The 144,179-nt window shown below is 43.5% G+C and overlaps 1 protein-coding gene, 1 long non-coding RNA gene and 1 pseudogene across 3 annotated transcripts in view; 1 reads left to right on the top strand and 2 right to left on the bottom strand.

Moving 5' to 3' along the window:
* Positions 1–3,438, bottom strand: part of LOC311144706 — a 5,839-nt gene extending 2,401 nt beyond the window's left edge. The window contains exons 1-3 of the long non-coding RNA XR_014614525.1: positions 3,184–3,438; positions 2,945–3,056; positions 1,154–1,773 (exon numbers count right to left, since the gene is read on the bottom strand). This is a non-coding gene — a long non-coding RNA (uncharacterized lncRNA). The remainder of the gene's footprint in view (positions 1–1,153; positions 1,774–2,944; positions 3,057–3,183) is intronic.
* Positions 3,439–21,927: 18,489 nt separating this feature from the next.
* LOC311145072 (dual specificity protein phosphatase 18-like) lies at positions 21,928–24,199 on the top strand (annotated as a pseudogene). Its single transcript has 2 exons — positions 21,928–22,241; positions 24,001–24,199. The product of its transcript is annotated as a dual specificity protein phosphatase 18-like (transcript).
* Positions 24,200–60,079: 35,880 nt separating this feature from the next.
* On the bottom strand, positions 60,080–105,871 carry LOC311145084 (transcription factor 7-like 1-B). Its single transcript, XM_084181262.1, has 12 exons — positions 104,974–105,871; positions 104,734–104,806; positions 104,501–104,628; positions 75,428–75,511; positions 65,130–65,265; positions 64,838–64,940; positions 64,142–64,225; positions 62,583–62,729; positions 62,165–62,327; positions 61,919–62,026; positions 61,636–61,687; positions 60,080–60,984 (listed from the first exon to the last, which is right to left on the bottom strand). The coding sequence occupies exons 1-12, from the start codon at positions 105,157–105,159 to the stop codon at positions 60,509–60,511; spliced, it is 1,740 nt and encodes a 579-aa protein (XP_084037388.1). The 5' UTR covers positions 105,160–105,871; the 3' UTR covers positions 60,080–60,508.
* Between the last annotated feature and the right edge of the window lie 38,308 nt (positions 105,872–144,179).

Here is a 144,179-nt window from a genome sequence, read left to right as displayed (position 1 = left end):
ATTTAAACCAGATGCAACCCGGATATAGACAGTCCATGAATCGGCGTATGCGAACGTGAGAAGATTACCTTGAAAACAACAGTCAGACATCTTGGATGCAGTCTCCAGTTCTTTATACCTCAGTGGTTAGCTCGGGTTAGATACACACAGACCGCATAGACCGCATGAGAGAGGAATGTACACAACACAACGACGAGAGGGATATATACCGTTCGTGAAAGTATGCCTTATCTACTTTGAAGAACTAGTAAATTGATTTCGTCAAACAGCTAGGCAGGCTAGCCTAGCTAAATAGGATGACTAAAGCCAGTAGTATAGTATGGGGAGCACAGTGATAACATTAGATGGTTGTCTGGCTGGCAGGCTGCTACTGCCTAAGCAGAGATGAGATGATGACTTTAAGGCAGTTGTATTCAAAGTCGGCGGGGGAACTGCAGTGGGTTTGCCAAAAAATTAAAATGTAATCTAAATGTACCAATTTTAAGGTTGTAACATTAGATTTAGGGTGGGAGAATTTCTGACGAAAACAATGGGGTCCCCAGAAATGCTGGCGAAGAAAATGGGGTCCCGCTGAAAAAGTTTCAATACCACAGGAATTAAAAATAATAAAGTCATCAAATAAAAACGAAGTAATATACACAACTGAAATATTGTATTATTTCATAGTAATTTTTCTCTTGTCTACCCAATGTGGGCCTGACAGAAACAACAGCTTATTTTCAATGTTTTGCAAATTGAATGTTCACTATTTTGGGGTTTGGAATTTCCATTAAAAAGCTCAAAAATCATTTTAATGTCATAATTTCATAATACATTTAATTAATGTAATGAAAATAATGTTTAAATCGAATAAAAATTTGATTGTATTTTAATTATCAAACTGAAACCGAACCGACCTCAAAAAGCACTAATTGCTCAGCGCTAGCCCTCTCTCTTAGCATGAGAACATACTGTGCAGTATAACCTCAATGGCAGCACTGTTCTTTGTGTCAGTATAAGGCCCTTGAACCAGTGTGCAACGAGATGTCTCATTGCTCAAATGCCAATATTCTAACAAAACCTCACAGACATAGAGGTTTCTGGATTGTCTCTCTAACAAGGGCATTTGAAAGGGTTTTTGCTCTATCTGAATATAGATTAGCAATAGTTGTACCTGTTTAGAAAACAGCTTTGTATACAGCCCTGTCAGTCAGTCAGGTCATGTTGTTGACTCATCTAAATGGGCTCTGAGGGCTGGCACCGTCCCAGCATCCTCCTCAGCATATCTGGAGAGAAACACAGAGCAGCGAGCAGCAGAAAGTGGAACGCAACCCCCTGGAACACCTGTCCCCAAAACCCTACCAAGGAGAGGCTGGACCATTGGACTTGACTACTGACAAAAGATACCATGGGATGCAGGAGGGAAGGGTTAATAAAGTTCCCAGAATCATAGGCGATTAGGAACCGTTACTAACTGACCTGATTAACCTTTTTCATCTAATTTGAAATGTTTTACCTTAAACTAACCTAATTTAAATGAATACCTTGCTACGGTAGGTACCCTAATACAAACAATAGTCAATACAAATTTCATGGAGGAATGGAGCCTACAAGGCATCATTACCACCAATGGCAGTGGTTAATTCTCTGCCTTTAGAAGAACCCCTCCCTCAATATGTGTGGATATACTGGACGCATACCTGTCTCCCTACTCCTGTAGTCCATCAGGGACCCCAGGGAATCCCAGTTGTCATGGGGATGTGTATCCTGCCAGCTGGGCTGTGGGTTTGGCCACTGTAGACAGAGGGTATCCATTAGCTAGCAGCACAATTATATTTAAACAGCAGCAGTGGAGGTGGACAGGGTGAGATAATAACTGTTTGTAATAAAACTAGATGGAAGCACACTGCCCCTGCATCATCACAAGCTATTTCTCCTCAAATAAAAATGTATGTTGTATAGGCCTATCCTATAGCAATTTTTTTTTTTTACTCCATCATGGAACAGAATAGATAGCCTAAACTAATGAGGCATATGATACAGTGGTAGCTGACTCACTGCGCTGTTGCTGCATTTGAATGTCTAAATTATGTATTATGTAGGGCTAGACTAGTTGGTCCTGCAGAGGTTTGCGTGTGCGTGCCTGCTTGTACTAGGTCTTTGCCTTTAAACTTTACTGAAATGGGGCGTTGAAATGGTATTCAGCTCTCATAAATCTGCATAACAAATATTAAGAACACCTTCCTAATATCGAGTTGCAACCCCCCACCCACCCAAAGGCACTTAAATATTTTGTCTTGCCCATTCACCCTCTGAATGGCACACATACACAATCCATGTCTCAACTGTCTTAAACCTGTCTCCTCCCCTTCATCTACACTAACTGAAGTGGATTTAACATCAATAAGGGATCATAGCTTTCACCTGGATTCACCTGGTCAGTCTATGTCATGGAAAGAGCAGGTGTTCTTAATGTTTTGTATACTCAGTGTATGTCAATCACTGACTGTCACTCAATTAGCCCATGTCAGTAAAAACAAATTTGACTACTAAATTAGTCTAGCCAGATATCTAAGCTTGTAGTAATCATTGCCAAATTACCGACCAGGCACATGTTCATAATGTTTTGTACACTCACTGTATATTGTGTTATAAGAGCGCTTTATAAAACGTAATTTCCAAATGCACCTAGCAATGAAGATTTGTCAAACCCAGCTTGAATGATTAAAACCATTAAACACCATACATTATGATTGTTGTAATAATCGTTTACCCTATGTTCTCCTCAGCATGATGATCACGTGTATTATTCTCCCCAGGAAAGAAACCAGGCAAATGGGACAATCATTGTAGGCTGCGGTCTTGGAAGCTATTCACAGATGCTTCTATTCACATATTAAAATGTAGAATTAAATGTCTTATTAAAGAATATCAGAAGATAGAAAATCGGTCAGTGGTTTCTTACCTTTTGCATTGACGCAAGTTTGACCATCGGTCCAAAATGCACCAGTCTCACAGCATCTGTGTCAGCAAGGGTGGCGCCATGAAGCGCTCCAACTGTGTCCAACTCTGATCTTCTTCAGGTAGAATGAGCGATGAACAAAATTATCAGTCATATATAGTATACATATTCTGAATTAAAAGCGAATCTTTATCATCAATGGTTGTGTGATGCGCAGTGCACAAAAACCTATTCCAATTTACCCGTGGAGTGCGTCAGTTTGAGCAGAGAGGTCGGGTGAGTGCGGAGCAGCTGCCTCTGATGGGCGGTTAATAATGGAGAGTAAATAACAAGACTGAAGCCTGGACAAAGGAGTGTTTGGATGGCACGAGGAATTAACCCGCAGATGTCTGTATTTTGTATGCGAGCGCGTGTAGGCTACGGACTCCAGCTGCCACAGGTCTACGAGTACGTTCTATTGTAATGCAAACTGATGACAGAATGAATGCCCGTCAGTCTCCTCTACCATCTGCGTTCCCTCGGTAACCAGAAACGTAGCCTGTAGGCGCCATCCGAGCGTTTGGCTACAGATTAGGGCTACAACAATATAATATCTGCAGTGAGTCGGAATCCAATAGAATGAAACACTCTACATACGGGGATGTCTATTCCTATGCCATTTTAGCCCATATAGTGTCCAGTTTGGTAAGAAATTATCACAGGATCAGCCTTGCCTGCACAGTGCCATGGGAAAATTGAAAGCAAGAACCCTCCTATATGTGTGACCCCCTATAACCTAATCTAAATAAGGGCCTAGACGCACACAAAAAGCAATTATATGCTTGAATGTTCATTTATCTTTTGTATATTCATTAGTATCCCGCATGGTGCTGTCACCCAACAGTCTGCACTTGGAGCCATTTCTCCTCTGTTGTTTGCAGGTTGTTAATTCACTGTCCTATTTTCTCTTGTTTCCCTTAATCTCTCACACAGCTTTAATCATGGATAGAATTCATTTATCACACACACACACACAATTTTGTAATTTGGCAGAACGATCCCTTTAAACTAAACATGTTGTCATATTTGGTCAGTTCAGGATTCTGTAGCTGAGGAAAACAAACATGAAGTTATGTTGCTACTTCCTGAAAAGATTGTGAGCTTGTGCACTGAATTTAGGTTATTTGTCTTTCTTTTTTCAATATGTGAACTATTTTAATAAACAGAGAGCTACGGTCAAGTTGCTGTTAATTAGCAGCTTGCTAGCAACTGGCCTGAGTAGCTAACTAACGTTAGTTTAGCTATAGTCCTAGCCCAAGATGTACTCTTAAGGAGCCTGTACAGTGCCTTCAGAAAGTTTTCACACCTTTTTACTTTTTCCACATTTTGTTGTGATACAGCCTGAATTTTAAAATTATTTACATGTATTTATTTTTTTGTCACTGGCCTACACACAATACCCCATAATGTCAAAATTGAATTATGTTTTTCGAAATGTTTACAAATTAATTTAAAATGAAAAGCTGAAATGTCTTGAGTCAATAAGTATTCAACCCCTTTGTTATGTCAAGCCAAAATAAGATCAGGAGTAAAAATGTGTTTAACAAGTCACATAATAAGTTGCATGGACTCACCCTGCGTGCAATTATAGTGTTTAACATGATTTTTTAATGACTACCTCATCTCTGTACCCCACATATACAACTATCTCTGTAAGGTCCCTCAGTCGAGCAGTGAATTTCAAATACCGATTCAACCACAAAGACCAGGGAGGTTTTCCAATGCCTCACAAAGAAGGGAATCTATTGGTTTAAAAAAAAGCAGACATTGAATATTCCTTTGAGCATGGTAAAGATATTAATAACACTTTGGATGGTGTATCAATACACCCAGTCACTACAAAGATACAGGTGTCCTTCATAACTCAGTTGCCAGAGAGAAACCGCTCAGGGATTTCACCATGAGGCCAATGGTGATTTTAAAACAGTTACAGAGTTTGATGGCTGTGATAGGAGAATACTGAGGATGGCTTAACAACATTGTAGTTACTCCACAATACTAACCTAATTGACAGAGTGAAAAGAAGGAAGCCTGTACAGTATACAAATATTCCAAAACATGCTTCCTGTTTGCAACAAGGCACTAAAGTAATACTGCAAAAAATGTGGCAAAGCAATTCACTTTTTGTAATGAATACAAAGTGTTATGTTTGGGGCAAATACAATACAACACATTAGTGAGTACCACTCTCCACATGTTTAAGCATAGTGGTGGCTGCATCATGTTATGGGTATGCTTGTAATCGTTAAGGACTGGGGAGTTTTTTAGGTGGGAAAAATTAAGGAATGGAGCTAAACACCGGCAAAATCTAGAGGAAAACCTGGTTCAGTCTGCTTTCCACCAGACACTGGGAGATGAATTCACCTTTCAGCAGGACAATAATCTAAAACAGAAGGCCAAATCTACACTGGAGTTGCTTACCAAGACGACAGTAAATGTTTCTGAGTGGCCGAGTTACAGTTTCGACTTAAATCTACTTGAAAATCTATGGCAAGACCTGAAATGGTTGTTTAGCAATGATCAACAACCGATTTGACAGAGACTGAAGAATTTTAAAAATAATAATGGGTAAATGTTGCACAATCCAGTTGTGGAAAGCTCTTGGAGACTTACCCAGAAAGACTCACAGCTGTAATCGCTGCCGAAGGTGCTTCTACATAGTATTGACTCAGGGGTGGGAATACTTATGTAAATGAGATATTTCTGTATTTTATTTTCAATACATTTGCAAAAATGTCTAAAAACATGTTTTCACTTTTTCATTATGGGGATTGTGTGTAGATGGGTGAGATTTTTTAAAATATTTAATCCATTTTGAATTCAGGCTGTAACACAACAAAATAAGTCAAGTGGTATGAATAAGGGGTATGAATACTTTCTGAAGGCACTGTATGTTATTTTCAGAGGTTGACTGGCTCATCATTTGAAGCTCATTTACTGCATTTCTATACCATTTTTTAAATCTAAAATGATAGTTGGAGAACAGCAAAAACAAGCAAAAATTAACCCAGCCATTATCACGTTGGTTGCTGTAGCTTCATTCACCACAGTTGATCTACAAACACATAGCCTATTAGCTATACAATTAGCTGCTACACATTCTCACATTAACTCAGCACCGGGACTAAAAACTATAATTTAATACGTAGAGGGATCTGTTAGCAGAAAAACAAATTTATTAACAAAAGGTTAACAAATAAGTTTGCTTTACAGAACATATTTTTTTGTTGCAGTTTTACAGCTAATTTCCTGCAATTCTACACATTTTGCCATGGGTTGGGGAGACATTTTTGCAGTTTTAAAGCTACACATTTTGTCGTGATCTATGCCGTGTTAATATGATATCTGAGTGAAAGTGACTAACAAAATCAATGGGGGCCCCCTGGAAGTCAGGGTCCTTGGGCAAGTGCCCGGTCGGTAATTTGTCTAGACTAATTTACTAATCGATTTTCATTTTACTTACATGGTGTCACGAGAATTTTGTTATCTCAATGGTTGAAGTCAACTACTTCTCAAGCTTTGAATAATTCCCAGAGGTTGTAAGGCTCTAGTTAATAATGAATTAAACAAAGTCCAATTTCTGCAATAGATCAGTCTTTATTCATGAGAGCTCTGAAAATCATACAATGCACAATGTTTTTTATACCTTTACTACACCCCTAAGTGGGCCAATGAGAAAACTCCTAGCCCATATTTAGGCAACTGTCACATTTCTCTGTAAACTTGCACAACAACCTATTGTTTCTTCTTGTATCTATTTCACACTCCAACTGTGTTCGTATGGTTGCTTTTCTGGTTCCTCCAGTATCAGGTCACACATACACAGACTTCCTTTACTGGTTTCACAATACAAAAATACTCTGTTGCTGGGCAAATATGCATCTTATACAAGCACATATGATTAACTCTCTAAGCTCTCTCACTGTCCTCACCCTAGGTGACAACTTCTTAAAGAAGAAGTTACAGGTCTGTGAGAGCCAGAAATCTTGCTTGTTTGTAGGTGACCAAATACTTATTTTCCACCATAATTTGCAAATAAATTCATAAAAAATCATACAATGTGATTTTCTGGAGAAAAAAAAATCTCATTTTGTCTGTCATAGTTGACGTGTACCTATGATGAAAATTACAGGCCTCTATCTTCTTTTTAAGTGGGAGTAACTTGCACAATTGGTGGCTGACTAAATACTTTTTTTCCCCACTGTACATGGGGGCTCCACCTTTCTCTGTACAGTCTCTGACTCTGAGGCTGTAGTTCCACTTCTACTGCAGCGTGTGTATTGTCATAGTGAAACCACTTTAACCCTATAGTTCTCTCTGTGGTTTTAAGTAATGCTTCCTCATAGACTGGATCAGGACCTGGGTGTTTGTTATACCAGAGAGTACAGTGTAAGTCATCGGGTGACATTTTGTGGTCCTCTGTAGCTCAATTGGTAGAGCATGGTGCTTGTAACGCCAGGGTAGTGGGTTCGATCCCCGGGACCACCCATACGTAAAAATGCATGTGCACGTGACTGTAAGTCGCTTTGGATAAAAGCGTCTGCTAAATGGCATATTATTATTATTATTTTAGTGGGGCCTGGTACTACATCATCTGCAAGTTCCATTAAGGTTCGGGGAATATCAGTTATTCCCCCTTTCAACAAATCTTGACTATACCAATAACATGGTTCCCCTTCCCCACATACAACCATATTGTCTCGGACTATGTAGGCTTTCATTCCCCTCTCAGTGGGAGTGACAGCCACATTCAATTTAGTCATTACATCACGTCCTAGTAGGTTAGCTGGACACAGCTTGGATATCAGAATGGGTATGGTTGCCTCTCCTCCTGATTGTTCATGTTTTAGCGTTATAGGGGCTGATAACCTTTCAACAAATTGATGGCCAGTGGCGGACCGCACAATGATTTTCTCCTCTTTAATCCTTACTCCCTCTGGTTTATCTGCCGCACAGATTGCTGTCCGGCAGGCCCCTGTATCACATATAAATTTAATTTTCTTTCCCATTACTGTCAATGTCAAATAAGGTTTTTGTTCCTGTTGAAGTGCTAAGTCAATGGTAGCTAATTCAAACACATGGGCTAATTGAGTGACTGACATCCACTGAGTATACAAAACATTAAGAACACCTGCTATTTCCATGACAGACTGACCAGGTGAATCCAAGTGAAAGCTTTGATCCCTTATTGATGTAACTTGTTAAATCCACTTAAAATCAGTGTAGCTGAAGGGAAGGAGACAGGTTAAAACACCCTAGAATCTATTGACGCACTGGTGCGTCAATCTAAGAAACATAATACAAAAATCCCAGTTTAAGCTAGAGATATCTGTTTTTTTGCATGGGCTGCGTCTCAATCCACCGCATCCACCTATGGTGGCCGAGCTATAGCAGTTTGTCAGACCATGAGAAATCGCGAAAATTGGTCTTCTCACAAAAACGTCTGTAGCATCCCAGTGTGACCCCACTGTGGAAAGGGGACATTCTCTAACACCCCCCAAAAGTGTCATGGGACTTGTCTGAAGGTAGTATGGAGGTAGTTTTGTGCCTACCTATTACTTATTTTTTGACTATCTTTTTTTGCCATTTATGAATGTGTTATTAAATATGTTTCTATGGGCTATAGAAGTAAAGGCCAAATTCAATATTTTATCAAATCATTTTTGTACACTACCGGTCAAAAGTTTTAGAACACCTACTCATTTAAGGGTTTTTCTTTATTTGTACTATTTTCTACATTGTAGAATAATAGTGAAGACATCAAAACTATGAAATAACACATATGGAATCATGTAGTAACCAAAAAAGTGTTAAACAAATCAGAATATATTTTATATTTGAGATTCTTCAAATAGCCACCCTTAGCCTTGATGACAGCTTTGCACACTCTTGGCATTCTCTCAACCAGCTTCACCTGGAATGCTTTTCTAACAGTCTTGAAGGAGTTCCCACGTATGCTGAGCACTTGTTGGCTGCTTTTCCCTCACTCTGTGGTCCGACTCATCCCAAACCATCTCAATTTGGTTGAGGTCGGGGGAATGTGGAGGCCAGGTTATCTGATGCAGCACTCCATCACTCCCTTCTTGGTAAAATAGCCCTTACACAGCCTGGAGGTCTGTTGGGTCATTGTCCTGTTGAAAAACAAATTATAGTCCCACTAAGCCCAAACCAGATGGGATGGCGTATTGCTGCAGAATGCTGTGGTAGCCATGCTGGTTAAGTGTGCCTCTAAATAAATCACAGACAGTGTCACCAGCAAAGCACCCCACACCATAACACCTCCTCCTTCATGCTTTACGGTGGGAAATACACATGCGGAGATCATCCGTTCACCTACACGCGTCTCACAAAGACACAGCGGTTGGACATGTGTTCAGACAACACATTCCAGGGGGCACCCTTACCTACTTTAAAATGGAGGAAGCCCTCAATGGCGCTGCCAATGCCATCACAGAAGCCATTATGGCACAGAAGCAAAGAAGGGCCCTCTATATACCTCTATGTAGTAGGCCTACCTGCGATGTTCAAAAGCTGCTTGCCTCCTCATTTGGTTTGATTGGTCCATTGCATCCCAAATGGCATCATATTAGCTACCTTGGCCTTTTCTAGTCTATCAACCCTTCTCTATCGGCTTTGCCGATAGTCCCTCTACATAGCAAAGCTGCTGCTATGCCAGCCGCCACTCACCGCCTGAGCCATGAGCACTGCACAATGCGGAGGAATGTCTAGCTGGGAAAATCAGCAGCAGCAAGCAAGCTCATTCGCCAACAGAAAGGTGCAGTATTGAGAAATGGATGAAATGACACAGTGACGAAAATCGAACTCCTGTTGCAAATATTCGTTTAGCTAATTCACTAATAATAAGGCTTGTTTCAACGTGCCCAGACATGCATGCAATAAGCAAGCTAGCTAAGCAGATAGCTATGTGACCTATTAGCAAAGATTACAATAAGTAACCCTTTCATCTGTGGTGTTAGCTGGCTAGCTATATTAGCGACTATGCTACCTAGCTGGCTAGATAACAATGGTGCTAAAATATCAGATAGGAGCTAATAGCTAACGTTAGCTGGTTATCATTTTGAACATTCATAATTTTAGGCAATGAGCCATCTGACTTGCGTTGTAACGTTAGCTATTTACTGGTGTGTTGATCTGACAAGCCGCAGTCGTATCCGTAAATTGACAGTTGATAGTCGGATTAGATGATTGTTGTAATAGGGAAAGAAGGGAGTGTTTTAAAATGCCTAAATAAAGGTTGGCAATAGGTTTAGATATCTAAAGCCATGTTGACATTGGCAGTTTGAAGTGACCAAAATCAATTTTTTTTGGCATATCTGATTCGGATCTACTGTATTATTTTTCCTGCTGTCTGAACAGCCAAAAACAGCCAAGAACAGCCACATTTCAAACCACCTCCGTAGGTGTTTTGAAATCAGATACAAATCTGATTCCTGGCTATGGGACTTGTCTGAATGGTCAAATCTGATTTATTTGCCCTCAAGTGGTTTAGACTGTTATTTGGCAAATTTGATATGCTTGCTAGCTACTCTGACAGTTTTGACAAGAACATGTGGTAGCTAACTAGCTTGTTAATTGTTTATGAACAAATTACTGAAAGTGCTAGAAAGGTAAAAAGCTATCTAGCTAGCTAGTTGACTGCTGTGGCTAGCCAAAAAGTTAGATCATCTTATCCTTTGAGCTTTCAAAGCAACTGGGAAACGTTGCTTTGCAACATGCAGGACAAGCTAGTGATTTGAAATAAGTACTCTATATGGGAACAACCAGTTGAATATATTGATGTTGCATGAGATTAATGTGACAGAAGAATAGAAACAAACTCGATCCATTGTTGTAATGCACCCTTGTGCGCGCCAGTCTGTTGGTATCTCTGCCCGTCTATGAAACCAGCAGGTCGAAAGGAGAATAACTTTCATCTGTTCTAATTATTAGCTTTGGTTGAACAGGGCGAAAATGATCTTCTCCATGCAGCAAACCATTCTGCAGCCTTGTGAAGAACATGTGCATCAAGTAGGGAAAATGCAGGCTAGACATACAGCAAAAACAACATATGGCAAAACGCAAGTGCATCTGGTGGACATATGACGGAAGGCTCTGTTGAGAGAGTCCGTCGAAGAACAGGAAATTACAGAACCACAGAAGAAGGTTTTCAATGATGGCGTTATGGGATAGCTAGCAACTTTTACAATTACTCATTCCTATAAGTACTATTTTAATAGTAATGTTAAATAATACACATTGGCTGTTAAGCCAATTATATTATATGACTGTTGCCTCCATTTAAGTTTATTGTGATGGTAACAACGTTTGTTTTTGATGATAATTATTAGGTGGAGGTTGCTAGCTACAATGGTATCTTCAACCTAGCCTAGCCTTTAGCTGGGCCCACACCACTGCGCATACACCCATCGTTACTATGACAACTAGTGTAGCCAATTTTCCTGCATGTTTATGGACCAAGAAAGCTGTAGATCAGCGTGTGTGTGTGTGTTCTCACCTCATAAACTATGGGCAGACTTGAGTAATTCAGACAGAACATGCATTGTCGTTTCATCTTCATTTTTCTTACCCTCGCTCTCCGTGTTAGATATTATGCACATTTATGGCTTGGTAGCAAATGTCATCGCCATTGAGCTAGTTCTCATAGTAGCAGTAAACAGCACCAAGTAATATGAGCGATGGAGAGCTCTGGATAAGAGCGTCTGCTAAATGACCAAAAGTGTAAATGTAAAATGAGAGCGATGTGAAAGTAAGTGGAGTTACAGCCTCGCTCTATCTAATCATAGCAGTAGGTTCAAGTTACAACCTGCCCATTTTTTGACAGATAGCTGAACTAGCCAATTGAGTTTCTAATTTCATCCTGGCAGCTGAGTTGTTTAGAGATGCGTCCTGAGAGCTGAGAAAAAATATTTTTTCCCGATCACGGAAAATGTACAATAAATACTAGTTCCATAATCATCCGTGATCACAAATCGTGACGTTATGTTGGACTCATTTGCTTGAATAGATGTTATATTCAGTGGTGACCCGTCATTCAGGGCAGGTGGGGCTCTAGCGATGTTTGCCTGTTTTACATGTTATTTTGGCATTAATACCTGTCACATCAGTTTACAAACAATGTAAAAAACAACAACATTTGAGTTAATAAAGCCACATACAAACATGGTCTCTTTTTTGCTTTCTTGAGTAAGGCAGCTCCAAAATGCAGGTGTTTCAGCCTAGCTCAGTGCTTTCTGTGGTGGTGGGGCAGTCAGCGGATAATACAGAGCGTAGGGGTTGGTAATGTCCTCTATGGATTGGCTCTGTGTTCTGTCACTCATGGGGACACTACGTCACCGCAAAATGTACAGGGAGAGCTAGAAAGTTCAAGCCCCTTGGGTGCTGCCATAGATTTACATTAAAAGTGCCCATCCAAGAAGGCTCAAGGTCATTGGCCACAGATAAAATTACGTAAAATCACGTTATATCTACCGTAGCTTTGATTGGACTGATCACGTCAACATCATAATTTCAGAATCTTAGCTAGCAAGCTAGACAAGCAGTCATCATCATCAATCAAGTCAACAATCTACTGGCAAATCCTTGTCATATGAAGATAAATTATAGATAAAAATGTATCGGTGCTCATCGGCTATTGGAAATAAACATTACACAACAAGTTTGAAATTGCAAATTCAACAATGAGTGGTTTGGAAGGAATCAGTAGCTAACTTCAAGCATTGCAAAGCAATCACTAGCCTGCTATTCGGTGGAGAGGGTGTGTGCTCCAAGTCTGGGTTTAAGGGTCTCTCCAAGCTTAAAAGGATTAACATTCACATGCAACACCATGGGCCAGAAAAGGTTGAATACATTGGCCATGCTGTCAATCCAGGATGACTTCTGCCGCGTTGAAAACAACTGGAAACTCGGAACTGGGAAATTTCAGACTTCAGTGAGTTCAAGACAACTGTGAACTTGGAAAAAAAACGAACTCCGACTGGGAAGTTTTGAACGGTCATCCAACTCGGAATTCGAAGTCAGGAACTCAGGCCTCTTTCTAGAGCTTTCTAGAGTTCACAGTTGTCTTGAAAGCACCATAAATCCAGAGAATGCCAGACTTTGATGACAAAGTTTGATTACAAAATTTGCCCACAAGAAGGACCACCGCGCCACCTTCTTGTTCAAGTGAGCACAGCACAACAAGGTGAGTCCAAAAATGTATTGTACGCTGCTGCATAAATGATGGAATATGCCAGGGATATATGTATACTGTAGCTAAGAAAGTAATACTAAGTGTATGTTGTGTAGTAAGCTGTTAGTAGCCCATGTGCCTCACCCTAATAATTTGGTCCCTTTCCCCCTCATAACTAGCCAACTGTTCTGACTTGGTGGTGCACATGTAGCCTATAGCCTGTTTTAGAGAAAGGTCATCATCGAATATGGTAAGAGCTTTCATTGTCTGCTTATATGCCCCCTTTATTTATCCTACAGTTCTGACTTGGTGTACAGGGAGATTACTGTAAGAATGGCCCATGTTCTGAATTCTGTCACTGTACATTTCAAAAGACTGAACAAATAGTTATATTGACTATGTCCGTCTTAGCTCGCTCATTAATGTCTTAATCGAAATGATGGATTGCCTCTTATCCGCTCATCGTTCCTTTATGCCATAGTTTTTACATCTCAATTGTTTAAGCAAGTCAGTCATATCAGCTATGTTTTTTTTTAAAGGCAGTAAATGAGGCTGAATGAACTGTTTCGCTGCCAGACAAGGCTCCGCTGACAGCCAAGTGTAGCGGTGGTAAGGATTCACTCCATGGTGCTGAAAAGAAAGCTCTGCTGTTGGAACAGCTTTATGTAAGCCCTAACAGTTTGTGGGCACTGTTTGTCACTGTTATAGTGCAATTAATCAAATGAAATCAAATGTTATTTGTCACATGCGCCGAATACAACAGGTGTAGACCTTACAGTGAAATGCTTACTTACAAGCCCTTAATCAACAATGCAGTTTTAAGAAAGAATACCAAAACAAATCACAAAGAATACAATATAAAATAATACGAAATAAAATAAATAAATAATTAAAGAGCAGCAGTAAAAATAACAATAGCGAGGCTATATTGATAGAAGAATTTGGTAATGACTAATTATTAATGACTAATTATTACACCCTGAAACTGTGTGAAAAGTGTTAGAATCATAAGACTATAAACTGATAATATGTGTAGCTTAGTTAGAAGTACAATGAGGCAGTCAGAATATTGTGAGAACGGCAATAACTAAAAAATGCAGCCTGCCCGAGCAAGGAGTAGACTATGATAAGAACATGTGTGTGTGTGTGTGTGACCTGATGCTCAGGAGAGCAGAGGAAAACATGAGCTAAACCCATGTACAGTGGAAAAATACAGCCCGCCTAAAGCGGGATGGGATTTTTGTATGACGTGTGTGTATAAAAGATGTACTCTGAAATTGTGATAACAGAATTCTCTGGGCAGAATTCTCTGAATAAAGACCTGGCTATTGCACTGAGGCTCTGTCCGTTTCTTGATCCAAAAGCCTTACAACCTTTTGGGAGACGCACAGAGACACTGAAATAGTTAGTTAATCAATTCTGTTAACATATATACAGGGGGTACCGGTACCGAGTCAATGTGCGGGGGAACCGGTTAGTCGAGGTAATTGTGGTAATATGTACATGTAGGTAGAGTTATTAAAGTGACTATGCATAGATAATAAACAGAGAGTAGCAGCAGCGTAAAAGGGGGGGGGGGGGGGGACTGCAAATAGTCTGGGCAGCCATTTGATTAGATGTTCAGGAGTCTTATGGCTTGGGGGTAGAAGCTGTTTAGAAGCCTCTTGGACCTAGACTTGAAGCTCTGGTACCGCTTGCCGTGCGGTAGCAGAGAGAACAGTCTATGACTAGGGTGGCTGGAGTCTTTGACAATTTTTAGGGCCTTCCTCTGACACCGCCTGGTATAGAGGTTCTGGATGGCAGGATGCTTGGCCCCAGTGATGTACTGGACCGTATGCACTACCCTCTGTAGTGCTTTGCGGTCGGAGGCCGAGCAGTTGCCATACCAGGCAGTGATGCAACCAGTCAGGATGCTCTCGATGGTGCAGCTGTAGAACCTTTTGAGGATCTGAGGACCCATGCCAAATCTTTTCAGTCTCCTTAGGGGGAATAGGTTTTGTCGTGCCCTCTTCTCGACTGTCTTGGTGTGCTTGGACCATGATAGTTTGTTGGTGATGTGAACACCAAGGAACTTGAAGCTCTCAACCCCCTGAGGGGCCCCCGTGTTGAGGATCAGCGTGGCGGATGTGTTGTTACCTACCCTTAATGTATTGTTTAGTGTTGTGTAGTTGCTTTGCTGGAATGCATCAACATTATTATTATTAATTTTTTTGCCCAACCAAGATTTACAGTGGGGGAAAAAAGTATTTAGTCAGCCACCAATTGTGCAAGTTCTCCCACTTAAAAAGATGAGAGAGGCCTGCAATTTTCATCATAGGTACACGTCAACTATGACAGACAAAATGAGAAAAAAAATCCAGAAAATCACATTGTAGGATTTTTAATGAATTTATTTGCAAATTATGGTGGAAAATAAGTATTTGGTCAATAACAAAAGTTTCTCAATACTTTGTTATATACCCTTTGTTGGCAATGACACAGGTCAAACGTTTTCTGTAAGTCTTCACAAGGTTTTCACACACTGTTGCTGGTATTTTGGCCCATTCCTCCATGCAGATCTCCTCTAGAGCAGTGATGTTTTGGGGCTGTCGCTGGGCAACACGGACTTTCAACTCCCTCCAAAGATTTTCTATGGGGTTGAGATCTGGAGACTGGCTAGGCCACTCCAGGACCTTGAAATGCTTCTTACGAAGCCACTCCTTCGTTGCCCGGGCGGTGTGTTTGGGATCATTGTCATGCTGAAAGACCCAGCCACGTTTAATCTTCAATGCCCTTGCTGATGGAAGGAGGTTTTCACTAAAAATCTCACAATACATGGCCCCATTCATTCTTTCCTTTACACGGATCAGTCGTCCTGGTCCCTTTGCAGAAAAACAGCCCCAAAGCATGATGTTTCCACCCCCATGCTTCACAGTAGGTATGGTGTTCTTTGGATACAACTCAGCATTCTTTGTCCTCCAAACACGACGAGTTGAGTTTTTACCAAAAAGTTATATTTTGGTTTCATCTGACCATATGACATTCTCCCAATCCTCTTCTGGATCATCCAAATGCACTCTAGCAAACTTCAGACGGGCCTGGACATACTTTGGTCCCAGCTCTCTGCAGGTCATTCACTAGGTCCCCCCGTGTGGTTCTGGGATTTTTGCTCACCGTTCTTGTGATCATTTTGACCCCACGGGGTGAGATCTTGCGTGGAGCCCCAGATCGAGGGAGATTATCAGTGGTCTTGTATGTCTTCCATTTCCTTATAATTGCTCCCACAGTTGATTTCTTCAAACCAAGCTGCTTACCTATTGCAGATTCGGTCTTCCCAGCCTGGTGCAGGTCTACAATTTTGTTTCTGGTGTCCTTTGACAGCTCTTTGTTCTTGGCCATAGTGGAGTTTGGAGTGTGACTGTTTGAGGTCTGGACAGGTGTCTTTTATACTGATAACAAGTTCAAACAGGTGCCATTAATACAGGTAACGAGTGGAGGACAGAGGAGCCTCTTAAAGAAGAAGTTACAGGTCTGTGAGAGCCAGAAATCTTGCTTGTTTGTAGGTGACCAAATACTTATTTTCACCATAATTTGCAAATAAATTCATTAAAAATCCTACAATGTGATTTTCTGGAATTTTTTTTCTCAATTTGTCTGTCATAGTTGACGTGTACCTATGACGCAAATTACAGGCCTCTCTCATCTTTTTAAGTGGAAGAACTTGCACAATTGGTGGCTGACTAAATACTTTTTTCCCCCACTGTACATGCTAAAATCGCCACTGGTTCTTTTATATTCTCAAACGTACAGCAGTGCCTATAATGATGTCCTTCAATACAGGCATAACATGTTGGAGTGATGCTTCTATGCAAATGTTGTTGATCAGTAGGCTACTATAAGTCCCAAATGGAAGGCAAACAGATTGTTTGTAATCTGTAGCATCATAGACTCCACTGATCAGCCAAAACAAGCGCAATAACTCAATGCATGCACACTCCTACTGAATATGCATTCACCTGTATTATGAGTAGGCCTATGCCATCTTAATTTGCCCAGTTTATGAAGAGATTTACCATTCAAATAAAATGATTACCATTGTTGTTATGTAGCTTGTTTTTACCAAAGTCAAATGTATTGTTTCATTTTAAATTGAATCATTAATGCATACATGGCTGTCTCTGGGAAATTGACATCAATGTTCAAATGTAATGATATTGAATATCGGCCTAAAATATCAACGTAAAAACAAATCCATATCGGTCGTTCTCTACTTTATAGTTTGCCACTTTTGACAGGAGCCCTATGGGCCCTGGTGGTCAAGGTAGTGCACTATATAGGGAAAGGGGTGCCATTTGAGACAGAACCAATGTCTCCACCAAGCCAATGCTTTGAGATTTGTGGTGTAGAGAATTCTTTGCACCGTGCCTTATATTCTCTTATTCTTAAACTGTCAAGGCGTGCTGTAGGTGCAGTGGCGGAATCAAACGCAGGACGCAGACGGATAATCCAACAGACTTGTATTAAGCCGAAACACGGCAAACGGACAACACTTGCCCGAAGGCGAAATACGCACGAAGGCGAAAAAGAAACAAAACAGCGCACAAACAGGTGCGTAAACTCCAGCGCAGTGGAGAGAAGCTCAACCGAGCGAAAACACGTCTGACACAATCAATAATACACAACACCTGACAAACACAACGGGAACTAAATAGGACACTAATGACACTAAATGAAAACAGGTGTGACAACACTCAGACAAAAGCAAACGAACATGAAACATACAACGGTGGCAGCTAGTATTCCGGAGACAACGAACGCCGAAGCCTGCCCGAACAAGGGAGAGAGGCAGCCTCGGCCGAAACCGTGACAGTACCCCCCCCTTGACGCGCGGCTCCAGACGTGCGTTGACTCCGGCCTCGGGGACGACCCGGAGGACGTGGAGCCGGGCGCGTCGGGTGCCCACGATGGAATTCCGTCAGGAGAGACGGGTCCAAAATGTCTCTCCTCGGCACCCAGCACCGCTCCTCCGGACCGTACCCCTCCCACTCCACTAGATACTGGAGACCCCCCATCCGACGTCTCGAATCCAAGATGGACCTCACGGAGTACGCCGGTGCCCCCTCGATGTCCAATGGGGGCGGAGGAGTCTCCCTGATCTCACTGTCTTGGAGTGGGCCAGCTACCACCGGCCTGAGAAGGGACACATGGAACGAGGGGTTAATACTTTTATATTCAACAGGTAGCTGTAATTTATAACACACCTCGTTCAACCTTCCCAGGACTTTAAATGGCCCTACAAACCGCCGACCCAGTTTCCGACAGGGCAGGCGGAGGGGCAGGTTCCTGGTAGAGAGCCAGACTCGATCACCAGGTGCGTACACCGGTCCCTCACTGCGGTGGAGATCAGCGCTCGCCTTATGACGTCGGAGGGCCCGCTGCAGGTGGACGTGTGCAGCGTTCCATGTCTCCTCCGAGCGCCTCGCCCACTCATCCACCGCAGGAGCCTCGATCTGGCTCTGCTGCCAGGGTGCCAGAACCGGCTGGTAACCTAACACACATTGGAAAGGGGTTAGGTTAGTGAAGGAATGGCGTAGGGAATTCTGGGCCATTTCGGCCCAGGGAACGTACCTTGCCCACTCCTCCGGCCGGTCCTGGCAGTATGTTCTAAGAAACCTGCCCACATCCTGGTTTACACGTTCCACCTGCCCATTACTCTCCGGGTGGTAACCCGAGGTGAGGCTCACCGAGACCCCCAACCGCTCCATAAAGGCCCTCCAGACTCTGGAGGTAAATTGGGGACCCCGATCAGACACAATATCCTCGGGTACCCCGTAGTGCCGGAACACATGGGTGAATAGGGCTTCGGCAGTTTGCAGGGCGGTAGGAAGGCCCGGCATGGGGAGCAAACGACAGGCCTTAGAAAACCGGTCCACAACGACCAGTATAGTGGTATTCCCCTGTGAAGGAGGAAGGTCAGTAAGGAAATCCACCGAGAGGTGGGACTATGGTCGTTGTGGCACGGGCAGGGGTAGTAACTTACCCCTAGGCAGATGTCTAGGCGCCTTACACTGGGCGCACACCGAGCAGGAGGAAACATAAACCCTCACATCCCTTGCCAACGTGGGCCACCAGTACTTGGCACTAAGACAGTGCACTGTCCGGCCGATACCCGGATGTCCAGAGGAGGGTGACGTGTGAGCCCAATAGATCAATCGATCCCGAACCTCGAGCGGAACGTACTTCCGACCCTCCGGGCACTGTGGTGGACTAGGGTCGGTGCGTAACGCCCGCTCGAGTTCAGCATCGACCTCCCACACTACCGGTGCCACCAGACACGACTCCGGCAGTATGGCAGCATCGACCTCCCTGATCAAGCCCGTACCCAACGGACGGCTATCTAGGGCATGAACGGGGAAAGGAACATCAACAGGAAGAAGGGGAATCCCTAACGCTAAACAAAACTTTTTATCAATAAAATTCCCAGCCGCGCCTGAATCTACCAGCGCCTTATGCTGGGAATGAGGTGCTACCTGTGGAAAACGCACAGGCATACAAAAATGTGCAACAGAGAGCTCTGGGTGAGTGGGGCGCCTACTCACCTGGAGGGAATCCCCAGTGCGGGACCTGTCGTCCTCTCCCCTAGGAGGCCATCCCCAGCACCTAGCCGCGGTGTGTCCTCCCCGACCACAGTTGGTGCAAGGGATGGACCCCCTAGTAAGCCGACCCCTCCTCTCTCTAGCGCCAGCGCCCCCGAGCTCCATGGGGCACGGCTCGGAAGCGCTGGAGGGTGAAATGGACAGACCCCCCTCGGAACGCCCGCGGGTAGCTAGCAGGTTATCCAGCCTGATGGACATGTCGACCAACTGGTCGAACGTGAGGCTGGTGTCCCTACAGGCCAGCTCCCGACGGACGTCCTCTCGTAGACTACACCTGTAGTGATCGACGAGGGCCCGATCATTCCACCCTGCATCTGCCGCTAGAGTACGGAATTCGAGGGCGAACTCCTGAGCACTCCTCCTCCCCTGCCGGAGGAAGACCAGACGCTCCCCCGCCGCTTTCCCCTCCGGGGGATGGTCAAACACCGCCTTGAAGCGGCGGGAGAACTCGTTGTACGTTATGGTGTCCGCGTCGATCCTCCTCCACTCCGCGTTGGCCCATTCCAACGCCTTCCCGGACAGGCAGGAGATCAGGGCGGACACGCTCTCATGTCCCGAGGGCGCCGGATGCACGGTGGCCAGGTACAGCTCCACCTGGAGAAGGAAACCCTGGCACCCGGCCGCGGTCCCATCGTAAGCCCTCGGGAGCGAGAGTCGGACTCCTCGGGGTTCTGGTGTGGGAATAGGCTGACTGGCCGATGGTGCTGGCACGGAGGGTGGCGGTGGAGGCGTCCCCCAGCCTCGGATGGTGGTGATCACCTCCTGCAGTGCGGTCCCCATCTGCAGGATCTGGTCCCCTTGCTCCCGGACCCTGTCCTCCAGAGTCGCCTGGGCTGCTGCGGCTCCTGCTGATTCCATTGTGGTGTATTATTCTGTCAAGGCGTGCTGTAGGTGCAGTGGCGGAATCAAACGCAGGACGCAGACGGATAATCCAACAGACTTGTATTAAGCCGAAACACGGCAAACGGACAACACTTGCCCGAAGGCGAAATACGCACGAAGGTGAAAAAGAAACAAAACAGCGCACAAACAGGTGCGTAAACTCCAGCGCAGTGGAGAGAAGCTCAACCGAGCGAAAACACGTCTGACACAATCAATAATACACAACACCTGACAAACACAACGGGAACTAAATAGGACACTAATGACACTAAATGAAAACAGGTGTGACAACACTCAGACAAAAGCAAACGAACATGAAACATACAACGGTGGCAGCTAGTATTCCGGAGACAACGAACGCCGAAGCCTGCCCGAACAAGGGAGAGAGGCAGCCTCGGCCGAAACCGTGACATAAACAAACCTTAAGCTTTAGAAAATGACACAGACAACGACTTCTGAGTACATGTAAAAGATCTTTAGTTATGCAATTGCAGGTAGAAATTAATACAGAGTCACACAGGATTTGGATGGCTCCTCATAAGTTCTACAAAAGTGTCTAAAACAATCTCTGCCTTTTATACAAGTACTCCCCTCCCTGGCAGATCAGGAGCCACCTTGTTTTCTTCTTGTGGCTATGTGTATCGGGTCATAGCGCACAAACAAGTGATAACGTTAGCTCCGTTACTGCCCATATCTCCACACAGCTGTGCCCTTGGAAGATAGTAAAAGACAGAATGTACTGAAAAACTGTGGTCAATGAGGCTCTGTCTTAACCGTGTGACCAGGTTGCTCAGAAGCAACGAGAAATTGAAACAATACAGGTCTATCTGTTCCTCAGTTTATCTCTATCCCATGTCCTTGACTACACGTTCAGACCAGCTGCAGGGAGCTAGAGGGGACCCTCCTTATGAAAAGCACAGCATTGGTAGTTAGGAAATGTCTCTACTATTGTTAAGCATATTAATTGTTAACTGTTAATATTAAACAAATCAGGCAAATATGTGTATTCCCCATCAGTGGGAAATAGACTGCAGGTGGCTTGCAATGCAGCCAGATTATTATATCAATTCATGGGCACTTACTTTAAAATGCAATTTTATATTTTTGTGTTGTTGCCTAATAAGTGTCTTTCTTCCATATATTTTAATAGTGCCATCGTCATCTGTCCGCCAGTCATTTATCCATGGTCCACACACACGTCACAACACTGCCTACGTACTTCCTTTGGTTAACCTGTTTCCATGCATCAATCTGGTGCACAGAGACTTGCAGGTTTGTGTCAAGTTACCAAACACCTCTTCCTCCACAACGGCAGAACTGCAAATGACAAGGCCGTCGTATCTCGTTTCAACATAACCATCATCATCCATGCCACAAATCAATGACATCACAAACACTTCCACTGCAGAGATGGACTATGTCCATATACCTGTTAGACTCTCCATCTTCACCTCTGAGTGACTTTGATGAGGTAGTGGAATAAATACATCTCGTAGGGAAGCAGTGTGGACGCACATTGGTTCACTGCAACGCAGGAGTGAGTCGCTCAGCTACAGTGGCTTGCGAAAGTATTCACCCCCCTTGGTATTTTTCCTATTTTGTTGAATACAAACTCAATACTTTGTAGAGCCACCTTTTACAGCAATTACAGCTGCAAGTCTCTTGGGGTATGTCTCTATAAGCTTGGCACATCTAGCCACTGGGATTTTTGCCCATTCTTCAAGGCAAAACTGCTCCAGCTCCTTCAAGTTGGATGGGTTCCGCTGGTGTACAGCAATCTTTAAGTCATACCACAGATTCTCAATTGGATTGAGGTCTGGGCTTTGACTAGGCCATTCCAAGACATTTAAATGTTTCCCCTTAAACCACTTGAGTGTTGCTTTAGCAGTATGCTTAGGGTCATTGTCCTGCTGGAAGGTGAACCTCCGTCCCAGTCTCATGGGGCGGCGTGCAATTGGCCCAGCGTCGTCCAGGGTAGGGGAGGGAATGGCCGGCAGGGATGTAGCTCAGTTGATAGAGCATGGCGTTTGCAACGCCAGGGTTGTGGGTTCGATTCCCACAGGGGGTATGAAAAATTATAATGTACGCACTAACTGTAAGTCGCTCTGGATAAGAGCGTCTGCTAAATGACTAAAATGTAAAATGTAAATGTAAATCTCTGGAAGACTGAAACAGGTTTCCCTCAAGAATTTCCCTGTATTTAGCGCCATTCATCATTCCTTCAATTCTGACCAGTTTCCCAGTCCCTGCCGATGAAAAACATCCCCACAGCATGATGCTGCCACCACCATGCTTCACTGTGGGGATGGTGTTCTCGGGGTGATGAGAGGTGTTGGGTTTGCGCCAGACATAGCGTTTTCCTTGATGGCCAAAAAGCTCAATTTTAGTCTCATCTGACCAGAGTACCTTCTTCCATATGTTTGGGGAGTCTCCCACATGCCTTTTGGCGAACACCAAACGTTTATGCTTAGTTTTTTTCTTTAAGCAATGGCTTTTTTCTGTCCACTCTTCCGTAAAGCCCAGCTCTGTGGAGTGTACGGCTTAAAGTGGTCCTATGGACAGATACTCCAATCTCCGCTGTGGAGCTTTGCAGCTCCTTCAGGGTTATCTTTGGTCTCTTTGTTGCCTCTCTGATTAATGCCCTCCTTGCCTGGTCCGTGAGTTTCGGTGGGCGGCACTCTTTTGGCAGGTTTGTTGTGGTGCCATATTCTTTCAATTTTTTTTATAATGGATTTAATGGTGCTCCGTGGGATGTTCAAAGTTTCTGATATTTTTTTATAACCCAACCCTGATCTGTACTTCTCCACAACTTTGGCCTGACCTGTTTGGAGAGCTCCTTGGTCTTTATGGTGCCGCTTGCTTGGTGGTGCCCCTTGCTTAGTGGTGTTGCAGACTCTGGGGCCTTTCAGAACAGGTGTGTATATATATATATACTGAGATCATGTGACAGATCATTTGACACTTAGATTGCACACAGGTGGACTTTATTTAACTAATTATGTGACTTCTGAAGGTAATTGGTTGCACCAGATCTTATTTAGGGGCTTCATAGCAAAGGGGGTGAATACATTTGCACGCACCACTTTTCCGTTATTTATTTTTTAGAATTTTCTGAAACAAGTTATTTTTTTCATTTCACTTCACCAATTTGGAGGAGTATTTTGTGTATGTCCGTTACATGAAATCCAAAATAAAAATCTATTTATAGTACAGGTTGTAATGCAACAAAATAGGAAAAACGCCAAGGGGGATGCATAGTTTTGCAAGGCACTGTACGCTCAGCCTGCAATGCAGGCTTGGTGGGTCTAATTTAGTACCATGGAATGACACTTTGACGCCCACAAACGGGTCAAATCTTCTCAACCTATTATCAGGCCAAATTGTGGATTCTGGAAGCAACTAATCCAGTATGAGTGCAAGCTCTGTGGTTGTGCCACGGTCACAGTAACTTCCCCCATGGGTGAAATACCTGACATTTATTAAGAGGAGACCAGGGGTATGCTTCCTCTTTGAAATTCACTGTTTGTTAAAATGATCCCTTGTAAACACATCTTAATATCTTATTTTATAGAGCCCCACAGTGGAGGTGTCATAATGCCCATTAAACCTAGCGGTCAAACAGCGAAATGGTTCCAATCGTTTTTCCACCATTCATTTTTCCCATAGGGAATTTTAGAAATACTTAAAATAAGGGCTGTGTTTCGTGTAGGCTTGACGTTTTGATAACCATGTAAATCTCTCTTGGACAAGGTGACTTTTATCAATATATTCAGCTCTATTTACTCTCAGATTCGAAAATGCTAATTAGTATCAAGGTTGACTAGAAATCCTTGCAAGCTCCTGCATGTCATCTCTACCTGACACCTTTGCTAGCAGGTATTGTGTCAATTTAAAACTTGCACAAGACAGTTCACAGAATTCAGTTCAAAGAAATGTTGCCAATTTATTAATTACTAAATTTAGCTAACATTATATAATTAATCCAGAGATTCTTACCTTTGCCTCAATTCGTCAGTGTCATCCAGATCATCATGGCATTTGTAGTTCTTCATGATAGCCACATTAGCAGCTAATTAGCATTTCATTTTGGGGGGGTAAATACAGGTAAATATATTGATAAGTCACCTTGTCCTAGAGAGATTTACTACACAGTTATCAAAACATCACGCCTACACTAAACACAGCCCTTTTTTATTTATTTTTTCCCCAATATCCAATTGGTAGTTACAGTCTTGTCCCATCACTGCAACTCACCTACGGACTCGGGAGAGGCAAAGGTCGAGAGCCATGCGTCCTCAGAAACACGACCCTGCCAAGCCACACTGCTTCTTGACACACTGCTCGCTTAACCTGGAAGCCAGCCGCACCAATGTGAAACACCGACCAGCTGGCGACTGAGGTCAGCTTGCAGGCGCCCGGCCAGCCACAAGGAGTCGCTAGAGCGCGATGGGACAAGGACATCCCTGCCAGCCAAACCCTCCCCTAACCCGGACGACGCTGGGCCAATTGTGCGTCGCCTCATGGGTCTCCCGATCACGGCCGGCTGTGACACAGCATGGGATCAAACCCGTGTCTGTAGTGAGACCTCAAGCACTGCGACGCAGTACCCTAGACCGCTGCGCCACTCGGAAGGCCAACACAGCCCTTATTTTAAGCGTTTCTAAAATCCCCTATGGGAAAAATGAATGGTTAAAATATGATTGGAAGCTATAAAAACAGAGTCGCACCCTCCATATGTATAACCTCCCAGTAATTTATTTGGTAAAAAAACACCAATGTTTCGGCATCACTGTACCTTCTTCAGGGTAATGTCATGAATGCTTGAACCAGGTCATGTAGACAAACAGTGCAATTAGTGCAACCAATGACAATAGTGACGGGTGTGTCATAATTGCTAGGTTGATCAGAATGAATTGAGCTAAACTGTTAAGCCAATAGCCCACAGCATGTTGAATATATTATGCCATTGTTATCATTAGCATTAGCATAACATTAACATCCATTATTGTTTCATTTAATTTCACCTATATATTTAAATATTTCCAATTTCATATATATTTTTTGTTACATGTAATCTTTTTGTTCAACCATAATGCATAATAAGCATCATCAACAGGGGGAACATATGGGGAACATATTGGGTGTACGCTGATAAGCTGTAGAAATAATACATTCATTTACAAGACCTGTTCACAGAAAATATAATTGGAACCATTTCCTTGTTTGACCACTAGGTTTTATGGGTATCATGACTCATTCTGTGGTACTCTATACCTAGCTTGTTGAGTTGAATTGGAAGTAGTGCTCTCAGAAATGTTGTATTTGTAAATTTTATAATTCTGAATATAATAAGTAATATGACAATGATACTCAAGTAGAATAATTGAATGGCATTGAATGTTATATACATTTTATTCATTTCAACTCACAACCCAAAAAAGAAAAACAGATTTGCATTGTTTGAGAAAAGTGACAATAGTGACCAAACCACAGCAACATCGGGAAAAGTATAAAACCATGTCATTTCTTAATCCATTTTTTTTTCTTAAATTGGTCCAGCATACAAAAAGGATTTGTGCAAAATTACTAATTCCATTTGCCTTATACTCCGCTATTGACCATTGAAAGCTCATTATACGGAAAGATCTAGGTCCTGGATATAAATATATAGTGATCATTTAAGAAGCAGGCACAGGAGAGAAATACACTGGCTCACAGTCAAGAAAATATTTATCTGATAGATATTCTCCAATCCTCTGAATGTTCATCAATACTCTTCATTTCATCAAAATGTCTACCTAAAGCCCTCAAATGACAGCTTCATTGAGACCATGAAACATTTGGCACAGGTCAGCTATTCATGTTATCCCACTTTAGGTCCCAATAGATAACAAAGAACATAAATTACACAATATCCCCTTCACATGCCCGATACTATAGCTCTAATCTATTTGGAATTTAGGCCTAGGTTAACTTCAGTAGTTCCCTTGGAAACCAAGTCATTCATCCACCTGCATTATCAGTCACACAATCACTTTCACAGTTTTCACTTAATCCACTCTAACCAACAGCCAATACAATGCAACTAAAAAGTCCCTTTCCTCTGCCATCTCAGAACAGGATCAACCTAACAAGAGAAAATACAACACTCCAAAACATACAAAAAGGATATTTACATTAATCTGGCCAACATTGTCATTATCTCACAATAGCGGAGGTGCATAAAGATGGTGGTGGCCCCTATGCACTTACCACAAATTCCTTGTTTTGCTCGCCATATTGTAAATTGCTCGCTGTTACTCTTTTTGTGTATGGTCATTATCAGAGTATACATGATCCCAATTTTAGCTTCAAGACACCGGCAATTTGAAAAACTGAAAAAGTAAATTGTGCTGATTTGTTGGCACATTGAACCATATTGCGTGCCGTAGTTGTCACGGTTTCGGCCGAGGCTGCCTCTCTTCCTTGTTCGGGCAGGCTTCGGCGTTCGTTGTCTCCAGAATACTAGCTGCCACCGTTGTATGTTTCATGTTCGTTTGCTTTTGTCTGTTTGTTGTGACACCTGTTCTCGTTTAGCGTAATTAGTGTCCTATAAGTTTCTCGTTGTGTTTGTCTAGTGTTGTGTGTTATTGATTTAGGTCTGTCGTGTGTTGGGCGTGTATTTTGCTATTTCGCTCGGTTGAGCTTCCCTCCACTGCGTTGGAGCGTTTATCGCACCTGTTTAGTGCGCCTTTTGTTTTGTTCGCCTTCGTGCGTAATTTCGCCTTCGGGCAAGTCAGTTCGTATTTTTCCTTGTTGGAAATTGACTAAAGTCTTTTGGACTATACTTCGGTGTCCTGCGTTTGATTCCACCACTACACCCACCTACAGCATTCGTGACAGAATAACACACCTTGAAGAATGGAATCAGCAGGAGCCGCAGCAGCCCAGGCGACGCTGGAGGACAAGGTCCGGGAACAAAGTGACCAGATCCTGCAGATGGGGACCGCACTGCAGGAGGTGATCACCACCATCCGAGGCTGGGGGACGCCTCCACCGCCATCCTCCCTGCCAGCACCATCGGCCAGTCAGCCCATTCCCGCACCGGAACCCCGAGGAGTCCGACTCTCGCTCCCGAGGGCCTACGATGGGACCGCGGCCGGGTGTCAGAGATTCCTTCTCCAGGTGGAGCTGTACCTGGCCACCGTGCACCCGGCGCCCTCGGGACATGAGAGCGTGTCCGCCCTGATCTCCTGCCTTTCCGGGAAGGCGTTGGAATGGGCCAACGCGGAGTGGAGGAGGATCGACGTGGACACGTGTTGGAATGGGCGGTGTTTGACCATCCCCCGGAGGGGAAAGCGGCGGGGGAGCGTCTGGTCTTCCTCCGGCAGGGGAGGAGGAGTGCCCAGGAGTTCGCCCTCGAATTCCGTACTCTAGCGGCAGATGCAGGGTGGAATGATCGGGCTCTCGTCGATCACTACAGATGTAGTCTACGAGAGGACGTCCGTCGGGAGCTGGCCTGTAGGGACACCAGCCTCTCGTTCGACCAGTTGGTCGACATGTCCATCAGGCTGGATAACCTGCTAGCTACCCGCGGACGTCCCGAGGGGGGTCCGTCCATTTCACCCTCCAGCGCCTCCGAGCCGTGCCCCATGGAGCTCGGGGGCGCTGGCGCTAGAGAGAGGAGGGGTCGGCTTACTAGGGGGTCCATCTCCTGCACCAACTGTGGTCGGGGAGGACACACCGCGGCTAGGTGCTGGGGATGGCCTCCTAGGGGAGAGGACGACAGGTCCCGCACTGGGGATTCCTTCCAGGTGAGTAGGCGCCCCACTCACCCAGAGCTCTCTGTTGCACATTTCTGTATACCTGTGAGTTTTCCACAGGTAGCACCTCATTCCCAGCATAAGGCGCTGGTAGATTCAGGCGCGGCTGGGAATTTTGTTGATAAGAAGTTTTGTTTAGCCTTAGGGATTCCCCTTCTTCCTGTTGATGTCCCTTTCCCCGTTCATGCCCTAGATAGCCGTCCGTTGGGTGCGGGCTTGATCAGCGAAGTCACTGCGCCACTTAGGATGTGTGCGCAGGGGGGTCATCAGGAGATGATTCAGCTATTTCTGATTGACTCGCCTGCGTATCCGGTGGTGCTGGGCATGCCCTGGTTGAGTACCCATAACCCATCTATTTCGTGGCAGGAGAGGGATCTGATGGAGTGGTCTGCCCAGTGTGTGGGTCGATGTTTGGGCGTTTCCGTAGGGGCTACCTCGGTGGAGAGTCCAAACCAGGTGCCCGCATTGCACGTTCCCCCTGAGTATGGGGATTTGGCTATCGCGTTTAGTAAGTCGAGGGCGACGCGGTTGCCACCCCATAGGCAGGGAGATTGTGCGATAGACCTCCAGGCAGGAGCTGCGCTCCCACGGAGCCATGTGTATCCTCTGTCTCAGGAGGAGAAGAAAGCTATGGAGACTTACATAGACGAATCTCTGAGACAAGGATACATACGGCCTTCCACTTCCCCTGCGTCCTCGAGTTTCTTTTTTGTGAAGAAGAAGGATGGTGGTTTACGCCCGTGCATCGATTACCGTGGTCTCAATCAGATCACGGTGAAGTACAGTTATCCACTCCCGCTGATTGCGACCATGACTGAGTCCTTGCATGGGGCGCGTTTCTTCACTAAATTAGATCTCAGGAGCGCGTACAACTTGGTGCGCATCAGGGAGGGCGATGAATGGAAGACAGCCTTTAGTACCACCTCGGGCCATTACGAGTATCTTGTCATGCCATACGGGTTGATGAACGCTCCGTCAGTTTTCCAATCATTCGTGGATGAGATTGTCAGGGACATGCAGGGGCAGGGGGTCGTTGTGTACATAGATGACATTCTCGTGTACTCGCCTACCCGTGTCGAGCATGTGGCCCTGGTGCGCAGAGTGTTGCGGAGGCTGGTGGAGCACGACCTGTATGTTAAGGCAGAGAAGTGTCTGTTTTTCCAGGAGTCGGTCTCCTTTTTGGGGTATCAGTTGTCTGCGTCAGGGGTGAAGATGGAGGTAGACCGGGTGTCAGCCGTGCGTAATTGGCAAACACCAACCACTGTGAAGGAGGTGCAGCAGTTTTTGGGGTTTGCGAATTACTACCGGAGGTTTATCCGGGGTTTTGGACAGGTGGCAGCTCCCATCACGTCTCTTTTGAAGGGGGGTCCGGTGCGTCTGCAGTGGTCTGCCGAGGCGGACAGGGCGTTTGGGAGGCTGAAGGACCTGTTTACCTCGGCTCCGGTGCTGGCGCATCCGGATCCCTCTTTACCATTTCAGGTAGAGGTGGACGCGTCTGAGGCCGGTATAGGAGCCGTGCTTTCACAACGGTCAGGCGCGCCACCTAAACTCCGCCCCTGTGCCTTTTATTCCAAGGAGCTCAGTCCGGCGGAGCGAAACTATGACGTAGGGGACAGGGAGCTGTTAGCCGTGGTACAGGCCCTAAAGGTGTGGAGGCACTGGCTCGAGGGGGCTCAACACCCTTTCCTCATTTTGACGGACCACCGTAACCTGGAGTACATCCGGGCAGCGAGGAGGCTAAACCCTCGGCAGGCAAGATGGAATATGTTTTTGACCCGGTTTACATTTAAGATCACGTACATCCCTGGGTCACAGAACGGTAAGGCAGATGCGCTGTCTCGGCGGTATGACACGGAGGAGAGGTCCGTGGAGCCCACTCCCATACTGCCGGAGTCGTGTCTGGTGGCACCGGTAGTGTGGGAGGTCGATGCTGAGCTCGAGCGGGCGTTACGCACCGACCCTAGTCCACCGCAATGCCCGGAGGGTCGGAAGTACGTTCCGCTCGAGGTTCGGGATCGATTGATCTATTGGGCTCACACGTCACCCTCCTCTGGACACCCGGGTATCGGCCGGACAGTGCACTGTCTTAGTGCCAAGTACTGGTGGCCCACGTTGGCAAGGGATGTGAGGGTTTATGTTTCCTCCTGCTCGGTGTGCGCCCAGTGTAAGGCGCCTAGACATCTGCCTAGGGGTAAGTTACTACCCCTGCCCGTTCCACAACGACCATGGTCCCACCTCTCGGTGGATTTCCTTACTGACCTTCCTCCTTCACAGGGGAATACCACTATACTGGTCGTTGTGGACCGGTTTTCTAAGGCCTGTCGTTTGCTCCCCATGCCGGGCCTTCCTACCGCCCTGCAAACTGCCGAAGCCCTATTCACCCATGTGTTCCGGCACTACGGGGTACCCGAGGATATTGTGTCTGATCGAGGTCCCCAATTTACCTCCAGAGTCTGGAGAGCTTTTATGGAGCGGTTGGGGGTCCCGGTGAGCCTCACCTCGGGTTACCACCCGGAGAGTAATGGGCAGGTGGAACGTGTGAACCAGGATGTGGGTAGGTTTCTTAGAACATACTGCCAGGACCGGCCGGAGGAGTGGGCAAGGTACGTTCCCTGGGCCGAAATGGCCCAGAATTCCCTACGCCATTCCTCCACTAACCTAACCCCTTTCCAACGTGTGTTAGGTTACCAGCCGGTTCTGGCACCTTGGCAGCAGAGCCAGATCGAGGCTCCTGCGGTGGATGAGTGGGCGCGGCGCTCGGAGGAAACATGGAACGCTGCACACGTCCACCTGCAGCGGGCCCTCCGACGTCATAAGGCGAGCGCCGATCTCCACCGCAGTGAGGGACCGGTGTACGCACCTGGTGATCGAGTCTGGCTCTCTACCAGAAACCTGCCCCTCCGCCTGCCCTGTCGGAAACTGGGTCGGCGGTTTGTAGGGCCATTTAAAGTCCTGGGAAGGTTGAACGAGGTGTGTTACAAATTACAACTACCTGTTGAATTTAAAAGTATTAACCCCTCGTTCCATGTGTCCCTTCTCAGGCCGGTGGTAGCTGGCCCACTCCAAGAAAGTGAGATCAGGGAGACTCCTCCGCCCCCATTGGACATCGAGGGGGCACCGGCGTACTCCGTGAGGTCCATCTTGGATTCGAGACGTCGGATGGGGGGTCTCCAATATCTAGTGGAGTGGGAGGGGTACGGTCCGGAGGAGCGGTGCTGGGTGCCGAGGAGAGACATTTTGGACCCGTCTCTCCTGACGGAATTCCATCATGGGCACCCGACGCACCCTGCTCCGCGTCCTCCGGGTCGTCCCCGAGGCCGGAGTCGGCGCACGTCTGGAGCCGCGCGTCAAGGGGGGGGTACTGTCACGGTTTCGGCCGAGGCTGCCTCTCTTCCTTGTTCGGGCAGGCTTCGGCGTTCGTTGTCTCCGGAATACTAGCTGCCACCGTTGTATGTTTCATGTTCGTTTGCTTTTGTCTGTTTGTTGTGACACCTGTTCTCGTTTAGCGTAATTAGTGTCCTATAAGTTTCTCATTGTGTTTGTCTAGTGTTGTGTGTTATTGATTTAGGTCTGTCGTGTGTTGGGCGTGTATTTTGCTATTTCGCTCGGTTGAGCTTCCCTCCACTGCGTTGGAGCGTTTATCGCACCTGTTTAGTGCGCCTTTTGTTTTGTTCGCCTTCGTGCGTAATTTCGCCTTCGGGCAAGTCAGTTCGTATTTTTCCTTGTTGGAAATTGACTAAGGTCTTTTGGACTATACTTCGGTGTCCTGCGTTTGATTCCACCACTACACCCACCTACAGCATTCGTGACAGAAGTTTAAAAACTCAGTGGATAGTGCTAAAACAATGACGTCATATCTGAATTCTGCCATCTTTATGCCCGTTCGCTATTTTCATCAATGGGACCCTTATGTCAAAATCTGACACATTTATTATTTTAAGCAAAACCTGCATACAGTGAGGACCAATTAGAATCCCCACAATTTAAACATCCTGAGTCAGTACATCAAGGTACTATATATCAGTCAGATGGGCTGACTGAGAACACAAAGGACGCCCCAAAGTGGCAAAATAACAAAGGCATGCTTATCTTTTTCAGCTTCACAAATTCCCTCAATAAGGCAAGTGTCCTCTGCATTGTCATGCAATAAGCATCCAAAGACATATTACGTCATATACATTTGTGTCCCAGGTGGCACAAAATAATCAAAGGTCAAAAATGGAACGGGGGACCAGAGTGTTTGTGTCTCAGGTGAAGAGTGTGGATCTGATCTCCATCACCTAGGACTTGATATAGATTAAATAGATTAATCAAATCTCAAATTGTTGTCAATTTCTGCTCAATCTTGCATGCTTTCTCAATCAGCTGTAACTGTATGTTCACTCGTAAATCAGGTCCTTTCTTGAGTTGGGCTCTGGGATGTAACAACCGTTGAGCATCTGATTTTATGGTTGATTGTGGAGGAAAGGGGTTGAGTGTGATGGAGTATGTGAGTATGTGCGTGTGTGTTTGTCCCGCATCTGTTGTGGGGGGGGGAGTATGTTGGGGGGAGTATGGGATGGACCGCGGTAATTGTTTGCTAGGATAATAATTGCTTGTCAATAAATTAAATGTAATACAATGGCAATCCGGGTTATATGTTAAAATCCTACGCATGAACTGCCGACATTATTACGCATATTAATTGATAATGATGGAAAATAAGATATGCAAGATATTTGAATAGATTATATTCAGTGGGGAGAACAAGTATTTGATACACTGCCGATTTTGCAGGTTTTCCTACTTACAAAGCATGTAGAGGTCTGTAATTTGTATCATAGGTACACTTCAACTGTGAGAGACAAAAATCCAGAAAATCACATTGTATGATTTTTAAGTAATTCATTTGCATTTTATTGCATGTCATAAGTATTTGATCACCTACCAACCAGTAAGAATTCCGGCTCTCACAGACCTGTTAGTTTTTCTTTAAGAAGCCCTCCTGTTCTCCACTCATTACCTGTATTAACTGGACCTGTTTGAACTCATTACCTGTATAAAAGACACCTGTCCACACACTCAATCAAACAGACTCCAACCTCTTCACAATGGCCAAGACCAGAGAGCTCTGTAAGGACATCAGGGATAGAATTGTAGACCTGCACAAGGCTGGGATGGGCTACAGGACAATAGGCAAGCAGCTTGGTGAGAAGGCAACAACTGTTGGCGCAATTATTAGAAAATGGAAGAAGTTCAAGATGACGGTCAATCACCCTCGGTCTGGGGCTCCATGCAAGATCTCACCTCATGGGGCATCAATGATCATGAGGAAGGTGAGGGATCAGCCCAGAACTACACGGCAGGACCTGGTCAATGACCTGAAGAGAGCTGGGACCACAGTCTCAAAGAAAACCATTAGTAACACACTACGCCGTCATGGATTAAAATCCTGCAGCACACGCAAGGTCCCCCTGCTCAAGCCAGCGCATGTCCAGGCCCGTCTGAAGTTTGCCAATTACCATCTGGATGATCCAGAGGAGGAATGGGAGAAGGTCATGTGGTCTGATGAGACAAAAATAGAGCTTTTTGGTCTAAACTGCACTCGCCATGTTTGGAGGAAGAAGAAGGATGAGTACAACCCCAAGAACACCATCCCAACCGTGAAGCATGGAGGTGGAAACATCATTCTTTGGGGATGCTTTTCTGCAAAGGGGACAGAACGACTGCACCGTATTGAGGGGAGGATGGATGGGGCCATGCATCGTGAGATCTTGGCCAACAACCTCCTTCCCTCAGTAAGAGCATTGAAGATGGGTCGTGGCTGGGTCTTCCAGAATGACAATGACCCGAAACACACAGCCAGGGCAACTAAGGAGTGGCTCCGTAAGAAGCATCTCAAGGTCCTGGAGTGGCCTAGCCAGTCTCCAGACCTGAACCCAATAGAAAATCTTTGGAGGGAGCTGAAAGTCTGTATTGCCCAGCGACAGCCCCGAAACCTGAAGGATCTGGAGAAGGTCTGTATGGAGGAGTGGGCCAAAATCCCTGCTGCAGTGTGTGCAAACCTGGTCATGACCTACAGGAAACGTATGATCTCTGTAATTGCAAACAAAGGTTTCTGTACCAAATATTAAGTTCTGCTTTTCTGATGTATCAAATACTTATGTCATGCAATAAAATGCAAATTAATTACTTAAAAATCATACAATGTGATTTTCAGGATTTTTGTTTTAGATTCCGTCTCTCACAGTTGAAGTGTACCTATGAGAAAAATTACAGACCTCTACATGCTTTGTAAGTAGAAAAACCTGCAAAATCGGCAGTGTATCAAATACTTGTTCTCCCCACTGTATCTATTTATTGTGGCCATCGAGATGTTAGCTATTAAAATCAGATCCAACAATAATATCAGGGGATTAGAAATCCAGGGCTTAAAAACAAAAGGTGTCATTGTACGCTGATGATTCATGTTTTCTTTTAAATCCACAAATATAATCCCTCCACAGCCTCATAGAGGATCTAGATACATTGTCTAACCTCTCTGGATTACCAAATTATGACAAATGTACTATATTATGTATTGGATCACTAAAAAATAAAAAATGTACATTAACATGTAGTTTACCAATAAAATGGTCTGATGGTGATGTGGATATACTCGGAATACATACCCAAAGGAAATAAATGATCTCACTTCAATACATTTTAATAGAAAGTTAGCAAAAATAGATAAGATCTTGCTACCATGGAAAGGTAAATACCTGTCAATTTATGGAAAAATCACCCTGATTAACTCTTTAGTATTATCCCAGTTTACCTATTTGCTTATGTGTCAGATGGTGATGTGTACGCGGCGAGTGAAGTCAGACGCAGGACACAGAGAATCAGGTAGACTACTTTACTGAATGTAACGCACAAAACAAACGTCTCCAACACTGGAGGGAAAAACACCATATGCGTAATATGGAGAAATAGCTAGGCCGAACATCAACTAGACATACAACAATAACACACAAATAGCAAACGTGAGACAAGGGAAATTATAGGCTAAACAATCAAACATAATAGACAACAGGTGTACTACTCCAGACAAAACAAGACAAACACCGAAACATAGATCGGCGGTAGCTAGTACTCCGGGGACGACGAACGCCGAAGCCTGCCCGAGCAAGGAGGATGAGCAGCCTCGGCAGAATCCGTGACAGTACCCCCCCCTTGACGCGCGGACCCAGCCGTGCGCCGACCCCGGCCTCGGGGACGGCCAGGAGGACGCGGAGCAGGGCGAGTTGGATGACTCCGGTGGAACTCCGTCAAGAGGGAGGGATCTAAGATGTCCCTCCTAGGCACCCAGCACCGTTCCTCCGGACCGTACCCCTCTCACTCCACGAGATACTGCAGACCCCCCATCCGACGTCTCGAATCCACGATGGACCGGACTGAGTACGCCGGAGCCCCCTCGATGTCCAGTGGGGGCGGAGGAGCCTCTCGTATCTAATTCTCCTGGAGTGGACCAGCTACCACCATGACAACATACATGAAATGTTTGTTTGAATAGGAAATATAGCAAATGCATAGGAAATGTAGTCATTTACAAGGTTAGAAATAATGTTTTTTAAGATAAATAATAATTGTGTCCTTCAAACTTTGCTTTCATCAAAGAATCCTCCATTTGCAGCAATTTCAGCCTTGCAGACCTTTGGCATTCTAGTTGTCAATTTGTTGAGGTAAGCTGAAGAGATTTCACCCCATGCTTCCTGAAGCACCTCTCACAAGTTGGATTGGCTTGATGGGCACTTCTTACGTACCATACGGTCAAGCTGCTCCCACAACAGCCTAATAAGGTTGAGATCCGGTGACTTTGCTGGCCACTCCATTATAGACAGAATACCAGCTGACTGCTTCTTCTCTAAATAGTTCTTGCATAGTTTGGAGCTGTGCTTTGGGTCATTGTCCTGTTGTAGGTGGAAATTGGCACCAATCAAGCGCCGTCCACAGGGTATGGCATGGCGTTGCAAAATGGAGAGATAGCCTTCCTTCTTCAAGATCCCTTTTACCCTGTCCAAATCTCCCACTTTACCACCACCAAAGCACCCCCAGACCTTCACATTGCCTACACCATGCTTGACAGATGGCATCAAGCAATCCTCCAGCATCTTTTCATTTGGTCTGCGTCTCACAAATGTTCTTCTTTGTGATCCGAACACCTCAAACTTCGATTAGTTTGTCAATTTTTTCCAATCTTCCTCTGTCCAGTGTCTGTGTTCTTTTTCCCCATCTTAATCTTTTCTTTTTATTGGCCAGTCTGAGATATGGCTTTTTCTTGCAACTCTGCCTAGAAGGTCAGCATCCCGGAGTCGCCTCTTCACTGTTGACGTTGAGACTGGTGTTTTGCGGGTACTATTTAATGAAGCTGCCAGTTGAGGACCTGTGAGGCATCGGTTTCTTAAACTAGACACTCTAATGTATTTGTCCTCTTGCTCAGTTGTGCACCGGGGCCTCCCACTCCTCTTTCTATTCTGGTTAGAGCCAGTTTGCGCTGTTCTGTGAAGGGAGTAGTACACAGCGTTGTACGAGATCTTCAGTTTCTTGGCAATTTCTTGCATGGAATAGCCTTCATTTCTCAGAACAAGAATAGACTGACGAGTTTCAGAAGAAAGTTATTTGTTTCTGGCCATATTGATCCTGTAATCGAACGCACAATTGCTGATGCTCCAGACACTCAACTAGTCTCAAGAAGGCCAGTTTTATTGCTTCTTTAAATCAGCACAACAGTTTTCAGCTGTGCTAACATAATTACTTGGATTAGCAAACACAACGTGCCATTGGAACACAGGACTGATGGTTGCTGATAATGGGCCTCTGTACGCCTATGTAGATATTCCATTAAAAATCAGCCGTTTCCAGCTACAATAGCCATTTACACTGTATTTCTGATCAATTTGATGTTATTTTAATGGACAAGAAAATTGCTTTTCTTTCGAAAACAAGGGACATTTCTAAGTGACCAAAAACTTTTGAACGGTAGTGTATATTTATTCATCACTGCCACAGTTGTTACAATTTTTATTATTTTATTTCACTTAATCCTGCCTATAGGGGAGAGGTTGTTGTCCTGGCCGTGTGGTGCCAGGACAACAACCTCTCCCTCAACGTGATCAAAACAAAGGAGATGATTGTGGACTACAGGAAAAAGAAGAGGACCGAGCACGCCCCCATTCTCATCGACGGGGCTGTAGTGGAGCAGATTGAGAGCTTCAAGTTCCTTGGTGTCCACATCACCAACAAATTAACATGGTCCAAGCACACCAAGACAATCGTGAAGAGAGCACGACAAAATCTATTCCCCCTAAGGAGACTGAAAAGATTTGGCATGGGTCCTCAGATTCTCAAAAGGTTCTACAGCTGCACCATCGAGAGCATCCTGACTGGTTGCATCACTGCCTGGTATGGCAAGTGCTCGGCCTGCGACTGCAAGGCACTACAGAGGGTAGTGTGTACGGCCCAGTACATCACTGGGGCCAAGCTTCCTGCCATCCAGAACCTCTATACCAGGCGGTGTCAGAAGAAGGCCCTAAAAATTGTCAAAGATTCCAGCCACCCTAGTCATAGACTGTTCTCTCTGCTACTGCACGGCAAGCGGTACCAGAGCTCCAAGTCTAGGTCCAAGAGGCTTCTAAACAGCTTCTACCCCCAAGCCATAAGACACCTGAACATCTAATCAAATGGCTACCCTGACAAATGGCAACCCCTCTTTTACGCTGCTGCTACTCTCTGTTTATTATCTATGCATAGTCACTTTAATAACTCTACCTACATGTACATATTACCTCGACTAACCGGTGCCCCCGCACATTAACTCAGTACCGGTACCCCCTGTATACAGCCTCGCTATTGTTATTTTACTGCTGCTCTTTAATTATGAGTTACTTTTATATTTTTTCGGTATTCTTTATTAAAACTGCATTGTTGGTTAATGGCTTGCAAGTAAGCATTTCACTGTAAGGTCTACACCTGTTGTATTCAGCGCATGTGACATAACATTTGATTTGATGTTGAAGCTCGAAGCCTAAAATGTTCACTGTACCCTGCAATCACACCTGCAACCCTGTACATGTGACTATTAAACAATCTGAATCTATGCATATTCATGGCATGAGGCTAGTAGTATAGCATCTCTCTCCATTGAATGCAGGCGGATGACATCAACAACCCTCATCGTATATTCAAAAAAGTATTAAAATAATGAGAAGTCCAAAGAAAAGAAAGGCGGGAGCTAGACAGCCTGCCGTGTCGCTTAGTGGACAACGACTCCCATTGTTAGGGCGGAGCGACAAGTATCTTGTCAGTATATCCATAATCTTTTACGTTAACAAGGCGACACTCCATCTTAACTCCCCCTTCACATTTCATGGATTTGTTGAACAGTGCAGAAGAGAACCTCCCTTCTTTTACGCCTGGCTACGTTAGGTTAGTCTGTGAGAGATTAGATTCTCAGACATCTCTTCCTAGCAGCTGAGCAAGCTCAAACAAACATTGAAAAACAACCTAGTGTAGTCAAAAAATAGAGTGAACAAATGTGTGTGCGTCTAGCGGTGTTGGCATGTTGATTCATTTTGGCATTGTCCGGCTGGATGGCTGTATACAGTGAGGGAAAAAAGTATTTGATCCCCTGCTGATTTTGTACGTTTGCCCGCTGACAATGAAATGATCAGTCTATAATTTTAATGGTAGGTTTATTTGAACAGTGAGAGACAGAATAACAACAAAAAAATCAAAAGAAACGCATGTCAAAAATGTTATAAATTGATTTGCATTTTAATGAGGGAAATAAGTATTTGACCCCCTCTCAATCAGAAAGATTTCTGGCTCCCAGGTGTCTTTTATAATAATATAATAATATGCCATTTAGCATACTGGTAACGAGCTGAGATTAGGAGCACACTCTTAAAGGGAGTGCTCCTAATCTCAGCTTGTTACCTGTATAAAAGACACCTGTCCACAGAAGCAATCAATCAATCAGATTCCAAACTCTCCACCATGGCCAAGACCAAAGAGCTCTCCAATGGAGGGGACAAGATTGTAGACCTACATAAGGCTGGAATGGGCTACAAGACCATTGCCAAGCAGCTTGGTGAGAAGGTGACAACAGTTGGTGCGATTATTCGCAAATGGAAGAAACACAAAATAACTGTCAATCTCCCTCGGCCTGGGGCTCCATGCAAGATCTCACCTCGTGGAGTTGCAATGATCATGAGAACGGTGAGTAAGTAGTCTAGAACTACATGGGAGGATCTTGTCAATGATATCAAGGCAGCTGGGACCATAGTCACCAAGAAAACAATTGGTAACACACTACGCCGTGAAGGACTGAAATCCTGCAGCGGCCGCACGGTCCCCCTGCTCAAGAAAGCACATATACATGCCCGTCTGAAGTTTGCCAATGAACATCTGAATGATTCAGAGGAGAACTGGGTGAAAGTGTTGTGGTCAGATGAGACCAAAATCAAGCTCTTTGGCATCAACTCAACTCGCCGTGTTTGGAGGAGGAATGCTGCCTATGACCCCAAGAACACCATCCCCACCGTCAAACATGGAGGTGGAAACATTATGCTTTGGGGGTGTTTTTCTGCTAAGGGGACAGGACAACTTCACCGCATCAAAGGGACGATGGACGGGGCCATGTACCATCAAATCTTGGGTGAGAACCTCCTTCCCTCAGCCAGGGCATTGAAAATGGGTCGTGGATGGGTATTCCAGCATGACAATGACCCAAAACACACGGCCAAGGCAACAAAGGAGTGGCTCAAGAAGAAGCACATTAAAAGTCCTGGAGTGGCCTAGCCAGTCTCCAGACCTTAATCCCATAGAAAATCTGTGGAGGGAGCTGAAGGTTCGAGTTGCCAAACGTCAGCCTCGAAACCTTAATGACTTGGAGAAGATCTGCAAAGAGGAGTGGGACAAAATCCCTCCTGAGATGTGTGCAAACCTGGTGGCCAACTACAAGAAACGTCTGACCTCTGTGATTGCCAACAAGGGTTTTGCCACCAAGTACTAAGTCATGTTTTGCAGAGGGGTCAAATACTTATTTCCCTCATTAAATTGAAAAATCAATTTATAACAATTTTGACATGCGTTTTTCTGGGTTTTTTTGTTGTTATTCTGTCTCTCACTGTTCAAATAAACCTACCATTAAAATTATAGACTGATCATTTCTTTGTCAGTGGGCAAACGTACAAAATCAGCAGGGGATCAAATTCTTTTTTCCCTCACTGTATTTGCATCTCACAGGAGAGAGTCACACCATCGCCGTTGCAATCTTGAGAAAGAGACGTTCCCGTTGCAATCTTGAGAAAGAGACGTTCCCGCGGAAGTCCTGGGTCATTGATGCTAGGAGAGGTGTGATGACTGATAACTTGAATTGACTAAATTACTGTTACTGTGTGAATTAAAATTGTGTTTGGTTTGTTTCAAGAGCTTACAAAGAGCTGCACATTTTGATATGTATTATTGCAAAATATAGTTTTCTGGTTGATGTATTTTTCAAGTGACTGGATTGAAATTGTATGTTGGGTTGACTGGTTATCAGGCACATTCCTGTTGCCTGGTCATACCATTCAAATTGAGTTGATTAGATTATAATCTGGGTGTGTTTTCTTGTCTTTTGTTTAAACTAGCAAAATGTTAAGAAATGTTAATTCAGGTTGGGGGTGCGTTCCCACTTGAATTTGGTTAAAAGGGCAGTGAATTCACTCATACTTGGATAACTTGCTACCAAGCTCCTGTGTTTTATTTTAGAGATTATTCTGAACTGAAGACACGTGTAACCACATTAAATCTTAGTCTATTGGTGATAGTCATGTACTCTGTCTTATCCTGTAATGTAACATGTATTTCATGTACACTGTAATTGAGTGTCAATTCATTCGTGAAAATGCAACTAATATAATTTATTAGAATAAAACCATTCCTCGTTTTACAGAGTCATTATTTGACTATCTGTCTTTAGTAGGTCTACTGATAGTTGTTAATTACACATAGCACATGTTTGGGTACCAACTTGACATCCCTGAGCTGCTAGTACATTGGTCGCCAGGATTAGCTATTTGTATCGAGCCTCTTAATCATTGCATAATGATGCAAGTTAAACACATGTTCAATATAGTCATACTGAGTCGGTGATGCAATGATTCGCTATCTTGCTAGATCCTCCAGAGAACGACATGGCCTGTTGCATTTATTCATATAGTATTGGAGTCAGATTGATGAATGTAGTTTACTATTATTATTCTACTTAATTTCCATCCAACCTAAATAATGGTGACCCCTCACCCTCAGTCGATGGGGATTTCCACCAACCTACACTAGCGTGTGAACAAAACGATGTAAACTGAACAAAAATATAAAACGCAACATGCAACAATTTTACTAAGTTACAGTTCATACAGTGCATTCGGAAAGTATTCAGACCCCTTGATTTTTTCCACATTTTGTTACTTTACAGCCTTATTCTAAAATTGATAATTGTTTTTTCTCATCAAGCTACACACAATACCCCATAATGACTAAGCAAAAAACGTTTCTTAGAAACTTAAGCAAATGTATTACAAATAAAAAAAACGGAAATATCACATTTACATAAGTATTCAGACCCTTTACGCAATACTTTGTTGAAGCACCATTGGCAGCGATTACAGCCTCTTCCTAGGTACGATGCTACAAGCTTGGCACACATGTATTTGGGGAGGTCCTCCTATTCTTCTCTGCAGATCCTCTCAAGCTCTGTCAGGTTGGATGGGGAGCGTAGCTGCACAGCTATTTTCAGGAGGTCTCTCCAGATACAGTTGAAGTCGGAAGTTTACATACACTTAGGTTGGAGTCATTAAAACTCGTTTTTCAACCACTCCACAAATGTCTTCTTAACAAACTATAGTTTTGGCAATTCGGTTAGGACATCTACTTTGTCATTTTTCCAACAATTGTTTACAGACAGATTATTTCACTTATAATTCACTGTATCACAATTCCAGTGGGTCAGAAGTTTACAGTTGACTGTGCTTTTAAACAGCTTGGAAAATTCCAGAAAATGATGTCATGGCTTTAGAAGCTTCTGATAGGCTAATTACATCATTTGAGTCAATTGGAGGTGTACCTGTGGATGTATTTCAAGGCCTACCTTCAAACTCAGTGCCTCTTTGCTTGACATCATGGGAAAATCAAAATAAATCAGCCAAGACCTCAGAAAAAAAATTGTAGACCTCCACAAGTCTGGTTCATCCTTGGGAGCAATTTCCAAACGCCTGAAGGTACCACGTTCATCTGTACAAACAATAGTACGCAAGTATAAACACCATGGGGCCACGCAGCCGTCATACCACTCAGGAAGGAGACGCATTCTGTCTCCTAGAGATGAACGTACTTTGGTGCGAAAAGTGCAAATCAATCCCAGAACAACAGCAAAGGACCTTGTGAAGATGCTGGAGGAAACAGGTACAAAAGTATCTATATCCACAGGAAAACAAGTCCTATATCGACATAACCTGAAAGGCCGTTCAGCAAGGAAGAAGCCACTGCTCCAAAACCGCCATAAAAAAGCCAGACTACGGTTTGCAACTGCACATGGGGACAAAGATCGTGCTTTCTGGAGAAATGTCCTCTGGTCTGATGAAACAAAAACATAACTGTTTGCCCATAATGACCATCGTTATGTTTGGAGGAAAAACGAGGTAGCTTGCAAGCCGAAGAACACCATCCCAACCGTGAAGCACGGGGGTGGCAGCATCATGCTGTGGGGGTGCTTTGCTGCAGGAGGGACTGGTGCACTTCACAAAATAGATGGCATCATGAGGAAGGAAAATTATGTGGATATATTGAAGCAACATCTCAAGACATCAGTCAGGAAGTTAAAGCTTGGTCGCAAATGGGTCTTCCAAATGGACAATGACCCCAAGCATACTTCCAAAGTTGTGGCAAAATGGCTTAAAGTCAACAAAGTCAAGGTATTGGAGTGGCCATCACAAAGCCCTGACCTCAATCCTATAGAACATTTGTGGGCAGAACTGAAAAAGTGTGTGCGATGAAGGAGGCCTACAAACCTGAGTCAGTTACACCAGCTCTGTCAGGAGGAATGGACCAAAATTCACCCAAATTATTGTGGGAAGCTTGTGGAAGGCTACCGGAAACGTTTGACCCAAGTTAAACAATTTAAAGGCAATGCTACCAAATACTAATTGAGTGTATGTAAACTTCTGACCCACTGGGAATGTGATGAAAGAAATAAAAGCTGAAATAAATCACTCTCTCTACTATTATTCTGACATTTCACATTCTTAAAATAAAGTGGTGCTCCTAATTTTTACTAGGATTAAATGTCAGGAATTGTGAAAAACGGAGTTTAAATGTATTTGGCTAAGGTGTATGTAAACTTCCGACTTCAACTGTAGGTTCGATCAGGTTCAAGTCCAGGCTTTGGCTGGGCCACTCAAGGACATTCAGAGACTTGTCCCGAAGCCACTCCTGCGTTGTCTTGGCTTTGTGCTTAGGGTCATTGTCCTGTTGGAAGGTGAACCTTCGCCCCAGTCTGAGGTTCTGAGCAGGTTTTCATCAAAGATCTCTCTGTACTTTGCTCCGTTCATCTTTCCCTACATCCTGACTAGTCTCCCAGTCCCTGCTGCTGAAAAACATCCCCACAGCATGATGCTGCCACCACCATGCTTCACTGTAGGGATGGTGCAAGGTTTCCTCCAGATGTGACGCTTGGCATTCAGGCCAATGAGTTCAATCTTGGTTTTATCAGACCAGAGAATCTTGTTTTTCATGGTCTGAGAGTATATAGGTGCCTTTTGGCAAACTCCAAGCGGGCTGTCATGTGCCTTTTACTGAGGAGTGCCTTCTGTCTGGCCACTCTACCATAAAGGCCTGATTGGTGGAGTGCTGCAGAGATGGTTGTCCTTCTGGTAGATTCTCCCATCTCCACCGAGGAACTCTAGAGCTCTGTCAGCGTGACAATCTGGTTCTTGGTCACCTCCCTGACCAAGGCCCTTCTCCCCAGATTGCTCAGTTTGGCTAGGCGACCAGCTCTAGGAAGAGTCTTGGTGGTTCTAAACTTCTTCCATTTAAGAATGATGGAGGCCACTGTGTTCTTGGGGACCTTCAATGCTGCATACATTTTTTCCTACCGTTCCCCAGATCTGTCCCTTAACACAATCCTGTCTCGGAGCTCGGAGCTCTAAGGACAATTCCCTCGACCTCATGGCTTGGTTTTCGCTCTGACATGAACTGTCAACTGTGGGATCTTATATAGACAGGTGTGTGCCTTTCCAAATCATGTCCAATCAATTTAATTTAGCACAGGTGGACTCCAATCAAGTTGTAGAAACATCGAGGATTATCAATGGAAACAGGATGCACCTGAGCTCAATTTCAAGTCTCATAGCAAAGGGTCTGAATAGTTATGTAAATAAAAACCTGTTTTCGCTTTGTCATTATGGGGTATTGTGTGTAGATTGAAGAGGATTTTATTTTTATTTAATAAATTTTAGAATAAGGCTGTAACGTAACAATGTTGAAAAAGTCAAGGAGTCTGAATACTTTCCGAATGCAATGTATAAGGAAATCAGTCAATTGAAATAAATTCACCAGGCCCTAATCTATGGATTTCACATGACTGGGAATACAGATATGAATCTGTTGTTCACAGATACCTTAAAAAAAAGGGGAGGGGTGTGGATCAGAAAACCAGTCAGTATCTGGTGTGACCACCATTTGCCTCAAGCAGTGCGACACATCTCCTTCGCATAGAGGTGATCAGGCTGTTGATTGTGGCCTGTGCAATGTTGTCCCACTCCTCTTCAATGGCTGTGTGAAGTTGCTGGATAGTGAAGGGAACTGGAACACGCTGTCGTACACGTCGATCCAGAGCATCCCAAACATGCTCAATGGGTAACATGTCTGAATATGCAGGCCATGGAAGAACTGGGACATTTTCAGCTTCCATGAGGTTCTGAACCCCCTATTCTCAACCATCGAGAATGGGTGCATATCCGCAGCTATAAACATACCTATCGCTCTTATAATTTTTTTGGGCCCAGTCAGAATCAGCTGCGAAGGGCTGCTTGAATGCAGAGGGGAGACGAAGTTGTGTTGTTGTTTTTTTGCGTTTCCATCTTGCTCCGGTGGTAGGAATACTGGGGTGATGTCAGCATGTTAAATGTGTCAGGTGGTGTTGAGGTGTTGGCAGCTGCATAGGCTATTCACGTTGAGCAGTGGCGACATAGTACTGTTAATTCGCTGTCCATCGCCATTGTAATCTACTGGGAAGCCAAAATGTTCCCAAACTGGAGCTTTAAATGACGATGGAGACTCCTCTTGGTTTATCAACCGCACCACTCGCCATCATACAGAACTAGTTCCCGGCTGCGCCTCATAAAAGGACAGTTTGAAATGCTCCAATTAAGATTAGAGGTTTTATTACAACGTGAGCATAGGCTCTAGTTTTTTCGGGTTCACAGTCCGGACGGAACAGAGGTCCCCATAACGAACGGTTCGGTACGAATACGTGTACCGTTACTAGCTAAATTATAAAATACGATTTTACAGTGTTAGGCTTCACAAGGCAATTCTGAGAAGCAGATTGTAATTTTTATGCGCATAGAATGGAGTCATGAGTGCCTTCAGATGTGTGGTCCGTGACAAATGTTCTTCACAGTACAATAAACATATACAGTGCCTTCAGAAAGTATTCATACAGGGCCTCCTGAGTGGCGCAGTGGTCTAAGGCACTGCATCGCTAGCTGTGCCAATAGAGATCCTGGTTCAAGTCCAGGCTCTGCCGCGACCGGTAGACCCATGGGGGGTAAAATACCACACAAAAAAAAGATTCATACACCTTGACTTATTCCACATTTTGTTGTTACAACAAATTCAAAACTACACACCTTTGGCGGTGATTACAGCTTTGAGTTCTCTTGGGTATGTCTGTATCAGCTTTGCACATCTGGATTAGGAAATTTTCTCCCATTCTTCCTTGCAGATTTTCTCAAGCTGTTAATTTAGATGGGGAGTGGCGGTGAACAGCAATCTTCAAGTCTTTCCAAATATATAAATGTGATTCAAGTCTGGGCTTTGGCTGGGCCACTCAAGGACTTTCACATTCTTGTTCTGAAGCCATTCCAGCATTGCTTTGGCTGTATGCTTTGGGTCATTGTCCTGTTGGAACGTAAATCTTTGCTCCAGTCTAAGGCCGTTTGCACTCTGAAGCAGGTTCTCATCAAGGATTTGCCTGTATTTGGCTCTGCCTTTTTGCTAACTCCAGGCGTGCTGTCATGTGCCTTTTTCCTCAGGCGTGGCTTCTGTCTTGCCACTCTCCCATAAAGCTGCAGAGACTGTTGTCCTTCTGGTAGGTTCTCCCATCTCAACCAAGGCAGTTTGTAGTTCTGCCAGAGTGGTCATTGGGTTCTTGGTCACCTCCCTGACCAAGGTCCATCTTGCCCGATTGCTCAGTTTGGTCGGACGGCCAGCTCTAGGCAAAGTATACCACCTCTAGGCAGAGCATACCACCCTGCATCCTACTGCTGGCTTGCCTCTGAAGCTAAGTAGGGCCGGCCCTGGTCGGTCCCTGAATGGGAGACCAGTTGCTGCTGGAAGTAGTGTTGGAGGGCCAATAGGGGGCACTATTCCCTCTGGTCTAAGGAGATCCCAGGGCAGTGAAGGGAACATTTCCCTGCATATAGTGCCTTCTTTCAGATGGGATGTTAAATGGGTGTCCTCTCTGTGGTCATGAAAAATCCCATGGCACTTATTGTAAGAGTAGGGGTGTTAACCCCGGTGTCATGTGAAAATTCCCAACATGGCCACCTAAGCGGCATATCACTCCTCACCTCTCCACCTGATCGCAGTTGTGTGGTGAGCGTTCTGTCACAAAAATGGTCGCTGTGCATCACCCAGGTGGGTGCTACACATTGGTGGTGGATGAGTTTCCCCCTACTATGTAAAGCGATTTGAGTACCTCAATTGGTAGAAAAGCGCTATATAAATCAAATGAATTATTAGCTCCATATTGTTTTCAATTTGTCAATGATGGAGACCACTGTGCTCTTGGAAACTTTCAACACTCTAGAAACTGTTCTATACCCTTCCCCAGATATATGCCTCATCACAATTCTATCTCGGATATCTACAGACAGTTCCTTGGACTTCATGGCATAGTTTCTGCTCTGCCATGCACTGTCAACTTTGGGACCTTATATGTTTCTTTCTAAATCATGTCCAAACAATTGAATTGGCCACAGGTGGACTCCAATCAAGTTGTAGCAACGTCAAGGACTATCAAAGGAAATTGGATGCACCTGAGCTCAATTTGGAGTGTCATAGCAAAGTGATATGAATATTTATGTAAATGAGATATTTCTGCATTTCGTTTTCAATAAATGTGCTAAAAGAATCTAAAAACATGTTTTCACTTTGTCATTATGGGGTATTGTGTGAATTCAGGCTGTAACACAACAAAATGTAGAATGAGTCAAAAGGTATGAATACTCTCTGAAGGCACTGTAGGCTCATTCTGTTTAGGACAACCCAGGGTATAACACCATGTCATCTTGTAACTGTACATCAAACATAGTGATCATAAACGTTGACACTGTATATTACATGAGTTTTATGATATGGAAATGTGAAGTGCACATTTGGACTCACGGGTGTTTGGCTTGTTTGTATGACATCAAAGCGGTATTTATTTATTATAATCCTCAACGTGTCATCTTTCAAAATGCATTGAGTCCTCATAATTTACAGCCTTTCCCTCACTCAGACAACTAAAAAAGTTGCCCAATTAGAAGCAGAGATGGGGCAACGCGCTGTGCTCAAGTTCAGAACGGCTCCCAGTCAAAACCCATACTGAGCTGTGAAGTGGAGACCCTGAGTTCTGACGTCATGTATAGCATGTTACAGTACAGCCACTGCGTTCCCATTTAGGCGTTTATCAGTGTCCAAATCTGCCATTTTCAACCCATATACGGGTAGGAGTGTAAAGGTTGAGAGAATGCCAAGAGAGTGCAAAGCTGTCATCAAGGCAAAGGGTGGCTACTTTGAAGAATCTCAAATATAAAATATTTTGATTTGTTTAACACTTTTGGTTACTACATGATTCCATATGTGTTATTTCCTCGTTTTGATGTCTTCACTATTATTTTACAATGTAGAAAATAGTAAAAATAAAGAAAAACCCTTGAATGAGTAGGTGTGTCCAAACTTTTGACTGGTACTGTATATATACACACACACACACACAGCATTAGTAGGTCAAACGAACGACTAAAATTAAGGAGTCACTCAAAAAAACGAATCATGACTCGAGTCAGTAAAAAAAGAACGTTCTTCATCACTATCTGGAACGCGCCCACACCCGAATACATGAGAAAGAAAACTGCAGCAGTATTTACAGTTTTTAAACCAAAACATGGATTAAAAACTAGCTATGTGGCACTGTCAGTCTTGTGTCCGATTTAGCTAATTCCCTCCATCCAACAATGATTTGATAAGATTAGCTACTTAGCCAGTTAGGTATAACATTAGGCTACCAGCAAAACTAACTAATTGGGGGTAGCTAACGTTAGCCTTGTCATGTTCTAACGTCCCTCTGATCAAATTGATTATCTAACGTTAGATAGCCAGTCTCGGTACCCAGCACACGTTAAAGCAAAATACTATGTGGTCAAAGTTATTGTAACGTCACTGAGGGTAAAATACATTTATAAAAAGTAACATTTATCAGCAGTATGGCATGCACCCGGTCTAGGCTAATTCAGATTAGCAGATTGATAGACCTAAATTAGCTAGCTAGATATTTGGCAAAATCTGAACTCACCTCTGACACCACCAGACAAATAAACCAACACAACAAACAGTAATATTGTCCGCATTGTGACTTTGAGGCAACACCAACCTATCTAGCTATAAGAAATTACAACTACACATAAGAGCGTCTGGTAAATGAAAGCTTTCCCGTAAATGCTTGGCTCATAGGTCATGATAAATCAAATCGTGACATTAACCACTTCTTTCCTTCACTATTCTTGGATTGCAAAACCAGTGGTGTACTCATTAGTAGGATTCCGTTGTAAAACATTTAGCAACGGAAACGTTTACTCTAGAAACCAAACGGAAGCCGAGCCAATGAAACTGGGAAGGACCTACCTTTATTTGTCCACCAGAAACGCTCGTTTCCGTTGTAAAGCGTTTTGCATCGGAACCCGAGGAATGAATACACCCCAGGTCTAACATAGTATGTGGCGCACTGCTGCTACCACGCACAAATTGAATCAGTTTCAACAAAAGATAGATTATGAACTCTCGAGTTTCAAAATCAGATGTTTTTTTATACGTTAATAATAGGTTATGCAAACTGGATGTCTTTTCTCGGCCAATTGCAATATTTGAAGGAATCCAGCAGAGATCAGTACAGGCCTTCTGATGGTGTGATGAACCTTGACTTTGATCATCCAGCCTTGACGTATTTCTGAGCACCTCCAAGAAGTATAATGTACTAATGGTCTAGTTATACTGAACAAAAATATAAACGCAACACGTAAAGTGTTTGTCCCATGTTTCATGAGCTGAAATAAAATATGCCAGAAATGTTCCATATGCACAAAAAGCGTATTTCTCTCCAATTTTGTGAACAAATTAGTTTACATCCCTGTTAGTGAGCATTTCTCCTTTGCTAAAATAATCCATCCACCTGACAGGTGTGGCATATCAAGAAGCTGATTAAACAGCATGATCATTACACAGTTGCACCTTGTGCTGGGGACAATAAAAGGCTACTCTAAAATGTGCAAGTTTGTCACACAACACCATGCCACAGATTCCTCAAGTTTTGAGGGAGCGTGCAATTGGAATGCTGACTGCAGGAATGTCCACCAGAGCTGTTGCCAGATAATTGAACGTTAATTTCTCTACCATAAGCCACCTACAACATCGTTTTAGAGAATTTGGCAGTACGTCCAACAGGCCTAACAACCGCAGACCACATCTAACCATGCCAGCCCCGGACCTCCAGATCCGGCTTCTTCACCTGCGGGATCATCTGAGACCTGCCATCCGAACAGCTGATGAAACTGAGGAGTATTTCTGTCTGTAATAAAGCCCTTTTGTGGGGAAAAACTCATTCTGAATGGCTGGGCTTGGCTCCCCAGTGGGTGGGGCTGGCTCCCAAGTGGCTGTGCCCCTGCCCATTCATGTGAAATCAATAAATTGGGGCCTAATGAATTTATTTCAATTGACAGATTTCCTTATATGAACCGTAACTCTGTCAAATCGTTGAAATTGTTGCATGCTGCGTTTATATTTTTGTTCAGTATACATTAGACAGAAACTAAAGTAGTATACTGTGAACTATTAATCCAAAGATTGCGTGTTTGAGTCGCATCTGGGACAAATATAGTATTTTAGCTAACCATTCCCCTAACCTTATTCTAACCTTAACCCACCTAACCTGCTACGCACATTCTCCTAACCATGGTCGCTTTAATTCGCTTAACCTTTTACGGAAATTATCCTTACCTTTGTCGTTAGTTCCAGCCAGGTCTCATAGACTAGACGTAACATAGTAAACGTCAACCTGGGACACTCAAAATAGTATGATATGTTACGTAATACAGGTGGTTATTTAAGGCAAAAACGAAAGTAGGGTGGGTGGGTAGATGTATAACGGGAACGTCTAGCAACCCAAAGGTTGTGAGTTCAAATCTCATCATGTAAATCTTCAGCATTTTAGCTAATTCGCGACTTTTCAACTATTTACAACTTTTTAGCTACTTTGCAACTACTTAGCATGTTAGAAAACCCGTCCCCTAACACTAATCTTAACCCTTTTAGCTAACATTAACCCTTCCCCTAACCCTAACCTTAACCCTTTAACCTAACTCCTAAACTTAACCCTAACCCCTAACCCTAACCCCTAGCCTAGCTAATGTTAGCCAGCTAGTTAACATTAGCCACCTAGCTAGAATTCGTAACATATCATATGTTTTGCAAATTTGCGGCATGTAGTACATTTAGAAAATTCGTAACATATTGCACATTTTTCAAATTTGTAACATATAATACGAATATATGTAATACATGTAATACGTAATATATCATACGAAATGGATGATGGACATCCACAAATTAATACATACCATACAAAACGTAACATATCATACTTAATAGATTATCTTCATTTACATACAGAATAAAACAAAATGCTCTGAGACCAGGTTATTAGTTCTCCTAACCACCAATGTAAATTTTTCCTGGAATTCTCCTTTCTTCTCATGAAGCAACAAACAACCTGGTCTCAGAGAAAGATGTATAATACTACATGTCCTACAAAATGTGTGCTAAGTAACTCATCCAATTCATATGCTGTTGTAGGACAGGGTTGTAAGACGTATGAAACTATACGTTCTCTAATTCATTTGATATTGTATGACTGCTATTTCATTCATAATGTAACCTAATGTAATGTTATACAGTATATCATAGGCTACTAAATGCTGGGAATAGATTTACATACCAAATCCAACGAATTGTATATATGTCTTATAAGTGGTTTATATTTCTACATGTAGACGCGTACATTTTGGGGGGGCATTTAATATTTAAAAATAGGAACATTAATACAATTGAATTAACAAAATGCTATCAGAGCATGTTGCACTTTTAATTCAACATCAATTGGATTAATATTACCTTTGTGATACATTTCCCATCAGAATAGGCCTGACAGCTGCTAGAACCTGTCACAATCTGTATACGGCCAGTTTTCAGCTAATGTCTAATGAAAGCTGTTTACAGACCAAACTTTTGTTGGTTCAAATCCCATAAGGAATATTTTGTTATCCTTCAAGGTGGTTTGGTTTAAGAAATCCATAGTTTTTAATAGGTAAAGGTCTTTATTCTTATATTGAATGACATTGGGATCCATGCCGGGCTACAATGTTATGAACGATCTTACTGTGAACACATTCATATGCAAATGCTGAGGGATTCACTGGGGTCTGACTACTACCATGGAGCTGTTTGCAATGTGGTTTGTCAATTTGTGCGATAGAAAGCTCTAGATCCTCCCAGGTACAACAAAATACATGTGTTTCAATATGTGCATAATCAAATTAATTGCAATTTGCTGGAGCACATAACCTGAGATTTTGGGAGACATGATAATCATCCAAATGTTAATGAGAGGTATTTGACATCTCAGCTGGAAATGAGAGACCTGTGGATTCTTGTAATGAATGTGTCTTAATTATGGTGTTTGACATTTAGAAAGTCAGATGATCTCTCTCATTCTTGAGTTCCATTTGCATTTCCTTCTTTAAGGTCAAATGGGTATGAATAATACATTAAGCAGAGGGTTCTTCAGCTCACAGCCAGTGATACCTGTCTTCATAGAGGTGCCAGCTGAGTCTTGTCAAACTCATTGAACATTGGGGATACAATCAATTAATATCACGTTGGGAAAGCAGGGTAAAAGCAAATACACTGGAACCTTCCAGACACTTCCAACATCCTGTATCTATCGATAGGAGCACCAAGACAATGATGACAAAGGAAAAAGCAGGCGTGATTGTATAAGGTTCAAGTTTTAATGTCACTTGCAAGCTCTAAACCCAACAATGCAGTAATCGATATCAATGTAGTACTAAAAATAACATAACGTAGAACAAAAACACACAAGAAATAAAAATGCAACATATTTGCATGGATACCAGAGCAATAGAGGTAGATATGTATAGGGGTAAGGTGACTAGGCATCAGAATATATGATAAACAGAGTAGCACCAGCATATATAAATATTGAGGTGAGTGTGTGTGCCTGTGTGTAGAGTCAGTATAAATGTGTGTGTGTTTGTATGTGGAGTCCTGTGAGTGTGCATAGAGACAGTGCAAAAATAAAATACAAGGGTCAACTCAGTTAGTCTGTGTAGCCATTTTGTTAGCTATTTAGCAGTCTTATGGCTTGGGGATAGAAGCTGTTCAGGAGCCTTTTGATTTCAGACTTGATGCACCGGTACCTCTTGCCGTGCGGAAGCAGAGAGAACAGTATATTGCTTGGGTGGCTGGAGTCTAACGATTTTCCGGCCCTTCTTTTCACACCGCCTTATACAGTGGGGAAAAAAAGTATTTAGTCAGCCACCAATTGTGCAAGTTCTCCCACTTAAAAAGATGAGAGAGGCCTGTCATTTTAATCATAGGTACACGTCAACTATGACAGACAAAATGAGAATTTTTTTTCCAGAAAATCACATTGTAGGATTTTTAATGAATTTATTTGCAAATTATGGTGGAAAATAAGTATTTGGTCAATAACAAAAGTTTCTCAATACTTTGTTATATACCCTTTGTTGGCAATGACACAGGTCAAACGTTTTCTGTAAGTCTTCACAAGGTTTTCACACACTGTTGCTGGTATTTTGGCCCATTCCTCCATGCAGATCTCCTCTAGAGCAGTGATGTTTTGGGGCTGTCGCTGGGCAACACAGACTTTCAACTCCCTCCAAAGATTTTCTATGGGGTTGAGATCTGGAGACTGGCTAGGCCACTCCAGGACCTTGAAATGCTTCTTACGAAGTCACTCCTTCGTTGCCCGGGCGGTGTGTTTGGGATCATTGTCATGCTGAAAGACCCAGCCACGTTTCATCTTCAATGCCCTTGCTGATGGAAGGAGGTTTTCACTCAAAATCTCACGATACATGGCCCCATTCATTCTTTCCTTTACACGGATCAGTCGTCCTGGTCCCTTTGCAGAAAAACAGCCCCAAAGCATGATGTTTCCACCCCCATGCTTCACAGTAGGTATGGTGTTCTTTGGATGCAACTCAGTATTCTTTGTCCTCTAAACACGACGAGTTGAGTTTTTACCAAAAAGTTATATTTTGGTTTCATCTGACCATATGACATTCTCCCAATCCTCTTCTGGATCATCCAAATGCACTCTAGCAAACTTCAGACGGGCCTGGACATGTACTGGCTTAAGCAGGGGGACACGTCTGGCACTTCAGGATTTGAGTCCCTGGCGGCGTAGTGTGTTACTGATGGTAGGCTTTGTTACTTTGGTCCCAGCTCTCTGCAGGTCATTCACTAGGTCCCCCCGTGTGGTTCTGGGATTTTTGCTCACCGTTCTTGTGATCATTTTGACCCCACGGGGTGAGATCTTGCGTGGAGCCCCAGATCGAGGGAGATTATCAGTGGTCTTGTATGTCTTCCATTTCCTAATAATTGCTCCCACAGTTTATTTCTTCAAACCAAGCTGCTTACCTATTGCAGATTCAGTCTTCCCAGCCTGGTGCAGGTCTACAGTTTTGTTTCTGGTGTCCTTTGACAGCTCTTTGGTCTTGGCCATAGTGGAGTTTGGAGTGTGACTGTTTGAGGTTGTGGACAGGTGTCTTTTATACTGATAACAAGTTCAAACAGGTGCCATTAATACAGGTAACGAGTGGAGGACAGAGGAGCCTCTTAAAGAAGAAGTTACAGGTCTGTGAGAGCCAGAAATCTTGCTTGTTTGTAGGTGACCAAATACTTATTTTCCACCATAATTTGCAAATAAATTCATTAAAAATCCTACAATGTGATTTTCTGGAGAAAAAAAATCTCAATTTGTCTGTCATAGTTGACGTGTACCTATGATGAAAATTACAGGCCTCTCTCATCTTTTTAAGTGGGAGAACTTGCACAATTGGTGGCTGACTAAATACTTTTTCCCCCCACTGTATAGAGTCCTGGATGGCAGGGAGCTCGGCCCCAGTGATGTACTGGGCTGTCCGCATCACCCTCTGTAGTGCCATATGATCGAGGGCGGTGCTGTTGCTATACCAAGCAGTGACGCAGCCAGTCAAGATGCTCTCAGTGGTGCAGCTGTAGAACTTTGTGAGGATTTGAGGGCCCATGCCAAACCTTTTCAACCTCCTAAGGGGGAAGAGGTGCTGTCGCGTCTTCTTCACGACTGTGCGCACGTGTGTGGACCATTTAAAGTCCTTAGTGATTTGGACATTGAGGAACTTAAAGCTCTCGTCCCGCTCCACTGCAGCCCTGTCGATGTGGATGGGGGATAAGTACAGAAAGTTGACAATACAGGCTGTTCTAAAGTATGTTTTACTGTATATTTAAACCCTTTGTGTAATGTACTACTTTAGTTGATAATATGGTAGCCTCTGTTTGTTCTGGCTGTAGACACTAAATGTATGTTTTGCAGCTCTGTCTCAGACTCCCAGACTGTCCATGTAGAATGGCACTGATTACTTACACATCCTGACTTCTGTTATTATGGCTCATACATGCTAGCCAGACCTGAATCCTTGGAGCTTATAGGCCACTCCTAGGATTTGATGTCCTTTTGACAGCATGCTACCAGCATATAATAACAGGATGTTACAGTGTCTCCTGCACGTCAAACCAAATGGATTATTCTCTATTATCCAATAGTATGATTTATCTCTAAGAATTAACCACTGATATTCTAACCTGAGAGGAATCGTATTAACTCCTCTGTCTAATTGTGGACTTATTTTGGTCTCTACAGTGGAGATGTGTCTGTGCAATGTCTCCACATCATGCATTTGAAATATCAAAGGGTTAACCTGGAATTAATTTGAGATCAGAGGAGGGCCCAAAAAAAACCTTGGCAAGAGACTGCAAGAATTTAATGAGCAAAATTAACATGTATTAAAGCTGACATAGTGCTTACATGGCAGATGTCTAGTAGAGGCAAACAAATACTACACTTATTATTAGATAAACAGTGACAAGTAGGGGCTAGGGTAGCACACTTACAATGGGGTGACAATAACCCACCCTCTTTCAATAAACAACAGCTGACATACAGTAACAATATCTGTTATTTTCAAATGGGATGAGGAAAATGTTTATAGGTAGAATGCTATTGCTACATTTTTAGTTACATTATATTAAGATTTAATTATCACTCTAATATAGTTCATCAAGGAGGGGCTAACAATTCAGACTCCACAATGTTGTGCAAATAAAACATAAAATACCAATATCAAGAAAATGAAATGTTGTATCCTATATGTACAGTATGAGGTAACAAATAGGAGAGGATTTGTTCAAATATGAATTGTACACATTGCAGCTACATATGAAACACAAAAACAACTACTATTGCCTCATCACAAATTGGGCGCCTGTATTCCTGTGATAATTTTGAAACAATGAGGCAGTGATGGATATTGACTGAAATTCATTGACAGTTATTAGATGGCTTGAAGCCAGCCTGGAATAGCCAGCACACTGTATTTTAAGTTATTCACCTGGAGTCTCTCAGTTTCATAATTTGTTACCACGGGGGGCCAGTATAAAAAAATATGTATTCACTAACTGTAAGTCGCTCTGGATAAGAGCGTCTGCTAAATGACTAAAACGTAAAATGTAAATGTTACTGTCTAAGGAGAATGCAACATTACAATAGATGTGTAGCCTTGAGGAGCCAGTTTTACTGGCTGATTTTTACAATTCATTACCTGTAATTTCAGTGACGGATTGGGGAAGAAGCTTGAGGGCATGCAGGCATGGCACTGATGAGGTAAGAAAGAGAGGCAAACAAGCAGAGACTTATTATAGCTAATGATTTGTTAAAACATTGCTGGGAGACTGACAGCTCAGTATCTCACCGCAGGGCAAAAAAGGCACAGTCTGTTGCTCGTGGTTCAGACCATAAAGAACCCAGTCTGAGAGAGACGCCCTTGTCTGAGGGCATTGTACAGCTGTGTTGAGGAAATGGTTCAATATATGGCTTATGGACAATACTAATGAATAACAGCTATTGGTATTGGTTGCATACAGTGGGGAAAAAAAGTATTTAGTCAGCCACCAATTGTGCAAGTTCTCCCACTTAAAAAGATGAGAGAGACCTGTAATTTTCATCATAGGTACACGTCAACGATGACAGACAAAATGAGAAAGAAAATTCCAGAAAATCACATTGTAGGATTTTTAATGAATTTATTTGCAAATTATGGTGGAAAATAAGTATTTGGTCACCTACAAACAAGCAAGATTTCTGGCTCTCACAGACCTGTAACTTCTTCTTTAAGAGGCTCCTCTGTCCTTCACTCGTTACCTGTATTAATGGCACCTGTTTGAACTTGTTATCAGTATAAAAGACACCTGTCCACAACCTCAAACAGTCACACTCCAAACTCCACTATGGCCAAGACCAAAGAGCTGTCAAAGGACACCAGAAACCAAATTGTAGACCTGCACCAGGCTGGGAAGACTGAATCTGCAATAGGTAAGCAGCTTGGTTTGAAGAAATCAACTGTGGGAGCAATTATTAGGAAATGGAAGACATACAAGACCACTGATAATCTCCCTCGATCTGGGGCTCCACGCAAGATCTCACCCCGTGGGGTCAAAATGATCACAAGAACGGTGAGCAAAAATACCAGAACCACACGGGGGGACCTAGTGAATGACCTGGAGAGAGCTGGGACCAAAGTAACAAAGCCTACCATCAGTAACACACTACGCCGCCAGGGACTCAAATCCTGAAGTGCCAGACGTGTCCCCCTGCTTAAGCCAGTACATGTCCAGGCCCGTCTGAAGTTTGCTAGAGTGCATTTGGATGATCCAGAAGAGGATTGGGAGAATGTCATATGGTCAGATGAAACCAAAATAGAACTTTTTGGTAAAAACTCAACTCGTCGTGTTTGGAGGACAAAGAATGCTGAGTTGCATCCAAAGAACACCATACCTACTGTGAAGCATGGGGGTGGAAACATCATGCTTTGGGGCTGTTTTTCTGCAAAGGGACCAGGACGACTGATCCGTGTAAAGGAAAGAATGAATGGGGCCATGAATCGTGAGATTTTGAGTGAAAACCTCCTTCCATCAGCAAGGGCATTGAAGATGAAACGTGGCTGGGTCTTTCAGCATGACAATGATCCCAAACACACCGCCCGGGCAACGAAGGAGTGACTTCGTAAGAAGCATTTCAAGGTCCTGGAGTGGCCTAGCCAGTCTCCAGATCTCAACCCCATAGAAAATCTTTGGAGGGAGTTGAAAGTCTGTGTTGCCCAGCGACAGCCCCAAAACATCACTGCTCTAGAGGAGATCTGCATGGAGGAATGGGCCAAAATACCAGCAACAGTGTGTGAAAACCTTGTGAAGACTTACAGAAAACGTTTGACCTGTGTCATTGCCAACAAAGGGTATATAACAAAGTATTGAGAAACTTTTGTTATTGACCAAATACTTATTTTCCACCATAATTTGCTAATAAATTCATTAAAAATCCTACAATGTGACTTTCTGGGAAAAAAAATCTCATTTTGTCTGTCATAGTTGACGTGTACCTATGATTAAAATGACAGGCCTCTCTCATCTTTTTAAGTGGGAGAACTTGCACAATTGGTGGCTGACTAAATACTTTTTTTCCCCACTGTATAAAATTAGAATAATTTTGACTCCGCTCCTTCCTAATTAGGCTAATCTGTATGTTCACAGACTCTCTATCAGAGCTGATAAGGATACTGAGCATGGTAAGCAAATGAGAGAGTATGCATGTGGTTAACCATTGTTACTGTTAGACTCAGGAGGGGCTACACTGGGCCATGGGGAACCCAAAGAGCGGTGGGTTTGGAAGGCTGGTCAGTCTCCTACCATCAGGATGTTGCAGGAATACAATCATCAACTAATTGCTTACTTCTCCTATTTGGTTTTTTGAATTACCAAACTGCCAATTATATGGATGGGCATTTCAATGACAATCTACAGTAACAGTAGCTCTGCTCTCACCCTTCTTTATAAGAGGTGTGGGTAAGGTAAGGTCTAAAACATAGTCACAGGGTGAAGGAAGTTCAATGTGCTCTTCCAGGCCAGTCTCCCAGCTAGAGGCTAATTGGTCCATCCCTGGCATTGCTTCCCATGTCCAAAGTCACCAAAAACTGTAACCTACCTTGTGTATTTTACACTAATTGAATTGCCTAATGAGGTCCCAGAGGCTACATCCCAATACCTCAGAGTTAATTAAAGCCTCAGGACTGTGCCAAATTGTGAATAAAGATGCAGTAAAACAGGGAGAGCGAAAGGGGTTTGGTGTGCTGGGGATGGGGCTGACCTGCTTTTTTGTCGTTGTTATGGGACTCTACATTCCAGGAAGGAACAGATGTCAATTTTTTTATATATTTTTTTATGTTTGTTGGCTTCAAATGTTGTTACCTTGGCAAGGCTTTTCATTTTCCAGTGTGGTTAGCCTAAATTCACCCTATTAAAGATTAACTAGTGATTCTTCCCCCACTATCGTCATGATATTCATTATCAACAACTAGAGTGAAAAAAATACAAGATATCAGTCACTAACCGATGAATGACCACTTCCAATATTTATCTTGAAGAATGTCATAGTACTCCATCAGCTGTTGATAAGTTCTAAAACTCCCAGCAAATAGTCTCCTTCCAAGTTAGCATCTGCACCTGTATTTACAGGTTTGAACCTGTAGGAAATGTGTTCATTGCTTCAAAATGTATTTAATGTGAAAATTATGTTATTGATTCATATTCAAATGAATGTGCGTGATCAGGCAGTGATGAAAGAAAGGAGAACCAGGCATGTCTAAAAAACAAATCTCAAAGGTTTATTTAACATGTCACAAAAGGTCACACACTTGGGAATTGAAAAGGGGTAGTTGCAAGGACTGAAATGATTGTCCAGAACTATAAATCAAACTCAATACTAACATTAATCATGTTTCGGCTAAAAGGAGAGGGAGTTTTTTGTTCCTTTTCTTTCTTTTCTTTTATACAAGTAGTTCATTGGATAAATGCATCAAACAAAGAAACCAGTTCTGCAGTAAACTTTACAAAAAATACATTTAGTTTCATTGAGAGGAGTAGAAAAGGAGGGGATCAAATATTGACCAATAATATTTATTCCTTTTCATCATTAAAAAAAAATGTGTTCTAATATCTACTTTTTGAAAAGTAAAAGCAATATACAGCACAATAAAAGATAAAAAAAAAAAAAAGAATTGCTTTTGTAGATTTAGTCAGACGATTTGGTTACCAAGGAGAGGGGCTGCGACTGGAAGAGGGCATGATGGGAATGTAGGGCTGCTTGATGGAAAGGAGAGGGCGGGGAGAGCATTGAGTGGTGCAGAGAGTTGAAGGGGATTGGCCGAGAGAGAATGGGTGTGGAGTGGCTGCCTGAAGTACCAATAGGGATGGAGATGCTTGGGTGGGAAGAGGAGGAAGAAGATGATGAAGATGATGAAGACGAAGCAGATCCAGAGGGTTTGCCAGTTAGGAAATGGTGGTGCAGGCGTCCTTCTGGTTTGGTGGTGAGGGACAAGGGCTGGGCTTGCTCTGAGTGTGTGGCGGCGGGCGCGGCCGGGGAGGCCAGAGCTGCAGAGGGTGTGGCTGGAGAATCCAGCATGCTGCCGTGAGACGAGGCAGGGCTGTCACACATCTTCTCTGAGGGCAGGTATTGCACACACTGCTTCTTGTTACTGATTGAGAAGTCTGGGGAAACAAAAGGAGGGGGCTTTGTCAATATTGCTGTTAAATAAGCCTATAATCTGTTACAAGTCCTTCAACAGTGCCAGTTCCCTTGCATACATGATAGCTGGCCAAAAATACAAAACATTCACAGACAATGTACAGAACATGGAAAACCAAAAGGTCTGGGACAAACAAATGAACTTTGAAATAATGTTTATTTATTTTTTTATACTTCAAAAAGAACACTACCGAAAGGGGTGAAATGCACAACTAAATGGCATATGTTTTTAGAAACTTAAACGATCGGGTGGAAAAAAAAGTATGTGATCATATAAACAAAGTCGATAACACATTAAATGCCTGCATGTAAATGAGGTTTGAGTGCTGTGCTGCAACAGACCAGACCACTGCAGGTGGAGTGGAGAGCAGTGGCCTGCAGTTCAGCCTTACTAGTTCATAACAGCAGACATACCTGCCACAACGTCACTATTAGCACTGAACTTCATATGCTGCTTGTCAAAGTATAGAGGGAAGAGAGGAGTTAGTTAGAAGGAGTTAGTGGCAAGCCAAGTGTAGCTAGAGGCACTATTTCACACAGGCCTATAGATGGAGTTCTTTCTGCCCTAAATAGAGAGGAAAGGTCCAAGAAGAACAGAGAAAAGGGCCCCTTACCCTCTGGTGTTGAGTCTGGCTTATTATCTCTCTTCCTCTTTTTCCGCTTTCCCTGCACAGATAAACAAAACAATGTAGTCAGAAAAAACGGGTTACTATCAAAATGAAAGCAACATGCTTCAACACTACATCAAACAACTTTAGTGTATGAGAACAAAAGTCTAGTAGATCATTAGAAATACAGTATATATGGAATAATTTTTTTACCAACTGGATATGAGGCGCTTACGTAACCCACATTTCCCTCATTGTTGAAAGATCCATGGGAAAATGTCCTACTCACATAGTTATCTCGTGCTGACCAGCCTGGGTAGAGTTGGGAGTGGAGTTGCCGCTCTTTCCTTGCCAGCTCATAGTATTTGGCTTGCTCTTCTCTCGAAAGTGAGTGCCACTGTGAACACAAACATGACAAAAGTCAGAGAACTGGTCAAAGCATGTACAGAATTTACACACACACAAACACACCTACAAAACTGTGGTGTGTGTTTGTGTGATCAGGCAGTGCTGTGTTGTGTTGTGCTGTGCTCACTCTTCGGCCCAGTATCTGGTTGATGGCAGCGCTCTCCTTTAGGGTGCACTCAGCCACCACCTTGGCCCTCATCTCCTTCATGTACAGCATGAAGGCATTCAGAGGCTTCTTGATGTGGGGCTTTTTGTCCTCCTCCTTCTTCGCCGGGCCAGGAGACTTCCTGCTGAGACAACAAAACACACATTGCAAATGTCACTTAAAATAGTCCTCCTTGTGTATGAGGTCCGATTCCCTTCCAGAAGACCTGGCTGACTTCTTACAAAGAAACAGGATGCTCTAGAATCCTGGCCCTCTAAATGGAATTATGAATAGAGACGGGAAAGTCAGTCAACAACCAATTTTAATAAGAGTAAATAGAGTGTTTATATGTTTGGTTTTAAGTAAATGTGAAGAATCTCAGTTAGTTATTGGTCCTTACGAATGCATAGAGGGGCTCATGTGGTCATGAGTGTTTGGCTCCTGCTTGATGGCTGGTGATACGATAGCAGGATGAGGGATGCCAGTCTGGTGCATGCCGTGGGGGTGGTGGGTCATCATGTGGGGGGAGAAACGGCTGGACACCAAGCTGGAAACAATAAAGACAAACAACCCCAACGGTTAACAAACTTTCAACAAACTTTTTACACACTCCTTCTGTCTGACCTGTCAAGTCAACATTAACTGCTTTGACTGTTTGTCTGGAGTCTAGACAAAAGTAATGTCCACAATGAGCTACATATATATTTTTATATAAAGGCTTTTTCAAAAGCCCCTTTATCCGACCATGCCTGGAGAAAAGTGGAGTGTATGGTAACCATGGTGACAGAGGGGACATGACACCTGAAACCACTTTCCTCCCCGTGTTCAAAACCATGCAGATACCAGAACAGAACACCTTCAGATAGCACAACTCTCATTTTCTGACAGCTAACACAATGGTACATTGTACATAGACAAAGGGGGAAATTAAGTTCCATGCTCCTCTGCCACACGTTCTTGTTAATACATGAAAGGAAAATCCTTAAATGTTTCATAAAAATCTCGTCAAATTTACAAGACAGATACGGTCCATGAAAGTCCAAAATACACTATAACCTTGTACTTCATGTGAGTGAGTACAGACGTTTTTCTTGCTATAAAAAAAGTTACTTAACAGTAGCAAGTCAAATTGAGGACAAACCATTAGTAATTGGGTTTAAACTTTAATCTCTCCAATATCTTTCTACTTAAACTATCATATCATACATAAAAGAGGGGGCTCTTCCACCATTACCATCCCAGCAGCCGCTAAAAAACTAGATGAGGAAAAGGAAAATGTAAAACATAAAATAAAAAGTAGAACATCATATACATACAGTATTATGATATATTTATGACAAAACTGTCAAGTATTACCTGAACAAGCCTTGTTCAGGTGGGACGGAGGGTAAGACAAACTTTGTAACACTGTGGTAGCAGCTGAGAGTACTGTTGATCATACAGAGACCCTGATGAATATTTCATCCCATACTAACACCGGAAGGCTCGCTACAAATCTTTCAAATTTTGACAGTGGGGCAGAAAGTTCAATCAGATGGGAGTTGTCGGTTCAGATGAGCTTTGTTTTGTCTTAATCAATTCTCAGACCTTTCATCTTTGTGTGTGTGTAGCAGATCAACTCATAACATTGGCCTGGCCTGGCTCACAGTGAAAATACAGTGATGTCTACAGGGTAGGGTTCTGAATGACAATAATCTGTTCACTTTCTCTTTGGAAGGAAGGCTGAGCTCATTTTTAGAAGACTTAGCACCCATATTCCTTTGTAGTCCCTAGCCCACTGAGTGTCCATGGTTGAATAACCCTGTCCTAAGACTGTTATAAACCAGCAATGAGAACATCATAAACATGACTACAGAATGTAATACAACCACAAGATATTGAATATCTCTTTTTAGGGATGGTTAGGGGTTGGTGGGCATAGCTGAGACTGGGTGACAAAGATCAAAGAGATCCACTGACCTGGACATGGATGCATTCATTGCGAGGGTGGGATAGGGGTGCCGGAACCCCCCCGGGGGGATAGAGTACATGTGCTGGCCCTGCCTGAGAACCAGAGGAGTAGAGGAAGGCACCAGTGAGAAGAGGATCAGACACAGCTGACAGATAACGCACCAGCACTAATCCAGCACTCAACTGCAATCCCCTGCTTGCAGAAAAGCACCGTTCAAATTGGTAACAAGACCCATAGCAAAACCCATAGAATGTGAAGAATTTATCATAAATATCTCAAATATGTCAGTGTTTTATTATCAAAATTACATCAGAACATCCTTTACTGCAAGGTTTGAGAAATACTGTACATAATATATCGTATTCAATGTTTCTCATATACTATATCATGTTAGGACTGTTAGATAAATGCACATCAACCAAACAACTATTCTCCATGTCTATGAGTTAGAAGGATGTGGGTTACTCCACAGATACATGGCATATTGCCATGGGACAGAGAGGAAAATGTGCTGTTTTATAGCTAATTTCCTGCTATTCTACACATTTTGCCATGAGGCTGAGAGAAAATTTAGCGTTTTCTTTCTATTTCCTGTCATTTTAAATTTTTTGCCATGGCTTATGATGTGTTCATATGAAATCTGGGGAGGAGGGTGCATAAACATGTATATAATACTGTTCTATTTAATGCTGTGTGTTACTCACTGTGGTACCAGCCAGCCCAGAGGGTGAGGGATCTGTCCCACTGCACCTGGAGACAGGGGGTAGTATGGAGAGAGCTCTGATGGATGGGGAGTCCGAGGAATGCCTGAAGGGAACACAGAGGGGACAGTTTAAGCATTTAAGTAATTTTAAGTCACAGACTAGGTCAATTTCTCTAAGAAATTAATAGATATACTGCAGTTTAAGTTTAATACAAGCCATGTAATGCTTTGGATTAGGAGCTGTTCTAGGCAGCAACATGATATTCTATGAGGTTGTGTGTGTATGTGTGTACCGGTCTTTGGGTCAAGGATCTCCGGGGAGAGGTGTGAGGGAGGGGTTCCGGGGGAGAAGTGTTCGTTGCTGTAGGTGATGAGGGGGGTCAGCGGGTGGACGTGGTGAGCATGCTGCACCACTGGGACCTTGTTGGACTGTAGGAAAGACAAGAGGAACACACAGAGGGGCTTTAGACACCAGAGAGAGAGGACTGGATAGACCAGGGGTTTAATAGTCTCCCTCGGTCTCCAAAGACTCACACCGAAACAGGCTCATTCATAACACAGTCTGACATTTGTTGTGCCTGATGCTTGACATGTATGACACTGACCAACATGTATATCCCTCTGCATCCTAATGCAAACTGTGTTCCAAATCCACCATGGACTCAGTTGGCATGAAGGTCATGATGTTTGTTGTTGGTAGTCACTGTGTCACTGAGTCATGTGTGTAAAGGTGAGGGTTAGCCCCTATGCCTGAGAATGCTGCCTGTCTGCCTGTCTGCCTGCCTGCCGGCCGCCCTCCCTGGTAAACAATACAGGCTGTGGCTGTGTGTGTGACAGGCCCTATGATGCAATCTGGATCCCCACCAAGACACAGTGAAAGTCTGCGGATGCATACCAACACCATTACGGCCATTTAGTGGAGGAGAGAACTGTTTGTTCAGCCCAACAGGCAAAACAACAGGGCCCAAGATCCAAAAGTCACACCAACACAAGCCCCCAGTACCGTAGGTAGCTCAGTGCCCATACACATGGCTAATCCCTTATCTCACACCGCTAACTCACCCACACACTATTCAGTTCTTCATTGATCCATGTAGGATGACATTAACCCTGAACAGTGTTTTTAGGTTCTCATTGATATGGTTTGAGTACACTGGTACTAGATCTATCGATCTGGTCTAAGGGAATCAAATCCTATACACTCAAAGCACTCACAATACAGCACCAATCACAATGGGAGGTGGGTTATACATACACTTCAAGAAGTTAAAGAACTTTGATTTTGTTGGAGCAGCCTCATTGTTATTTCAGCTATTTTAATAGAGCTGTGTGGTGGCAGAGAAACTCCATATCCCCTAACTGTAGTGCAGCTAGCTAGTGGAGCTGGCCAGGACAGCCAGGAGGACGATGATGGTAATAATAACCAGCATCTCTTTCATTAGGCAGCGTTCGGCCTCACAGTTATTTCCTCTGGCTGCCCTGCTCAATGAAACGCTTGTTGGCCCAACTCGTCACATGGGAGGACCAGGGATAGGGGGGGGGGGGGGGGAGAAAGGAGTCTTGTTCCTAAAACCTAACCTTTCTTCAGTATCCCTCCCCACCCCCTTCTCAACCTCTCATCTATCCAACGAGGTCCAGGAGGGAACAAGGTTTGCATTGAGACGACTGTACGCTCTCTTACTTCACACTGCTTAGAATTGTTTAAAGCAGTTCCAACCTTTCCAAGTGTTAGCGAACGTGTTTCTCCTGCTTCCAAAGCCTGCTTTGATTTCACTAATGCCAGTTGTGATGAGGAAATTGCAGATGCAAAGCGAGATAAGTTACTTAAAATGATTAACGCCTTGTAAAAGGTAAAGTACATTCAAAGTGCACATTAGGTGTAAATTAACGATAAGCACACAATACATGGATAAAGCTTTCATATTATATGATGTTATATGATGTTTATATATACATATACATATACATTCACATACACACACACACACACACACAGAGTATACAAAACATTAACAACACCTGCTCATTCCATAACATAGACTGACCAAGAGAATCCAGGTGAAAGCTATGATCCCTTATTGATGTCACTTGTTAAATCCACTTAAATCAGTGTAGATGAAGGGGAGGAGACAGGCTAAAGAAGGATTTCTAAGCCTTGAGACAATTGAGACATGGATTGTATATGTGTGCCATTCAGAGGGTGAATGGGCATGACAAAAGATTTAAGTGCCTTTGAACGGGGTATGGTAGTAGGTGCCAGGCACACTGGTTTGTGTCAAGAACTGCAAAGCTGCTGGGTTTTTCACGCTCAACAGTTTTCCGTGTGTATCAAGAATGGTCCACCACCCAAAGGACATCCAGCCAACTTGACAGAACTGTGGGAAGCGTTGGAGTCAACATGGGCCAGCATTACTGTGGAACGCTTTCGACATCTTGTAGAGTCCATGCCCCCAATGAATTGAGGCTGTTCTGAGGGCCAAAGTGGAGGATGCAACTCAATATTAGGAAGGTATTCCTAATGTTTGATATACTCACTCAGAGTGTGTGTGTGTGTGTGTGTGTGTGTGTGTGTGTGTGTGTGTGTGTGTGTGTGTGTGTGTGTGTGTGTGTGTGTGTGTGTGTGTGTGTGTGTATATATATATATATAGGCCCTTTATCTACTTCTCCAGAGTCAGATGAACTCGTGGATACCATTCTTATGTCTCTGCTTACAGTTTGAAGGAAGTTGCTAATTAGCATTAGCGCAATGACTGGAAGTCAATGGGTATCCCCCCCTTTCCGCGACCGTTGCCACCGCTGCTAAAACAAAAACTAGAGAAAACACTGATGGTTGCATAAAGCATTTATGCATAATGTAGAAAACCCAAAGCCCAAATGTCATGTATACTTCAGGCATTCTTTGTTGTTCTACTTCATGTACAATGTGAGTGAATTTTCCATATATTGTGGATGCTGTTTGAGACCTCTAGACCTGAGTGCCAACACATTTTTGGGAAGCACTTCAGTGAGAATTGGAAATGATCGCCATTAATAATTCACACTTTGGAATACACCAATCATGTGTTCGCTCAGAACATAGTTTAAAGTTTAACAGCGCCAGTTTCAACATGAAGGATCAGTCTGCATACGATTAAAGCAAGCCAAATAATGTACGGAACAGAAATATGTAGACGTGGGCTGTCCACATGCAAAAGCATTTTGGCCAACGGCCTACCTGCTTAAACCATCTTCAGAGAAGAGGTCCCTCTGTGGTCTACCTTTAGGTACATAGATGGTTACCTCATCAACTTCTACTGGGTTATTAGGTGCTGACTGAAAAGCAATAAGCAAGTCCCTTCCTCTAGATCAGAATATTGCGAGTAGTTACAATTAAATAAACACAAAGGCAATGGTATTACAGTTCTTCATTCTCACATTGAACTTTCAGCTGGAAAGCAGTTCAACAGTAGTTACCAGTTAGCAAACATGAAAAATGAATCTCACAACAACAAGTGGTCTTAACGTGTAAATGTGAAGAACGCCTACTTAATCATGGTTCTAAATAAAAGAAGAAGCAACTCCCCAGCCCATCAATACCTCAATTCAGCCTCTAATAACCCTCCTACCCATCACAGCCTCACATGCTTGGTTTCATGATCCATGGGCAATGTGTAATAAGGAAACCACATGGAACATGAGCTGTGTTTGAAATATAAACAAAATCTACGTGACGGCCAGGACATAGAAAGAGCAATCTGGAGCCAGATGGGACCTGCATTGGCACACAGACATCATGCTCTCTACATAGACCTGCCAGCTAGTTAAACTGCCCAGTCCCTGTAACAAAGAACAATGCCTTCACAACTGACGTGTGGCAACACTGAGGAATGATATTAGATTCGAGTTGACACGGTAACAGGAAGATGAAAAATAGCAAAAAGTTGCTGAGCCAGTGAAGAGACAAGGTGGCTGTCTGTTAAGCGGTTTGAGGCGAAAGAGTCCAAGGTGGCAGTACCTCACTGAGCCGTTAAACTTGGAACACTGCTAAGAAAAGCACAGTCCTTGGTCAATGTGGGTGGAGGGGTAGATTTCATTCAAATAAACATGTTTTTGGATCCTGCACATCTGAATTGAATTACTAGGCAAACAGCCGATGGGGAAGAGTGCTCAGAACAAACTGAATAACCCCAGAGCTTTGTGTGTGCCTTTCTGCTACGCGATCACTTCTGGGTGGGAGGCTCAGAAGCCTTTCAAAACTCCAGGAAAGAAAGAGTGAAAAGAATGCATGGCATGTTGAGAAATCCAAGCCTTGTTTTTCAATGCCAACAGGAAAGGGACATGACACAGTCGCTTTTAGAACATGCCCACCAAGAACTATGACATTCATCACAGACAAGCTGCGTCTGACCAGTCATCCCAACTCAAAGGGTCAATGGCAATTACATTTAAGGTTAACAAAATGGCCGTGTCACGTTGCAGTTGCTAGACACCAATAAATAATTTAGGGTTTCACCTAGGTCACATGAGGAACTGAGAGGGCAAGCATTGACACAAACATAGTAGCCACTAGTTACTACAGCCACAAAGTCATAAATTCAGCCTATTTCTTCAATTTATCTTCTTAAAAATGTGATTTCAAACCTAACCCTAACCTTAATCCTAAACTTAACCACACTGCTAACCTTATGCCTAACCATATCCTTCAATTAAGACCAAAAAGCTAAATTTTGTTTTTATGAATTTGTGTCTGTGGAACTGGAAACCTACAAACATGAAGAAATTACTAAAAAAGTATGTAGAGAATAATTATTCACCACTGATTAATCAAATAGCCCAAGGAGCCGATTTTGAAAGTGTACCTTCTTGTTTTCAGATGGCTGTGTACATGGATGTTGGGACCTGGTTCCTATATTTGACTTTCACTGAGGTACTGAGTCCAGTGTATGTCTATAAAAGCAGTGTTTTTGCAGAGCCATGGAAGGACTGCAGCCTTCCCATCAGTATTCAGTTCAGGCTTTCCAAAGCCTTTGATTTCATGATGGACTCTGGTTGTTTCATGCGTAATCCAACACTGGCAAATCTCAGAGCACACACAGTCAAACAATTTTTGACCGCAAGCTAGTAGAAAGTAGCTTTGCAAACCCAACCTGTACCATTCTCATTCGACGTCTTTACAAAAAACTGCTATTCAGTCTAATGTGCCGAAAATATCAACGGACACTCCATGGACAAGCCATCTTTGGAAGCACACCCATGTCAATGCTGAGCTCTTACCACTTCGATTCACTTAACAAGCAATCTGGTGACCTCCATCCTGCTGTAAGTGAGTTATGACAAGCTGCTGACACATAGTGACCAAGACCAACGCTCCTGTTGTCAACATGATTGCTCTGTAATGGGGTATTGAAACACAAGATTAGGATATTTATTTCTCGACAAGCTGACCATATAGAATAGGTAAACTTTTCAAATTCAGAGCAGGAGGCCATATTTGAGCTGTGAGTCCTGATGATCTGATGACTGGACTGGGCGGACAAACACTGAAGTCAGGACTATCAGATCTCATTAGTCACATTCCCCGTAAACGTCCTCCATTGATGTTTTAACTTTTGCTAGTAAAAAGTATGTGGACACCCCTTCAAATTAGTGGATTTGGCTATTTCAGCCACACCTGTGTATAAAATCGAGCACACTGCCATGCAATCTCCATAGACAAACATTGTCAGTAGAATGGCCTTACTGAAGAGCTCAGTGACTTTCAACATGCAACACTCACTACCAAGTTCTAAACTGACTCTGGAAGCAACGTCAGCACAATAACTGTTCGTCGGGAGCTTCATGAAATGGGTTTCCATGGCCGAGCAGCCGCACAGAAGCCTACGGTCACAATGCGCAATGCCAAGCATCGGCTGGAGTGGTGTAAAGCTCGCCGCCATTGGACTCTGGAGCAGTGGAAACTGCTTCACCATCTGGCAGTCCGACGGACTAATCTGGGTTTGGCGGATGCCAGGAAAATGCTACCTGCTCCAATGCATAGTGCCAACTGTAAAGTTTGGTGCAGGAGGAATAATGATCTGGGGCTGTTTTTCATGCTTCGGGCTAGGCCCCTTAGTTCCAGTGAAGGCAAATCGTAACGCTACAGCATACAATGACATTCTAAACAATTCTGTACTTCCAACTTTGTGGCAACAGTTTGGGGAAGGCCATTTCCTGTTTCAGCATGACAGTACCCCTGTGCACAAAGCGAGGTCCATACAAAAATGGTTTGTCGAGATCGGTGTGGAAGAACTTGACTGGCCTGCACAGAGCCCTGACCTCAACCCCATCGAACACCTTTGGGAAGAATTGGAACGCCAACTGCCTAATCACCCAACATCAGTGCCAGACCTCACTAATGCTTGTGGCTGATTGGAAGCAATTCCCCGCAACAATGTTCCTACATATAGTGGAAAGCCTTCCCAGAAGAGTGGAGGATGTTGTAGCAGCAAAGGGGGAAAATGAGATGTTCGAAGAGCAGGTGTCCACATACTTTTGGTCATGTAGTGTATAAGTACAGTAAAGTACACCCCAGGGTTTCCATTAGGAAAATGTGGCGTAACCTGATTAGGGCAGGAATGACAGAAATCACATTTTGATTTTGGTAAATCATATTAACAGAACATGCAAGTCCAGGATGCAATGATGTGCGGAACTTCTTACTGAATTTTGATGAGCACTTTGAAGATGTTTAGAATAACTGTCCACATTTACTTTTCCTCAGCCTACAAGACCAGTAACGAACAGCAAAATCACTAGCCTATGTCAATCTACTCTCACCCATAGTAGAAAAGTTAACCTATTCTATATGGTCAGCTTGTCCATAAATAAATATCCTAATCCAAAACAGACTCTGGGACAGTTGTGGGAAGATGGATCCCAAATTCATACAACCATTTTTCTTTTTTAAAGCAATGCGTCGAATGAAACAGATCAGAACGTTTAGCTTACAATTTTGATAAACTACTATTTCTTCACTTTATAAGCGCAGCAATGCACACAAGGCAGTAGGCTACACGTGAATGTTCGTTCCATAATGCAATTAGCGGGAAAACACCATTGTCAAAAGGGTACTGCATGCGAGCGGTTTCATGTGACAGAGATTAAAATATCCGCTAGAATTTAGAAAGAGAGGAGTTCTAGAAGCCTACTTTGAAGCAAAGTAAGATGCCTCATAATGTGTTAAAACATTCAGGTTTCAAACAATTAAGTATGTTTTCAAAATGCATACTGCCTCCAGCTCAAAGTGGTGTGTGACGCGCTGATGAAGCCTGCCTTCCCTTGCATTTGAGAAGCTGCAGCAGCAGCAGCTCTCCGCTGTCTGACTGATTTTCCGCTCAAATGCTCTGTATCTGTATGCTGTACGTGTGTGATAAATAAGATACTTGATGAATAAACTGTAGACTACACACTTGACTATTTAATTCCACAAAATTATGCAAATTAACCTATAAACCGATAAGCATGACCAGTCAAATGTATTTCCATAGACTGGTATTTCCATCAATGAATAGGCTAAAAAGCATTACTTCATAATGGGATTTTTTCTTCTTCTCCCGGACAATTGGCCAGCGCCAATTTTATTTAAATTGGCTTTTCTACCCTGGTACACACACAAAAAATGTAAAAAAATATATGTTTTTTGCAAAGTAGTGTTTTTTAGACAACTGCGAACTTCAAGGAGTAGGGCATTCAAGGAGTTGGTCTGGTGGTCAAATGTGATGTCATCAGACTCCCCCTTGCTTGAGGAACAATAGAGAACAAAAGTGGAAAGGCCCACCCTACTTGTGTCATGTCATGACTTACCTTGACCACCTATTGAGATGTACCTTTTGTTAAGTAAATAAGGTGTTAAATGAGGTGAAAAGGAGACTGGAGTGCCACATGTCGAACAGTCTAACATGGACCAACCAGTAGGAATGGTAGAATGACCTGAAGGAGCGGTATTGACAGCGTGATCACCATGGTGATGATCGGGCTGCATTACTCAAGTTTGAGGAGTGCGTTATTGCTGCTGTGCAAATGCACAGGAGCCAGATGGCAGACAGCTCTCTCTCCCTGTCCAGTCCGGTCCAGCAAGGCCGGACACTACTGGTGGAGTGACAAGGCTGAGGCTGACTCCCACAATACATCACCTGGCCCTGCATTGCCTTTGATGTATATTGAATGAAGAGGTAGCCCCCCCCCCCCCCCCCCCTCCAATACTACCAAAAGCAATACCAACTGAATGCTAAACAAACCTGTCTCGTGAATAATTGAGGATCTCGGCCAGAGCAGGCTCCGATTAGCATACAGGCCTTATGGACCCAATCTGCACAGCAGCTACAGGACAGACTTCCCCGTTCCCTGGGCTTTTCATATCCACACAAGGGTTTCATATCTTTTTCAAAGCCTCCTCTCGCTCCTGGTCCACTAACACAATGAGAGGAGCCCTAGTGAGACCAGCTCCATCATTCATTACAATGCACATTGTTGTCTGCTGCAGGCCAGGCACCGTGAGGGACACTTGATGATCTGAGTCACCAGGAATCTGATCATCAGCGATGGCATCATCATCATCTCATTACTGCTGTAGAGCTGCTGCTAAATGACTTATTCATCAGCAAATACACTAAGGGGGGAGAAGGCCTTTCTACAAACACATTCTAGGGCAGATAAGTAATCAATAAAAGGGTCATATGTGCATGAACAATTGAAGATTCTGAAGGTACATGCGTACGTGCATACTTGAGGGTCACCCCCAGGAGTCGCACATAATCAATATCAGAGAAAAACGTTGTCTCCACGCCAGCCATCATGAATATACAATTATGACATGTAATGAGTCCTTGCAGAAGAGAGCAGGAATACATAAAGATTGTGGTTGATGGAAGCCCTGCTGCTGTCCCCCGGCTCCCTCTCCTCAGGTCCCTCTGGCTGGTGTTGGCCCTGGCCCCTGGGCAGTAATCCCTGGACCCCCGTGTACCTCTGTAGGTTCCCATCCGCTCCCTTTGCTCTCATTAGTGCAGTGCTGGGGCTCTGCAGGCCTGGGGAGCCTGCCTCCTGCTCCCCCTCTCTGCTACTGGGGTAATGAGCACATAATCAGCCTGGCTCCCTGGCAGCAGCTCACCAGAAGGGCATGTGGGCTTATGGCCGTGGAGTGTGTGTGTGTGGTGGGAGTAAGGGCACAGTGGGGTGTTTCAGTCTGAATCCCCAGTGGCCCATGCTACGAGGCTACACTCCCTCTGTATCAGAGGATGCTTCTGCTCACACATCTGATGACCCTTTGTCTCAGATCACCTGATCTACCATGGCTACTTCCTCTTCTAGTTCACATGACCTGATACTCTGTTGCCAGAAGAGATTTAGCTGAAGGGGAAGAAAATATAAAAAGAGAAAGGAGACAGTGACTTATGATGGGAACAAGCAAACTGTCCACTACCAAATCTAAAGTTAGGCAATTAAAATAAGTAAGTCAAATATTCTCCTTCAAAATTTGCTACAGTAAAACCCTCACGTCTGAATGGCAAAGTCCACAATAAGTCTCTCTCTATTGACCTTCCTGGTTCAATAGACGTTCAATAAAGATGAAGGTCGCACAGATATAGAAAGCTCGCTGCAAGAGACAAATCCGGAATTTTCAGCCAAGGCAGGGCAGCATGGAACCAAGCCAAAGACCTCAGTGTCCACGTCAAGTCTTCAATATCCCCTTTCAATTCCTCCTGATTCACTTGCTATTACTCTGCTACTTATTCAGATGTTTTGCTGTCCCATAATGCAAGCCCTTGCATTTCATAATGTTATATATTAAGTAAATAAAATAAAATCCATTGGCAGGAACAAAACAAACGAGCCATGCTCAGAGAGTCACCGACAGGTCAGCACTTATTGTAATAAAATATATTTAATTGGCTTCCAATTGAGAGTGAAGTCAGCCACAGAGCAGCTCTGGATTCCCCAGGGCAAGGCCAGCACTGTTCCCACTGACAACAGCTTCCCATTGACACCACTCAATGAGGACTTTGTCAAGTGCATCATTGCGTTTATGAGATCACACCACAAACTAAAACAGACCCGTCTAGCCAGGATTACTGAGGTCACAGGCTGAGTCACTGTGGTTATTTTCTCACAGCGTGGTGACTGAGGGTGGTTCTCTGAGCACATCTACAGATCACTTTCCTAACCCCAGATCAGCAAGATATGATCTAAGGCACGATACGCTGTTCTACATTCTCTCCACACTTCATGGTATGTTGATCCCTAGTGCTGTTTATCTAGTGTTATCACGAAAACACGGTTCCATGTGAGGTGTAACAGGCCCAGCAGGTCCTGCAAGGTCCTGCAGGTCAAGAGGTGGACAAAAGAGGCTGTGCCAAAACATTAATCACAGACGACTTATCTACGGAAAGGCATATGAACTGGCCAGACGTGAACTTAAATTATATGATAATTAATGATAAATTATGTATTGGACTGGCATGGTATGGAATGACTAGATGACTGTTGTGTAATGATGTAGTGTAGTGTAGGGTGCTGTGAGCTGTGACTAGACCCAGTGGATGGATAGATAGATGGATGGATGGTATGGTGTACTCACCAGGTGTCCTGGGGTGGGGGAGCGGGAGTCTTTGAGTCCAGCAGCTCCAGGGACATCCAGTAGAGGCCATTTCATCTGCAGGTACTGTGGGGTGAAGAAGGAGTAACATGAATCAAACATTAAATACATTAAAATAATATACGAAGGACATGCATACAAAAACATGAAAACATAAATAAAGACTACTGGTAGTAATGAAACAAACAAACAACAATTGTAATGATACAGGATGATCAAGATAGATTCAAATGAAAGCAATCACAGTGAAAAGGAATGTATTTCTATACAATAATACCTAATCTGCTTCATATACACTCACAGTTCACACTCACAATATTTTACACCATATCCTATTACCTAACTTGCTATAATGTGTTGAGACTAACTCACTAATGCTTGTTGAGAATGAATTGCATGAAATATGATTTAGCTATTCCAGAACAGACCACAATGTAATAAATGGTGTGGGAGCCAACAGAGAGCCATAACTCTGACAGACACCTGTATGAGACTCCTATGCTGTTGGAGACAGACGCAGGCTTTTGGCAGCAGGGGGAGAGGGATGTGAACACAGCGGACTGGAGGGGGACTGTGAAATCGCAGTTTGTCAGGGAAAAACAAGATTCCAGCTGTGGGCGCCCATCGACTAGCGGGTGGGAAGGGACAGCTGGAAGGAAGCTCCATCAGGAGAGAGGGGAAAGGCAGGGGTGGGGTCTCCGCACTAAGCCTATGGCATCCTGGTGAATTGTTTTGGCCTTTTGACCCAAACCAAACTAATCCACTTTTATTGTTAGCATTTTTCACCTTGCTATCATACTTGTTATCATTGGCTTAAACATTACTGTTTTCTTTTCAATTTTTTGGGGCACAGAGTTTAACACAATTGTTCATTTATGGCAGTCCAGCCCATGTGTAACTCCCCATGGAACAGGGTCATGTATGGAGGAGTTGTTTTATCTCCTCCTGAAAGCAACACTTAAAAAATATATTTTAAGTCTTGGTGCTGTGTGTGGAGCTGGTGCTCGGACCGATGCAGAGCTCAGCCATCTGGTTTGTGAATCAGTTTAAATACCGGATATAGCAGACTGTCATACATGTGGATTTTCTACATGGTATCCAACGATTTTAAATTAATTAAAAGGGTTTTCATTTCCGCTTACGCTGCATTTGTGCGAGCACACATAGATATTTGGTATCATAGTTAATCTACATTGCCTTTTGGGCATAGAATACCAACATGATTCCAAAGCCTCTGCATGTGTCAGTTGTAATGCATCTACTAATTGCGTGTTGTTTTGCACATTACTCAGTAGTTTAATTTATGTTCACTATGACACTCCCCAAAATGGCTAGGTCAGCAGCAGGCTATATAGAGAGAAGGATGGATGATGTGTATCTCAGAGTCCCAATAACCAACCTCAGCCACATGGGCTTGGGTCTTATCAGGCAACCTTTGACTGTTTCACTGTACTGATTTGAAGGGTTTAAGACCAGTTTAACAGTTTAGCTGTTTCAGCTAGTTTGTGCATCTCTCCCTCTCAAAATCCACACCCCAGATTAAAATAAATGAAATATCTATTTTGCATGGAAAAAAGCCATATTGTACAATAAGACATGGCACGTTTCCTCATCTTACATAAACCAAGGCTGTGTACTTTCATTAATAAATTATAATGTTGCACAAAGTCTAAAAGGGGGAAAACTCGCTGAATGCATGTGAAAGATTCAAGGCTTAAAAGAGTTGACAATCATCTTTGCAGGATTAGATTTTTAAAGCTTCATTCATCACTCGAGTTCATAGGGAGGAAGGAAGCTTGGATGACTGCGGGTTAAAAATGGAAAAGACATAACAGGAGGGGGAAAGGGAGAGAGGGAGAAAAACATTTTCAGGAATGAGTTTGTCGGAGCAGGCAGAGGGTATTGTTTCCTGACAGCTGGGGTCCAATAGAGTACTGAGGGAGGGGGGAAGGGGACCCTTATTCCCATCCAAAAGGGATTCTTGGAGTTGACATCAGTCCTCTTCATTTTCACCACACTGCTCAAGGCTGAATCGCAGGTCCCAACTAATAGGCCCAAGTCCATACAACTGTCAGGAGGCCCTTGCTTTTAGAGGCTGCTAGCTCCCTATTGAAACTTTATTTTGTTCTGTGCATACTGCCCAATGAATGCTGCTTTCTGGAGGGAAAACCAAAACAATACGTTTTTCACTGTCTAATCTATGTCAATCACGAGTCCCTCCGCAAATGAAACAAGCCCTATTGTGAGCGTTTGGTCTACCCTGGCCTGACCATGCCCGCCCCCAGCTCCCCCGCCCCCTCCTTCCCTTATTTGACAGCTTCTATGGGACTGGGGAACATACCCCGAGGCACTTTTAAATTTAAAATGAGCCAGCCTCCTTTATAGAATTGCCACTGTACTCTATGGAGCGGCTGGTTATAGAAAGACCCCTTCAAACGACTATCTTCCCCAACACTCCCTGTAAATGTCTACCTCACACACCCAGTCTCAGCAGTTCCTACCTCACTGTAGTCACCTACACACCAGCCGCACACTACTCACTAATGAGAGAGCGAGAGCGAGAGCGAGAGACCATCGGTAGGGGATCAACTCAGGGGGGCCTCAGAGTTATTAAACTGCTTTCTAGAAATCTTTCCTCAAGCACTCTTACACACACACACACATATATAGGCAAAGGTCAGTGTTCCTCATGCAGGAAAAGCTGAGAGACCAGTCGTTATGTAGATCTTTCCTTCACTCTAAGTACGGGGCGGGAGTCTCAAATCAAAGTGGGAATGTCATGTTCTCTCTTCAAAATCACAGAACATTTAGGCTAAGAATCAAGGGGCCCCTATTCAATCAAAAATCAATTACAAATTGTGTTTGACTAAAAACACAGAAATCTGGTTAACAGATTTGATTAAATCCCCCCCAAATAAAAATGTTCTCAGGTTCATAAACATGTACATAAAACCCAGAAAGGAAGGCATGGTAAATAGGAAGATACTAATAAAAATACTATTGAAAAGGGGCTGAAGTCTTATTGAATAGTCTGTAAAAGATTGAAACCACTGATAAACTAAAATCAGCAATTACACTTTACAGTAAACTTCAGGCAATCCTGTAATGCTTTGCAGATGCCCTTAATTTCATTAGAAACAAACACAATTTGAGCAGACCTAGGTTGGCCTCCATTGAGACACTGGTTTCACTGTAGAGACTGCTCTGGTGAAGAGTGTCAGAAGCTGTGAGAGCTGTGCAAATAAAGTCAACTTCTGCAACTATCTGATCCATTTCCATGCCTCTAATTGTCTTCCAGCCTCCCTCTGCCTCCAGAACTCAGAATAGACATCAGTAGAATACTGTGCTACTTATCAGGGACCCAGATGCAACAAAGGTGGCAAAGTCGCCACAGAAAATTTCCCAAAAGCCAAGATGAAGCCCTTTGGTTTTTCGAACAGAGAGAATACAACATAATGCTCTGGGGCATGCTGACTGCCAGAGTTGGGTTCTAATTGTTACATTTCTCTCACAGAACAGGGGGAAACATGGCCAAGTGTCTTTGTCATCTCTGAAGTGTGTGCCGTCATACTGCTGGCCAGGCAACATCAGAGCACGGAGGAGAGGAGAGGCAGATGTCTGGACATTTGTTGTCAAAGTAAGTCAGACACTCTGCCAGAGACAGAAAAAAACAGCCCAAACTTTTCCAACAACTATCTGCAGACTTTGGAGTGTAGTCAATCTGCGATTGATGTCAAAGGCATGGCACGTCCTCAGGGTATTTTGTTCTATAGTCAAACAACTACAAAAATGTGTCTTTGGAAATGTCTACAATGTCTATTTAGGGACCACACACACACACACCGCACCGAATGTTGATCTGCCGTTCGTCTGCCGTTCGTTCGGCGGTGTGTATTTTTGGGACCACCCGTTGGTCTGAATGCCGTCATTTTCGGCCGGCACCCGGTTTCTAAATTACGGCCGGCACTCGGTTCAGAGGTGCTAAGTACTCTCGGCCAGCAAACGCTACCGGTGTAGACCCATTTCTTGCTCCCCACATCACCGCGAATCTCATAGTGTTTGTAAATCACTGTTTAATGTTTTAACTTTTGATGATGTCATCGGCTAGAACTTTTAACTTTATATTTTTTTCTACAAAACGTAGAAATGCGCCGTTTTCACATACAGTATGTTGACACTGGTATTGTGCTGGAGATAATGAAAATGAGGTTGAAAAGTGGTGGAGTTGCCCTTCCAATACCAACAGATTAATTGACAGTGACACTCCAGCTCCGACCGGTCCAAAACCTGCCTGGCGCTGTGGCATCAACCCCCCTATCACTCTCCTCTCCAAACAGCAGGGCCAGAGGAATGCTTCCAGGGCTTTCTCCAGCATATAATGTCAATCACCTACTTTGTGGAGAGTCCCTCCCCATTGTTTTCTTTTGCCCCCCAACATAAAATAAAATGGGCCACACAGCTTGCTGTTAGAGTGAGGTGTTAATTATCCTCTACCCATATGAACAGCAGCACCACACAATGGCCTTGCCAATCCTTACGCCATAGTCCCTCCCTGTTTATCTCCGCTCAAATCACCTGCTTATGCGAGCCATTGCCACCTCTACTTGATCTATGCATGACATACAATTATAAGCTTGTCTCAAAGTTTGAATTAAGACCCATTGTTTGCGGACATTACAGGCAATTACATAGACAATTCTTAAGCAAACTTCAGCCCTCATTGTGCTAATTAGTGGTTAATTGATGGGGAAACGACAAGCAGTTCTGCTGGTCAGCTTGGCTGCTACTGGCCACAGAAATAGCTGTTAGTGGAAAAAGAGCCCATTATCCAGTCTGACTGACTCTCTGCAGTAAAGTGGAGTACCTTAAGAGGAAGTTGTCCATGAAAACAATCTTGAGGAAAACGAAGGAACTTACAGAGAAAATATTATGGTGCCTACATAATTGATGGAAATAACAATTCGTTACCGTGAATATATCCACACCCTGTATTTATCATTTCTTACGTAAACATAGATATACACTGCCCACCTTTATGGAGTTGTCAGTAAATAACAAGATGTTCTTCACATTAAAGAAAAATATTGCCTTAAACCAGTGTTTACATTTCTCTTGGTGTCTAATAAAAGTTGATGAACTACTCCAAGGCAATAACAACTAGAAACACATTATCAATTCACTTTCAATGCCCTGGTGTCATACTCCCCCAAAAACTGAGTTTCAGGATAAACTGTGTGCTAAATGCACAAGTCTTAAAATGGATACATTGCAAACTATGCCATTTTTAATCTGATAATATAAAAATTATAGATGTGTGTGGTAGGATATGTGAACAGCAGGGTGATATTTCTCAACGCCCCAGCCCAGAGCAGACACCCAGGTTATGCATGGGGTTAACCCTGAGAAGGCTACTGTCTCCAGCAGTGTCACTAGCATCCTTCTAATGGCTAGCACATTCGAAGTGTCCATTAGTACGTGGAGGAGTGAAGTTAAGTGACTGTGACAGGGGCACTCACTCAGCTCGCTGGGCCTCTATTGTGACCCGGTTGGTCGCCCTGCTCTCTTATTCACAGCCAGAGAAAAACTGGGTCAAAGGTCAGCCATCCAGAGTGCACTGGTTTCTATGGCAACATGGCCTATTAAGGCCAGGCTCATTGGCCTCTTAACATGCTCTTGTATACAAAATAACTATTAGCGCAAAGAGGGAGAGAGGAGAGTGAAGAGGGGAGGCAGCGTGAGGGAGGTCTTAAAAACACAGTGGAGGGGCTTTGCCAAGATTCTAAACCAGTTACACGCCATGCCAAACAGTCCCAGATAAATCCAACATAACAACCATCCATGCTTTCTAACAACCATCAGTCTTGGTCAAATACAGAGCTGACATCACTGGTCCATGCTCGTCTACAAGCTACAAAGTTGAGGTTTAAGACACAGAAAAACAAAGACAACTTGCATAATCATAAACACTTTCTTATTGCTTTTATGCTCAACAGAAAAAAAGGCAGCTTGTGTTCTTCTACACATTTTTGTAAGGAATTCTAAATATTACACAAACATGAAATAGATTAAATTGTATTGAACTCAGTGAGCTTTAATGTCATATGACTAGCTGATATATATTCTGAAAAATGTCAAACTGGTCTGCAAGCCAGTTTTATTTAGGCTGCTAACATTAGGTTGTTTGTAAAGTCCCCACTAATTAATTTTGACTTCCGTCTCATTCCACTAGGCTAACTGTGCTGCAAAAAATATTTTATACAGAATATGGATTTTGCTACCTCTTATTTTGTCCTTTCTGAATACTGACTTGAGGGTTTTACTAGAGTGAAAAAGACTGTGGCTTTAGTGAGACTGCTTTTTTTTTTTTTTTGGGGGGGGGGGGGGTTGACATGATCTTGAATTATTGCTTCCTGTAGCCAGAGCTTAAAGAGTGTTGCTACAGCAGAACAGTGAATATGTCTCTTTAAACTAAGCACAGTATTGTTTTAATTGAATTTCATTTACTTTAAGGCAATTTCAAATCAGATGTGGTTAGGGAAAAGTCCCCTGTAGCTCAGTTGTTAGAGCATGGCGCTTGCAACGCCAGGGTTGTGGGATCGTTTCCCATGGGGGGCCAGTATGAAAATGTATGCACTCACTAACTGTAAGTCACTCTGGATAAGAGCGTCTGCTAAATGACTAAAATGTAATGGAAAATGGAAAATAAGCACTTGTTGGGGTGAATGTTTGGAATAAGTTAGCAATTGTATTACAGAAAACAACGGCAGGCAGGTCAAATTAAACAATGTATAATCAGAGCCACAAGAAAATAATAATGTGTCTGGCAGGAGGCTCACTTTCTCATACAGAGAGAGGAGGCAGCCACGCTGTTGCACTCAATTATTTGAAGTCAATTATGTGGTTTTCCATACCTGGGGTATCTGGTTTCAATTGTGATAGGCTACTCTGGTAAACTCAGTATTAATACGGTCCAATGTCAAGCCATGCTACACTTATAACGGAGGAGACTGTCTGTCTTTCACGTCATTTCGCCTGGCACTGTTTGTCCAGTTGTACAGGAACACAACATTTTATTGTTTGGGGAGCAGCCTACTTTCATTGAAATGCACAGCCGTAAACCTCTGTGTAATTAACTCCAGAACTAGTTGTGGCTAACAGTGGTTGGCTGGATGTTTACTGTAAAGCGCAAGAGAGAAATCAAATTAACTCTCTCTCTCTGTCTGTGTCTGTGTCTGAGCTAAAAGTGCAACATCTACACAAATGACACATCATTGAAACCTGCATTTTTCATTTATAACCAAACACAAATGTACTGACAGAGACAGCATGGGTTACCAATATAATGGAGTGTGTGGTGCATGCCAAGCAGGTTAAGAAGCAATAATAAGTCCGCCATACACCCCCACACAACAGGGTAAATACCTCTACACAGTAATCACTTCTAAACTGATGTAGAAACCAAAAATAAACTTTTTCCAGAAAATGTAGATAAATATTTACACCTCAGGGTAAATTTGATCTTAAACGAGGATAAGTCTGCCAACTTTTGTATAACTCCTCAGACCAGCTGACACAGGCAGGAGGCCATGAAGCATCTTTTAGAAAAAGTCAGTTTGAAAGAGTGGGGTGGGTGGGGTGCTTGGGAGAAGGAGAGAGAAAAGGGCCTAAATTAAACACATTTGTTTCTGCTCTCACATACCACAAGTCTTATGAAAACAGAGGGCTGATTGTGTTCACTCTACAGCCCCCCCCCCCCCCCCCCCCCCAGCTCCACGCACCCCCTGCCCCGAGCACCAACCCCTCCCCCCACACACAGCTGCCTGCAGATGCCTCCTGTGTTTGCACTGCGAGTAGGCACAAATCTTAGGGCCTGAAGTCTCAGCCCTGCCTCATCTCAGTTTTACTGCCTGACACCCCTCTCACCCCACTGCTAACCTACTCTCTCTCCCTCTCGCTCGCTCTCTGACACACACATGTACACAGTATACACACACACACACACAGCGGGTATGCAGGCCTGAACTTGCAGCCCATTCATCAGAGTTAAGTTGTTCAAGTTTAATATGGCAGCTTTTGACTTAAAAAACCGTATTCACATAAAAATGAGTAATCAAACAAAGTCAGACTGTATTGCTGACTCACTTTTCTAGATAAATATTTTTTGCATCGGCCAAACAACGAAACAAAAAAAATAATCATTCAAATGTTCACTAGTACAAACATGAATAAAATGGCACTTTCCTAATAAAGTTTCTAAAGAGTTTAGGTCAATTGAAAGCCAGAGCAAGTGGTCAGCCCATCCCCCTGCCTGCCAGTCCCCTAATTCCAGAAACATAAATCTTTAGGAGGGACACGGAGCAAAACGAGCCTGGGTCATAAGGTCTTCTACCTCTTCAAGGTTCACCAAGTCGCCTGAGAGCAAAACAATGGAGTAGTAAACATATGCAAGGAACCTTCACCTTCCTAAGCACACATGATCCTCTCAGTCCCTGCCAATACTCAGGAAAAACCTCTGGAACAAATACTTTCCGGAGGGTTTGGAGGAAAAGGAAGGAGGATGAAATTCAGTGAGCTTAAAGAAAGAAAACAAATCTTTATGGATAATAAATGCCATGTCAAATTAAATCAAATGATCTGTATCTGAAAGGGATGATAGGAAGTACCAAAGGCACAATGCTAGCCAAGAGTCCTGATGAATGCCAATGATATCATGGAGATTTTCATGATATCAGGGAGAATGGGGCCACTAAATGTAAATGGAATGATATTGAAATCAGGGTTGGTGTCAATTCCATTTAAATTCCAGTCAATTCAGAAAGTGAACCAAACTCCAATTTAAATTCAAATTTTTCCTAATTGAAAAGCATTGAAGAGAATTTGAATTTTAGTGTACTTCCTGAATTGACTGGAAGTGAAATGGAATTGATCCCAACCATGATAGAAATCCATAAAGATGGACAACAATTCCAGTCGCTGCATATTACTATAATTCAATCTGAATACATTCTTATGAGAGGGGCAAGGTGATTATGACCAGGGGCTGCAGCAAATATCAGATTCCCAGATAGGGGGCAGAGCTAAGGGGAGGCCCCTACCAATTACACTGAGAGTGTTTAGGAATGTGGAGCCAAGACCACGCTGCCACAGACCTGAACACCGACCACTCTCCACAATCACCACTAGCAACACTGCTTATGCTGTTCAGCTCGCATAGTAGTTTTGTTGAGATTGGAGGAAAATATCTTTATATCTGGATATATTCTTTCCTAAAAAACAAAAATCTGTCCCACTTCACAATGCAACAAACTTCTTCCAAATCCAAAGTGCTCACTCCTGCAAACAATTAGAGATGACCCGAGCACTGTAAGCTGTGTGTGTCAGATAGAGAGAGGGAGAAGGATCTGATGGAGGAACGAAGGGGGAGAGAAGGGAGAGGGGAGCTTGTGCACAATTACAGCAGGGATTTATGGCCTGAGAAACAATTTATAAATCACAGCTCTTGAGCTAATGTGATCCAGATTGCTCTCCATGCAGCTGCAATTTTGGTCTGTGTGAAACTGCATAATAAACCTGACTGGAGGACATTTGTTGGGTGGTGGTGGGGCGGAGAGAGGCTGGAGTTGTGGGTGGGGGCTGACGAGGGTGAGGTCTTTGGCTCGCAAACTCTGGAGGTGTTTTGGACTAAAAGGCTGGGAGTCTTATATGTTGGGTGGGAAGTTTTGCTGAGGTGCAAAACAGAATTGTTGATCTAGACGCTCGAGCCGAAGTGTCCTTGCGTAAACCCCAGAATATTACTTTTCACATGCAAATAATAAGTCCGAATTTGATAAAAAGCTCAATAAATCAAAATGCCATTTTGTATTGCGTGAAAGGTAATTGAAGGAGAGCAGCAAAGCAGGCCTCTAGCAAAAATACTAATCTCCTCTTTGAACAAATCATAGTTATACAATGGCACTAGCCTAGCCTGCAATAAGACGCCATATCCATGTCTCAGGCACAAGTTCTAAGCCAATGTCATTACACCCATGTGAAAGTATTTACCCACCATAATCACATCAATGAATTAGTGAGACTGAAAATGAATTTAAGATTGTGATAAGGGGAAAAAACAAGAATAGTGTTGCTTTCTCCCTCTCTTTTCGTAGCTTAGGGCTGGTGTGAAAAAAGGAACGGATGTGCTCAGTGAACCCGGGGCTTTGGTGACCACTCAGCCAACTGGCCCTGAACCTTCACCTCTCACCCTTCACCCTGGGGGGGCAAACAAAGCTCTGAGTGACATCTGAAACAGGAGACCCTATGGGGACAGAGTGTCTGGACAGGGCTGAACTGACCCATTAACTCTGCTGATAAGATTTCGTGCCTTTTTTTGGTTTCGTGTCTTAAACCATGGGGTAGCACACAGCTCAATCAAAATAACGAAGCAAGCAACTAATTTGAAGTTAAAGTCTCCATCTCATTTAATCTCATTTATTTGCCAACACCTCCATATTATACGAAAACAAACAACGCTGTTCCCTAATGAACGACTTCACCCGCCTGACGCCAAGCATAGCTGTGATTACCAACAACAAGAGGGAGGGGGGAGGGGGGTTCCATGGAGCTAGTGTTAATACATGTTTAACGAGGGGCTTTGCTAAGCCCAGACAAATATGAATTATAGCAAAGGAGGGAAAACAGAATAACATGGCAAAACACATCACCGAAAAATACAATAAAGATGAAACAAACAATTCCCAGTCTGTTTATAAGGAGCTCACTGAAGATTATTCACCACTCTTCCAAAGATTCAACACAATAGCTCACGTAAATAGCCTTCTAGCATTAGCATGTAGTAAATAAAAACACTGGAGAAAGTTGTTGGAAAATGTGGCGTATAGAAGTGATGTGAGACTTGGTCTCCAGAATGCTTAAAGCCACTGTAGTATTTAAATCAGGCAAGGAGGGAGGAAGACTGGGTGAAGGCAGCATTCTGTAGCTCAGCTGTGAGGCTCTAAGCCATTGCCCTGGGGTCTTTGTCCTGCCTTTCAGGGCAGGTCTGAGGTAGTCAAAGACCCTATTCATGAACAGCGCTCCCCCTGCCAACACCCATACAGCCCCAGTCAACTCAGCCCACAGCTATAGAGCCTTTCCATTTCACACGAGAATCAGACTTGCCCCCAAAGCCTGCTTCAGGGATTTCCAATAGTAGGCCTTTCCAGCCCATGTACAAATCAAACAAAAGGACTCCTTGGACTATTCCATGTCATATAGGCTTGATTAGAGCTTTTTTTAATGTAGCTAGCTGGTCTGACTATGCAGCAAATAAATCATTCACATTTGTAAGGATTTTGTATCAAACCATGTAAATGGATGAGGGATTATGCCAGTGGAAGGTGTGGAGGAGAGTGCATCTTTAATAATTCCAAAGCTTTGCCATATTGCAACTGCACAGAGACCCCGCTCTTCATTTTCTTTGTGGACATTTTTTCAGAATATATTTCAAATCTTATTATTTAGTATACTATTGATCAATCATGCTAGTGGACAACCATTTCAAACTTCTGAAAACATATTTAAGACAAATATGGACAAGTGTCAAATGAAGGAATCACAAGGACAATCTAAGGCAGAAGAAGGAGGAATCCCAATATCACTTGAAACCAATGCTTTAGGATCTCAGCTGGAATTCATCAGTGTGTAGAACATTGCATCATGATTTGAAATATGCCATGAAAGGCCATAAAACTACAAATCAAACAATGAAAAGCTGTAAAAGAAGAATATATACATATACACACACATCACGTCTGACTAACTGGATCCACAAGTCTAGGTGGAGACAACGAAGCTACACATTTCAGATTACTTGTGTCTTTGCTTTGGCTTTAATCAAATTTGACACTCTGCAGAACATTGTGACTTCTTAACAAGTACAATTGGTTTACAGGGGTTATTTGGAGGTAGCTAAGGGCACCCAGGGGGCAATAGAGAATTTTATGTTAGGACAACATCCACATCAACAAGCTGAATGATAACTAAATAACCATTTCCGTTATGGCATTACACTGAAAGCTCTGTCAGTGTCCATCAGCTGTGCTCCTAGGACTGACTGTCACAATATGCAGAGATGGCGGTCCAAAACTGATGTTCCACCTACATGCCTTATCCCAGGGGTAGGCAACCTTGGTCCTGGAGTGCCGTAGGCACTTCATGTTTTTCATTTAAACAACCTGGAAGACCAGAGCTGTGTTCGAATACTCATACTAACTGCACTAACCTTACTATTTGTGACATAAATTGAGTATGTAGTATGCTTATTGGTCATAGTATGGATATAGTTAGTATGCCAAAAGTTCCCGGACGTCGTATTACATTCGCCAAAATATGAAGTATACAAGCAGTGGACACTATTTCCGTGCTTTTAGGGCCCATAATGCAATTCTTCAGAAAATGGGCGTGGCTTCACAATGTTTTCAGATTTGAAGAAAATGGCAGAAAATATGCAGCCGAAGTACAACGAGAGTGGATACAAATTAATTGCTTTAACTGATAAATGTTAAGAAAATATTGAGCAATGTTATAAAGTAATGACTTTTCAAATAAGTTACGTTACACGTTATGTTGGCTGACAATTTGTTAGTTACGCTGTGCAAACCACATAGCATTACAGCAGTATGTACCGGTATGTTAGCTAGTTACCTAACTTTAGTTGGCTACTAATACATCGAACTTGCCAGGCAGTATATTAACTATATACTATCTAACTAACTACCCAACGTTTATTGACTTGATTATTCATGTCATTCTTAGCTGGTAGAGTCGTTGTGAGTTTTCAAATTGTTAATGGACATTGTTAATTCTGGCTATCGACTCCAATTTCAGAGCACTCTCGTCGGAGTGTGCCAGAGTGCAGAATAACTGCTGAATTTACGAATGCTCAACAACCATTGAACATGGCCGGTGTCAGTAAACGTCGGCAAAAAAGCGTAATTAAATTGTTGCCAGCAGCAGTTACAGTCACCAATGCTCTGGATAACATGAAAAACAGCCAAACCAGCTCTGCTAAGGTGAGTAAAATGGTCAGAGTGAGGCGTTCTCTCATTTCTGTCTGGAAGTAGCTAGCAAGCTAGCCAACATTAGCCAGTTAGCTTGGGTGCTTGACTGTGGTTGTGAGGTCAGAACACTCAGATCAACCCTACTCCTCGGCCAGAGCGTCCAGTGTACGCTCTGAACGCTCCGAGAGCAGAACGCTCTGAATTTACGAACGTCCAGAGCGCACTCTGAGCGCACTCTGAGCGCACTCTGAGCGCACTCTGAGCGCACTCTGAGCGCACTCTGGCACTCCAGATTGAATTTACAAACACACCCGAAGTCGTAAAATGTCTAGCTTGTAACAAGCTAGCAAGAGGTTTCATAGCAACAGCATCAACTTCCGGTAGACAGGCATAGCGCTAGTACGCCCAACTGAAAGGATACCGTTTGTTTACAGTATACTAAAATGAACTAATAGTATGTAGTATATACTCATTAAGTATGTAGTATAGAGTATGTTAGTATAGGTATTCAAACACAGCTCAGGTGTTTTGAATTTAGGCAATCACTGAACTGATCAATTACCTCAGTTGGTCAGGTGTGGTGCCTAGTTTGAACAAAATCCTCCAGTACCTGCGGCACTCCAGGAACAAGGTTGCCTGCCCCTGCCTTATCCTAAGAACCTTGTTTGAAAGTATTGCATCTTCCCCAGACATCCTCCTCTCAACAAATTAATGCATTGAGTGAAATTTAGTAAATTAGACAAATATGGCGGCTACTCTTCCAAGATACATTCCAAGATTCATCTGCTGCTTGTAAATGTATTCAAGCTTACAGTGCATGTACTATAAACACTAGCGTTATTACACTGTAAATATGTACAAAATTGTAATAAGAGTTGAAATGGGAGTAGCACACCAGTTCACACTTTAGTGAACTTGTTTCGCATTGTTTTGATTCATGAACACTCATGATTCTGACAAATGTTTTGAAGTGTCATGGAATCACCTAGTACAGCGCATTCGGAAAGTATTCAGACCCCTTGATGTTTTCCACATTTTGTTACGTTACAGCCTTATTCTAAAATGTATTAAATTATTTGTTTTCCTCATCAATCTACACACAATACCCCATAATGACAAAGCAAAAACAGGTTTTTAGAAATGTTGGCAAATGTATTAAAACAAAAAACAGAAATACCTGATTTACATAAGTATTCAGACCCTTTGCTATTAAACTCTAAATTGAGCTCAGGTGCATCCTATTTCCATTGCTCATCCTTGAGATGTTTCTACAGCTTGATTGGAGTCCACCTGTGGTAAATTCAATTGATTGGACATGCTTTGGAAAGGCACACACACTTGTCTATATAAGATCCCACAGTTGACAGCGCATGTCAGAGCAAAAACCAAGCCATGAGGTCGAAGGAACTGTCTGTAGAGCTCCGAGACAGGATTGTGTCGAGGCACAGATCTGGGGAAGGGTACCAAAAACATTCTACAGCATTGAAGGTCCCCAAAAACACAGTGGCCTCCATCATTCTTAAATGGAAGAAGTTTGGAACCACCAAGACTCTTCCTAGAGCTGGCCGCCCGGCCAAACTGAGCAATCGGGGAAGAAGGGACTTGGTCAGGGAGGTGACCAAGAACTCAATGGTCACTCTGACAGAGCTCTACAGTTCCTCTGTGGATAGGGGAAAAACTTCCAGAAGGACAACCATCTCTGCAGCACTCCACTAATCAGGCCTTTATGGTAGAGTGGCCAGACAGAAGCCCCTTCTCAGTAAAAAGGCACATGACAGCCTGCTTGGAGTTTGCCAAAAGGCACCTAAAGACTCTCAGACCATGAGAAACAAGATTCTCTGGTCTGATGAAACCAAGATTGAACTCTTTGGCCTGAATGCCAAGCGTCACGTCAGGAGGAAACCTGGCACCATCCCTACGGTGAAGCATAGTGGTGGCAGCGTCATACTGTGGGGATATTTTTCAGCGGCAGGGACTGGTAGACTAGTCAGGATCGAGGGAAAGATGAACAGAGCAAAGTACAGAGAGATCCTTGATGAAAACCTGCTCCAGAGCGCTCAGGACCTCAGACTGGGGCGAAGGTTCACCTTCCAACAGGACAACGACCCTAAGCACAGCCTACACAATGCAGGAGTGGCTTCGGGACAAGTCTCAATGTCCTTGAGTAGCCCAGCCAGAGCCCGAACTTGAATCTGATCGAACATCTCTGGAGAGACCTGAAAATAGCTGTGCAGCGACGCTCCCCATCCAACCTGACAGAGCTTGAGAGGATCTGCAGAGAAGAATGGGAGAAACTCCCCAAATACAGGTGTGCCAAGCTTGTAGCGTCATACCCAAGAAGACTCAAGGCTGTAATTGCTGCCAAAGGTGCTTCAACAAATTTGCAATCATTTCTAAAAATCTGTTTTTTGCTTTGTCATTATGGGGTATTGTGTGTAGATTGAGGGAAAAATGCTATTTCATCAATTTTAGATAAGGCTGTAACGTAAAAAGTCAAGGGGTCTGAATACTTTCCGAATGCACTGTATGTACGACTTACAACTGAGGAACACATGTCCAAAGTCCAAGAAAAGGCGTCTTCATCTATCTGTGTTAATGTGGTCTCTAGGACCTTTCTGTAGAATGAATGCAGGTGCAATGTGTTGGCTCTACATCCCTTACTAGGAGACTTGAGCCGGGACGAGCAGTGCAAAGCCACAGCACCGTTATGGGGATTTGCTTTTCTGGAAGGAGACAAACTGATTTACAACTTCAACAAGAGGAGCAGCTGCTCCGCTCACTAAACTCATCCTGGAAAGATACCCATTCATGTCTTTTTATAAACTGGGTGGTCGAGTCCTAAATGCTGATTGGCTGAAAGCCATGGTATATCAGACCGTATATCACAGGTATGACAAAACATTTATTTTTACTGCTCTCATTACATTGGTAATAAGTTTATAATAGCAATAAGGCACGTGTTGTGCCACATTAACACAGTATGAAAAATGTATGCACTCACTAACTGTAAGTCGCTCTGGATAAGAGCGTCTGCTAAATGACTAAAATGTAAAAATGTAAATGTACCTTAGAGCCATATTGGCCATATACCACAACCCCTCAGGCCTTAGATCTTTAATATAGTACAGGTTAGAGAGTCTACTCTGGCCATACTAGTATATATTTAAGAAAAATAATTATATATTTACTGTATCCTGCGTTCTTGGAAGTAAAGGTTGCAGAGTAGGCCTAGAGAAAGCATTTCCATGGCCTTTATATGAACTTAGATGAACCCAGATTAATATCTGAGTACCAGGGAATCTAGAACTGTAGGATCTGATAGTATCATGCAGCTGTCTGATTGGTCTGCGAGGGAAGGGCAATGCATTCTGGTCCACAGCAGAGTAGAGCAACTCTGTTGGGGAGACAATCCCTCTGATAAGAGAGCCTCAAGGCCTGGAAGCTGGCCGACCTCGGGATAACAACCAAAAGAATAGCAAGGCCCATATCTGCCCCAGTTTATGCTCCCACCACCACCACATCTCATCAACAATCTCTCCTCTTCCCTTCTCAGCTCCCTCTGTCTCCTGCTGCCTGCACAGCTTAAATTAAAACCAGCTGTCTGGAATACCAGACTGATGAAAACCTATTTAGATTTTTTTTCTTCCTGCCGTACAATCAGGTTTTATAGCGTGGAGTGAGGACTTTAGTGTACACTTTAAGAGAGCTAACGTTAGTTAATGTGCTATAAACGGGGCTCCACAATGTGAGGGCCACATACAGAAGGAATCCCAAAGCCCTGAGTAGTGGTGCCGTCACTGTGCCCCCATCCATCAGCCAGGGCCCAATCACCTGGGAGGCAGATTGATTACCCAGACCCCCTGATAAAACCAGGGAGCCAAACTCCCTCCTAAACGGAGGCTTACTCCTAATACCGGAGAACATAGACATTAGTGAGCATGAGACATGCTGGCATTAACATGATATATGATCCAGCCTCCACAACCTCCTGCTCATGTCATGACAACCGTTTTATTTTCAATACAATTAACAGCTGTATGGCCTTGCTAGGAGCTCTATTGTTTAGGGGAGAATTCCACATATCACGCTGGTGGTGTCATGGCTTAGCCCTTACCTCCATGTCGAAGTTGACGAGTTTGTCTCCGAGACTCAAATTGCATTGCTTCTACCTTAGCTCATCTGACTCTCTGAGCCCCATGACGGCCCATCCCGAAGACGCTAGAAAAATAAGAGCATCTGCTAACAGAGGTTCTGCAATATCAGCAAGTCCATGTACACCACACAGCCTGTGGTGTGCTGAGACCTCTTCTCCATTTAGGCATGGAGGGGTCAGGAAACTGCCTTCACAGTAACAGTGTTGAAGTTATATTATGTGTAATGAATGGCATACATGTATACATGATCCACACTCTGGTGTCCTGAAACCTGCTGCTGGGATTTAAATTGATAGTTCGGGATTTTGGCAATGAAGCCCTTTATCTACTTTCCCAGACGAACTTGTGGATATCATTTTTATGTCTCCGCGTTCAGTTTGAAGAAAGTTGCCAACTAGCATTAGCGCAACTGCTAACTAGCGTTAGCGCAATACATTGAAGTCTATGGGAACAGCTAGCATGCTAGCTGTTCCTGTAGACTTCCAGTCATTGCACTAACGCCAGTTAGCTTTTGCTTGCGAAACTACCTCAAACTTCGTTCATACTGGACACACGAGTTCAGCTGACTCTGGGGAAGTTCACCTGACTCCGGGGAAGTAGATAAAGGGCTACATAGCCAAAATCCCGAACTATCCCTTTAATGGTGCGCAACATTACATTGACTCAAGCCATTGACTCATCTCACCTTTTAAAATGTGATAAACACTTACTCACTACACTTACTCATTCACTCACTCACTAACTAACTAAAGGCTGATCACTCCGTCATTTACCGTGTGTGTGCGCTTGGGTGGTCGGTTTTTTGGAGCAATGCGCATCTTTTGGTTAACACAATACCTCACCAGTCCATGCATTTCTAGACTCCCAAATAGAAAAATTCACAAAGGGCCGATAGCAGAGATGATTGTTGTTGTCGTCTCACGTTGGTAGGATCATCACCACTGTAAGCTTATTTGAAAGAAAACAAACTGCATATTTAAATAATAGCTACATGTAATGAAAGTGTAGTTTTTTTTTTTTACATTACCTTGCTACTCCGCTCGCAGCTTGCTAGCTAGCTGGCTAAAAACAGCCAGGAAGCTAGCCTTTTAGCTTCCCACATTTCCCGCATGTGAAATAATCAGATTCATAAATAATATGCCCTGGAAAATATTATTATACTTGCCAGTGTAACCTACATCATCCCAGTTTGATATGCTGCTTGAACATATCAGATAAAAATACAACACATGGTTACAGTTGTTTTTACTATTTCAAAATAGCCTACAATCATGTAGTTATTACTTCTGAACAGAATACATTTTGGGGGGATTCTAAGGCTATAATGTTGCTTGGTTTATTGTTTAAAATAGTCGCTGAGATTATATTTGGTTATCAATGCAAAATAGACTGCTAATTTCATGCATAGCCTATATATCAGATCAAGGAACCAAGCGAGTTGGTTCAGCCTCATTATCTACACAACACTGCCCCCACCTCAACGTAAGGAATAATGCGATGCGTAGCAAGCGCCATATGCAGGCATACGTACTACAAGAGGCCGCCCATTTTGTGATGAAAAACGACATGCACGTACTGCGCTACGCTCCGTTCTAAGATGCCTGGAACTTACTTACACCTCGAAAACTAGGCACGGCAATTTTTATTTTTATTTTTACAAACAACATGTGTTATAATTTTTTACATACTGTATCAGGTAAAATAGACGCTATCAATGTGGATTTGAAAGGTATTCATGCTTTGGCTGGCAGATTATCTATCAAATTCGACAAAAAGTAGTCCTGATTTTTTCATGAAGAAAAGTACTGTACCACATCTGAAACTCTGAAGTAGTTCTGGCCAGACCTAATGGATGTGAAAAACACATATCTGGGATAAATAAATTGATAAAAACACATTTGCACACATATTCATCTTGGCACTTCAAAGGGATTCATTGATGTCACAGAACGTAGGGAGTCTGTGGCTGAGGGGGGAGGGGGTGGTTATCCTTTCCTCAAAGGGTGCTGAGATGCTCCTGATGGTCCCTGCTCTTGAGAAGCCAGCGAGTGCTATAAACAGAATTTCTAATGGCAGGCGGGAGGGTTGGTGGGTAGGTGGTGAGCTAGCAGGCGAGGGGTGGCTGGTGGAATTGACGCCAGCTCATGCTTTCCACAGAGACCAAAGAGGGAGGAATAGAAACCAGTACTGGCACTATTTCACACACACTTCAATACAAATGCTGTTATGAACTTTACATGAACAACCCTGAGACTGAAAGATGAAATACAGAGAAATATCCCTCCTCCCAGAGACACCGGAAAAGAGGTGGGATGAGATTCTAGAGCAATAACCTAAGTAGCATCTTCACCACTTCATGAAGTAATCAGTAGAAACGTTAATGCCAAAACATATGCAAATGCCTCATCAAGTGTAAAACCACGTTCCTATGGTGTTAAAAGTGGTTTGTACTCTTTTCATTCAATTACTATAGAAGGGGTGGGTAAGCCTACTAGAGAAAGGTTTTCATACAGTCTTTAAGACATGCAGTGCCTTCAAAAAGTATTTGCACCCCTTGACTTTTTCCATATTCTGCTGTGTTACAGCCTGAATTTAAAATGGATTCAATTGAGATTTTGTGTCACTGGCCAACACACAATACACCATAATGTCAAAGTGGAATAATGTTTTTAGACATTTTTACAAATTAATTAAAAATGAAAAGCTGAAATGTCTTGAGTCAATAAGTATTCAACCCTTTTGTTATGGCAAGCCTAAATAAGTTCAGGAGTAAAATGTTGCTTAACAAGTCACATAATAAGTTGCATGGACTCACTGTGTGCAATAGTGTTTAACATGATTTTTTAATGACTACCTCATCTCTGTACCCCACACATACAATTATCGGTAAGGTCCCTCAGTCGAGCAGTGAATTTCAAGCACAGATTCAACCAAAAAGACAAAGGGAGGTTATCCAATGCCTTGCAAAGAAGGGCACCTATTGGTAGATGGGTAAAAATAAAAAAGCAGACATTCAATATCCCTTTGAGCATGATGAAGTTATTGATAACACTTTGGATGGTGTTTCAATACACCCAGTCACTACAAAGATACAGGTGTCCTTCCTAACTCAGTTGCCGGAGAGGAAGGAAACCGCTCAGGGATTTCACCATGAGGTCAATGGTGACTTTAAAACAGTTACAGAGTTTAATGGCTGTGATGGGAGAAAACTGAGGATGGATTAACAACATGCTGCTAAATGGCATATTATTATTATTATTATTATTATTATAATAACCTAATTGAGCTTTCCACACAATTCAGGAGTGAAAAGCCCTTAGAGACTTAGCCAGAAAAACTCACAGCTGTAATCCCTGCCAAAGGTGTTTCTACAAAGTATTGACTCGGGTGTGAATACTTATGTAAATGAGATATTTATGTATTTCATTTTCAATATATTTGCAAAAACTTGTTAAATCTATTTAATCCATTTTGAATTCAGGCTGTAACAACAAAATGTGGAATAAATCAAGGGTATGAATACTTTTTGAAGGCACTGTATCAGAACTTTAATCTGGTTACAGCTGGATATTAAAAAGTGTGAGTAGAACACCGTTATACAGAACCTTATTTTTCTTCAGTTTAGCCAAATAAACTTGTAGGACATTTAATTTCCTTGTTGCAAGCAATAAGCCCACTTATGACAAATACTGTAAATAATTTTAGAGGTGAGATGTTAGCAGGCCTTGACGTTCCTCAGGGCACATGCTATCTTTTTTAATCGAAAGGCTGCTATTAAATTGATGTAGATTTGTTTGCCTTTGAAGAAAAAAATCATTTCCAAAACATAAACCTAGTCCAAAATGTTAGTTTTGTTTACACAGTCCTTAGTAAAAAAAATATTTGCAAGCTTACATTGAGATTTCTTTCAGCAGTCGCATACAGCATCGAGGCTTGTCAGAATGAGAGCCCTGGACACTGTTCCCTCTGTAGCAGAGCACACACAGAACCTCCCCTGCTACTCTCCTCTCCTCTCCTCACCCCACCACCATTGGGACTGCAAGGTGAATGTAAAAGGCAGTGAGCTACCTGATGAAAAAGATAGCTCCACACAAATGCTGCACGTCCGAGTTACCCCCACACCAGTGTGTCGCCAATGTTTTATGTTAATGTCAACTCTAGTGTAATTGTGTTTCCATAGCTAGGGGTGACAGGGAGACTTGTGAAGAGCAGAATCAACAACCTCTGCATAATCAAATCAGTTGCTTTGTGAGAAGGTGTTAAAGTTCACAGTTAGATATTGTTATGTAAATGATAGCTAAAAAGTACCAGTGGCCTGTCTGGCTTTGGCCCCAGGTGAAAAACAAGTCCGCCGGAGCCATGGCCCAGTGAGACACGGGTGCCAGCCCCCGTAGATAGAAACAGAAAAGTCTGAGCCTTTTGGGTAAAACACTGAGGTAAATCCTCAGTGGAAATCCGCCAAAATCCTGTTTGCTTATACAAGGTGAGGCCCTTTTATTCAACAGGACATTGTCACTGTTTACTTTTCTTTGTCTACATATTTTTAAGCACCAAAACCACCAGAAAGACTGGAAGGAGGAAGACGTCAGAGAGGCATACAATTGTAGTAACTGACATGTTCAGACATTGTAGCAGCACATTCATGCCCTGATTGACTAGCATACATGCATTTGATTCAGTTTTATTCAAGTGACTTTAGCCTACCTGACTGACACAATAGATAATTCACCGTTTACTGATACAACATTGTAAAAAAGGGAGTCCCTATAAAAAAGAAAGAAATCTTGACGGAAATACAGTTGAAGTCGGAAGTTTACATACACCTTAGCCAAATAAATTTAAACTCAGTTTTTCACAATTCCTGACATTTAATCCTAGTAAAAATTCCCTGTCTTATGTCAGTTAGGATCACCACTTTATTTTAAGAATGTGAATAATAGTAGAGAGAATGATTTATTTCAGCTTTTATTTCTTTCATCACATTCCCAGTGGGTCAGACGTTTACATACACTCAATTAGTATTTGGTAGCATTGCCTTTCAATTGTTTAACTTGGGTCCAACGTTTTGGGTAGCCTTCCACAAGCTTCCCACAATAAGTTGGGTGATTTTGGCCCATTCCTCCTGACAGAGCTGGTGTAACTGAGTCAGGTTTGTAGGCCTCCTTGCTCGCACACGCTTTTTCAGTTCTGCCCACACATTTTCTATAGGATTGAGGTCAGGGCTTTGTGATGGCCACTCCAATACCTTGACTTTGTTGTCCTTAAGCCATTTTTCCACAACTTTGGAAGTATGCTTGGGGTCATTGTCCATTTGGAAGATCCATTTGCGACCAAGCTTGAACTTCCTGACTGATGTCTTGGCGGCAGTTAGCTTAGTGGTTAAGAGCGTTGTGCCAGTAACCGAAAGGTCGCTGGTTCTAATCCCCGAGCCGACTAGGTGAAAAATCTGTCGATGTGCCCTTGAGCAAGGCACTTAACCCTAATTGTTCCTGTAAGTCGCTCTGGATAACAGCGTCTGCTAAATTACACTTTTATTTTTTTTGAGATGTTGCTTCAATATATCCACATAATTTTCCTTCCTCATGATGCCATCTATTTTGTGAAGTGCACCAGCCCCTCCTGCAGCAAAGCACCCCCACAGCATGCTGCCACCCCCGTGCTTCACGGTTGGGATGGTGTTCTTCAGCTTGCAAGCATCCCCCTTTTTCCTCCAAACATAACGATGGTCGTTATGGCCAAACAGTTCTATTTTTGTTTTATCAGACCAGAGGACATTTCTCCAAGAAGTACAATCTTTGTCCCCATGTGCAGTTGCAAACCGGAGTCTGGCTTTTTTATGGCGGTTTTGGAGCAGTGGCTTCTTCCTTGCTGAGCGACCTTTCAGGTTATGTCGAAATAGGACTTGTTTTACTGTGGATATAGATACTTTTGTACCTGTTTCCTCCAGCATCTTCACAAGGTCCTTTGCTGTTGTTCTGGGATTGATTTGCACTTTTCGCACCAAAGTACGTTCATCTCTAGCAGACAGAACGCGTCTCCTTCCTGAGCGGTATGACGGCTGCGTGGTCCCATGGTGTTAATACTTGCATACTATTGTTTGTACAGATGAACGTGGTACCTTCAGGCGTTTGCAAATTGCTCCCAAGGATGAACCAGACTTGTTGAGGTCTACAATTCTTTTTCTGAGGTCTTGGCTGATTTCTTTTGATTTTCCCATGATGTCAAGCAAAGAGGCACTGAGTTTGAAGGTAGGCCTTGAAATATATCCACAGGTACACCTCCAATTGACTCAAATGATGTCAATTAGCCTATCAGAAGCTTCTAAAGCCATGACATCATTTTCTGGAATTTTCCAAGCTGTTTAAAGGCACAGTCAACTTAGTGTATGTAAACTTCTGACCCACTGGAATTGTGATACAGTGAATTATAAGTGAAATAATCTGTCTGTAAACAATTGTTGGAAAAATAACTTGTGTCATGCACAAAGTAGATGTCCTAACCGACTTGCCAAAACTATAGTTTGTTAACAAGAAATGTGTGGAGTGGCTGAAAAACAAGTTTTAATGACTCCAACCTAAGTGTATGTAAACTTCCGACTTCAACTGTATAATAGGGCCAATAAACATTGTCGTTTTGAACAATTCCTCCAGCACTCTTCACTGAGAGTTCCTAATCACATCCATCTACACGAGGCCTAAAAACAACACTATCTGACATTCTACCTCACAGGGGAAAGCCTCCTTGGCCCTCCACCCATGACAAAAGTCTGGTGAAACGTCTTTCCAAAAGCAAAGTTCCTCCTGAACTCTCAGCGGATTACAGTGGAATTTCAGCTCAGAACAGCCACTAAATCAGTTATGCTTCACCCTCTAGAGATTTGTGTTGTGCTGAGCCAAAGTGTCTTACATTGCTCATGATAGGGTTGTCATATGCACATTCTCAAGTTGTGCCTCAAAACAATTGACATACCGTACTAGATTAAACCAGAAACACTGGATTCTGGTGTAAAAACAAGGTGTATTCTACAGAAAGCATGCTGATCTCTTGAGAAAAGCCTAAGAATAATGCTTTTTCAGCTGTTACTGCTCTCTTCGTCTGGATATTACATTACTTCTAAAAACATGGCATATAAATTGATTGAAAATACCCATCTATTGCCATACTCTCTAAATTACTTAAATATTTATTTCTAAATTAATTCTATCACATTGTTTGCAATTATTTTATCCAGTTACTGGGAGGCCAGAAGGGGGAGTTGTTGACAGCATTGTTCGAGAGAGAGAGAATGTACCTTGAGGAGAAAAAGTAAGACTTCCCTAACAGTCTCACGTAAAAGTAAGAGGTATGACAAATTGGCAAGGCAGTGTTGTTGATACACCCCTACTGCTCCAATGTTTGTGTTTACATTCCTTTTTCTGATCGCACAGGTATCCTGAACTTTGTTTTCTTATTTTGCCTGGTATTTACATTTTTTATTTTAAACAGACACTGCAGGTCAAATCCATTGCGCCGTTTTTGCGCAGAAAAAAAATACTAACAAGTTCAAAACATATATGCTACCTGTTCAGAGCTGAATAACTAAATATTTCCAACACCAAACTACTGTATGAAACAGCATTCCCCCTTTGGAATTAAAACTTGAAATCTGCAGCTTGAGGGCAATTAGGCATTCTGTTTGAGAGGCTTAACTTTTATACCCTTCATTTATATACATAGGAGAGGACCAATCTGGAGCAATGCTGTCAATGTCAATAAGACAAAGTTTCTTGTATGAGCCTGTATAGAGAGCTCAGTCACACTCTCCAGCTAACGAACCAATTAGGAAACCTTGCAGGTATGTACAGAGCAAATGTACAGAGCAAATGTTACAGTGGAACTCATTAGTTTAACAAACTTGTAAACTCAATGTTTGAGCAGAGACCAACGACCAAGTATTCTCCATTAAATCCAGCTGTATCCAACTCGGCATACCAATTTAAAAAACGATAATTGTAGGCTAAAAATATTATAAATTTAGGCTAAAAATATTATAAAATTATAAAGAGTTTTATTCAGCTCAATATGGCAATACCAGTAAATGTGCAGTAACAGCTTAGGACTACTTGTTCAGTAAATATCCAGAGTATTCCAGACAGCCATTGTCTCACTGTGGTTTCTCTACCATGGTGGTGCTCTTTGACAGAGTGGACTCAATATGGCCCATTAACCTGATTCTATCCTCCCCATATAATTTAGGGGATATACATTGAGCTCCAAAAGTTTTGGGACAGTGACACATTTGTTGTTGTTTTGGCTCTGTACTCCAACACTTTGGATTTGAAATGATACAATGACTATGGGGTTAAAGTGCAGACTGTCATCTTTAATTTGAGGGTATTTTCATCCAAATTGGGTTAACCGTTTACAAATTACAGCACTTGTTGTACATAGTGCCCCCATTTTAGGGGATCAAAAGTATTGGGACAAATTCACTTATACAGTATGTGTAAAGTATTCAAAAGTTTAGTATCTGGTCCCATATTCCTAGCACGCAATAATTACATCAGGCTTGTGACTAAAAACTTGTTGGATACATTTGCTGTTTGTTTTGGTTGTGTTTCATATTATTTAGTGCCCAATAGAAATTAATGGTTAATATTGAATTGTGTCTTTTTGGAGTAACTTTTATTGTAAATAAGAATTGAATATGTTTCTAAACACTTCTACATTCATGTGGATGCTACAGACACACAAATATCATATCACCCCAAAAATGCTAACCTCCCCTGTTATTGTAATGGTGAGAATAATAATAATAATAATAATAATAATAAGCCATTTAGCAGACGCTTTTATCCAAAGCGACTTACAGTCACACGGGCATTTTTTTTGTGTGTGTATGGGTGGTCCCGGGGATCGAACCCACTACCTTGGCGTTACAAGCGCCGTGCTCTACCAGCTGAGCTACAGAGGACCACAGTTAGCATTTCTTGGGGGTATAATATTTGTCTGTAACTTTCTCACTCATCATTACTTTTGATTCATTCAGGACTATCCACAATCATAGTTGCATCCACATGTATGTAGAAGTGTTTAGAACCATATGATATTCTTATTTACAATACAAGTGACTCCAAAATGACACAATACATTATTTACCATTCATTTCTATTTGGCACAAAATAATCTGAAACACAACCAAAACAATCAGCAAATGCATCCAACAAGTTTGTAGAGTCACAAGCTTGATGTAATCATTGTGTGCTAGGAATATGGGACCAAATACTAAACTTTTGACTACTTTAATACACATAATTTTTCCCCACTACTTTTGGTCCCCTAAAATGTGGGCACTATGTGCAAGAAAATTGTAATTGTTTTACGGTTCATCCGATATGATGAAAATACCCTCAAATTAAAGCTGACAGTCTGCACTTTAACCCCATAGTCATAGTATCATTTCAAATCCAAAGTGCTGGAGTACAGAGCCAAAACAACAAAAAATGTGTCACTGTCCCAATCCTTTTGGAGCTCACTGTAGCTCCAGCATTAGTAAGCTTAGGGGGAATAAGGATCTCTCCCTAAAGCAAATGAAATTGAGAAAGAAAACCGACAGCCCTCCTAACTCACTTTTTGTTTAGGAGAGTTTTTTTCTGAACAAAATCTAAACCATGGTGGGAGGTAGAGCTCTGGGTCCCAGCATGCTTTGTGAGGGGTCATGGAGGAACAACATGAGGTCAACACAGGGTTTACCAAAATGTTATTATTTCCCTCACTCAACATAATAAATAGGATATTTCTGCTAAAATACTAAGTGATTTCAAAAAATAATAAATCTGGAATTGGTTTTCATTGTAAATAACATTAGTAAATGTGGTCTGACACATTTGTAAAAAAAAAAAAAACTACAGAAAAAACTTTATGGCACTGACCTTGGATATGTTTAACATTTTGGTAAACTTGCACACCAAAAAATGAGGAACGGAGGAGAAAGGGAGGAAAAACCTCCAGAAGGAAGCGGCAAGAGGGGAAATATTGTATATTTGTCCATACAATTAATATTATTGTGATGTGAGAGAGGTGCATGGATTGCTTGCAAAAAGATGGATCATACAAAATGATTTAATCAAAATGGTCTTAATTTAAACAACTTTTCATCTCATTGCCAAATTCCGGATAGGAATCCACAAAAATTATAATAATAATTCAAATCTTAGATCGAAGGACCCGAAATTAAGGCAAAAATCTGAATGCATCCAGAAACTGTCAATGGATCATATGAGAGTGAAAAGTATAAACAAGAGAAAACACAGGCCTTCTACTTAAACTAGTATTTCCTTTTGACTATTCCTACAGATAAAAACTGTCATGACTTGAGGAACAAAAGAGGATCTCCACAGTGGTCCAGAGAGTAGCCATTTAGTTAATGAGCCCAAATGGAGACCTCCAATGAAGCCATCAAGCGCCTGCTCAAAATAACAATGGTCAACTAACGCCTCCCTAATTGAATGGAAGGTACAGGGAGGCAGGGAGAGTTGGTTTGAAACAGTGAAAAGGAGACAGAAAAAAACTGATAAAGGAAGGGGGTTATTGCTTTTCAGTTAAATGCTTGGCTGGTCCCATCCAAATCACTCGCTTTTGGGGCTGAGACAAGGATTGGGGGATGGAAATGCTCTTAACAACAACAGTATTTAATTAGGTGGTATTTCAAGGAAGTTTATGCTATCCACATTGTTTTGAGTTGATAATTATGATGCACAGAAAGGATATTTGTTTTATTGTTAATTATATACAATGGATAACATTATCTACATGAAATGCATACAAAAATCTAAAGTGTGTACATCTTTTTTCTCTTACATTTCCCTGAATAAGCAGGCCTCATAATAGTGTATTAGATTAGTGCACATTGTTTTTCCATAATATGCCACATAACCTGTTATACATTGTGGTATATGGAAAATAGATTTTGTAGGAAATAATGTCATTACAGTAGGCATACTTTTTTTGGGGGAAATGACACTTTCTAAATCATGGGCTTATGACTTTGTGTAAATAACTGGTTTAAAACTAATACTGACATGCTTCTGCCATGACAGTTAATTCAAGAAAATAAGGGCATTCAGCAAGACAGGTTATGGGACACTACTGGGGCCTACTGCATCATGTTTTGATCAGGTCTCTTGACTGCAACATCTGATGCCATGTGCATCAAGTGTCTAAGAGTACAGGTATCATGCACCCATAAATTATTGCCAAGGTTCGCTTCATGCATATTGTTGAATTTGGGCTCTAGGGAACATTGAATGGGCTTGAAACTTATGGATCGCAATGTAGTATGTACTTAGTACTGGAGTCTGATGAGCTTTTGCTGATAACTACTTTATTGAGGGAAAGTGTACTTACTATGCCTGTGATATGTGGTTGTCCCACCTAGCTATCTTCAGATGAATGCACAAACTGTAAGTCGCTCTGGATAAGAGCGTCTGCTAAATGACTAAAATGTAATAAATTGTTGCTAACCAGGCGAATGCCACAGCTTCCGTCGAAGAATAACATTTACAAAATGACGTAACTGCTCATATTTATCATACCATATATATACACACTTCTGCCTCAAAATAAATAGATCAACACCTAGATTAATCATGGACTTCATGTGAATTGGAGATCGAACCTAAATTGGCAGTAAGTAGCCTACAGAAGGCTGACGGGGGAAAATCCCCAAAGAACAAAGAACAAGTTACTCCTTGAGAGGCCACTCTAAGGGAATATGGCGGTCTGGTTGTGCAGAACTAACTTTTACCCATGCCTTCAGCGGACAGCGGATGCGGATTAGTGGCAACACTGCAGAATAACTTTTGCTGAACTCTGTTATGGCCACTCACCGTTCTTGCGCTAGGGGACAGGGCCCCATTGGATAGGTAGGGGTTGGTAAGATCTGGGATCATGAAAAACGGGTACCCAGGATAATGGGGACTCTTGAAAAAGCCACCATCTTGCTGTCTTCTGAGTGCTGTAGGGACAGAGCATGGAAGTCAATAAAGAAAAGGGACATCACTGTAATATGAAATGCATTAAAAATATAGTAAGCAACAGCATTGCAAGTGACCGTTTTTACCTTCACTAAAGTAATCCCTGGTTTTCTCGTAACTGTCCAAGTCTGGTCTTGGTTGAGGGCGCCTCTCTGCTTGCTGACAAGGACAGAGGCACACACAGAACAAGAAGGAAAAACATGTTATAGTAGGCTAGTCTATTTCAGCAATAGGCTCATACCAGAAAAATATTGTTTGAAATGGGATGTATATAGCCTATATAGACAAGCTTTGCAGTAGATCAGCCTTCAGTGCAACCTCCTTACCTCGGAGTCTGATGAGCTACTGTTGTTTTCCGATTCGTTTACTAAAGAAGACTTCAGATCATCCAAATCCCTCTCGGCTGATACATTTTCTGATATTTTTTCCTCTTGCTCCCCTTCATCTTTGAATGATATCATTTCATCATTCGCCCCTAAATCATCGCCGCCGCCTCCGTTAAGTTGTGGCATTTTGCTGATGAAAAAGTGTCTCCCTGATAAAGTTGACAAGAATGCGCAATCGCTCCAACAATCCGAAATAAATAGTCTATTTGCAAAGAAGAAAAATCAGTCCAGTTTTCGCAGTAGTATAAACAACACTGACAGTGTGAAAACAAATGCCACGTTTTCACATCTCCATTTTGATATACTTTATCTCCCACTTTTCCATGATGATGAACTCCAATAATCCACCAAATACAACTGTTTTAATTTCGGCGTCAATAGCAGGATAAAGCAACTTTGCAAAGTTTCTTCTTCACTCTTCCCAGTCGGTTACTTGTAGCCCACTCTCCCTCTGTATGGGTGCTGAAGAATGCAACTTAGTTATTCTTCCTGAGACGCACACAGGCAAACAAACTGGGGACGAACCAATTGAAATTCAAGGCTGACGTCCAATTTCACCTCCTAATATCCATCCATACGTGAGTTACAATTCAACAGACAAAATATGTGTCTTATTATAAGCATGGAAATCTAACCACATCTATTGCTTGCTTTCTCAGGGCACTCTCTCGTTCAGGAAATAGTTTCGACCAAAACTATATTTAGTTCGAGGAAGTTTACCTTTTTATAACTGTCCTTAGTATGTTCAAAACATGAACTGAAATTATATCCGGTGCAAAATAGATATTTTCGGGTAGGTCGAACGAGCTCTTTCCCTCCACATTAGCTAACCGGGAATGCGCTCAAAAACTACTTGGTCGTTCAAGTGGAAGTAAAAGCGCAGCCTGTTCAGAATGCAGAGGAGGAGTTAGCGGAGAAAAACGACACTTCATTTACCATGTAAACGGGGTATGCTTAAAGGAACAGTTTGACCATATTATACATGACAAAGTTACCATTCATATTGAAATAGTATACTGTTGTTTCAACATCAGTAAGATATCAATGGTTATTTGACTAACAATTTTTCCAAGATCTATGACAATGTCATATGTCTTTTACTTTAATTTAGACCTTTAAAATGACAGCATAGTAGGCCTAGTTACATGCCTACAATCCATTTAGTTGTATATTATTTATTAGGCTAATTATTCTATGAAATAAATACATAAATATTAATAAACGTTTGTTCTAGGGGCACTTACTGACATAATTTCACTGACTGGTTGAGAGAGTGAAGTTGGAGTTTCTATCAAGCAGACCAAATATTATGGAATTTCTCTAGGAGGGTATGATAACTCCTATTATAATAGCTTATACAGTAATCTTTAGAAAGCCAATCCTCCAACAACAGTGTATTTATTTTCTTTGTGCTGCTGTGTCCAGAAGCAGCAGCACTGTTTCTCATCCTTGTGTGTTCCCATGCAGCCCTGTCTCCTGTCCAAGCTGTGAACCCAGCAGCAGCACCCATGCTGTCTACAGCCATGTGGTAATGACAGGCTCAGTAAAAGAGTCTTAATTACACGCTGCCATGCTAAATGTGTGTTGGTGTGTGTTCCTGGAACAATGCACTTGGAAAGGCAAGGCCCAGCAGCATGGGGATAAGCATGGTCTGTTAGCAGGGCTTTAGGTTTGGCTTGGTAATGAAATCCTCTCACTATATGAGGTTGGATCCCCAGCCCTCCCACCTAGACAGGACTGTCCTGGCCATAGCACTAACCATGGCTGCTTGATGCCCTCTGCAGTGAGTTAGGGCTTTTGGAGGTACCATTGAGAGAAATCTACATGTGTTTTGTGATGTTGACTAATGAAGAGGGATAATGCCCGCTGCAGCTAATATAAGTAGTAGCAATAAATGTTTACCGAAATGATTCTACTAATCTTATAGATTTCCAACGAGTTGTGCTATATTCGCAAAGATACAAGATAAATATGTTTTTTAATTGTAATTCAAGATAAAAACGCACCCCCCTTCGATCATCATCTATTATGAATCAGGAATAGCTGTCACTGTCACTTGTAGATCAGATTAGTTCAGAGAATGTGGCAAAGAATACATTTTTTCAAATTATTGCTATTAGGGGGATACCTGTCACTGTGCATGAATGTTATAGCACCTATCTGCCACAGGCAATCTTTACCTAACCTACATTTTCTGTGACAAAAAATGCAGCCCTGGAAATTGTGCATCTTTCTAGGCTCAGCATGAAATACTGGTGTAGCCTACTGCATGAAAATGCACAGCTGATCAATTCTGTTAAATCAATAACAACAAATGTACAATTGTGAAACTTTATATATTCAAGCCATTTTTTCCCTGCATGGAATCTATCTATTGATCTGTACTGAAAACATAAATTGTGAAGTGTCTGTGAGGATTGGTATAAATGATACAATGATTACAACAACTGTCAGAAAGGGATCTCTCTGATCATTTAGTTGAAGTCAGAAGCAATTTTCCCTCATCTGATGCACATAATGAATGATTCATAGTAAACAGATCTACAATATTATTCTGGAGGAGTGGCACAACAGAAAATACTATATATTTTTTACACTACCCCTTTTTCCTTTTGCCTTTTCTCTTCTTTCTTCATGTCCTCTCTCACACCTCCCTCTTCATCTTTTTCACTGAAACTTCAGATTCCCTTCTTTTCTGATGCAATCTGACAGGCTTCTCTCTGTTTGAGAAAAATCTCATTGAAGTTGTCGACCATGTGTCGACAAGCAGAGGTTTGATTGACAATCCATCAGGGTCTCCAAGGGCCTCATTAGAGTCCCACTCCCCCTTGTGTGTGTGTGTTTGTGTGTGTGTGTCCACGTGCGTGTGTGTGATCGAGCATTGTGTATGTGTGAGATTGTGTATGTGTTTTGCAAGTGCATACCATATCACTATGAATTGCATGTATGGGGATCATGAACAATAGACCCAGCTGAGAGTTCCTCACACAGGTGCATTTTTGCCCGAAGGCCTACATCTCAGTGTCTTCCTACCCTACTGCATGGCCAGCACATAGTACACAACCTTTTTCCTCATGATGCATAGAAAACTCTTGCACTATTGTATTTCCAAATGGATAACCTGACCATAACCACAATAGTTACTCCCACGATTGTTGGTGCTTACTCAACTTTTCAGGAATGTATTATCTTACACTAGTCCATTATCATGAGGAAACTTACTGGACAAATTATATATTTTTTTGTTTCAAACAATTATTTTAAAGGATTTCAATTTCTAATCATTGAAGGGCACCTTGCATCACATTACATATTAGTCCTTCCAGTGGTGTGTGTATGTCCCAATATACATAATTACCTTAATTCACACACCAAACACTTAAGAATAATTTACTCAATCCAATATTAGATGATCACCTTAGAAAATGTATTACAATGACATATATTTTAGGTCTTAGCTAACCAAAAATCTCCAACACACTAACACTTCTGATGCATGCATCAATGTCACTGAGCTATGGAGTACTACTGCTGAACAACATTCTGTTGTACACTTAACATTTTTGTCATTTAGCAGACGCTCTTATCCAGAGCGACTTACAGTTAGTGAGTGCATACATGTTTTTTTCTTCTTTTCATACTGGCCCCCCATGGGAAACGGACCCACAACCCTGGCGTTGTAAACGCCATGCTCTACCAACTGAGCTACACAGGACTAAGAACCAAAAGCAGCACACTACAACATGGCACTTATATGATGGAGTGAAAACTCAAGGGAGTATACAGCAAATTCATTACTAATACAGTAGTGCTTCGTCAATACGTATATTCTTGAAGAAAATTGCATGCTGTTTTACCCATTATAGCACTTTTACAGTTGATTATAAGATCTCTATCTCTTCTAAATATCCACTCCACTCCTATCATATCATTCTATCTCTCATTTTCTCCATGTCTCCCTTGTTGGTAGGGATTCGTTTTAACTGGGAGCTGATGAGGGGTCAGGAGAGATGCGAACCGCCACGATCTTAGCCTGAGGGCAGATCGACTAGGGGCCAGAAAATGTATTCAGAGGGTGCTGTCCCTGCATCTGCCTTACTTTGAAGTGGCTCTCTCAACTCTGGCTGAGAGATAGAGAGAGAGAAAGGAGAGAGAGAGAGAGAAAGAGAGAGCGGGAGAGAGAGGGATACTCAAGGTCATTCTTTCATGTTTTGCCAAGCTTCGCTCAATCAGTTTCCCATCAAAGTAATGCTTAATTCAGAGCTAATTCCAGTCTCCTAGTCACGAATTTGCCTCACTGTTGTCTAGGTGTTAGAGGTGCTCTTTTCTGTGCTCTGCTCTGCAGTGTTATGTTGAACACATGGCATGCAGAGCCCATCTACTCACTGTGTCATGTATGTGTTGCTGGATAGAGACAAGTCAGACTCCACACTGCCTGTCCCCTTCTATCACAGTCAAGCCTTACAGGTTCAAGTCTTACTCCACTGTCCACAACTTAAAAGCTTGATCCACACCTGACACATGCCTGTTTTATTACCCTCAGGCCCATTCAGTGTGTCACAAATTTAACAATGAAGCCAGTTAACTGTGGATATAAAGCAGGTTGAACTGAAATAACTGGTTTCACAGGTGGAAGAAGAATAAGTTGTTATTTTCTGTCACACTGATCTTTGATTTGATCTACTTCAGAACGTATAAGTTCTCTCCTTAAGTGGGATTTTTCCATAATACCTTTATTGTTATTCAAAGAACTTGTTTATGAGAGTTGTTGCCGGAAGTATGTATAATTTTCTCTGTGTTATTCAGAGGCAACCACAGACTTTTCCCCACTTCATTGAGAATGTTTTCTGATGTTTTGTTGATTGACAGGGCTACCCACAATCCTACTGCCATGTCCCCATGTTTATATAGTTGTCTCTCTCCCCCTCCTATCTCCTCCACACACATCACTCTGACTTTTAGTGGGAGTGCCTCATGCAATCATGCATTTTATTAAATAACATCATATCCGTTTTTCTCAAAATAAATTGCTATTTTTCAAGCTGATAGGGAGTATGTGGTAGTTAAGACTGCATGAGGACACAATATTAGATGACAGTTTTTACTGCCCAGAGGGTGTAACTGAAACACTAAACTGTGCAGAGAAGATAAAATATAAAACGGTGTTTTAGCATGTTATTCCTCCTTCTTTTTCTCTTTCGGGTTGTGTTGTGCGTAAAGTATTCATTTGCAAAAAGCTGTATTTTTCAAGTTATAGTATCCACAGGTGTTCATTTCTATAGTACATTGATTCAAACCCTGTTTGCTCACACACACGATTCACATTATCTCTGTCTAAATTCAGTGAATCTTAACCCTGGATATAATCCCAATTTAACCCGTTTTAAAGCTCATATGAGCACATTTACATTTTTCATACTGAATAATCCTGTCATACAGTATACAGTTCTGCTTTATAAGCAAAACACTGTCAAGAGGGAAAAGATGAAACATGTCTCAGTGCATCTTCCATTGTGGGTTCACGGTTTACATGGCTGCCTACAAGTGCCTGAGCCTTTGATTGAAATACCCGTTCCTGTTCTCTGTAATGCAGAGGATGCTTTTAAGGAGCATTATTTCTGAGAACTTCAAAGCCTGCCAAATGCACTCTGCTTGTGAGTGTGCGGCCTCTTGAAAATGTCCTTATATTTTCCAAATGGACAGGAAGAGGCACTCACTGGTATTGAGGTGATGTTAATGCAGTGCAGCGCTTGTTTTCCACATAACCCTGTTTGTCCCCGGTGACTGAGCCAGCACTGTACTCAGCCCTATTGAGATAATTTATATACAACTCTAGATTAACCCTATTTACACTCTAATGAAGAGGGAAGTGTGCCATGCATGACAACATCATTGTACTAACTACCCTGTAAAAAATGACTTGATGCTTTCCACATTTGCTTGAAGCATTTCATTATTTTCCAAACTGAAAAAAAATCGGGTACAAAATGTAAAGTTACAGTTATATCATCAACTATACCCTCTGGCTAGGTTATTCACAATTAGTTCAGTTTGCATGCAATTAAAAAGATTACTGTAATTTACCTAAATCACTGTTAAAAATGTAATGTACTCTATTGTCCCCTGTATTGGACTGTGCAAAATAAATTGAGGCCCTCTCTGGATACGGGACTCTCCCATTCTGCCATCACACATTTTATTGATCCAGTTAAAGGCCCAGTGCAGTCAAAAACGGATTTTCCTGTGTGTTATATATATTTCCACACTATGAGGTTGGAATAATACAGTGAATTTATGAAAATTATGATAATGCCCTTTTAGTGGAAGAGCTGTTTGAAAAGACCGCCTGAAATTTCAGCCTGTTTTGGTGGGAGGGAGTTTTGGCCTTCCACGGTGACATCACCATGTGGTAAATTAGTTAATAGACAAAAAGGGAGTTCCAAACCTCTCTGCCAATAACAGCTAGTTTTCAGTTTTCCCCTCCCTATTCAGACCACTCCCAGACAGTCCTAGCAAAATTCTTGCTTGAGAAATTACCCTTTGCTAAGAAGCTATTTTTGTTTCTTTTTGACCATTTTAATTGAGAACAATCACAGTAAGGTACTTAATTGTTACCCAGAAATGATTTGATATTGAGATAAAAACGGCTGCATTGGACCTTTAACATGATCAGTTACAAGGCAAGCCCTCTTTAACCGTCTGGTGTTTTGTCAGCTGAAGATGCACAGCAGAGCTCCTTGGAGGATTGGAGGTCCTTTCCTGTGATGTAAACCCTATACATGTGAGAGGCTGTTGACTTTATTTCATATGTCTCCCAGATTTGATGAGTTTTACGTGCATGAGATTGTTTGCATTATGCATGAACCATATGTTGAGCAGAGGCATGCATCGCTGTAGACAGCTGGAAGTAACTCGAGCCCCTTAGTCACTTATCAGTACTGGCATCCTTGTCATTTCCCATAGCCATCCTCAACCAAGAAGAATCTACCCATTGTTTTAATTTCTGTGAGCCCTGTGTTAACCCAGCAATGCCTTGCTGATTGTTGCAGAGATATTTAAGAACATTTTAGATTTGTCTTTGTCCACATAACACTCATCTTGTGACATCCAAGTGTGTGTGTGTGTGTGTGTGTGTGTTTGTGTCTGTGTGTGTATTGAGGGGGGTTAGTTGGTAGGGTTCGAGAGAGCAGCTGCACCTGCCCTATATGTCAACACAGGGGTCTGGAGCAGACACTCAAGTAGAGAGATGGCTTTCACACCACTGCCCTCACTAAAGCTGCTTACTTTCCTAAGACAACAATAACCGCTCTGCTGTGCTGTGGAATGGCCAGGGCCATTCTTCCACACAATAACTCGGGCGCTTGCTCTGTGTGGGCCCCAGATTATCTCTCGATTGAGCCCTGCTATGTTCAGGTTTACTGGCCTTCCTCATGTCCCCTTGTTTTTTGGGGTTTAGAGTTTCCTGGATTCTTTTTGACTGTCTGTTTTACGCATAGAGACAGGATCCCCTGTGGGGGTTGTTTAGAGGTTACAGCGGGGTAGTAAAGAGGTCAGGGAGAAACTGTCAGTCTATTTCCTTTCTCTGGCCTTGGGAAACTGCACCACAAGTATTTTGCATATTTTTAGTGTCAGAGCTGTTCTTCTCAGTATGAATCCACAGGAGAAGATGCAGTTATTCCCAGTTTATAGGATCTTTAATTTCTCTGATGGATTACTTTTTATTCTCTTTTTTCTTTAAATTTTTCACTTAAGATCATGTCCAACACACAGTCGGTCAATATAATGGACTGTTTCTGGAAGCCATCATTTTTATGTGTTAGTGTGTAAAACTCTGGACCATAAAATTACTACACAACCTTCTTCAGGCATTTGCCCCATGCTCCTGAGTACCAACCGTGTGTCTTCAGCTGTGATTTGGGTGTGAAAGGAATGAATGTTGTGGAAAAATAGGCCTTAGTGTTATTTCTAGACTTTTCTCGCCGCCGTCGGTGAGACTATACTAATGGGCTGATCTGAGATAATACCTTTATGTATTACCTCGGAGAGCAAACACTCTAGGTTATAAATAGATAGGGGTTATTTTCTGGTGATATGGAATTATACTGAAGGCTCTCTTCAAATGCAGAAGTCATAATGTTTGAATGGACAACTTGTTTTTCTTTTTTAGTGTTTAAGGGCTGGCATAGAATTTCGGTTTTGGTAAAGTGCAAATCAGGATATTCAGTTGGGGCTGACCCCTCTTCCCTCTGTGACAGACCAGTCCTTCCCAAGGCCTTGCCAGGTATTGAGAGGGTGCATTAAGATGTGAAGGTACTCCTAAACCTTCTGAGCGGTCATGCTGATTCACATTCAACCTGCCTGAACCATCTGACCGATCGCATGGAAGATACTCGCCACAGACATGTCCTACCTGCCGCTCCACATTCCTCCTTGTGTTTAGGAATCACACATGCACATCGCAATACCTCCCACTACTTCACCATGTTCTGTCCTCATCTGATGATGGACAGACTGACCAATCACCCCATTGTGCTAGTTGATAGTGAAGGTCACATGGTTGTGTTAAAAAGGAGCTACTGTAAATAAAATACTAATACTAATAGCAAAAAATACTCCAAAACACCCAGTAACAGAAAACATATTTACGCACATTCAAATTGTCAGACTACTGTCCTTTTCTCCACTAATTCTGCAACGCAATTATCACTTATAGTGAAAGGGCTTGTACATGCCAATAAAAACAAGTAATTTCTGGTTAGCACTGGTCTACTTACTTTCTAATGCTTGGCTGTGCAGCTGCACTGTGCTCTGAAAAACAAACAGTGCTGTGCAGCTGGGCTCTTCAAGACACAGGGAAAGGGGAATTTTAATCCCATGTTTTTTTTGTTCTTTGGCACCAGTCAAATGTATTTGGTCGTAAAGAGAGGAAATGCACCCCACCATCTGAAGGGGCAGGGGAAGTGGGAAAGTCATGCCACACCCAGTTGTAGACGAAGATACACAACACTGAGGGGTCAAAGTGCACCCAGAATATTCAAACCACACAGAGACTAATCAGCTCAGTTAGTGGCACATTACTAGCATACCTGAAGATTTTAGGCAGATAGCCCAGCCCCAGACACATACGATGATGAATACTACTCTGGGTTTGTTATCAGTTTAGAAAAGCTAACATGCAGCAATATGGGTTTTATAAGGGTGACATCACTGACAGTACTGTATGCCTCATAAAAATGTGACAAAGTACTGAAATCAATAGTTACATTGTTCTACCAGATCCATTTCCTGCAGCCTGATATGAAAACAAACTATACATGGACCCTAAAACCAGTAGTAGTATTTACTGTGGTATACTGTAGTATATTGTAGTATTTACAGTTAACTATAGTATAAATACTGTAGTTAAAGAAGACTGTAGTATATACTATAGTAATTAGTATAGTGTTTTTGCGGATTGTAGTATACTGTAGTATTTACTGTAGTGTTTTTGCGGACTGTAATATACTGTAGTATTTACTGTAGTGTTTTAGCAGAATGTAATATAATGTAGTATTTACTGTAGTGTTTTTGCGGACATTACTGGAATATTTACTTTTGTGTTTTTCTTTTATTATCTTTGACATAGAAGTGGAGGCTTTCTCCTTCAAGAAACCTACTGGAGAAATACTAAAAGAGCAAATGTTTCATAACCTGTAGGTAGGTAGGACTGGGGTCTGAAGGGATGGTTCAGCGCTTCTGGTGTTTTCTATAACCTCTAGGGAACACAATATATGGTCTATACTTGGCATGTAGGTTTCTCACTTATGGGTGGCACAAATTGTGATATGGAGGAGGGGAATGGGCACGGCATATGCAAATTAATACTGTAGTATTTACTATAGCTAAAAAAGTGTTGTGTTTTTGCGGACTGTAGTGTTTTTGCGGACATTACTGTAGTATTTACTACAGTGTTTTTTGTATGGATAATACTGTAGTATTTACTATAGTATTCTACAGTATACTACAACATTCTATAGTAAGTACTACACATGATCGAGGGATACTACAGTGTGTAGCAGAGTATTCTACATTATAAACTGGGTTGTTCGAGCCCTGAATGCTGATTGGCTGACAGCCGTGGTATATCAGACCGTATACCATGGGTATGACAAAACATTTATTTTTACTACCCTAATTACGTTGGTAACCAGTTTAGAATAGCAATAAGGCACCTCTGGGGTTTGTGGTATATGGCCAATATACCACGGCTAAGGGCTGTGTCCAGGCACTCCGTATTGCATCGTGCATAAGAACAGCCTTTAGCCGTGGTATATTGGCCATATACCACACCCCCTCGGGCCTTATTGCTTAAGTATACTACACATTTACTATAGAATTCTATAGTAAGTACTGTAGTATTCTATAGTAAACTGTAGTATTTTTTCATGAGGGTATGTAACTCAAGCTGCAAGTATCATGCTCAGAATTGCCTTTGAATGGAAAAACAAGCCACGTGTAACACCTACACTGGATCATATTTTAGTTGGCAATCACTTTAAGCCATCACACAAATACAACTACAAAGAACGCAGAATAACCATTTTCTGTATGCAAAAACAGTTTGAATGCTTTAGAAGTAGAATGTCAATCTATTGAGTAGCAATTGATTAATAGAAGTAAGGGCTTTAAGCACTTTGAGAGCTGCAATATTATTTTAAAAATATTGTTAACGAACTATTTTCAATCTTTATAATTGACTGTAATGTACTGTAACAACCTGTGACATGTGTGTTGATGACCCAACAGATAATATGTCAAGATGAACATGCAGTAAGCTTACAATACCTTGGCCAAAGAGCATCTGGAATTTCACACAAAGCTAAAGTCCAGGTACCATAACAAAAAAGATGAATGTGTCTCTGAGAATGTCCAGAGACAACACATAGACTCGTCCCAATCCCTCAAGACACAAGGTTTGAGGACACTGGAGGTCTTAAATCTCTCTTTGGTTAAAGTGTTCTAAGCTCAAGGGCAAGAGCATGTGTGCACTGAATAGAGAATTAATTAACTTATGCCCCTATAAAGCAAGCAGAACATTTTAGTCCCACATCAAACTAATTTAGATTAGGCTATGCACAACAATTTTTAGAGAAATATTGTAAAAAATAAAATAAATAACTCACACAAAAAAATAAGCATAAAATCGTACTTTTTTAAATGTGAAACATTAAAACATTGTACTCTACTGCTTTAGATGTATCCTTCAACCTCTCTCCACTTTACTGGCTGTCATATATTTCCGCCACTTCTCTCTCTCTTTGGAAAATTACTCTTTCCCCCTTATACTTGGCTTCTATTATTCTGATTTAACTGAGGTACCCACAGGTACCCACTGTGGCTAAAAAACTGATGCACTTCTATGCCCCTACACTTCAGTTGAGTGCAAGGCCTCTCCTATAAACATAATAACTTTGGCAAGAGTCTCAGCTTGAGAAAAGGTCTAGGAGAATGATGTATTTTTGTGTACGTAAAAACACATGATTTGGAGAGATCATTACATTATATGTAGGTATGCATGACCAAACAAGCAGTTATGGTCAGCTGCTGTTGTTATACAAAGCATAGCAGTTGCAAGAGAGAACAAGTCTGAGATGTTTCTCAGACTTGTATAATGGATGTCTGCTTCTTCTTTGTATGTACAATGCTAAGTCGTACTATGAGATTCAAAAACTAGCTTTATATACACATTTTCATTTAATATTCTGTTGATAAAGCTGTTAATTTATCAACTATTCGGCATGATTTTCAGACCGGACCTTACAGTGTAGACTTTGCCAGACCTGGCGCTCTGTAGCTGAGGTATAGTATTGTATGCTAGAGAACCCAAGATACAAGCAGTCCTTTCTTAATTGCTTTATCTCTTTAATGATCTGCATTACTCCCAATTTGGTCAAAATGCATTATCCATACTTCTGTGGGAAAGCATGTATACTATGTCCCCCTTGGAAGGAAATCACTATATTGAAGGACCTAATAAAGACATACAAAGAAAGCAAAGAGGGAACAGTGGTCTACTCAGTTGAAGAGTTGACTAAAGGCAATCAGGAAGTTTATCATGAAATGGTCAGTCATTCTATTGTAGCCAGAAACCCTGCTTTAGTTCCCTGAAACACATTCTTGAAATAACGGTGTTTCAGAATAAAAGAGAGAAAGACAAGAGAGCAAAAATAATACATTTTAATGTTTAATTTTTTCTAGAGGGGGAAAGCTCTTTATCATGCTTCACATCCAACCTCTCACCTCCCCCTTTGGACCTTTAGGAGCATCCTGTGACCCCTGACCCCCTGGACAATGGAGGCCAGGACATTTCCCAGTGAGCAGCGACGTAGCCAACAACAGGAACATGAGATGTGCTCCTGGGAAACAAACTGTTTATTGTGCGACAGGATGGACAGGGCCCTCCATCTCCCACTCACTTACTTTCACACACACTCATTTGCACACACTTACATAAACACTCACAAATGCCCCCTGTTGATTCATAAAATGCGAGAACTTTTCCACCTATGTCTTGTCAAAACCTGCTGCTCTGATTTTTTTTTACAACGAATAGGGATACTCCCGTCACTTTTCTGTGGACTTCTTTGTCTGGAGGGGGGGCTGTGTGGTGCAGCCCTAGTGCCAGCCTCCTAGTGTGTGTGGGGGGGCAAGGGGACATCTATTTTTCTCTCTGACCTTAAAATATTGCATGTGTCCGAGTGCATCAACTAAACACGTTAAAGGACTTTAGTTTTCTTTTCTTTTTTGCTAGCCTTTTGCCTTTCATTTTGTATAGCTTGACTGTCCCCCTCTTTTTGTGGTTGACTCATTAATTAAATGGACCTTCTCTATCTTTTGTTGTTTTTATTCAATAAAGAATAAAAAGCCCTGTGTCTATTCTTGGTTTCAAGGACACACTCAATAGGGAGGGCACTTCTTTTGTGAATAAATAAAATGCTTTTTCTTACCAACCCCCTTGGTCCTGTATGACTCAGTTGGTAGAGCATGGCGTTTGCACCGCCAGGGTTGTGGGTTTGATTCCCGCGGCCACCCATATGTAAAATGTGTATACGCATGACTGTAAGACGCTTCGGATAAAAGCGCCTGCTAAATGTTATATATAAATGTCATATACAGTATATTAGAATAAATCCAGTTGAGAATCTCAATTTAGGAACGTAAGCACTTTGAATTAGTTGACGAAGACAACGGCCAATGCATATAAACATTTCTGTCCACACTTGTCTTTAATACCTCATCTACAGGAAATATGAGTAAATAAGTAAATACAAGCTACTAAATTCCACACTGTTATGGCAGCAGTATTCAGAAACAGTTATTCTTCTCGGAATGGAAGGTGAGAGTGGCAGCATGGTGTCAATAAACACAGCAAAGCGCACAAATACTGCCTTCCCACTGGGTACAGACGTCAGTTCAATGTCTAGTTTTTATTTACATTTGGTTGAGTTGTCAACTAACATGAATTCAACGTGAAATCAACAAAACATTTCACCATGTCATTGGATTTAGGTTAAACGTTGGGTAAAAAAAAATAATAATTTTTGTTGTTGAAATGACGTGGTTACACAGTTTTTGCCCAGTGGGTTCTGTCTGTCTGCCCAGCACCAAGACATGCCTGAGAAAACAGAAGAGCTGCACTATGGTCTCATGTTACTGCTTTTTTTTATTATCACATGGCTGGGTTGGTTCAGGTAGACAACAGTTTACATCGCTGGCTGATGTTTTTTCTCATTAGACTGGTACCAGGAGTACTATTTGGTACTGCCACTGTCTGTCTGCTTGAGAGGAAATCCCTTCTTTGTTTCTCAAGGAAGCTTAGATAAATGGGACAACCTGAATATATCAACAAAAAAATACAAATAAATGCACTTTTCCTACTAGCACTGACTTTGCTGATAACTACTTTGTTGGGGGAAAATGTACTTGCTACGATTGTGATATTTTGTTGTCTCACCTAGCTATCTTCAGATGAATGCACTAATGTAGAGTTGAAGTCGGAAGTTTACATACACCTTAGCCAAATACATTTAAACTCAGTTTTTCACAATTCCTGACATTTAATCCTAGTAAAAATGCCCTGTTTTAGGTCAGTTAGGATCACCACTTTATTTTAAGAATATGAAATGTCAGAATAATAGTAGAGATAATTATTTATTTCAGCTTTTATTTCTTATTATCACATTCCCAGTGGGTCAGAAGTTTACACACACTCAATTAGTATTTGGTAGCATTGTCTTTAAATTGTCTAAAGGGTCAAACGTTTCGGGTAGTCTTCCACAAGTTTCCCACAATAAGTTGGGTGAATTTTGGCCCATTCCTCCTGACAGAGCTGGTGTAACTGAGTCAGGTTTGTAGGCCTCCTTGCTCGCACACGCTTTTTCAGTTCTGCCCACAAATGTTCTATAGGATTGAGGTCAGGGCTTTGTGATGGCCACTCCAATACCTTGACTTTGTTGTCCTTAAGCCATTTTGCCACAACTTTGGAAGTATGCTTGGGGTCATTGTCCATTTGGAAGACCCATTTGCAACCAAGCTTTAACTTCCTGACTGATGTCTTGAGATGTTGCTTCAATATATCCACATCATTTTCCTTCCTCATGATGCCATCTATTTTGTGAAGTGCACCAATCCCTCCTGCAGCAAAGCACCCCCACAGCATGATGCTGCCACCCCCGTGCTTCATGGTTGGGATGGTGTTCTTCGGCTTGCAAGCCCCCCTTTTTCCTCCAAACATAACGATGGTCATTATGGCTAAACAGTTCTATTTTTGTTTCATCAGACCATTTAACGTTTACATTTACGTCATTTAGCAGACGCTCTTATCCAGAGCGATTTACAGTTAGTGAGTGCGTAAATTTTTTCATACCAGAGAACATTTCTCCAAAAAGTAGGATCTTTGTCCCCATGTGCAGTTGCAAACCGTAGTCTGGCTTTTTTATGGCGGTTTTGGAGCAGTGGCTTCTTCCTTGCTGAGCGGCCTTTCAGGTTATGTCGATATAGGACTCGTTTTACTGTGGATATAGATACTTTTGTACCTGTTTCCTCCAGCATCTTCACAAGGTCCTTTGCTGTTGTTCTGGGATTGATTTGCACTTTTCGCACCAAAGTACGTTCATCTCTAGGAGACAGGCTGCGGTATGACGGCTGCGTGGTCCCATGGTGTTTATACTTGCATACTATTGTTTGTACAGATGAACGTGGTACCTTCAGTCATTTGGAAATTGCTCCCAAGGATGAACCAGACTTCTGGAGGTCTACAATTTATTTTCTGAGGTCTTGGCTGATTTCTTTTGATTTTCCCATGATGTCAAGCAAAGAGGCACTGAGTTTGAAGGTAGGCCTTGAAATACATCCACAGGTACACCTCCAATAGACTAAAATGATGTCAATTAGCCTATCAGAAGCTTCTAAAGCCATGACATCATTTTCTGGAATTTTCCAAGCTGTTTAAAGGCACAGTCAACTTAGTGTATGTAAACCTCTGACCCACTGAAATTGTGATACAGTGAATTATAAGTGAAATAATCTGTCTGTAAACAATTGTTGGAAAAATGACTTGTGTCATGCACAAAGTAGATGTCCTAACCGACTTACCAAAACTATAATTTGTTAACAAGAAATTTGTGGAGTGGTTGACAAACAAGTTTTAATGACTCCAACCTAAGTGTATGTAAACTTCCGACTTCAACTGTAAGTCGCTCTGGGTAAGAGCATCTGCTAAATGACTAAAATGTATAAATGTAAATGTAGAAGACAAACAGCAGGAAAGCATTTACTCGTTTTCAGGCTGTGACTGTTCCAGAGACCGTAACAACTGTGTTAGTTCATGCTCAGGACTATTCATTAGCAAGGCTCTGGAGACCACTCATAGCAAGGACAGTGTAGTAAAACAACTTTTCCAGTAGGCACATTGTCAGCCTTGCAGTTAAACAGACAGATAAACAGACACAGGGGGTGCAAGGCTCCTCCCTAAAATGCTTACCCCCCAAGGATTACTGGCTATGGTTGAGTGTGGAAGTTTTCCTCCTTCCTCAACATGCTCAAAGTTTGATGGGTTGAATATCAACACATTCTCTCTCTCTCTCTCTCTCTCTCTCTCTCTCTCTCTCTCTCTCTCTCTCTCTCTCTCTCTCTCTCTCTCTCTCTCTAAAGATTTGGCCCACTATCTCCTCATCAAATGTATTTTTAGAAGCTCTGAGATGTTCTTAGGGCCGTAATGTTCATAGCTCCATGGGGGGATGGGTACTCATGTCTGTCTGAGACTATTGGGGGCTGGAAAATAAACTTGGGGGAGGGAGGAGGGCTGACTGCTCTAATTGTTGTTACAATGGTCTCCCTGATAAACATGCTGATGTAATCCTGTGGAGGACAATGGGATTCTTTATTTGACAAAAAGGTGCTAAAAGTGTTCATGATGGCCATGTTTGATTTGGCCCACCTCTTTAGCGCATCCCCTTCTTTACTTTATATTAGTCAGTTACAGGGATATTATACATAATATCTTTCAAGTAAACTGTTTATAGTTGTTTTTAAAAACCATATGTGTAACACTTTGAACCACCAATGTCTAATGCATTGCACTATTGTAACAAGCCATGAGCTGTTATGAATTGATATAAGATTTCTTACATTGTAGTTCATTATGGGTGAAGTAGCAAGCACTCTTTCTTATTGTTTTAAAAAACTAATTTATCTCATGGTGATGTCACCATGGAAAGGCCAAAGCTCCGTCCCACCAAAACAGGCAGAAATTTCAGGCAGTCTTTCCAAACAGCTCCTGGAAAAGCTGTTCTTGGAGAGAGTGGTGAGGGCAGGAGCAAGAATTGCCACCGACCTGACACACCCACTCAACCAGGAGTACCAGCTCCTATCATCAGGCCACCGATACAGAGTCCATCTTTACAAAACTGCCAGAGGCCAGAAGTAATTCGTCCCCATGAATATGTGGATACAGTCAATTGAATAAATAACTGCTCCCCCCCCCCCCCCCTCCCCGAACTATGAACTGTGAACTGTATCCAAGTGTGTTGTCTGCTGTAGTTATTGCTTGTGATTTATGTAGGTATTTATGTATTTGTGCACTTATGTGGTGATGCTGTGCTGTGGTTTGCTGATACGCAACGCAAATGTATTATTACACTAAAAGGGCATTATCATAATTTTCACAATTCATTCTGACCTCATAGTGTGGAAATATACACTGAGTATACTAAACATTAGGAACATCTTCCTAATATTGAGTTGCACCCCCTTTTGCCCCCAGAATAGCCTCAATTCGTTAGGACATGGACTCTACAAAGTGTCAAAAGCGTTCCACAGGGATGCTGGCCCATGTTGACTCCTATGCTTCCCACAGTTATGCCAAGTTGGCTGGATGTACTTTGAGTGGTGGACCATTCTTGATACACACGGGAAACTGTTGAGCGTGAAAAACCCAGCAGCATTGCAGTTCTTGACACAAACCGGTGTGCCTGGCATCTCCTACAATACCCAGTTCAAAGGCACTTACATTTTTTGTCATGCCCAATCACCCTCTGAATGGCACACATATACAATCCACCCTAAGACATCAATAAGGCATCATACAGTGCATTTGAAAAGTATTCAGACCCCTTCACTTTTTCTAGTTTGTCTAGTTTGAGAAACAGGCGCCTCACAGGTCCTCAACTGGCAGCTTCATTAAATAAACACTCTAATGTATTTGTCCTCTTGCTCAGAAAAAAACAAAGATAGAGTAAGCGACACGAAGCTAAACAATCACACACAACATCATAGGAGGGGTGATGAGATGATGAGGTGCAGGTGCACTGGAGGTGATTAGGGTGCGTTGGGTTTCCATTCCGGTGTTGCCGAGGTGATGCGGTCAGACCGGTGGCTCAGTAGACCGGCAAATCAGAGCGCCGGAGGGGAGCAACGGGAGGAGACGTGACAGTACCCCCCCCCTCCCGGACGCGCGGCTCCAGCCGCTGGACGTCGCCGGCCAGGAGGACGACCCCGAGGACGAGGAGCGGGCCGGTCAGGGTGGCGACGGTGGAAGTCCCGAATTAGGTTGGGGTCCAGAACGTCCCCAGCCGGAACCCAAGTTTTTTGTGGACAGCCAGACACGATCCCCAGGCTGGAATACAGGGGCCTCACTGCGGTGGCGGTCAGCTTGGTCCTTCTGCCGACGAATGGCCCTCTGGAGATGGACATTGGCGGCGTCCCAGACCTGTCCGGCCCTGTGGAACCATTTATTGACAGCGGGCGCATCGGTCTGGCTGGGTGTCTAAGGGGCCAGGGCTGGCTGGTACCCCAGGACACACTGGAAGGGAGTGAGCCCCGTGGAGGAGTGAACGAGGGAGTTCTGGGCATATTCTGCCCAAGGAAGAAATCTCACCCACTCACCCTGCCGGTCCTGAAGGTGGAAACAAAGAAACCTCCCCAACTCCTGGTTCATGCGCTCCACCTGCCCATTCAACTGAGGCCTATACCCAGAAGTGAGGCTGGCCGTGGTCCCGATCTTCTCCAGGAAAGCCTTCCACAATCGGTCGGTGAATTGGGGGCCACGGTCCGAGACGATGTCCTCTGGAAGTCCATAATGCCGGAAGACCTGTTGGAACAGGACCTCAGCAACCTGGAGAGCAGAAGGAAGACCAGTTAGTGGCAAAAAACTGCATGATTTGGAGAACTGATCTACGACCACCATGACTGTGGTGAGGCCGTCAGAACATGGAAGATCGGTGACAAAGTCTATGGAGAGGTGTGACCAAGGTCGCTGAGGCACTGGGAGAGGAACTAGTTTGCCTGCCAGGGCGTTCCGAGGTGTCTTCGTCTGGGCCCATATGGAACAGGAGTTGACGTAGCGGGAGACATCAGAAGACAAGGTGGGCCATCAGTATTTTTGGGCTAGAGAATGCAGGGTACGCGTAATACCAGAGTGCCCTGCCGTGAGTGGTGTGCGCCCAGATCAGCAGGCAGTCCCGGACACTGGTGGGTACATACACGTGCCCCGGAGGGGCGTTGACAGGCGCTGGTTCCTCCTGAGTTGCCAGGCGGATGTCTTCGTCCACATCCCAAATGACAGGAGCAACGATGAGAGACGAGGGCAGGATACGACCTCCAGATCCTTCCTTTCTCCGGTATGGTGCATCCTGGAGATTGCGACGGCCTTCACATTCTGGGATCCTGGGCGGTAGGACAGAATGAATTGGAAACTAGTGAGAAATTGGGCCCACCTGGCTTGACAAGAGTTCATCCGTTTCGCTGCCCGTATGTTCTCCAAATTCCGGTGGTCAGTAAGAATCCGGAATGGATGGACTCCAGCCAGTGTCTCCATTCCTCCAGAGTGAGGACCACCACCAACAGCTCCCTGTCTCCAACTCCATAGTTCCTCTCTGCGGGGGTAAGCTTTTTAGAGAAAAAGGCACAGGGATACATTTTCTCTGGCTTACCGTGCCGCTGGGAGAGGACCGCACCTACGCCCTCCTCTGATACGTCCAACTCCAGGATGAAAGGATGAGATGGATCTGGGTGTTTTAGGATGAGCGCTGTGGTGAACCTCTCCTTCAGCCTCTTGAAGGCAGCATCAGCCTCAGGGTTCCAGGCCAGCTTCTGAGGCCCACACTTAAGGAGAGAGGTGAGCGGGGTGGCTATGGAGCTGAAGGACCTGATGAAACGCTGGTAGAAATTAACGAAGCCCAGTAAGCTCTGTAGGCCCTTGATGGTAGTGGAAACTGGCCATGACCTGACGGTGTCCATCTGATCCATCTGATCCGGTATCCCAGGAAGGAGATGGCCTGTTGGTGGAATTCGCATTTCTCCCCCTTCACCAACATGCTGTGTTCCCGGACCGCTCGGACATCCCTGACGTGCTCCTTGAACGTAGCCGAGTAGATCAGGATATCGTCGATGTACACCACCACATGTCTACACAGCATGTCCCGGAACACGTCATTGATGAAGGACTGGAACACAGATGGTGCGTTGGTGAGGCCGTAGGGCATGACTCAGTATTCATAGTGGCCCGAGGTAGTGCTGAATGCCATCTTCCACTCATCTCCTTCCCGGATTCGGATCAGGTTGTAGGCACTCCTCAGGTCCAACTTGGTAAAGTACCGGGCCCCTCGTAGCTGCTCGATGGCCGACGGAACCAGAGGGAGGGGGTACCGGTACAGGTTGGTGACTGCGTTCAGCCCCTTGTAGTCAATGCATGGTCTCAGTGCTCCGTATGTTTTGGCCACAAAGAAGAAGCTGGCGGAGGCAGGAGAGGGCAGTGGCACGGTGGGCAACCCCCATTCAGAGATCAGCTCCCTATCTATAAGGTTCCCCGCTGATCCGGAATCTATCATTGTGGTAGAAATGGAAGAGAAGGAATAACCAGTCACCGTTATGGGAACTAAAAACAATGGTTTTGTGAAAGGAGCTGACGTAACACTCACGGAGCAGCAACGGGAGTCATACCGCCTAGATAGGGAGTCGCCAGGAGATCTGTGGTCCGTGGTGGTGTAGGGGGTGCTGCCCACCTCCATGGGTGAGGACTCGGAAGCAGGGCGGCTTCCATAGCTCAGATTGGGTGAGCGTCGAGGCTCCGGGAGGTGTTGGGAACGCCGTCTCTCTCTCAACAGGTTGTCAAAATGGATGGACATGGTGATGAGGGTATCAAGGTCCATCTCGTCGTCCCGACATGCGAGTTCCGTCTTGATGTCCTCCCGTAAGCCTCTCCTGAAGGCCGTGCGCAGATCACGCTCATTCCAGCCGGAAGACAGCTCAGAGCATACTTGGACGCGAGCCCCACTCTCTGTTGTAGATGGAGGAGACGCTCACCCTCGTCCTTTCCCTCCGTGGGATGATCAAACACCGCCCTGAACCTAGCGAGGAAGGTGGGGTAGGGAAGTGCCACTGCCTCCTCTCCTTCCCAGACTGCCGTGGCCCAATCCAGCGCCTTTCCTTTAAGAAGCGAAATCACCAGCGCTATCCTGGCTTGGTCAGATGGATATGCCCCAGGCTGACGCGCCAGATAAAGGGAAACCTGTAGCAGGAAGCCCTACATTTAGTAGTTTTACCATCATAGCGCTCCGGTAGGGCGAGGGTTCCCGCAGGAGTGGGTGATAGCACGGGAACAGGTGTATTGGGGGCACTCGCCGCTCCCTGAGGTAGAACCGGAGCGCTGGGCAGATTATGCCGAGTTTGGAGCACTTCCTGCATGGCGGCGTTCAACTGGGCAAGCTGCTGCTGGTGCTGGTCGAGGCCCTGGGAAACTCCTGCTGCATCCATTTTCATTTGGTGTGTGATTCTGTGACGGGTACTGAGTATACGAAGAGGCAGGACGCAGATGCAGGAATTAACAAGGTCAAGGTTTACTTAACAATGACAAAGAGAAATAACAAAATAGAGTAAGCGACACGAAGCTAAACAATCACACACAACATCATCCAGAACAGTCCAGGGCTAATTAGGGGTGGTGATGAGATGATGAGGTGCAGGTGCGCTGGAGGTGATTAGGGTGCGTTGGGTTTCCATTCCGGTGTTGCCGAGGTGGTGCGCTCAGACCAGTGGCTCAGTAGACTGGCAAATCAGAGCGCCAGAGGGGAGCAACGGGAGGAGACGTGACAGCTGTTCTGTGAAGGGAGTAGTACACAGCATCATACAAGATCTTCAGTTTCTTGGCAATTTCTCGCATGGAATAGCCTTCATTTCTCAGAACAAGAATAGACTGACGCGTTTCAGAAGAAAGTTATTTGTTTCTGGCCATTTGGAGCCTGTAATCGAACCCACAATTGATGATGCTTCAGATACTCAACTAGTCTCAAGAAGGCCCGTTTTATTGCTTCTTTAATCAGCACAACAGTTTTCAGCTGTGCTAACATAATTGCAAAAGGGTTTTCTAATTATCAATTAGCCTTTTAAAATGATAAACTTGGATTAGCAAACACAACATGCCATTGGAACACAGGACTGATTGTTGCTGATAATGGGCCTCTGTACGCCTATATAGATATTCCATTAAAAATCAGCCGTTTCCAGCTACAATAGCCATTTAAAACATTAACAATGTCTACACTGTATTTCTGATCAATTTGATGTTCTTTTAATGGACAAGAAAATTGCTTTTCTTTCGAAAACAAGGACATTTCTAAGTGACCCCAAACTTTTGAACGGTAGTGTATACAAAAGTACAGTATGTGGACACCCCTTCAAATTAGTGGATTTGGCTATGTTGTGTTTTGGAGGAAAAAGAAAGGCCTTACTGAAGAGCTCAGTGATTTTCAATGTGGCACCGTCATAGGATGCCACCTTTCCAACAAGTTAGTTCTTCAACTTTCTGCCCTGCTAGAGCTGCCCCAGGCAACTGTAAGTGCTGATATTGTGAAGTGGAAACATCTAGGAGCAACAACGGCTCAGCCCAAAGTGGTAGGCCACACAAGCTCACAGAACGGGACCGCTGAATGCTGATGCGTGTGGCATGTAAAAATTGTCTGTCCTCTGTTGCAACACTCACTACCAAGTTCCAAACTGCCTTTGGAAGCAACTTCAGCACAATAATTGTGTGTCGGGAGCTTCATGAAATGGGTTTCCATGGCCGCAAAGATCACCATGCGCAATGCCAAGCGTCGCTGAAGTGGTGTAAAGCTTGCTGCCATTGGACTCTGGAGCAGTGGAAACGCGTTCTCTGGAGTGATGAATCATGCTTCACCATCTGGCAGTCTGACGGAGGAATCTGGGTTTGGCGGATGCCAGGACAACGCTACCTACCCCAATGCATAGTGCCAAGTGTAAAGTTTGGTGGAGGAGGAATAATGATCTGGGGCTGTTTTTCATGGTTCAGGCTAGGCCCCTTAGTTCCAATGAAGGGAAATCTTAACGCTACAGCATACCATGACATTCTAGATGATTCTGTGCTTCCAACATTGTGGCAACAGTTTGGGGAAGGCCCTTTCCTGTTTCAGCATGACAATGCCCCGTGCACAAAGCGAGGTCCATACAGAAATGGTTTGTCAAGATCGGTGTGGAAGAACTTGACTGGCCTGCACAGAGCCCTGACCTCAACCCCATCGAACACCTTTGGGATGAATTAGAACACTGACTGCGAGCCAGGCCCAATCGCCCAACATGAGTGCCCGACCTCACTAATGCTCTTGTGGCTGAATGGAAGCAATTCCCCGCAGCAATGTTCCAACATCTAGTGGAAAGCCTTCCCAGAAGAGTGGAGGCTGTTATAGCAGCAAAGGGGGGACCAACTCCATTTTAATGCCCATGATTTTGTAATTATATGTTTAATGAGCAGGTGTCCACATACTTTTTGTCATGTATTATGATGCCCATCTACTCTGGGACTCTGATTAGAGACCAGGGGGAGGCAGAAATGCACTTCAGTTTAAGAGTCTTTATATATTTATCAGGTAATGAAGATGATACAGTATTGGCCAAAAATATTGGCACCCTTGCAGTTTTTTCAAATAATGCACAATTTCTTCCATAAAACGGTTGAAATTAAAACATATTTTGGTATCCACATATGCATGTCTTCGGTGTGCAGTTGAACAAAACAAAAAATCGGAATAATTTACTAAATCTTAGCTTATTCTACAAAGATATCCTAAAATGGCCTGGATAATATTATTGGCACCTTCTAGAAGTAGTTAGAAACAATTAGATTTCAAGCAGGTGCCTGCCATATAAAAATCACTAATTCAACCAGTTTGAAAAGAGAAAAGGACTCATTCTCTTGTTTTGTGTCACTGTGTGTACCGCAATGAGCTTTGAGAAAATAAAGAAAACCAGAGAATTATCTGAGGAGGTCAGAGGCTACAAGTACATCTCCAGAGGCCTTGATGTTCCTGTTTCCACTGTACGTAATGTTATCAAGAAGTTTAAGGTTCATGCAACTGTAGCCAACCTCCATGCACAGGGCCGCAAGAGAAAACTTGATGGAAGATTGCAGGTATGGATTGTTCAAATGATGGAGAAAGCACCTCGGTCAACTGCCATGGTTGTCACACCCTGATCTGTTTCACCTGTCTTGTGCTTGTCTCCACCCCCCACCAGGTGTCTCCCATTTGTCCCATTATCTCCTGTGTTTTTATTCCTGCGTTTTCTGTTTGTCTGTTGCCAGTTTGTCTTGTTCCGTCAAGTCTGACCAGCTTGTTCCCGTGTTTCCTGAGCTCTAGTTTTTGTTCTTCCTAGTCTTCCCAGTTCTGACCTTTCTGCCTGTCCCTTATCCTGCCTGCCGTCCTGTACCTGCCTGACTCTGATTTGGATTACGACTCTTTGCCGATGGGAAAGACCATCCTCCCTACTTCCTGTCTAGCGACTGCTATCATCTGGGGAATCGAGAGTCTGGTCCGCATGGCGCAGTGTTCCCAGCCGGGGTCCGGCTAACCGGATATATGTTCCGGTCTCCGCGTTCGTTGCCGCCTGCACTGTGTGTGCACAGAACAAGACTCCGCGGCAAGCTCCGGCTGGCCTCCTTCAACCACTCCCTGTTCCTCACCGCCGCTGGTCCCATATATCCTTGGACTTCGTCACGGGTCTCCCTCCGTCAGATGGCTACACCACCATCCTTACGGTGGTGGATAGGTATTCCCCTTCCTAAGTTGCCCTCAGCTAAGGAGACGGCCCAGCTCATGGTGCAGCACGTCTTCCGGATCCATGGACTTCCGGTCGACATGGTCTCCAATCGCGGTCCTCAGTTCTCATTCCGGTTCTGGAAGGCATTCTGCACCCGCATTGGGTCGTCGGCCAGCCTGTCCTCTAGTTTTCATCCCCAGTCTAACGGCCAGTCGGAGCAAGCCAATCAGGACCTGGAGACGACTCTTCGTTGCCTCATCTCCACCAATCCCACCACCTGGAGCCAGCAACTTGTGTGGGTGAAATATTCCCGCAACACCCTTCCCTGTTCTGCTACAGGTCTCTCGCCGTTCGAGTGTTCCCTGGGATATCAGCCCCGTTATTCCTGGAGCAAGAGGAAGAGGTCAGCATACCTTCTGCCCAGATGTTCGTCCGTCGCTGTCGTCATACCTGGAAGAGAGCCCGGGCCGCCCTTCTCAAGACCACCTCCAGGTATTGACGACAGGCGGACCACCACCTGACCCCTGCTCCCCGCTACCGTCTTGGGCAGAGGGTATGGCTTTCCACTAGGGATCTGCCCCTCTGGGTGGAGTCCCGCAAACTTTCCCCCCATTTTTTCTGCCCTTTCCCCATCTCTAAGGTCCTTAGTCCCTCTGCTGTTTGCCTTCTTTTGCCCCGCACTCTCCGTATATGTCCATGTATCTAGAATTAAACCCCTGTTTCACATCCCTTTGTTTCCTGGTTGAGAGAATGCCAAGAGTGTGCAAAGCTGTCATCAAGGCAAAGGGTGGCTATTTGAAGAATCTCAAATATAAAATATATTTTGATTTGTTTAGCACTTTTTTTGGTTACTACATGATTCCATATGTTATTTCATAGTTTTAATGTCTTCACTATTATTCTACAATGTAGAAAATAGTAAAAATAAAGAAAAACCATTGAATGAGTAGGTGTTGTAAAACTTTTGACTGGTAGTGTGTGTGTGTGTGTATCATTTATTTATATATATACACACAGTGGCTTGCAAAAGTATTCACCCCCCTTGACATTTTTCCTATTTTGTTGCTTTACAACCTGGAATTAAAATGGATTTTGGGGGGGTTTATATCATTTGATTTACACAACATGCCTACCACATTGAATATGCCATTTTTTTGTGTGTGAAACAAACAAGAAATAAGACAGAAAAACTGAAAACTTGAGTGTGCATAACTATTCACCCCCCCCCCCCCCCCCCCCCCCAAAGTCAATAGTTTGTAGAGCCAACTTTTGCAGCAATTTCAGCTGCAAATCTCTTGGGGTATGTCTCTATAAACTTGGCACATCTAGCCACTGGGATTTTTGCCCATTCTTCAAGGCAAAACTGCTCCAGCTCCTTCAAGTTGGATGGGTTCCGCTGGTGTACAGCAATCTTTAAGTCATACCATAGATTCTCAATTGGATTGAGGTCTGGGCTTTGACTAGGCCATTCCAAGACATTTAAATGTCCCCTTAAACCACTTGAGTGTTGCTTTAGCAGTATGCTTAGGGTCATTGTCCTGCTGGAAGGTGAACCTGTATCCCAGTCTCAAATCTCTGGAAGACTGAAACAGGTTTCCCTCAAGAATTTCCCTGTATTTAGCGCCATCCATCATTCCTTCAATTCTGACCAGTTTCCCAGTCCCTGCCGATGAAAAACATCCCCACTGCATGAGATGTGGGGATGGTGTTCTCGGGGTGATGAGAGGTGTTGGGTTTGAGCCAGACATAGCGTTTTCCTTGTTGGCCAAAAACCTCAATTTTAGTCTCATTTGACCATATGTTTGGGGAGTCTCCCACACTCCTTTTGGCAAACACCAAACATGTTTGCTAATTTTGTTCTTTAAGCAATGGCTTTTTTCTGGCCACTCTTCCGTAAAGCCCAGCTCTGTGGCATGTACGGCTTAAAGTGCCTGGTCCGTGAGTTTTGGTGGGCGGCCCTCTCTTGGCAGGTTTGTTGTGGTGCCATATTTTTTCCATTTTTTAATAATGGATTTAATGATGCTCCGTGGGATGTTCAAAGTTTCTGATATTTTTTTATAACCAAACCCTGATCTGTACTTCTCCACAACTTTGTCCCTGACCTGTTTGGAGAGCTCCTTAGTCTTCATGGTGCCGCTTGCTTGGTGGTGCCCCTTGCTTAGTGGTATTGCAGACTCTGGGGCATTTCAGAACAGGTGTATATATACTGAGATCATGTGACAGATCATTTGACACTTAGATTGCACACAGGTGGACTTTATTTAACTAATTATGTGACTTCTGAAGGTAATTGGTAGCGCCAGATCTTATTTAGGGGCTTCATAGCAAAGGGGTGAATACATATGCACGCACCACTTTTCTGTTATTTATTTTTTTGAATTATTTTGAATTTTTTTCATTTCACTTCACCAATTTGGACTATTTTGTGTATTTCCATTACATGAAATCCAAATAAAAATCAATTAAAATTACAAGTTGTAATGCAACAAAATAGGAAAAACGCCAAGGGGGATGAATACTTTTGCAACACACTGTATATAATGGTGTGTATGGACAGTATATGAATAGAAAAGGTGTGTACAGCAGTAGTTATATAGGAAGGAGGAGCCATGACTAGAGTGGTTTCCATGTGTTTGATGTCATTTCATTCGCTCCGTTCCAGCCATTACCACGAGCCCGTCCTCCCCAATTAAGGTGCCACCAACCTCCTGTGTGTTTTACCCACTTTATATGTATATACTAAGGTTCAGGGCAGGGTACTGGGAAGAGACAGGCTAGTGGTGACTGTTTAAGAGTCAGATTGCCTGGCGGTAGAAGCTGTTCATCAGTCCCTCGGTCCCAGCTTTGCGGCACCTGTACTGTCTCCTTCTGGTAGCGGGGTGAACAGGCTGTGGCTCGGGTGGCTGAGGTCCTTGATTATATTCTTGGCCTTGTTGTGACACCGGGTGCTGTAGATGTCCTGGAGGGCAGGCAGTGTGCACCCGATGATGCATTCGGCTGACTGCACCACCCTCTGGAGAGTCCTGCAGTTACGGACGGTACAATTGCCGTACCAGGCGGTGATACAGCCCGACAGGTTGCTCTCGATGGAGCATCTGTAGAAGTTGATGAGGGTCTTAGGGGCCAAGCCGAATAGCTTCAGCCTCCTGAGGTTGAAGAGGTGCTGTTGTGCCTTATTCACCACAATGTCTGTGTGAAGCGACCATTTCAGGTCATCAGTGATGTGCATGCTGAGGAACTTGAAGCATGCTCTCTATGCTGTCTCCTGTAGTCTATGATCAGCTCCTTTGTTTTGTTGACGTTGAGGGAGAGGTTATTTTCCTGGCACCACTCCGCCAGGGCTCTCACCTCCTCCCTGTAGACTGTCTCATTGTTGTTGGTAATCAGGCCTACCACTGTTGTGTCTTCAGCAAACTTGATGATTGAGTTGGAGACGTGCGTGGCCACGCAGTCATGGGTGAACAGGGAGTACAGGACGGGGCTGAGCACGCACCCCTGTGGGGCCACCGTGTTGAGGATCAGCATGGCGGAGGTGTTGTTGCCTACCTTCCAAACAGAGTCGGCCTTTCAGGAAGTGCAGGACCCAGTTGCACAGGGAGAGGTTCAGACCTAGTGTGATGCGTGATTTGAAGGAGTCAGGCGCAGGAGGGTAAATCACAGTATACAGAGTTTATTCCGTAATCCAGCGTAACCAGTCCAGTGCACAAAACAGGCACACTGGAACAAACATGCACACGGGGAAAAAACCCTGGCAATACAAAATACTGAGCTCAACCGAGCTACTAATCCTCACAATGAACAATCACCCACAAGGACAAGGGGGCAGAGGGAACATTCACGTACTAATGAGGGGAATATGAACCAGGTGTGTGTAATTGACAAGACAAGACAAATGGAATGATGAGATATGGAGCGCCAGGAGGACGTGGAGCAGGGCGAGCCGGATGGCGATGGTGGAAATCCCGCAACAGGGAGGGATCGAGGATATTCCTCACCGGGACCCAGCACCGTTCCTCCAGACTGTACCCCTCCCACTCCACGAGGTACTGAAGGCCCCCCACCCGATGCCTCGAATCCAGGATGGAATGGACGGAGAACGCCGGGGCCACCTCGATGTCCAGAGAAGGCGGCGGGACCTCCCGCACCTCAGACTCCTGGAGCAGACCAGCCACCACCGGCCTGAGGAGAGACACATGAAACGAGGGGTTAATATGGTAATCATGGGGGAGTAATAACCTATAGGTAACCTCGTCCATTAGACTCGGGGTGGAAACCAGAGGTCAGGCTGACCGAAACCCCCAGACGTTCCATGAACGCCTTCCAGACCTTGGATGTTAACTGGGGACCCCGGTCAGACACTATATCCTCTGGTACCCCGTAGTACCGGAAGACGTGTGTAAACAGGGCCTCCGCAGTTTGCAGGACCGTGGGGAGACCGGGCAGAGGAAGGAGGTGGCAGGCCTTGGAAAAGTGGTCCACAACGACCAGGATGGTGGTGTTACCTTGGGAGAGGGGAAGATCGGTAAGGAAATCAACACTCAGGTGAGACAATGGTCGTTGTGGAACTGGTAAAGGTTGTAACTTACCCACTGGGAGGTGCCTAGGTGCCTTACTCTGGGTGCACACCGAGCAGGAGGAGACATACACCCTCACGTCCTTAGCCAAGGTAGGCCACCAGTACTTTCTGGTCAGGGAGCACATTGTAAGACCGATACCTGGGTGACCAGAGGAGGGTGACGTGTGTGCCCAGTAGATCAGACGGTCACGGATACGAGCAGGCACGTACTGCAGCCCAGCTGGACACTGAGGTGGAGATGGCTCTGTGCGTAACGCCTGCTCTATATCCACGTCCATCGCCCATACTGGCGCCACAATGCAGGAGGCCGGGAGTATGGGGGTGTTGTCTCTGGGCCTCTCCTCTGTGTCATACAGCCGTGACAATGCGTCTGCCTTCACGTTCTTCGTACCCGGGATGTATTTTAGTGTGAAATCAAACCGGGTGAAGAATAGGGCCCACCTGGCCTGGCGAGGATTCAACCTCCTCGTTGCCCGGATGTACTCCAGGTTACGGTGGTCCGTCCAGACAAGGAAAGGGTGTTTCGCCCCTTCGAGCCAATGCCTCCACATGGTCAGGGCTCGGACAACAGCCAACAGCTCCCGATCACCAACGTCGTAGTTCTGCTCCGCCGGGCTGAGCTTCTTAGAGAAGAAGGCACATGGGGCGGAGCTTGGGTGGCGTGCATGAGCGTGGAGACAGGACAGTGCCTATCCCTACCTTGGACGCATCCACCTCCACTACGAACGGTAGTGAATGATCGGGGTGGGCCAGTACCGGGGCTCAGGTGAACAGAGCCCTCAGGTTACTGAAAGCCCTGTCAGCCTCAGCAGACCAGCGGAGCCGGGACGGCCCACCCTTCAACAGGGAGGTAATGGGAGCTGCGACCTTGCCAAAGCCCCGGATAAACCTCTGATAGTAGTTGGCTAAGCCAATAAAGCACTGCACCTCCTTAACCGTGCTTGGAGTCAGCCAATTACGCACGGCTGAAATGTGATCTCCCTCCATCTCCACACCTGAGGTGGTAATGCAGTATCCGAGGAAGGAGACGGACTGCTGGAAAAACAGACACTTTTGTGCCTTGGCATGAAGGTCATTTTCCAACAGTCGGGCCAGCACTTTGCGAACCAGGGACACATGCTCGGCGCGCGTAGTGGAATACACCAGAATGTAATCGATGTAGACCACTACACCGCGTCCAAGCATGTCCCGAAACACCTCGTTCACAAAGGACTGGAAGACGGATGGAGCATTCATCAAACCGTAGGCCATCACCAGGTATTCATAATGCCCTGTGGTTGTGCTGAATGCTGTCTTCCATTCATACCCCTCTCAGACACGCACCAGGTTGTACGCATTCCGGAGATCTAATTTGGTGAAGAAGCGCGCCCCAGGCATTGACTCGATCACTGAAGGAATGAGGGGGAGAGGATAACTAAATCGTATCGTCTCCTTGTTCAGTGATCGATAATCAATGCAAGGGCGCAGACCGCTGTCTTTCTTCTTCACAAAAAAGAAACTTGAGGAGGCGGGTGAAGTGGAGGGAGGGTGGAGGTACTGTCTGGACTTTCCACCGTGGTTGCACCAATGGAAACACTGAGACACCTACCCTGACACTCTCGCGACCACCCTGTGAGAACCCTCTGCGGCCATGAGAATGTGGGGTTGTGGAGTGCTAACCAAGGGATACCTAGTTTTTTTTTTTTTTTTGGGGGGGGGGGGGGGGGGGGGGTAGATCAGCTTAATATTGCAGATAGATTGTAACTTCCATCAATGTAATTGTCTGCATCACTTCCAATTCCCCATGTTATTTTAAATATATACACTGCTCAAAAAAATGAAATAACACATCCTAGATCTGAATGAATGAAATAATCTTATTAAATACTTTTTTCTTTACATAGTTGAATGTGCTGACAACAAAATCACACAAAAATTATCAATGGAAATCAAATGTATCAACCCATGGAGGTCTGGATTTGGAGTCACCCTCAAAATTAAAGTGGAAAACCACACTACAGGCTGATCCAACTTTGATGTAATGTCCTTAAAACAAGTCAAAATGAGGCTCAGTAGTGTGTGTGGCCTCCACGTGCCTGTATGACCTCCCTACAACGCCTGGGCATGCTCCTGATGAGGTGGCGGATGGTCTCCTGAGGGATCTCCTCCCAGACCTGGACTAAAGCATCCGCCAACTCCTGGATAGTCTGTGGTGCAACGTGGCGTTGGTGGATGGAGCGAGACATGATGTCCCAGTTGTGCTCAATTGGATTCAGGTCTGGGGAACGGGCGGGCCAGTCCATAGCATCAATGCCTTCCTCTTGCAGGAACTGCTGACACACTCAAGACACATGAGGTCTAGCATTGTCTTGCATTAGGAGGAACCCAGGGCCAACCGCACCAGCATATGGTCTCACAAGGGGTCTGAGGATCTCATCTCGGTACCTAATGGCAGTCAGGCTACCTCTGGCGAGCACATGGAGGGCTGTGCGGCCCCCCAAAGAAATGCCACCCCACACCATGACTGACCCACCGCCAAACCGGTCATGCTGGAGGATGTTGCAGGCAGCAGAACGTTCTCCACGGCGTCTCCAGACTCTGTCACGTCTGTCACATGTGCTCAGTGTGAACCTGCTTTCATCTGTGAAGAGCACAGGGCGCCAGTGGCGAATTTGCCAATCTTGGTGTTCTCTGGCAAACGCCAAACGTCCTGCACGGTGTTGGGCTGTGAGCACAACCCCCACCTGTGGACGTCGGGCCCTCATACCACCCTCATGGAGTCTGTTTCTGACCATTTGAGCAGACACACCTGCTGGAGGTCATTTTGCAGGGCTCTGGCAGTGCTCCTCCTGCTCCTCCTTGCACAAAGGCGGAGGTAGCAGTCCTGCTGATGGGTTGTTGCCCTCCTACGGCCTCCTCCACGTCTCCTGATGTACTGGCCTGTCTCCTGGTAGCGCCTCCATGCTCTGGACACTATGCTGACAGACACAGCAAACCTTCTTGCCACAGCTCGCATTGATGTGCCATCCTGGATGAGCTGCACTACCTGAGCCACTTGTGTGGGTTGTAGACTCCGTCTCATGCTACCACTAGAGTGAAAGCACCGCCAGCATTCAAAAGTGACCAAAACCAGGAAGCATAGGAACTGAGAAGTGGTCTGTGGTCACCACCTGCAAAACCAGTCCTTTATTGGGGGTGTCTTGCTAATTGCCTATAATTTCCACCTGTTGTCTATTCCATTTGCACAACAGCATGTGAAATTTATTGTCAATCAGTGTTGCTTCCTAAGTGGACAGTTTGATTTCACAGAAGTGTGATTGACTTGGAGTTACATTGTGTTGTTTAAGTGTTCCCTTAATTTCTTTGAGCAGTGTATATATATAATCTCATGGGTAACCATGGTGATTGGTGCGGTAACTTCCCTAACAAACCCGGACCCTAATGGGGAGTGGAATGGAAAATGGAACCAATGAAATGCCTAGACTGTGTGAGAATGCCTTGTCCATAAAGTTCCCAGCTGCGCCTGAATCGACTAGCGCCTTACACTGGGGAACTACAATGTGATCAGGAATGTGGATGGGTAGGGTACAGTGTGCAGCAGAGGGTTCTGAACAAGTGTGGGTGTTCGATACCTGGGGTGATGCGAGAGTGCCCTGCCTGCCGCCTCCAGACCGAAAAGAACGCTGACGACATCATGTGGTGTAATGTCCCTTCGTTCCACCAGAGTGACACTGGTGCTGTCGTCCTCCGCTCTCTCGGATCGCGGCTCCACCCAGCTCCATCAGCTCGTGATCCGAGTTGGCCGGGGTTGGAACGGGCAGACCCCCTCCAGGACGTCCTCTAGCCGCCAGCAGGTTGTCCAAATGGATGGCCATGTCCACCAGTTGCATGAAGGACAACATGGATGGTGTCCCGGCAGGCTAGCTCCCTTCGGACGTCCTCCCGCAGATGGCACCGGAAGTGGTCGATAAGGGCCCACTCGTTCCACCCGGACCCAGCTGCTAGAGTCCGAAACTCCAAGGCGAAGTCTTGCGCAGTCCTCGTCCCCTGCCTCAGGTGGACCAGCCGCTCGCCCGCCTCTCGACCTTCGGGCAGGTGATCGAAGACAGCTCGAAAGAGGCAAGCGAACTCCCCGTAGTTGTCCAACACGGCTCCTCCTTCGTTCCAGACCGCGTTGGCCCACTCCAGGGCTTTCACAGAGAGGCAGGAGACGAGGGCGGACACCTTCTCCAGCTCCGATGGGGCCGGGCTGATGCTGGAGAAGTAGAACTCCAGTTGGAGGAGGAATCCCTGGCAGAGAGCAGCTGTCCCGTCGAACTCCCGTGGTCGGGATATATGGATCCCTCTGGGTGCTAGGGTGTGGGTGGCTGGATCCGGTTGCCCAGCTGGTCTCGACAGATCGGGTCCTCTCCTCTCCAGGCGTTGGACGACCTGGAGAACCCGATCCATCGCTTCTCCCAAGCTGGCTAGCATTGTTGAATGCTCCTGGACCCGTGCCACGACTCCAGGCATGCGCTCCTCTCCCGCTGACTCCATGTTGGTGGGTTATTCTGTGATGCGTGATTTGAAGGAGTCAGGCGCAGGAGGGTAAATCACAGTATACAGAGTTTATTCCGTAATCCAGTGTAACCAGTCCAGTGCGCAAAACAGGCGCACTGGAACAAACATGCACACAGGGAAAATACTGAGCTCAACCGAGCTACTAATCCTCACAATGAACAATCACCCACAAGGACAAGGGGGCAGAGGGAACACTTAAACACGTACTAATGAGGATAATATGAACCAGGTGTGTGTAATTGAAAAGACAAGACAAATGGAATGATGAGATATGGAGCGGCAGTGGTTAGAAGGCCGGTGATGAAGAATGCCGAAGCATGCCCGAACAAGGAGGGGAGGCAGCTTTGGAGGAAGTTGTGACACCCAGGGCCCTGATCTTAGTGATGAGCTTGGAGGGCACTATGGTGTTGAAGGCTGAGCTGTAGTCGATGAACAGCATTTTTACATAGGTATTTACAGTGAGGGAAAAAAGTATTTGATCCCCTGCTTATTTTGTACGTTTGCCCACTGCCAAAGACATGATCAGTCTATAATTTTAATGGTAGGTTTATTTGAACAGTGAGAGACAGAATAACAACAACAAAATTCAGAAAAACGCTTGTAAAAAATGTTAGAAATGTATTTGCATTTTAATGAGGGAAATAAGTATTTGACCCCTCTGCAAAACATGACTTAGTACTTGGTGGCAAAACCCTTGTTGGCGATCACACAGGTCAGATATTTCTTGTAGTTGGCCACCAGGTTTGCACACATCTCAGGAGGGATTTTGTCCCACTCCTCTTTGCAGATCTTCTCCAAGTCATTAAGGTTTCGAGGCTGACGTTTGGCAACTCGAACCTTCAGCTCCCTCCACAGATTTTCTATGGGATTAAGGTCTGGAGACTGGCTAGGCCACTCCAGGACCTTAATGTGCTTCTTCTTGAGCCACTCCTTTGTTGCCTTGGCCGTGTGTTTTGGGTCATTGTCATGCTGGAATACCCATCCACGACCCATTTTCAATGCCCTGGCTGAGGGAAGGAGGTTCTCACTCAAGATTTGACGGTACATGGCCCCGTCCATCGTCCCTTTGATGCGGTGAAGTTGTCCTGTCCCCTTAGCAGAAAAACACCCCCAAAGCATAATGTTTCCACCTCCATGTTTGACGGTGGGGATGGTGTTCTTGGGGTCATAGGCAGCATTCCTCCTCCTCCAAACACGGCGAGTTGAGTTGATGCCAAAGAGCTCCATTTTGGTCTCATCTGACCACAACACTTTCACCCAGTTCTTCTCTGAATCATTCAGATGTTCATTGGCAAACTTCAGACGGGCCTGTATATGTGCTTTTTTGAGCAGGGGGGCCTTGCGGGCGCTGCAGTATTTCAGTCCTTCACGGCGTAGTGTGTTACCAATTGTTTTCTTGGTGACTATGGTCCCAGCTGCCTTGAGATCATTGACAAGATCCTCCTGTGTAGTTCTGGGCTGATTCCTCACCGTTCTCATGATCATTGCAACTCCATGAGGTGAGATCTTGCATGGAGCCCCAGGCCGAGGGAGATTGACAGGTCTTTTGTGTTTCTTCCATTTGCGAATAATCGCACCAACTGTTGTCACCTTCTCACCAAGCTGCTTGGCGATGGTCTTGTAGCCCATTCCAGCCTTGTGTAGGTCTACAATCTTGTCCCTGACATCCTTGGAGAGCTCTTTGGTCTTGGCCATGGTGGAGAGTTTGGAATCTGATTGATTGATTGCTTCTGTGGACAGGTGTCTTTTACACAGGTAACAAACTGAGATTAGGAGTACTCCCTTTAAGAGTGTGCTCCTAATCTCAGCTCGTTACCTGTATAAAAGACACCTGGGAGCCAGAAATCTTTCTGATTGAGAGGGGGGTCAAATACTTATTTCCCTCATTAAAATGCAAATCAATTCATAACATTTTTGACATGCGTTTCTTTGGATTTTTTTGTTGTTATTTTGTCTCTCACTGTTCAAATAAACCTACCATTAAAATTATAGACTGATCATTTCTTTGTCAGTGGGCAAACGTACAAAGTCAGCAGGGGATCAAATACTTTTTTCCCTCACTGTATCTTGTCCAGGTGGGATAGGGCAGTGTGCAGAGCAATGGCGATTGCGTCATTTGTGGATCTGTTTGGGCGGTATGCAAATTGTAGTGGGTCAAAGCCAGCGAAGAAGGTGTTTAGCCTATCTGGGAGCGAGGTGTCGGTGTCCGCCACGTGGCTGGCTTTCCCCTTATAATCCGGGATTGTCTGGAGTCCCTGCCACATACGTCTTGTGTCTGAGCCGTTGAATTGTGACTCTACTTTGTCCCTGTACTGTCGTTTTGCCTCTTTGATTGCCTTACGGAGGTCATAGCTGGTCTGTTTGTAGACGTCAATGTTCCCAGTCACCTTGCCATGGTTAAATGAGGTGGTTCTCGCTTTCAGTTTTGCGAGAATGCTGCCATCTATCCAAGGTTTTTGGTTTGCATAAGTTCCAGGGTTTTTTCTGGATCAAAAAGGGACTTTGGAGGGCACTGCATCGCATTGCTATAGGCGTCACTACAGACCCGGGATCGATCCCGGGCTGTATCACAACCGGTCGTGATCGGGAGTCCCATAGGGTGGCGCAAAATTGGCCCAGCGTCATCCGGGTTAGGGGAGGGTTTGGCCGGGGGGGGGGGCTTTGCTTGGCTCATCGTGCTCTAGTGACTCTTTGTGGCGGGTCGGGCGCCTGCAGGCTGACCTCGGTCGTCAGTTCAACGGTGTTTCCTCCGACACATTGGTGCAGGCGGGTGTTAAGAAGCGCAGTTTGGCGGGTCACGTTTCGGAGGACGCATGACTCAACCTTCGCCTCCTGAGCCCGTTGGGAAGTAAAAGGGGGTAAAAAAAAAGACATTAAAAAAGGGGCTTAGGTGGTGGGCGTGGCAGGGGTGCGTGACCATTTTCAAATATTTCTCCAAGGAGCTGTTTGAATTGTACACATTTCGCCATGCAGTTCAGATAAACTTTTGCAGTTTTAAAGCAAATTTCATGCGATTCTACATATTTTGCCAAGGAGCTGAGAGAACATTCAGCAGTTTTTAAGATAATTTCCTGCAATTCTATGCATTTTGCCATGGGTAATCCTGTTTTCTTTTGCTCAAACATAATAACAAAATATATATTGCTAAATTAATTGTTTTAGGAATGTTCTATTCTCCCCGACTGTCTAGCTTTTATTTTGGTGATTGTTAGTTGTCAAAGATTATTTATAAATATATAGGTCCATTATCTTTTGTACACACTTTATATCTGGTTTTAGTAATTTCAGTTAACACTGAAAGTGTTTTTCCAATACAAAAATGAATTACAGTTTGGATTTAGGCGACCCGAGAAAAACACTTAGGCGGCCCTCCCAAAGATTTCAATGGCACAACATCCTCTATGCACTTCCTGATTAACTTGTATCTGTCCCAGAAGGGAGCGTAGCAATGATCAGGAGCTTGTGATGAGCATGTAGCACAGGAGATGTGTTGATAGAATTTCGGTAGCATTTTTCCTTAGATTTCCTTTATTAAATTACCCAGCTACAATAAATGTGGCCTCAAAATATGCTGTTTACAGTTTGCACATAGTCCACTGTAGTTTCTTGAGAGTCGTCGTGGTGTCGGCTTGGGGGGAATATACACGGCAGTGACGATGACCAAAGAAAATTCTCTCTAGAGGTAATGCAGTTGGGATTTAATGGTGAGGTATTCCAGATCGGGAGAACAAAAGGACTTGAGTTCCTGTACGTTACCACAATCACACCATGAGTTGTTAATCATGAAACAAACCCCTCTGCCTTTCTTTTTCCCGGAGACTTCTTTGGAAAAAGTCAAGGGGTCTGAATACTTTCCGAAGGCACTGTATATGGAAGTAGTTTAGTGCCAAAAACAAATTGGTTAAATATGGGTAAAAAATAATAATAATTTCCTGATCTTTCTTATATCTCTCAGATATAGGACAGACACTTTAAAACAAATATCCTTTTGATTTATTTTTTGACTATCTGTTTTTCCATGTATGAATCTGTTATTCAATGTGTTTCTATGGGCTAATAGCAGTAAGGGCAAATTCTATGTTTCATCAAATAATTTGTTCATATTTTTTTTTATACCTAAAGGGGTCCTAAAATTCCAAATCAAATAGCTAAATGATCATGGTATAACCATCTTAAAACAATTCCATATGTTAGCTTAGTAGTATAAAACATTTTTTTGGTCATTTTCATTTTCCATACTTCACAGTAATGTGGTATGATGTCCCATGGTCTTTATTAATATATCTGCTTGGTCAAAGAAACTACTGTGTATGGATGGACTGTTGGTCTGATTTCATGCGGTTCCATAGCTGGCTATTGTTTTTTTGAGGCCAGAACCAGGCTAAATAAAGGCTTATGTGTGTAAGTTACCAGGGAACTCTTGCGAGTCAGTCTGGTCTAGCTGTCAGAACCTTTATAGAGCAGGGAGGTTTAGTCAATCTGAGAGGGATTTGGTATCTCGGATTGGTAGGTTATGGTAAACATCATCCACACGAGGGCTCACACTGTCATGGGGAATAGTTGTGGACAGATTCATACCTCCTTTAGACTGGGTCAAAGGGCCATCGGCTGCAACCTAAATGTTGACAAACAAAATCAAATCAGAGTCAAGAAAATGGGCCATGAAACAGTGATTGCACTGCACATAATGCCCCTTTTTCAATAGCCTAGCCAAAGAAGCATGGGATTGTGCCCAGAGATGCTGACTTCACTGCAAACATGAGAATTGGCTCCACACAATCGTGAGTGTATAATCAAATCAGGAACATCGATACAGGGAGTGTACAAATATCTATCTGTAAGTTGGAACACTGGATCTTTGTTCCATATAAGAACTGAGAACAGCCATGGAATGGGAGAAGGTAGAGCATCTCTAGGGGCTCTCAGAGGCTGTGCTCAGCTTTAATTTGTTGAGGTTTTATTGGATAATTCAGACATCAGCAAGACCCATTTAAAATTATTGTGAAAATGAGTGTGAACATATGTGCATTCCCACTGGGCAAAAACTGATTGAATCAACGTTGTTTCCACGTAATTTCAACCTAAAAAATCGAAGTGGAAAACTAATTGGATTTGCAAAAAGTAATCAACTTAAGGGCATTTAGTCTTTTTTTTCACCCAACTTTTAACCTAAATCCAATGACATGGTGAAATGTTATGTTGATTTCACGTTGAATTCATTTAGTTTACAGCTCAACCAAATGTACATCAAAACTAGACATTGAACTGACATCTGTGCCCAGTGGGTTGTCACAGCAGGTTTGCCTAGGATTGATGGTGGAGACTAGCTCAATAACGGAACATGTTAAAACGTAGCTTGGGTTTAAGGAATGAAATGACAAGAACCCTTAGTTTCTGACAGTGAGACATCCTCTGATGAAGACTTGGTTCGAGAGCGACATCTTGT

This window comes from Coregonus lavaretus, assembly GCF_964263955.1.
Source record: "Coregonus lavaretus genome assembly, chromosome: 17".
Classification (NCBI taxonomy): Eukaryota; Metazoa; Chordata; class Actinopteri; order Salmoniformes; family Salmonidae; genus Coregonus; species Coregonus lavaretus.
The sequence above is the reverse complement of the archived record's forward strand: the minus strand, read 5'-3'. Positions and strand labels throughout refer to the sequence as shown.

Coding starts and splice junctions, on each gene's coding strand:
- LOC311145084 (XM_084181262.1), bottom strand. CDS start 105,159: ATGCCACAACTTAACGGAGGCGGCGGCGATGATTTAGGGGCGAATGAT. Junction 75,512..104,500: donor TGTCCCCTAGCGCAAGAACG/GTGAGTGGCCAT, acceptor TTCACCCCACAG/TACCTGCAGATGAAATGGCC. Junction 64,226..64,837: donor CTGGGCTGGCTGGTACCACA/GTGAGTAACACA, acceptor TCTGGTTCTCAG/GCAGGGCCAGCACATGTACT.